This window comes from Panthera onca, chromosome D4 (assembly GCF_046562875.1).
Source record: "Panthera onca isolate mPanOnc1 chromosome D4, mPanOnc1 haplotype 2, whole genome shotgun sequence".
Lineage (NCBI taxonomy): Eukaryota > Metazoa > Chordata > Mammalia > Carnivora > Felidae > Panthera > Panthera onca.
The window spans coordinates 3,400,097-3,544,275 of record NC_138351.1 but is presented as its reverse complement, the minus strand read 5'-3'; the positions used below and the strand labels follow the sequence as shown (position 1 = coordinate 3,544,275).

The 144,179-nt window shown below is 50.1% G+C and overlaps 1 pseudogene; it reads left to right on the top strand.

Moving 5' to 3' along the window:
- The first annotated feature begins 129,744 nt into the window (after positions 1–129,744).
- LOC132663425 (non-selective voltage-gated ion channel VDAC1-like) lies at positions 129,745–130,534 on the top strand (annotated as a pseudogene).
- The last annotated feature ends 13,645 nt before the right edge of the window (positions 130,535–144,179 follow it).

Genomic DNA, 144,179 nt, shown 5'->3' with positions numbered 1-144,179 from the left:
CTAATGTCAGGAAAATGCAAATCAGAACCACATGAAACAGCACCTCACACCTGGCAGAAATGCTATTACCAGAAAGATGAAAAATAACAAGTGTTGGTGAAGATGTAGGGGAGAAAAGGGAACTTTTGCTCACTATCGGTGGGAATGTAAATTGGTACAGTCACTGGAAAACAGTATGGAAGTTCCTCAAAAAATTAATAAAAGGACCACATGTGATCTGCCACCCTACTTCTGGGTAAACATTCAAAGGAATGGAAATCAGGATTACCTGAGACAAGACGTCTTCTCACTGCCATGTCCCCTGCAGCATTATTCACACTAGTCAAGGTATGGAAATGACCTAAATGTCCACCAGGGGGTGAACAGGTAAAGAATATGTGTGTGCGAGGCTGTGTATGCACACGACGGAATTATTAACCTTAAAGGAGGAGGAAATCCTGCAAAACCTGCATGGAGCTGGAGGACATTATGCTGGGTGAACTAGCAAGACACAAAAAGACGAATATTTACCTGTGAAACCAAAATAGTCAGACCTGAATCAGAGAGGAGACTGGTGGTTGCCAGGGGCTGGGGGAGGTCAAAGGTTACAAAGTTTCAGTTATGCAAGATGAAGGTAGAAACCGACAACTGTGAGGTGATGGATATGTTAATTAGCTTTATTGTGGTGATCGTGGTAACAGTGTATATGTATAACAAAACATCACATTGTGTGCCATGAGTATATACAATTTTTATTCATCACACTGATAAAGGAAGGGCAGGGGAAACGTTTTGAAGACTGAAATCATAACAGGTATCTTTTTTGATTACAATGCAATGAAAGTAGAAGTCAGCAAGAGAAGGAAAATGGGAAAATTCACAAATATGTGAAAAGTGAACAACACACTCAAACAGAGTCAAAGAAGAAATCACGTTGTGGTCAGAAAAGGTATTTCATGTGATTTCAAGCTCCTCAAATTTGGGGATGCTTGTTTTGTGTCCTAACAAAAGATCTATCCTGGAGAACATTCTGTGTGTGCTTGAGAACAATGTGTGTTCTTCTGGTGTTAGGTGGGATATTCTGTGTATGTCGGTCAGGTCCATTTGGTCCACAGTGCTCCAGATTTCTGAATCCTTGTTGATTTTCTGCCTAAATGATATATCCATTATGTTAAGTGGGCTATTAAGTCCTCTGCTATTATTGTATTGCTGTCTCTTTCTGTCTTCACATACATCAATATTTGCTTTGTACCATTAAGTGGTTTGATGTTGAGTGTGTATATTTATAACTGTTGTATCTTTCTGTTGACTGACACTTTTATTATTACATAGTGACCTTGTTTATATCTTATGACACTTTTAGACTTAAAGTTTATTAGTAGCATGGCTACTCTCGCTTTTTTGTTGTTGTTGTTGTTGTTACCATTTGCTTGGAATAGCATATCCCTTCACTTTTAGCCTGTGAGTGTCCTTAAAGGTAAAGTGAGTCTCTTGTAGTCACATATGGTTGGATTCTTGGTTTTTGGTTTTGTTTTATTTTAAATTCCTTTGGCTACTCAATGCCTTTTGATTAGTGAGTTTAATCCATTTACACTTGCAATAATTATTAATAGGTAAGGACTCACTATTGCATTTTGTTTGTTCTTTTCTATTTTGCAATTGTTTGGTCCCTCTCTCACTGTCTTCCTTGGATATTTGATGATTTGCTTTGATTCATTTCTCTTTGTCTTTTGTGTGCCTATTATAGGTTTTTTTTTCTTTTTTGTGGCTATCTTTGGGCTTGCATGAAATATCTTATTGTTATAAACCCTCTATTTTATTTTTTTAATGTTTATTTATTTATTTTTGAGAGAGAGGTTGAGAGAGAGCATGAGCAAGGGGCAGACAAAGAGGAAGAGGAAGAGAATCCCAAGCAGGCTCCATGCTGTCAGCGCAGAGCCCAACATGGGGCTCAAACCCACAAACCATGAGACTGTGACCTGAGCCGAAATCAGGAGTAAGATGCTTAACTGACAGTCACCCAGGTGCCCATGAACCATCTGTTTTACATTAATAACACCTTAGCTTACATTGCATATAAAACTCTACACTTTACTCCCTACCACACACTCTTTGTGTTTTTGTTTTCAGAGTCTGCTTCTTTTTCTTTTGTGCAGCCATTAATAAATGTTTATATTTTAACTTTTATGTCAGGGTTAAAAGTAATATCAGCATTATAGTGTACAGCATTCTGAATCTGTCTGCAATTTTGCCTTTACCAGTACGATTTACACTTTTACATGCTTGCGTGTGACTGTTCAGTGTGTTTTCACTTTGCCAGGCTGGCCCTGCTCTCTGCGCCCAGACCTCGGTGGTGGGGTGGGGGTGGGGGTGGGAGGGCGGGAAAGGGCTTGGGGTGGAAGTGAGCTACTGGTAAAGACCCTCTTTGGCCAAACTTCAGTCGGGCTCCTCTGAACGCTCTTCCCAGATATGCCTGGGCTTTGGACTTCTGCATCTGCCTTTGCGCTGCCCAATTTTAGCACAATTCCTGCTAAGTCAGCTTAGCCAGAAGCCCTCACCCTCAATATCTGATCACCCCCAGCGTCTCTGAGATCCCCTCATCCTTCTCCATCCTTTGGATGATGCCTGATCACCTGCCCTGCCCTCAGAATTCCTGTCAGGTTGGTTCAACCAGAAACCACCCCCTTCCCACCAACCCATGACACTTCCTCTTAGTGATTTTCCATCCCCTGACCCCCACCGGCTCCTTGGCCATAAATCCCACTTGTCCCTGCCATACTTGGAATGGAACCAAGTTCCAGATTGAGGTTTCTTTTCCCCTGTTGCAGTAATTCCTGAATAAAATCTGCTTTCACTGCTTCAGCTTCCGCTGGCTCTGCTTTTCTTTACCACTGTGACCTGGCATTGCCCGAGGGAAATCCAGGCTCTTCCCTGGACGTGCGGGCCCTGCGGCAGCGGCCCACTCATTCTGTGGTCAGTGCGTTGTGGGTTTGCCTGGGGCCTTGCCAGCGGTTGTCATGTCAGTAGGAAAATGAGCTGCGGGCTCCATACGACAGACTCCTGAAACCTGATCCAGCTCGGTCAGTCTCAGCCCCTCATTCCGACCACTGCCAGATCCCTCAACTGAGGGTCACCTTGCGATGACCTCCCGGGGCCCGCGCTTTGTTCTCTCCGGAGCAGCCGGATTACCATGACTTGCTGGCCGTGGCCCCCCACTCAGTGGTCACATGTGGAACGGGTACGGCCCCTCGCTTCCTCCCCAGCAGAAGCTGGCCCCGCCCCCTCCTGACACTCTCTGCTTCTCTGCCGCCCCTGTTCCCGTCAAGCTTTGACCCCATCGGTGGGTGTGTTTGGAGACAGCTGAGCTCCTGCCACCGGCTCCCTCTTCTGCCCCTCTCTACTCCTGTGCTCACGGCTGCCTCCTGCCTGGTGTCTGGGGCTCCCCACAACGTGACCTCTGCTCCCTGGTCTCCCGGGACAAAGCAGCCACACAGAGCTGCTGTACCTGACTGGACAGTGTGTACTGGTAGGACACGGGCTCGGGCACATGGAGCTACCCCTAAGTGTAAGCTCCAGAACCAGTGTTTGCACCGATGGGAGACTCCTCTGTGTCACCAATGTCCAGCCAGGGCCTGACACCCAGCAAGTGTCTGATGGCTGTTTGCTGGGGGTGCAGGGCGGGGGGGGGGGGGCGCGGTGCTGAGCTCGGCCCCTGGCCTGAGGAGTGCTGGGGAGAAGGCAATCTGAGCACGCCTTGCTCTAACCTCCTTTTCCCTGGCACCCGTGACCCTGGGCAGAAGCCGATCTCTCTCATTTCTCCAGGATGGAGGGGAAGCCAAGGCCATGTGTTGACTAAATGCCAACTCCGTGTTGGGCACCGTGTTTGGACAGGATCCACATCTGGTCCGGAAGGCAGACCATGAAATAACTGTGAGACAGTGTGGGAAGAGCTGAGGTCGGGCGTTCAGCAGGTGACAACGGTGAGGGGACCCTGGGCAGGTGGGCCACGGCAGACGTGTTCACCGGGACACGAAGCAGACGTTACTCCCAGGGGCGGCACGTGGCTTGGAAAGGCTGGCGTCACTCAGCGGAAGATGGGACCGGGCAGATGTTGGCCTGGCCCTCAGCCCAGCAGGAGGGGCCCGTGGTCAGGGCTCACGCTGCACCTGCCTGCTGGGTCCCTTCCAGCAGACGCATTCACGGGGTCAGGAGGCCACACCACCCGGGGCCTGCACTGCTCCTTCTAGATCACACTCGAGGGACCCTAAACCCTTGGGTGCAAACACCCAAGCCCACCTCCACTAGTCCTCTCCCCGAAGGCTGACCACCCCTCCAGTGTGCTCTCCTGCCCCTGGGGGTGACCCAGAGATTAGAGGGACCGGCTGACAGGCCCACACGCCTGTGCACAAGCACCTGGGTCGTGGGCTCCTTTGGGCTGGGACCAGGGCTTTAACACACTCAGACGTACGATGCGTGGACCATCCTCACTACCCACCTCACCCTGGCCCCAGCAGTCGTGAGCCACAAGATTTCATCTGAGCCCACGAGCACCGGGGGTCTGGGTGAGCCGCGGGAGGGCAGGTGTGCCTCCCCACACCCCGAGATGCCGTGCGGGCGGGTGATGGGTCAGCGGGCACGGGCCGGGGAGCCGTGCTAGAGGGACCCCCATGGCCGCAGACAACACGTGGCTCTGAGGGGGCCCTGGGCTCTGGTTACTTAGGTGGGCTGGGGCAGGTTCCTTCTCCCTCCAGTCTCGTTTCCCCCGTCACAGGGTCGGTCACCCAGAGTCATCTGCGAATGCGAGCCAGTCCCCCTGCCATCACTAGGGAACACGCATCCTGCTGCACTGGGAATCCCAGAAGCAGCCCTGGGCACACGTCATGGCCTCAGGCTCCTCGCCTCACTGAAAGCAGGAGGCCTATTCGGGAAACGAAACGTCCCCTCGAGCTTCGCCTTGGCCTCCTGGGTGGAAACGTGCAGTGTCCCCCACGTGGGACCCTCGGGGGCCGAGTGGGGACGTCTCTGCCCCACAGTGCGGTCACTAGCAGGTCCGGGCTCCTCCGGGGCCCAGCGAGGGCTCCCATGGCTCGGTTAGTGTTCTGCCTGGAGGGGCGACAGTATTTCATTTCGAAAGCCCATCCAGATGACACATTCTAATGGCTTTTGCAGAAGGTCAGTTGCCTTCTGAGAATCAGACGTCCGCCAATGAAGCGTTCAAGACTTCCTCGAAATATGGTGGGAATAACTGTCTTTGGATTTCCCCTAGGAATTCAGGGGTATTTTTTTCTCTTGTTAAATTAAAAAAAAAAAAAAAAAGGAAAAAGAAATTGCAGCCTGTGCTGTTCTTGGAAAGGAAAGGGCCCCCAGATATTCTCGGTTGTCTGTTTCGATGCAGCAAGGACAGCCTCCTTCAGGCTCTTCTCAGGCCTGAGTGTGGGGGAGAGACCCCCCCCCACCGGGAAGACCTGCAGGGGTCCGGCCTCCTGTCTACCCTGGAGCGTCTGAGGGCACCCGGTGACTTAGCCATGGACTAAGTGGCTAAGGCAAACGGTCCTTCCGAGGAAACAAGACCAAAACATTTATTTAGTGCTTGCTGTGTGTTAAGCAACGGAAACTGACTTTCTGTGATTCATTTGATTGTCGTGCCCATGGGCCACTTGCCCGCTGGAGGCCCCACTTTCGTCTGCACGATGGGAAGTGCGAGAGAACCAAGCCCTTTAGTTTTTGTGAGAAAATAATGAGTCGCAGAAAAGTAAGCCTCCATATCCTGACATACAGCAAGCACTAAATAAATGTTCTGATTTTCCCGTGCGGAGGTCGGCTCAGGATCGCTGCGCTCAGGGGGCAGCTCTGTGGCCGGCACCCCCTTCTGGGGACCGACATGGGCTGTCAGGCTGCGTCCTGGGCTCTGGGGCCGCGGACAGAGGGCAGTGATGAGGGGAGGGTTGAGCACGTGGGAAACCACTCCACCTATGATGGCAGGGCGTCCTCTGCCAGGTCCCGTGCCGGGGGTCTGCGTTCGAAAGTACTGTTAGCACCTGTCCCGGCATCAGGTCTGGTTCTGGGTGCGAGGGACGATGCAGTGCCCACACGTGCACCCCTCCCACACTTGCTCCCGTGACGACGTTGAGAAGCAGGGGCAGCCACCTCCTTCATACAGGAAGGGCCAGGACAGAAGTCACCCACGGGGTCGGGTGGAGACGCGGCACCGGCTCTGGCCCCAAGGCCTGGGTCTGAGCACAGCCGTGAAGACCGCAGGGCCCGTAACCCTGTGGAGGCTCTTCCTGAGCCAGGACGCCACGAGGACAACGAGACCGGTCCACGCTGTAGGCGTGCACGCCCCTATCGTGTGCATGCGGGTAACCTGATGGAGGACGAGGGCTCTGGGCGTGAAAAGCATGAGGTCATTTGAATGGGCATCAGCCCCTGGGGGGACTTATTCTCTCCACCCCTCTCTTCGTGAGAAAGAAAAGCGACATCAATTACTAGTGGCCACACAAGTCCTAGGAAGACTGGCCCTGAGCCAGTGCCCATGGGTCCACGATGTCACAATTCCCACGGGGCCGTGGGTTTCAGTGAAGCCAACAGTACCCGCGGGGGCTACTTCCTTGGCCTGAATGAGCCTGGAATTCACAAAACAGATGTCGTGAGCTCCTGAGCAGAGGCAAGGTGGCCCCATGTCCACCACGGCTGGGACAGACTCATCCTGACGTCCCTCCAGGTCCTGCACGAGCTGGTGGCCATGGGCTGCCGGTGAACACTTCTGCACTTGGCTTAAGTAAAAGTTGCCAGGATCTGCATTTCATCAGGACTTAAACAAAAAAAAAACAAAAAAAAAACCTGACAGGAGGTCTAAAAGGAAATGGTTTTGCTGAGAAGTTTGAAATACCAAGGGAATTAAATACTTCATCTCGTTTTCCAAAAAAATTAGGCAGGCATGTCAGGTTTTCTGACGGCAGAGGTCTGTTCCTGAGGTTTCTTGTTTGTGACTGTGTCCCTGAGGCAAGGTGTTGGTAACAGCCTAGGATGACAAGTCACAGGCAGGCCCTGCTATCACTTGGGCGGGAGAAAGGGACAGGCCTTTCCTTTCTCTGTCTCTTTCCTGGATTTCCGGAGTTTTACATCTTCCTTCAAACCCCCACCTGGCCCTTCCCTTCCTGCTCAGCAGACACCCTGCACTCCTACCCGACTAGGGGCCGATGGCAGATTAGGGTGGGATCACCCATCATAAAATGATGTAAACCCATGTCACCTGCTGCAAGAATGATGTCTTTCACCATCACAGGCATCTTGTGCACGTTACAACCTGTACAACTGGACATGACTACCCGGCTTGCCTGTGTCTCAGCCAGAAATTCAGCGTGATGCTCATCAAGTGTGGTCTACCTCAGGAGAAGGTGCCCTTGCCCTTGATGGGCTGAGTCCTCTCCTCTCCCGCTTCCCTTCCTGTTTCTCTGAAACCATACATGTGTTGCCTCCCTTGCTCTACCCAGAGTACAGGCATTTGGGGACCTCAATCCCACTGTGGGGTGGCCCCGGCTCTCCTTCCTGCCACAGCGCACATCACCGTCTACACCCACACCCCCAACACCCCTGCACCAGGACCCTCTTCCCACGGCACCTGGCCACACCCCTGCCCCCCAGCTCTTCTGCCTCTGCCCTCCCTGCCGGGCATCACGTTCCTTGGGACCCCAGTCACCTGCGATGGCCCCAGGGTGGGCTGCCGGGGAGGGGGTGTGTCCTCACAGCACCCCGAGGCCAGTGCTGCTATCTACCAGAGCCAGAATCAGTGCAGCTCATACTGCCTGTTCCCATCCAGGATCACCGACCACGACATCAGAGTCCCGGCACTGCCCCTCCCTCAGGCCCTCAGGCAGCTTCCTCCAAAAGGAAACCTAGGGCACGGCCTGCTGAACTGGGGACCTCGGGCTGACCTCCAGGCCCGCCTGATGACCCCATACCTGTAGTGCCCCAGCCCATCCATCCTCCACGGAGGCTGGTCTCTCTAGCCCTGGACACCCCCGCCCCCCCGCCCGGGGCCTCCCCAGGCCTCCTCCCTGTTCTGAGGACCTCAGGTTCTGGGTGTCAGGGTCGTAGCCCCAGTGACTGCTCTGAGCTCCCCTGTCCGGCCCTGCCTTCTCTGTGCACTCCAGTCACAGCTAGGGCCGGCCTTGTCCCCTGTCCCCGGTGCCCCGCGGAGCCTGCAGCCACGAGGGGCTCAGGTGTGTGGGGGGCAGGTGAATGAGCACGTGTGTTTTCACAGTTTTGCCCCCACACCCGTGCTTCTCCTTTGCAACCCCAGGCCTGCTCCCGGCAGAAGCCCCTCGCTCACAGACTTGCCAGCTCAGGGCATCTCGTCCTAGAAGGGGTTCCGAGGCAGGGGTTCCCCAGGACTGCCTGGGCCCCTCTGCCCACCCCGCACAGGGCCGCGCCCCCAGCACACCTCGCGGTGCGGGAACCTGTTATTTCCTTCTTAGGCTGTGGCACTCCCACCCCCCTTTTACAAACATACGTTTTTTCTGAAAAACCCACGGAAGCACCCGCAGCCCATGTCAGCTGACCAATGCGTGTCCGGGCCTCTCTGCTCCTGCTGACTGCCTCACCGGACAGAGCCCTAGGAGGGGCCGGCTCTGCCCTGGCATTTACCTGCCTCTTAGGAGGCCGGCTGGGTGAGCTGGGGGCCCCGTTCGGCTCACAGCCCCGCCTGCCCACCTTCCTGCTCCTGACAAAGCAGCTGTCTGTTCTGTTGTTAGGCTGCTTTGTAATTGCATGGTTTTCAGTACATACATGTTTGCAAGGTTTCCATCCCACCGCCCCTATTTTCAGAGAGCATGTCTTCCTGGGGACTCTGACCTTGTGCACAGGGGGAAGAGCCCCTGGAGCTGGCCCCACGGCGCTGTGACGATCCCTGCGGCCCCTCCCTCACCTATGCTGCTCCCATCCCCCACTCCTGGGGTCTGGACAGGTGCGGGGGCACCATACCTGGTGACGGGCGTCTTGCTGGGATCTGGGGGTCTGGGCCCCCGTGGCCCTCGCTGCCCCCAAAGGCCACCCTGCCATCCCCACACTCAGGACAGGGTGGGGAAAAACAGACCGTGTCGTAGGCCTGGCACAGCCCCTGGTCTGCGAGGCTGCTCAGGGCACAGTGACAGCTTAGGAGAGGTGGCCGGTGGGAGTCCCCACGTGCAGACAGCTAATGACTGCAGTTGGTGGCAGTCTCCTCAGAATGCCGTCCACAGGGGTGGGTTGTCCAAGGGCCTGGCAGACGGACCCTTCCAGGATCCCTTCCAGGTCTGAGTGCAGGAATCAAGCTCTGGGGGACCACGGGCCAGGTCAAACGAGACAGACTCAGGACGAAGCACGGGGCAGACGAGGCGGGTCTGGGAGGCCCCTGTCCACTAGCTCCCGTGGCCTCCGGCCCTCGGAGGGCATCTGGGCACCTCCTAGTCATGCAGCCATGGTGCTGACCATTTCCCGGGAGCTAAGACAAGGCTAGCAAAACCGCGAGTTCTTCTGAGACAAAAAAGAGCACAAAGAGATAAGCGACAGATAACAGACCAGGCAGGGGCACAGGGTCGTGCCCTCAGAGGGGTCTGCTTTAATGTTCTGCTGCTACCATCATGACATTCTTACTAATTTTGAACAAGAGGCCCCATTCCCTCCCTCTGTACTGGGTCCTAACGAGCAGCGTAGGGGAAGTGGGTCTCTGAGTCCAGCCAATGGGCTTGGAGCCTTCCTGAGTGCAGGCACATGGGCCAAGGGCATCATTGCAGGTCCCTGGCATCTGAATGCTCTCACTTCTTAATTTTCCCTCATTTGTTCCTGACCTGCCCGGCTCTCCTTTTAACCCGGGGAGAGCACCCTGCACATGACTCCGGAACGTAAGGAGAGCCTCCGGGTGTTTGAGACGCAGCCTTGACTGGGAAGTGCTTTCTCAGCCATCACTGCGAAGGGAGGAAGAATCCCTCACTGATAAGGTCTTTCCCTAAAGCCCTTCACCAAGTAGTCTCTGTTTTAACTGGGGGCCCAAAGCTTAGAAAGTGGATGTGGATTTCAAGAGATAAAAAATGCAGGGCATTATCTGGTGACCTAATGACTATATTCTTATAAAAGAGGGTCAGCTTTTAGATTTAGATGAAAAATAGAGAAAACAGACTGCATGGCAGAGAATGGAGCGTATTAGTATGGAAATGTCATACCGGGAACTCCAGGCAATAGCTTGTCCGGGGGACCCACGGGCCAGCTCCCGTCCAGACATGCTGAGGGATGCCAGACCCTGAGAATAGGTGGGGAGGGGTCAGCACGAGTCTGAGTTTGCAGAAGGGACGGAGGTGGAAGGTAGAAGGGGGTGGGGTCATGAGGAAGTAGGTGGTGACAGTCTGGGACTCTGAAGGGCCCCCAGGCCCAACTGGAAATGGTTGGAAGGTGTGTGCTGGGCCTGGAGTATGTCCTGAAAGCTGGGGATCGAGCGTGGCCGGAGCTGCGGGGGGGGGGGGGGGGTGCTGGGGGGGTGGGAGAAGGAAGGCAAAGTTAACAAAAGAAAGCGTTGCAAGTCTGAGCCGACATCAGCATATGGACGGAGCTATGCGGGACTGGTGCTCACCAGGGCCTCTTGGACACATCTGTCCTGCCCAGAAGGAGGGGAAAGTGCATTTCCCAAGCTCAAGCCTTGGCCAGAGCCTCTAATTTTCCTTCCATGAGTGTGTGCTGATGCATCCTGAGAGGCAGGAGGTGGGTCATAAATAAAACACAGCCCTCGCGGTAATCAGCGGCAGCTGCTGCTGGGACCAGGCCTGACAGGCAAATTGCATCACGATGCCACATTCCTGGGACCGGCACTTTCTGCTGCCGGCATGCGGGGGCGCGGGGAGGGGGCAGTCTATTATTAGGACCGGCCCAAGATGTGAGTTTGCAGAATTCATTGCTCTGAATTAAAACCACATTTGCACGAACGAACGATGGGGGTGCAGACTTCCTCCAAGCTTGCAGGAGGAAGGCTCTGGGCCGCCATGTTCAAATTCCTTCACCATGTTGTCCGTTTTCTCTATTTTTCATCTAAATCTGAAAGCTGACCTTCTTTTATAAGAATACAGTCATTACGTCACCAGATAACGCCCCAGAGCAGAGACCGTTCAAACAGAACAACTTCCTGTTGAATTCGTCTATCGGCGGACACTTGGGTGACTTCCGTTCCTTGGCTACTATAGAGAAAGCTCCAGTGAGTAGAGAGGGGAGCATATCTCTTTTCAAATTTATGTTTTCATTTTCTTTGGGTAATTACCCAATAGTAGAATTACTGGATCATATGGTATTCCTATTTTTAATTTTTTGAGGAAACTCCAGAGGCAGTAGGGACGATAGCTACCCTTGTGGTGAGCACAGCATACTGTGTAAACCCGTGGAGTTACGATGCTGTGCACCTGACACCAATGTAGCATTGTGTGTTGGCTACACTTCAATTAAACATATATAAAGAGAGGGGTGCTTGGGTGGCTTCAGTCGGTTAAGTGTCTGACTTCGTGATTTCGGCTCACGTCGTGATCTCACAGTTCGTAAGATCAAACCCCATTTTGGGATCCTGCCTCTCCCTCTCTCTCTGCCCTCCTCCACTTACACGCTCTCTCTGTCTCTCTCTCTCAAAAATAAACATTAGATAGATAGATAGATAGATAGATAGATAGATAGATAGAAAGAAAGAACAGTTGAGGCACCTAGAAAACATGGGTGCTCTGACCATGATCAGTGTCCTGGGGATGCACTTGGCTCAGCGTTGGGCTCTCTGATCATTTTCTAGAGGTTTACACACTCCCTTTGTTTTTCTTGATAAAGAAAATTATAAATCTCACTGATGCATCTAATGCTTTCCACTGAAATAATTCCTTTCTGGACAAGGAGACAGAGGAAAATGAGCATAACAGGGCATTAAAAGAAGCTGTCGTTCAAAACTAAAGGTATATTAATAGCTAATTTCTTTTTCCTTTAAAACCACTTTATTGAGGTATGACTGACATGTTAAAAGCTGAGCGTATGTAATGGACACACCTCCGTGAGTTGGGGAGACGTGTACACCTAGGAACCCAGACCATCATTGGGGCCATAATTAACCCACCACCTCCCGGAGGCTCCTCCTGCCCCTTTTATTATTATTGTGCGCATGTGGCGGGGGGTGGGGGGTAACATTTAACATAAGATCTAATCACCCAGGAAATTTTAAGTATACAAGGCAGCACTGTTAGCTACAGCACTATGCTGTATGGTAGATCTCCAGAACCTCTTCGTTGTGTATAACTGAAACTCTGCACTGTTTGACCATCACCCTTACATTTCTGCTCCCTCCAGACCCTGGCGACCACCCTTCCAATCTCTGCTTCTATGAGTTTGACTATTCTAGATCCACATTTGTCATTACATGTCTGCCTTATTTCACTTAGTATATGAACTCCAGGTCCATCCATGTGGTGCCAATTGAAAGAATTTCCTTCTTTTTTATAGCTGAGTAGTAGTCCAGTGTGTGTGTGTGAGTGTGTGTGTGAGTGTGTGTGTGTGTGTGTGCGCACATGCATATGTATGAGCACATACCAATCTTTATCCATTCATCCATGGACAGACATTCCAGTCATTTTCACATCCTGGCTATTGTGAATAATACTGCAATGAACATGGGATTTCAGATACCTCTTCAAGATCCTCACTTACATTTTTTTGTATAAAAACCCAGATATGGGATTGCTGAATCATATGGTAGTTATATTCAAAAAAAATTTTTTTAATGTTTATTTATTTTTGAGACACAGAGTGAGACAGAGCATGAGTGGGGGAGGGCCAGAGAGAGGGAGACACAGAATCGGAAACAAGCTTTAGGCTCTGAGCTGTCAGCACAGAGCCCGACACGGGGCTCAAACCACGAACTTTGAGAACATGACCTGAGCCAAAGTCAGATGCCCAACCGACTGAGCCACCCAAGTGCTCCTATGGTGGTTCTATTTTTAATGCTTTGAGGAAACTCCATGTTCTTTTCCATGGTGACTGCACCAGTTTGCATTCCCACCAACAGTGCATGAGGGTTCCCACTCCTCCAAGTCCCGCCGAACTTATCTCTTGTTTTTTAAATAACACTCATCCTTACTGTCAATTTAACTAACACACAGCGTATACACGGTGCTCTTGGCTTCGGGAGTAGATTCCCATGAGTCATCGCTTACATACAACACCCCGTGCTCATCCCAACAAGCGCCCTCCTCAATGCCCATCACCCACTTTTCCCTCCCCACCCTAGTCCCCCACCCCCATATTAAAAAAATTATCTAGGTCAGAATGAAGAACTGGGAGACACTGTTGCCTATTTTGGCATTTTCTATAATTCAAACCCAACACTGGGTTGAGAGGGGGATAGTGGTTTTTACTGAGGTGGAACATTAACATCAAGTTTTTAGGATGATTATTAAAATAAAAGGTTTGTATTAAAACAATAATAATAATAGTCATCCTAAGAGGTGTGATGTAACATCTCATTGTGACTTTGATTTGCATTTCCCTGACGATGAGTGATGTTGAGCACGTTTTAATGTACTTATCAGCCATCTGTATGTCTTCTTGGGAGAGATGTCTATTCAGATCCTCTGCCAATTTCTTAATGGGATTATGTGCTTTTTTGCTAATGAGTTGTAGAAATCCTTATATATTTTTATATTAACCCCCTAGTAGATACATGGTTTGTGACTGCCTTCCCCTGCTGTGTGTTCCCTTCTCGTGTTTTGATGGCTTCCTGTGCTGTGCAGAGGCCTCTGATTTCATGGAGTCTCCCCCGCTTCACTTCTTTCTGTTGCCTGTGCTTTTTGGTGTCAAATCTAAAAAAATCATTGCTGACACCAATGTCAAGGAGATTTCCCCCCACGTCTTCTTCTGGGAGATTTTTGGTTTCAGGTCTTCCATTTAAGTCTTTAATCCATTTTGAGTTAATTTTCACGTATGTGTAAGCTAAGAGTCCAACTTTATTCTTCCCCACGTGGCCGTCCAGTTTTCCCAGCACCGCTCTTGAAGAGACTGCCCTTCACCTTGTGCCTTTTTTGGGTTCTTGTCATAGATCAGTTGACTGTGTGTCGGTTTATTTCTGGGATTTGTATTCTATTCTATGTGTGTCTGTTTATATGCTAACACCATGCTTTTTTGATTAGTGTAGCTTTACAATATGGTTGGAACTCAAGAAATATGATGCCTACAGCCTTGTTCCTCTTTCCCAAGATTGCTTTGGCTATTTGGGGGATTTTTATGGTTCCATAAAAATTTTACGATTGTTTGTTCTGTGAAGAATGCCATTGGTATTTTCATATGGATTGCATCAAATCTACAGATCACTTGTGGTGGTTTTGACATTTTAACAATATTAATCCTTCCAACCCATGATCATGGGATATCTTTCCACTGCTTTGTGTTTTCCTTAATTTTTTCATTAATGCCTTATTGATTTCAGTGTACACATCTTTGGTCTTCATCCCATGAAGCCCCTGGTATATAGATGGTCAACAGATGCACTCACTCTACAGGGGGCCAGGAGAGCTTAGGGAAGACTTGGACCCCCAAGTGTATGCAGGGGACCCGGGCTCTGCTTATCCGGCACTGAGAACACTCATCCGGGGACCTCAGAGTGACGTGCTGTGAATGGTGCTCCCTACAACCCTCCATGCCAGCTGTGTCTTCGCGGTGAGCCTCCATCACACATTTGCATGTTCTCCAGCGACATGTGAAACCACGTGGGTCTGGACACTAGGTTTTTTCTGGACATTTGTGGCAAGACACCAAATGAGAGCAGTATCCTGCTGGAGCCATGGGCTTCCACTTCCTCAAGATGAGGTCCCCAAAGGCCCTTAAAAAGACTCCAGTTCAGTGATTTTCACATGTTCAAAGCAGCTGAATACTTTTCTCAAATACAGTTTTATACTGAAGCCAATATATGAAACTCATACAGGAATAGCTTCTCCAGTAGGTGAGGAGAGTCTCACAGCCCAGGTTCCAGGATGCTCTTGGCCTTGCCACTACAGCACCTGGCTGGAAAGCCTACTTGTCCTCAAGTAGGAAAACTCACTGTGCCACCTCAGGCTGCTTGTGGACAGAGGACACGGAGGCCCAGAGAAGCTGGTCACTCTACGCACCTCCAGAGGAAGGGCTGAGCTCGCACCTGGCATCACTCTGTGGGTACGGTCCCCAGGCCAGCACTCCCCTCCCACCTGGGTCTCTGTCTCCATGTCCTCTTGCTGGGGGGAGGGAAGAGTTCCGGTCACCTCATGAATGGAGGAAAAGAGAATTGGGGACAAAGAATCTTGGGTCAAGTATCTGCTTGTGTAACAAGTCATTCCACCATTGAGTGTTATTTCTCATAACTCTGTGGCTTCACCACAGATTTTCTGCTGGTCTCACTCTGGGTGACTCATGCATTCAGCTGGAGACGATACTGCCATTTCTCTGGCCTTCTCCAAGAGAAGGGGCATGGGGCCCGGGCAGGTTTTGGGCTTCCTCAGGGCATCTAACCAAATGGCCAATAACGTCCCAACCAATCTATCCAGCTACATGTAAAGTGCATTCTACAGCCACTTACTTATTAATTCAACAAACATTTGTTAGAGAGCCAGGAACTGGATGGAGGCTGGCTGGCTGGACACATTCCGGATCAGTCCCAGCTCCCACAAGGGAAGCAGAGAGAAGCCAATTATCCCCAGTATCCTGGACGTACTTGGGAAGCACAGAAGAGGAGCCCTGGATGCTGCCTGGGCAGGTCAGGGAGCTTTTCATTAGACGGTATGTCCGTGTTGAGTCTTGAAAGTTGTGCGTGCTGTTGTCAGAGAGACACCACAGGGGAACATGCACGGGGACACGGCATCGAGGGGAAGGCACTGACAGGTACAGAGCTCCTCTCATTTGGGAGCCACCAAGGACCTTTCTACCCAAAACACATTCTTTAGGAAAGGTTGCCACCCAAGGAAAAGAGTCACGTTTCCTGACAAAGGGGAGAGAAAACTGATTGAACCCAAGTCTGAAGCAGAGGGTTCCACCCCAAAGCCAGAATCCAATGTCTTTGTGTGTGTGTGTGTGTGTGTGTGTGTGTGTGTGTGTGTGTGTGTGGTGGGGGGGTGGATGATGGGGAGGTGCCACGGAGGGACAGCATTATTACCAAACTGTGGCTTGAGGTTATTCATTAGGGACTTATTTCACCCAAAAAATGTGAAATACTTAAGATAGCAGTCCCAGTGTGCCACAGTGATTCCAGGATATCTCAGTGTCCCAGTCTATTGCTGACTTCATCACCTGCCATCTTTGGAACCTACTCTCAGGGTCCCCCCATCCTTGGCCATGGCCCCCACCCTCAGGGTCCCCCCATCCTTGGCCATGGCCCCCACCCTCAGGGTCCCCCCATCCTTGGCCATGGCCCCCACCCTCAGGGTCCCCCCATCCTTGGCCATGGCCCCCACCCTCAGGGTCCCCTCATCCTTGGCCATGACCTCCACCCTCATGTTTTTCTCATCATCCCAAATGACTGCTGCACCTCTGATCATCGTATCTGCATTCCACAGTCAAAAACGGGGGTAGTAAAGGAAAGAGATGGGATGAAACAACAAGTCCATTTCTTTACAAGACCTTCCTGGAAGGCCTGCCCACTGAGTCCGTATACCTCTCCTTGTCCACACCTGGGTTGCTCCACCACTCCTGGCTGAAATGCGGGAGGGAAAGTGTCATTTTGTGGCCTGGAAGCTGACACCCAGGACTCTCAAAATCAGAGTCCTGTTAAGGGAGAAAGGAACCACGGGGGCTGAGCAGGCAATCAGCCGTTTCTCCAGGGGACGCACCAGGAGACGTAGAGGGGAGGCTGAGGAGTCCACCCAAAGAGGATGCAGGAGCACTGTGAGAGCATGCCTTCTTCTGCTCGTCTTTGCCGGGAGGCCACGTGCACGGAAGAGGCGTGCACAGACTGCCAGCAAGCAGCCAGCAGCTGCCCTCAGGTGCCTTTTGCAAGCAAATTCCTTTTTGTTTTCTTTTTAAAAAATTTTTAAAATGCTTTTGTTTTCTTTTTGAGAGACAGACAGAGCATGAGGGGGGAGGGGCAGAGAGAGAGGGAGACACAGCATCCAAAGCAGCTCCAGGCTCTGAGCTGTCAGCACAGAGCCCCACGCGGGGCTCAAACTCATGAACTGCAAGATCATGACCTGAGCCGAAGTCGGACGCTTCACCGACTCAGCCCCCCAGGCGCCCCTCGATTCCTTTTTCTAATGGGTGGAAAGGATGGGCCACAGTAAGTTGCTGTGGTTTTCACTTGGGTTTCACAGAGGGGTGGTGTAGACGGGCACAGAGGACTCACTGTTCCTGTCCAGCTGGCCAGTGGCTGCCCTCACAGAGTACATGGGGGAGCCAGGAGTGGAAAAACCCCTGTGTCGTGCTTGTGTTTCACCGATATGCTCCGGTTAATTAAAGTGACAGAGACGATTTATCAAGATCCGTAAAATCCACCCTCTCTCTCCAAGTCCATGACATGGCCGCAAGTGACGACACCAAGGCCAGCTTTTTGGCATTTGATCTGCTGCCTTTTGGTGTCACTCCCAAGTCAACAGCCTCTCAGATGTCTTTTGGAAGTTTGCTTGCTTGAATGTTGGTGGTGTTTGGAAACTGGGTAATAAAAATGCAAAATGCAGCGGCTGTGCTAACAAAGGAAAAATATGTGATTGAGGGGGGCTGGGGGACTTCATCTGGGCTCCGTCCCTGGCAGTTCATACAAGTTTATGATTGCTGTGGGCTTAGATGATGTGTGGAAAGAAGCTGACAGGCCTGGCTGGTGCACATTTGAACTTTATCCTCTTAAATCCTGACTTTCTGAAATGGGGCGAGTGAAGCAGAAACCCCCTCCAGGAGGACTGAGTGCAGTTGGTTTGGGGCTGTGTGGGGGCCAGCGGGTCGGGTCATGTCCCCGAGGGCAGGAGCGCCCGCACCAGCTGGTTCCGATCCCAGCACGGCTCCCTGCCTTGCTCCCCTTCCTGAAGGGGCATGTCCAGGGTGCACCGGGGTCAGCTGTCCCCTCCACAAGCTGGCCTGCTCGTGGGGCTACCGCCAACCTAACGGCTCTCCGGGGACAGGCTCGCTGATGCAAGATTTGCCTCCTCTGTCCTTATTCTTCCAAGAATAATAAACAAGTCCATACCCAGACTCCGAGCTGATGTGTATCTCCTGGGCCGAAGAAACATGGAAAGAACAAACAACATCTTCCCACTCACTTGAGACATTCTGCTGTTTGGAGCCTTAAGACACAAGATGTAGGACTGTGAGCCTCCCAGGAAGTAGGGTTGGAACTTGGAATCTGCATGAGGACCTGGTCTCTGCATCCGTGTTTCAGTAGAGTATGAACAGAAAACTGGAGATGAGGTGAGGCCAGCAGCTCAGGAGTTGACCTCCACTGGAGAGGAGGGCACATGCCAGCCACGCAGGGCCACGTGGAGGAGCACCAGGGCCAGTCAGGCCACAGAGGAAGTGAGCAGACGCATGACCAGAACCATACTGTGGTTTCCACAGGAAACCAGGTTCCAAAGGAACCCAGCAGGTAGCGGAAGCAGGCTTGGATCGCGAGTCTGAACAACATCAGTGGGCTCTGGGCTATCCTAGACGTCTGGTGCCTGGCCCTGGGGTGACAAGGTCAGGGGGGTACTGGCCCAGACCGTGAGGGCTGAAAGAGGAAGTGGTGGTTGTGGGCTCTGGGTGTGTTGGTTTGTATTTGAAAAGTGTGCTCCTGGGACAGCCGACGCTCGGTATGCCTGGCCGGCTCCGGATGGGGCAGCGCCTCCAGGGCCAGGACGGCCCCAGCTGCCCCAGCGTCAGAAATGGGAAAGAGATGTGGTTGATGCTGTACCACCCGGGGCTGGTTAGGTGGGAAGGTGCCTGTAGAGCCACATCCTAGAGCAGGCGGGAAGACTGGCAGGGCACCTGCATGCCCGGCAGACGGATGACCGCCCAGAGGAGGGATGAGTGCCTCACGGAGGGATGACCGCCCAGAGAAGGGATGACTGCCTGGCACGGGGATGACCATCTGGTGCAGGGATGACCACCCAATACAGGGATGACCGCCTGGTGCAGGGATGACCATCCAGTCCAGGGATGACCGCCCAGCACAGGGATGACCGTCCATTACAGGGATGACCATCCGGTACAGGGATGACTGCCCGGTGCAGGGATGACTGTCTGGTACAGGGATGACCACCCAATACAGGGATGACTGCCCAGCACAGGGATGACTGCCTGGTACAGGGATGACCATCCAGTCCAGGGATGACTGCCCAGCCCAGGGATGACCGTCCATTACAGGGATGATCATCTGGTACAGGGATGACTGCCCAGCGCAGGGATGACCGGCCGGTACAGGGATGACCACCCAGTTCAGGGATGACCACCCGGTTCAGGGATGACCGCCTGGTGCAGGGATGACTGCCTGGTACAGGGATGACTGCCTGGTGCAGGGATGACCGTCTGGTGCAGGGATGACCTTCTGGTACAGGGATGACCACCCAGTACAGGGATGACTGCTCAGTGTAGGGATGACCTTCTGGTATAGGGATGACCGCCTGGTGCAGGGATGACCGCCCAGCACAGGGATGACCGCCCAGCACAGGGATGACAATCCAATACAGGGATGACCGCCCAGCACAGGGATGACTGCCCAGCACAGGGATGACTGCCCAGTGCAGGTACGACTGCTGGCAGATGGATGATGCTCTCGGGGTTGCTTCTCCTGCAGCACAAGCCTTGCGGGCTGGGAGCAGGCATGGGCTTCCGCACGGCAATGCCAGTGGCAGCAGCACGTGGGACTGCAGGGGGGAGAGGGGCACATAGTTTCTTGATAGAAGGTGTGCTGACGCCACCTTCTTACTTTCTCAATCACAGAGAAGAATTTGCTTCCTGGAGATAGCATGTGGTTACGGAGCAAACAAGAGGCACTCAGGGTGGAAGAAGTCGACCCCAAGTGTCCGTATCTGGAGCCTTCCATGCAGTCACACCCTTGAGTCCTCACTTATGGTCTCCCCGCTACACTCAGAAGACCAAGGTCAGAGAGCATCTGCCCCAGACTCCCCCTGACCCCTTGTGACCTGAAGCAGAAATACAGACACTGGGGGCGGACAGGTGGGGGCGCAGGGCCCCCGGCCCACAGACGGGCATTTTCTCCCTCCACGGCCTGTGCCCTGCAGCCTTGTGCCTGCCTGGCTCCCTGGACACTGGCCTTGGGCAGTGCCCAGCAGTCCCAGGAGGTGACCGCTGCCCTGGAACCTCCTTGTGCCCACGGCAGGTCTGAGTGCATGAGGCCAGGAAGGGTCAGCCCGCTATGTGAACGTGGAGGCTCAGAGGGCCAGCGACTTTGATCGCGTGAGACCACAGCTCCAGCTTCTTAACACCAAGTCACGAACAACTGTTGTGGTGACCTCCTCGCAGCCACGGGAGCAGAGGACTCTGGTCAAAAGAGCTGCACCCAAGGTCAGGACCAGCGAGCCCATTGCGTCCTACAGCTACAGCACAAAGGGAACCTATTGGCTTCGGAACTCAAGGACCCAAAGGGAGGGCTGGCTTCGGGCAACAGCTGAGCAGGTGCTCAAATGCAGGGAGCTGTGTGGGGAAGCTGGAGGGCACGTGTACTGTCTTCCTGCTGAGCCCCAATGCTCTAATCCCACCTTCCTACTTACTGGGTCAGGACTGTTCCTCAAGTTCAACATTTGATCCCCGGGATCTGTGACATAAGGAGTTCATCCAAGAGAGCTCAGTGGCATTGGGTGGACGCTGAGTGCATAGGGCCACTGACCTCTGGAGCCTGGACCACAAAGCGGGTGTATGCTCCTGCACCCTGCACGGCACACCCTTCCTCCCTGTGCACACATGAAGTCAGCTTCTCCCCTGCCCTCTGGTGATGACTCTGGCTCCCCAAGAAAACAACCTGTGGTGTGCTGGGGCCACACTCTGCACAACAGAGCTGCCAGCAAGAAAAGGTGAGCTTGCTAGAGAAGGTTCCGGAAATGATCTGATGAGGGGCCATCTTTTCAAAGCATATTCTCTTGCCACAAAAAAAATAAATAAATAAAAGAGATGAAGTAAAACATGGTCCACCCCTCTCCCCCGAGCTTGGTGTCCCCAGGGGAGGATTTTTGAGAAAGAACCTGTGCTCTGCAGCTGCCCCTCTGTACAGCTCTGCTCATTCTGTGCCGGGTACAAGGCTTCTCTCATGGACACATGAGCCCCACGTGGTCAGCCGGGCCTTGCCCTGAGCAAGAGGAAGTGAGAAGAGATCTAGCATTCCTCCCCTCTCAACTCAGCCTTCCTTCAAACAGAAAAATCGGAAACAGACTCTAAGCAAAAGCTTCTACAGGCTAATCGCTATTTTAAAAATACCAAGTAGGCACGTCGTAAAGGAGTCACGGGTCCAAGAACAAGGAGGAAGAGTGAGCGTGCCTCTGTTTCTGGGAGGTCGTCCAGCACAGCCCCATGGTCCCCACGAGGAAACCAGACACAGTTAAGTGTTCACGTTCTCAAAGGGCTTACTCACTGTCGGAACAGAGCCTGTCATCCGCCACCCGGTTACTGGTGGTTCTTCCCCAAAACGCTCTCTAACTGTGGAAGGGAAGATGGCACGTAAGCCGATCTGACACCAGATTCACGTTCTCAAGATAAGGTCACTGACTCTCCTGACAGTTTACAGGACCCGGCCAATCACCTCCAAGACCACTCTGTGACCGCTGCCAGCCCCACCTCCCAGTCACTGAAGAGCATCGGCCCTGCCCTGTCACCTGTCACCCGGCTCCCATGGCACATGGTCCCCTTATGTCAGCTAAATAGGGGACCTCACTCGTCCTGCTGCCCCTTAGCTGATGGGAATTGGTATAAATTTCTAATATTATATGCGTATCCCTGGAAACAGCAAACCTGTATGAAAACAAAATTATAACCACATTTCATCCTTTTATCCCAGGACAAACTATCTCAATTACTGTCACTTTTCTTTTTTTTTTTAATTTTTAAAAAATATTTGTTTATTTTTGAGAGAGAGATAGAGACAGAGTGCGAGTGGGGTAGGGGCAGAGAGAGGGAGACACAGAATCCAAAGCAGGCTCCTGGCTCCCAGCTGTCAGCGCAGAGCCCGATAGGGGGCTTGAACCCACAAAGCGTGAGATCATGATCTGAGTCAAAGTTGGATGCTTACCCGACTGAGCCACCCAGGCACCCCTCACCTATTGTCAGTTTTCCTTAGGTATATGTGATTCTGCTGAATATACTTTCTAATTTCCATTTTTAAAAAATTCAGAGCAGTTTATTATCACAGTGTAACCTAAACCATAACACGGGTATTTTTTTGTTTAAAAGACACATTTTTTTCCAAATAAAAGTACATGGAATCAATGGGCAACACCCACCATAGCCACTAGTCACACACAGCTACTTAAATTAAACAAGAAGTAAAATTAAAGATTCATTTCCTCGGTTGTTCACAGCCACATGTCACTCGTGGCCATGGCCAGCATGGGCACAGAACCATTCCCTTCACAGAAAGTTCTAGAGGGTGGCGCTGAGGAGGGACCAGCCCAGAACTCAACTTCCAGTCCAGACCTTTCTCCACCCTGAAAGGCCATCACTCTTTACGACTGTTATATATCCTTCTCTTTCACGTGGCTTTGTGGCTTTTCCTATGGTTTTACGTGTAAATAGAGGCACATCTATGTATACACATTGCTTGGTGACTTGTCTTTTTTCTTTCTTTCTTTCTTTTTTTTTGAGTCTAGCTGACATATGATGTTACATCAGTTTCAGGTGCACAGCCTAGTGATGCAACAACTCTGCTCACCACAAGTGTAGCTGCCGTCCATCACTGACAAAATGTCCCGGACGTCATGCAATGCAAATAAATACAGGTGTGCTTAATTCTTATTTCATGGTGAATAATATCGCTCTTAGGGAATCTTATTAATGTTTTAACCATGTTTCTCCTGCTGGACGTTTAGGTGGTTTTAGAAGTAACCACTCAGCCTGTTGATATAGATCCTTCTGGTTCTTTATCTGGGTTTTATCTTTTTTCTATCTACTTTGACATAATCTGTGACATGTGATTTCTCTTTTACTGTGGAAGTTACAATAAAGCTTGAAGATTATTTTACGTTATTTATGTTCTACTAAATCTTCTCTAATACTTGCCTAATTTTGATTTTACATTTAGCTCTCAAATCCAACTAAAATTTATTTTTTTAAAATGTTTGTTTATTTTTGAGAAAGAGAGAGAGAGAGAGCGCGTGTGAGCGTGAGTGGGGGAGGGGGAGAGAGAAGAAGACATAGAATCTGAAGCAGGCTCCAGGCTCGGAGCTGTTAGCACAGAGCCTGATGTGGGGTTCTAACTCACGGACTGCGAGATCACGACCTGAGCGGAAGTCGGACGTTTAACCGACTGAGCCACCCAGGTGCCCCTCAATATTCCTTTTTAAAACTGTTGTTCCTTGTTCATACATCCCCCCTTTTAGATTTTTAGATGAATTCTAGGCTTGGACTGTCGACTTCCTTTCAAAATTTTTTGTGGCGATTTTGCTCTAATTTTCTTTTTTTATTATTTGAATTCCAGCGTAGTTAGCATACAGTGCAATATCAGTTCCAGGTGTGTAATACAGAGGTTCAACACTTCATACAACACACGATGCTCATCACAACAGGTGCACTCCTCGATCCTCATCACGGATTCACTCTCAAATTTTCACTGTAATTAGAAACATTTTTAAGTCACCCAATACAGGTAACGATACACTAGACACCTGCACGCCTGCTGTCAAGATCCAGGACACGTAAATGCTTTTACCATCACTACGGATGTGTATTTAAAAATGACATAGACTACTGCTTCAGCTGCTCTTAAAAACGCACAGTATTGACACTACACTTCACGTATCTTTCTGTCCTAAGCCTTTTCCTTGAATTACGAGGTTTTCTGCTATTTACTTTTGTTAGTATACGTAGATCTGGTCCATAACTGCTCTGTAATATTCCATTGTATGAACTGTTAAACTTAAAAATAAAACTGTTGAGGGGCACCTGGGTGGCTCAGTCAGTTAAGCGTCCAACTTCGGCTCAGGTCGTGATCTCATGGTTCATGAGTTCGAGCCCCACATCGGGTTCTGTACTGTCAGTGCAGAGCCTGCTTCAGATCATCTGTCTCTCTCCCTCTCTCTGTCTCTTTCTGCCCCTTCCACCCTCAAAAATAAATAAACATTAAAAAATAAAATAAAATAAAACCACCAATTATTTTCCCAGCAATAATGGGTTTATGCTGATTCTGATTGGGGACCAGCAAGACGAGTCCAATAAACAAAGGAGAGGAAGGTTGTTTTATGGAGAAGAAGGAGGGCATTAGGAGAGGCTGTTTGGAGTGATGTCCACTGGAGAAAAGCAAAATTTCAGGGCGATGAGGTTTCCCACTGGCTGAGTTGCTGGGATGGTCAGTTTCTTGTAGGAGATGCTGCATACTTCTCTCCATGTTGGCGTCTGTAATCGACACGGATCACAGTGTCTGTCCTATGACTGACACTGAGCAGGGCTGCTCCCCGCCCCCCAGCCTCCCCTCCTGGCATCCGGAGTCCACATTAGTGCTGTTTTCCATATTCATTGTGTTGCCCTGGGCACAGCGGGAAGCAGGGCTTCTGGCTCAGGGCCTGTGTGTCTCCTGCATGTGGTCCTGCTGGTGAGGTGCTCTCCATGGTGGTGGTGGCGGTACCCTTAGAGGAAGAGACTCACCTGCTGCCCCCGCTGCTTTCCCGCCAAGCGGGGTCTGTCTGCATGGCAGTCGTGGCCGCCCACCCCTGCTCTCTGCCTCAGGGACACAGGAGGGACTCTGCTCTTGCATCAAGGGGCCCCAACAGCAGCCTCCTGGTCCCCCATGCCCCCCTCCACAGGTGGCAGTGGGGGCTCTCTTCCTGGACTTGCAGCTACAGCCCCTGCCCCCTCCCCACCCCATCCTCCCCATCCTTCCCTGAGTCGGCTGGCGCACTGTTACCTGCAGGAAGTCTTTCTGCTAGAAATGCTTCTATACACTTCTGTTTCTCGCCCTGAACTCTGACTCCATATCTGCCTCCATCCATGTTGAAAAGTTTCTATTTATTTCCCTTGCCGCCAGAGGACTGCTCTGTGCCCATCTGATAGGCGGGAAAACGGCGTTTCTGTGCTGTTCTGCTTTTCATCGCGACGAGCATCTTCTCATTTTTAGAGGCCATTTGGATATTTTCCACTTCAGTACATCTAATCCTAGTTTTTGCTTATCATCTCAGGCAGGCTAATTAACCCTATTTACTATAATAAATAACCCAAATCTTCGTGGCTTCACATCAAAAAAATAAGGTTAATTTCTCTCACTGCATGTCAGACGTGAATCTGGGCTGTTTCTACTGAGTGACTCAAGCGTCATGGGACCCTGTGCTTCCAGCCGTGGGGACAGAGTGTGAACGTGGATCATGGTGTGGGACACTGTAGGAGCGGGGCCCGCGAAGGGCTGCCCGCACTCCGCTGGCCAGAGCTGGTCACGTGACCAACCCAAGGGCAAGAGTCCCGGAATTTGAAGGTGCATGTGGAGCTGGGTGAGTGCTAGGAGTCTCTGTGGACTCTGCCCTGCTGGTCACACACTCCCCATCCCTCCCCCCCACTCATGCATCACGTGTTCTCATATCCCTCCCAAGGGAGACCGTGTGAAAAGCCATCGTGTCCCCACATCACCTGACTCCTGGTGATGCACATCCCGCCCCATTAGGACCAGATGGAAAGTCTCTCTGTGGACTAAAGAGTTGAGTCTGCCTTCCTCCCGACAGGTCCTCTGGCAGCAGGGGGTGGGGCAGGTGCCTACGATCAACCCTTGTTCAGAAAGGGAGAGAAAGGAAGGCCCGTGGCAGCTACTGGTTAGAAACGGTGACGGATTCCCGCTGGACAGTCCCTGGGAAGCTGCCGGCCCGTGGGGTACAGATTTCTTGATGAAACTCTCCAGGAGGGGCTCCCTGGTCCACTGTTTCTGATGATAGAGCACCTGGGAGGCTCCTCCTCATCCACTTTAGGGGCCACGTATGACACGTGTGTGGGAAGAATAGGAGCGGTCATCCATGGGAAGGTGACGGCGTTCAAGGCCAGCATCTTGCTTGTGGGGCCGCTCTGCTGTTCTACTCCTGCGTGACAAACACCCCAAAGTCAGCAACTTAAAACAAAATCATTTGTTTGGCCAACGAATCTGCAGTTGGGGCAGGGCTCCAAGGTGTGGCCTGGCATGCCTCAGGCGCAGCAGGAGGACCCACGTGCCCTGTGGCTGGCAGGTTGGTGCCGAGCATCAGCTCATCCAGGGCGAGGGGCCAGCAGGCCCGGCCCCTCCCGGGTGGGCATCTCTGGGACGTGGGGCCTCCTCTCCACATGGTGGAGTGCAAATGTCCCATGGGAGTCCTCAGAACGTGCATCACTATAGCTGTGGCCATCCCACAACAGTGGCTCCGCCATTGCCCCGAGTGTGCCCAGAGTCCTGGGGAGAGAACAGCCCCGTACCTTGGTGGAAGGTGTGCTGGCCCCACAGGAGGAGTGAGGGATGGGAGGTGGTGGTAGGGCCGCTGTGACGATGCCACCTGGCACTGATGCCCACGTGTCGTCTGTGGGTCTCAACAGTCAACGTGGTTGCTGTCGCACTGCCGTCTCTGTTCATGTCTCTCTGGCAACGCGATTCTGCCAGAACCCTGGTCTGTTGGCTTCCGTTTGGGACAAGATTCAAGTGACTATACACGGAGCTGCACCCCAAATGTGGACTCAGGTCTTCACTCCCACCTCCTGGCCGGCGTACTCCTCCCACGCTGCCGGAGGCCCCGCCGTGTGTGGCCTCTTTCTCCCCTGTCCTCGCTGAAGAAGATCTGTGGCCCTCCTGTCGGTACTCTTCAGTCCCCTCTCTCATTGCCTGTGACCAAGGAGCCCTTGGTTTTCTGTTTCCAGCCCCGGGGAGACTGGGACTGTGAAACTGTCCCTGCTACCCCTCCCGGCAAACCGCCCAGCGTCCCGAGCTCATCACAGCCTCGGAACCCCTGCCAGAGTGGCCCCCACACACCTCCTCCAGCACCTCTGCTCCCCGCTCCTCCGATGAGCCTCTGATGAGCCTCCCAACCATCACAGGCAACGGTTTTACCAAAGAGTTACCAGACCACAACGCCGGTTTCCATGTTTCTAGGCTCAGGTGTTAGTTTCCCTTCCACCCGCCGCCCAGAACCAAGACGGTGCCGCGGATTTATTTCAGGTTCCCACCTGGTGCCCACGCCATCGCTGATTTCTGAGCAGATGCTCAGCTGCTCCCGGTAACTGGGGTGAAGGCAGCCGGCTGCTCTAACAGCACAAATAGCTCGGTGGTTTAACATCACGGACACATATTTGCTCATATCCTAGTCCGATGGGGGTCTAGTGTGGATGCTCCGAGTGGATCCAGATGCCAAAGGACCAGTCCATTTAATGTGATCTCATTTCTAGACATGGAGACACCATGTGGGTCACATGTTATGTTTCTAGACATAACGGCTCTCTTTCCGAACACATGCTCTGTACCGTTTTCCTGCTTAGTTATGCACTGGAGACAATATTTATTATTTCATGTTTCTACGTGGTGGTTTTAAACTCATGGAGTTTGTTTTAATGCCTGCACAGGAAATTCACATATTTTTCTATAATAAATATTATAATATTTTTTTTAATTTTTAAATTTATTTTTTATTTTTTAAAATTTACATCCAAATTAGTTAGCATATAGTGAAATGATAATTTCAGGAGTAGATTCCTTAGTGCCCCTGATCCATTTAGCCCATCCCCCCTCCCACAACCCCTCCAGTAACCCTCTGTTTGTTCTCCATATTTATGAGTCTCTTCTGTTTTCTCCCCCTCCCTGCTTTTATATTATTTTTGTTTCCCTTCCCTTATGTTCATGTGTTTTGTCTCTTAAAGTCCTCATATGAGTGAAGTCATATAATTTTTTTCTTTCTCTGACTGACTAATTTCACTTAGCATAATACCCTCCAGTTCCATCCACATAGTTGCAAATGGCAAGATTTCATTCTTTTTGATTGCTGAGTAATACTCCATTGTATAGATATACCACATCTTCTTTATCCATTCATCCATTCAAGAGCATTTGGGCTCTTTCCATACTTTGGCTATTATCGGTAGTGCTGCTATAAACATGGGGGTGCATGTGTCCCTTCAAAACAGCACACCTGTATCCCGTGGATAAATGCCAAGTAGTGCAATTGCTGGGTTGTAGGGTAGTTCTATTTTTAGTGTTTTGAGGAACCTCCATACTGTTTTCCAGAGTGGCTACACCAGCTTGCATTCCCACCAACAATGCAAAAGAGATCCTCTTTCTCCGCATCCTCGCCAACATCTGTTGTTGCCTGAGTTGTGAATGTTAGCCATTCTGACAGGTGTAAGGTGGTATCTCATTGGGGTTTTGATTTGTATTTCCCTGATGATGAGTGACGTGGAGCAGTTTTTCATGTGTCAGTTGGCCATCTGGATGTCTTCCTTGGAGAAGTGTCTATTCCTGTCTTTTGCCCATTTCTTCACTGGATTATTTGTTTTTTGGGTGTTGAGTTTGATAAGTTCTTTATTGATTTTGGATACTAACCCTTTATGTGTTATGTCATTTGCAAATATCTTCTCCCATTCTTTTGGTTGCCTTTTAGTTTTGCTGATTGTTTCCTTTGCTGTTCAGAAGTTTATTTTGATGAGGTCCCAGGAGTTCATTTTTGCTTTTGTTTCCCTTGTCTCCGGAGATGTGTTAAGAAGTTGCTGCAGCCAAGATCAAAGAGGTTTTTGCCTGCTTTCTCCTCGAGGATTTTGATGGCTTCCTGTCTTACATTGAGGTCTTTCATCCACTTTGAGTTTATTTTTGTGTATGGTGTAAGAAAGTGGTCCAGGTTCATTCTTCTGCATGTCGCTGTCCAGTTTTCCCAGCACCACTTGCTGAAGAGACTGTCTTTATTCCATTGGATATTCTTTCCTGCTTTGTCAAAGATTAGTTGCCCATACGTTTGTGGGTCCATTTCTGGGTTCTCTATTCTATTCCATTGATCTGAGTGTCTCTTCTTGTGCCAGTACCATACTGTCTTGATGATTACAGCTTTGTAGTATAACTTGAAGTCTGGGATTGTGATGCCTTCTGCTTTGGTTTTCTTTTTCAAGATCGCTTTGGCTATTCGGGGTCTTTTCTGGTTCCATACAAATTTTAGGATTATTTGTTCTAGCTCTGTGAAGAATGTTGGTGTTACTTTGATAGGGATTGCATTGAATATGTAGGTTGCTTTGGGTCGTATCAAAATTTCACTCTTTGCAGATGACATGATACTCTATATGGAAAGCCCAAAAGAGTCCACCAAAAAACTTCTAGAATTGATTCATGAATTTAGCAAAGTTGCAGGATATAAAATCAATGCACAGAAATTGGTTGCATTCCTATACACCAACAATGAAGTGACAGAGAAATCAGGGAATTGATCCCATTTATGGTTGCACAAAAAACCATAAAATACCTAGGAATAAATCTAACCAAAGAGGTGAAAAATCTACACACTGAAAACTATAGGAAGCTTATGAAAGAAATTGAAGAAGACACCAAAAAATGGAAAAAGATTCCATGCTCCTCGATAGGAAGAACAAATATTGTAAACATTATAATATTTTAACTTTATTTTTATTTATTTGCTGAGAGAGAGAGAGCAAGAGAGCAGGACAGGGTCAGAGAGAGAGGGAGAGAGAGAGAATCCCAAGCAGACTCCACACTGTCAGAGCAGACATGGGGCTCAAACTCATGAACCATGAGTTCAAACTCATGAACCTTGAGCCAAAATCAAGTCAAAATCAAGTCAGCTGAGCACCCGAGCCACCCAGGTGCCCCTAAAGATTGTAATTTTTATTCATGTATATTATTTCCTCTTATTACTAAAATATTTTCTAATGGTGATTTTTAATAACTGCATATGGTTCATCCAATAAATCCAACATAATTTAAGTGCTTCCCTTGATGAATGTTTATCTTGTCCTTTTTTAGAGGTTACTGTTTAATCTTTGCCTGATTTCCCCTGGCCTCCCCTGGGTTTTAAGAGCTTTACGGGCTGACATAGCTCTTACTATCCTTTTCGTCTTTCTATTCAGAGCAGTTTGTTGAGGGGTGTCCCTGGCACATTCCCTGGGGTCCCTAGGGCTCCTCAGCTCTGCTCCCCTCCCCCGTTACACACACATACACACACACACACACACACACACACACACACACACACACACCCCTCCCTAGTCCCTTGATGTGCAGTATTACGATTTTACAAAGAAGGTATGTGACAAACATATGGTCACATATGTTTTCCTACTTATGGTCACTTTTCACTTTTGCTGAAGACAGTCCACATGACAAAGCTGTGTTCCTCAATGGCCCGGCAGATAAATCCCTACTGGCCATGACCTCGGCGGAAGCAGCACTTTGGGAAAGGCTGGGGGTTGGGTGGTGGAAGGGGGCACCCACGGTCATTGACTGGCTCTGGTTCCGTCCATCACAGTGCCTGGTCTGCTTCTCTGCTGCTCTGTCACCTGCATAACTCTATTCCCAACCCTTAATACAAAGGGATAACAACAAATCAATGGCATTGTAAAAAAAATTTCATCTGCTTTTAAAAGCTTAAAACTGGAGGCAAGATCAGATATTGAAGCAAAGGGGAAAAACAGCACTTTCCATCTTGCCATGTGTTGACCTGCTTTTTTAACAAGTGTGAGCTGCTTCTGTGCAAAGAGACCAGAAAGACTGCTAAATCCTGCGCTGGCACTTTGAATTAACTCACTAGGACTAAGACAACTCCACTAGGGGTGGAGAGCCGCAGGGGATGGGTGTGGACGCCATGGTCACTCACAGCCAGGGCGATGTCGTGGTGTCACAGGGGTGGGGGGCGAAGCCTTGAGAAGGAGGCAACCGAGGAACAGATGTGAGTCCGAGAGCTGGAATCCCAGAACCCTGGGAAAGGTATGGAGAGTCAAGAAGGGCACGCACCTGCCCCACCCCCGTTAGCCTCAGACTAACACCTACTGAGGCTGCCAGCAGTGTTCTTCCCAAACCTTCAGTCCTCACCGGAGGACTCCAGTGTCACTCAGCATTGTCCACTTTGGAAGAGAACGTCTTCTCACCTAACTGTGCGTCATCACCTCCTGGCCATCTGCGGCTCTAGGAGCTTCTTCTCCGGGAAAGCGCCTCTCCAGATCTCAGGGTGTTGCTTTGATGCATAACCCCAGTTCAAAAGTTTGTCAACAAGTGTCAGTGATGAGGAACGGGGGCTTGGAGAAGACAGAGAAGGGGCGCCTGGGGGGTTCCGTCAGTTGAGTGTCCGACTTCGGCTCAGGTCATGATTTCGTGGTCCATGATTTCGAGCCCCGAGTTGGGCTCTGTGCTGACAGCTCAGAGCCTGGAGCCTGCTTCGGATTCTGTGTCTCCCTCTCTCTACCCCTCGCCTGCTCACGCTCTGTCTCTCTGTCTCTCTCAAAATACATAAATGAACATTTAAAAAATTAAAAAAGAAAAAGAGAAGCTCACAGCCAGGAAATGGTCTTGCTCATGGCACAGTGGACGCAAACATCTCCTCGTTCACCCAAGCACAGGGCCTTCCGCTCACGAGGGATGATGGGGCTGGGGCTCATCTGGCCTCTGAGGGGGCACTGCTAGGTTAACAGGGGAAGAGAAATCATCCTGCTGCTGCTGTTCCATCTGGCTGGAAGCACGGCCCATGGCAACAGGCCCGAGTGTCTCTTACAAGCTGGACAGCAGGCAGGAAGGTAGTCTGGGCGTCTGTGAACACTTGTTTACCTGCCCGGAAAGCAGGGGGCTTGGTAAACCAGCAGCTGTATCAAGGTGTTAAGGAACGGAGACAGAGGTTAAAAACAGGATTCAGAAATATGGCAGGTGGTCCTGTGGCTGGCTTTCCAGGGTCAATTCCCTGGCCCTCTGCCCTGGAGCATGGTAACCATGCCCACTGTCACGCACCTGCCTCACCTCCCCAGGTGGGCCGCAAGGGCACAGGGGAGGGGGTAGAGCAGGTGCCCTCGGAGTCCCTTCTTGGAGGCCGGCCAGGTGTGAGCCACCTGCGCATGGCCATGCCTGCCCGGGGGACCTCAGGTGGGCCCCTTGGGTGCCCCTCAACAACAGGCTTGCTGTCGTGATTTCAGCTGCTGGAGACTTTTCCCGTTTTGTTTCTTAGCAAAGATCCGGAGGTAAAGAGAAAGCACAGACGACCAGCTGTATGTCTGCCTTGTTTCCTCGCTTGATTTCCAAGCATCTTTGTTTCTGCCTTTTCTGGGTGTAAATCCAGCTCGTCTGGGTGGGAGTCTAAGCTCCCCAAGGGCAGAGAGGACCCGGCTTCCCTCCTGGTTGCAGCAGGACCCTGGATACGACGACACTAACAAGGAGGCGGGTTGACTTGTGAATCTGTGACGTCCCCAATGGTGCACCTTTCGAGAACCCTCCCTGTGGTCATTTCCATGAACGACGTGCAGGTTCCCCCAAATTCCCAGGGTGAGCAGCAGCGTGCACAGAGCACACAGGCGGTCTCATCACGAAGGTGTGCTCAGTGTTACGTCGGCATTCAGAACCCAGGCTGCGTTGAGGCCGCCACTGGCCATGCGTGGCCTGCAAGACCACCACCGCTGTGCTTCAGGGCGCCAGCCTGCACGGGCCCCGGTCGTTGGGAAGTCGAGGGGCTGTGCGGTGGGCACGGCTCTGCTGTCTTGTTCTGCTGTCACTCCCAGCTTCTGAGATGGCCTTTTGCTTGGTTTCTGTCTGGGAGAGAAATCGATCCCTGTGCACAGCTGCTCTGAGGACCCCTGGTCCCTGGGAGCTGTCACAGCCTTTGCGCAGCACTTCTTCCCCGTGGGGCCCTCGTGTCTCTTGCGCCCCGACCACCTGAGCACAAACCCCAGTTTGAGGGGTTGTCATCATGCCCAACCGGAAACAGCATGGTCCAGGCCTCTTTGCAGGTGAGAGTGGCCAGATCCAAGTGCAGCCAAGGAGGCGGAGGCAGAGCTTCCCGGGCTGTCTCCCTGTGCAGCCTTTGCTCTCTGCCCTTCCCCTTCCCTCTTTCCTCCACAGAACAAGGACCCCTGCTGGTTTAGGCATCATACGCTCTCTGTCCGCATCCTGGAGCCACATCACTACCTGGACATGTATCCCTGGACCTCACGTCACTAGACGAAAACAAAATCCATAGTTTAAGCAGCTGCGTTTGCGGAGTGCCTGGGGGGCTCAGTCGGTCCAGCGTCCGACTTCAGCTCAGGTCATGATCTCGCGGTTCATGGGTTCAAGCTCCGAGCTGTCAGCTCCAAGCCTGGAGCCTGCTTCAGATTCTGTGTCTCCCTCTCTCTCTGACCCTCCCCTGCTCACACTCTCTTTCTGTCTCAAAAAGAAATACATATTTAAAAAAAAAAAGCCGGCTGCATTTGAGTTTGTTACTGGGATGGGAGTGGAGCCCTCACGAGGCACAGGCTGTGAGCCACACCAGCCCGCCCCTCTGGCACCAAGACCAGCCTCCCTCGGGGCACCCGTATGCCCTTCAGGCCTGTTCTGGAGCGAATGGACCATCACTTGCTTTGGCCGCCCGGGTGGTCCTGTCGGGCTCGGGCCTCCTGTGTCCTGTCTGTTCCCTGGCAGCTCAGGCCGGACCTACAGGCCCTATGGCTGCGTGTCTGCAGGCAGGTGTGAGGCATCCAGCTGCCTCCCTGTCCCTGCTGTGACTTCTTGGGGCGTCCCCTCTCAAGGGACAAAGCTGAAAATGGAGGTTCAAAAGTGTGAGCTGCGTGCACATCTAGTAAAATCGGCAGAGCCTCCAGCAGTCTGACTGTACTGGACGTGAGTGGCGACGTCAACGCTGCCCCCACCGCCCTTCCTCCCCCACTTTTTCTTTGGTAAACATGTCAAGCTGATCGAATCTCCCGTTTAGGAGACAAAGAAAAGGGGAATGAGGGAAATCTCTTTTGAGAGGTGGGCTGCCATCCCCTGTCCCTTAGCCATGGACCAGATGGGGACAGCATGACGGCTCCCAGACTTCACAGCCATGTGGTCACCAAAGGCAGCTGCAGACCTGGCTGGGACTTTCCACCGTCCACACCGATGTCTGTCCTCAGCCCAGCCGGCACCTGCTCATGGTTGGCCCCCCGGGGTCTCATCGGAAGAAGCCCTGGGACCCCGAATCCACCTCCCCTCCCCAGGCAGCCTCCTGCTCTGGTCCTGCCTCTGCTTCCTAGAATCCCCCTACCATCCAGAGCGGGCAGCAGGCCTTCGTCCCTCGGCCATGAGGACAAGCAGGTGCTTACCCCAACATCTGAGGTCCGTGGACGCTGGACCCTGCATGCCACCTGTCGATGGTAGGTCATGAACAGCACCCCTGTGACAACAGGCACAGCATCGGGAGATGCGGAGGGTGGTGCTGCCTTGAGCAATGTCAGACCATCTGCATGTGACATCCACGTGTGCCCCTTGGTGTCGGCCACGGCCTGGACCCAGAAAAACAGTGAGTGTCACAGCTGCCTCCACCCTCTGCCATCCCCTATCCTGTATAGCACACAGTGTCCATTGCCCTCACTTCTTTTTCCAGAGAAAACATTTTGCTGTCGTCGCTCAGCAGCCAGCAGAGCTCACGGATCTTACCAGGTGTCTGAGAGGCGCACTGTAGCATCAGAACAAAAGAGAGTGCTAAAGTAAAGGGGATCCCCATCTGTTTGATGAGGAACCGCCCAAGACGCCAGCCTACTGCTAGCCGTCAGGACACTCCTCGGGGCTCAGGGGCCCATGCCACCATCGCCAGTCCCCAGCGGCACACGGGAGCTACCTCCTGGGGCCGTGAGCCTGTCCGGGTGGGCAGTGGATGGGGGACCCTCCTCCTGGCACCCAAGTTCCCATAAAAACAACAGCCCCGGCCCCACCCTGTGAGCCCTGGGCCCGGGCAGGGCAGGCTGCTCTCCTCAGACATGGGGCCCCGCGCTCTGGGTATTGACCTCAGCAGCCAAGCACCCAGCACCCGCCTCAAGCTTATTTGCACCTGAAGGAGAGAAGGCTGAGGTCCAGCCACCGATTTACAGGAAACACAAGGGCAGAGAGGCCCGGTAAGCAACGTCCCCGGGGCGCAAAGAAAGCAGGTTCAAACAGAGAGATTCTGGGCACAGCTAATAATGTGTGGGAGGGCGAGGGACATCCCCACCAGCGAAGGGACAGTCCTTCAGATGCCGACTCAACAAGCTGCCCAAGGACCATCATGAGCCGCCAGAAGAGACGGACTCTGACTGGATGCCAACTGGATGCCGACTGACGGGATGCTGAGGGTGTTCAGGTTGTTGGCAGTTGTAGGTGAACGGTGCTCTGGTTGTGGTTCCTAGACGGTCTCTACATTTTAGGTTTACATTGTTCTTACACACCCACACGCACACGCAGGGATGCCATCACGTTCCTCCACACGCTGATGCACATGCAGGCTCGCACACTCTCCCACACACGATCTCACACATCCACACACACACGTATGCGCACACACAAAAAACACACACACACACACCCCTCCACTGACCCCCAGGCCCAGCTGTGTCTCCCTGTGGTGGGACCAGAACTGCCGGGGTCAGGCCCCCCCAGTGCCGCCTCCGGGTCCTGACTGCAGCACCAGGGCCTGTGCTCCTCCCCCGCAGGGCAGCTGGGCTGCGGGTCCTAAAGGAAATTTTGAGAACAGGAAATGATGGTCCATCCGGTGAACTCGCCGGCTGGCCTTTTTGGCCGCCCCTAATCCCACTTGCGGGCTCCAGATGTGCCTCCTGGGATTTGTCTCTCTGAGCTCAGTGTTTTCTGCTCTGGGACCTGTGCCCTCCCACATGTCAGATTCATGGGCTGTGGTCCCAAACACCAGAGAGAAGCAGAGTGAAAACCCACCAGGGCCTGGGGTTTTCTGTGAAGCAGCTGCTGGGAAAGAGAGTGGCCACAGTTGTGCTATGGATGGCAAGGTGGGTGGGGGGCTCAAAGGTGGAGATGGGAAAGTAGGGGACCCGCAGGGCTGAACAAACACGGCCCTGCTGGTCTTGCCCCAGAGTCTCCAGGATGAAGAAAGGGAGAAGAAATTGTACCTAAGAATACCCAGAAAAATAGGGGTTCCCATTCTGCACCATAATAATAAAAATAATGTCTTGAACCAAAAGCCCAAGTATTTAGTAGAATTCTCCAGTGAAAGTGCCTGTGCTTGGAGACTTCTTTTTCAGGAGACTTTCAATTATGAATTGAACTTATTTAATCACTCTAGGACTATTCAGATTATTTCACCCTGGCTGAGTTTGAGCGGTGTTAGGTTTTCAGAGAAGGAGTATTTCTTCTAAATGTTCAAATTTATGAGCACAGAGTTATTTGTAGTGTTTCCTTATTCCCCTTGTAATCCTTTCCGTGGCTGTGGGATGTCTGCAGGGACAGGGTCACCTCAGTCTTGGTGCTGGCGAAACCTCCTGCTGCAGGCTTGTCAATTTTACTGATTTTCTTCTTTGAAGAACCAACTTGTAGTTCTAGTCATTTTCTCTGTTGTTTGTCTATTTTCTATTTCACTCATTTATGCTCTGAACTTGATCTCCTTTCTTCTGCTTCCTTTCTGTTTGCTTTTCTTTTCTTTTTCAATCTCTGGAGGTATGACATTATATTTATGAGACAAGACTTCTCTTTGCTAACATAAACATTCAGTGCTATGAATTTTCCTGTCCATACTGCCTTAGCCACATCTCACATTTTTTAGTACACTGTGTTTTCATTTTCATTCATCATTCAGGTCTACACTTTTTTCATTTCCTGTGATACTTCCACTTTAATCCATGGGTTTCTCAGAAGTATGCAGTTCACCCTCCATGTGCTTAGGGATTTTTCTTTTGTCTCTGTGTTATTGATTTCAAGCTTGATTCCATTATGCTCACATAATATTCTCTGTACAGGGACGCCTGGGTGGCTCAGTCGGCTGAGCATCCAACTTTGGCTCAGGTTATGATCTCACCATTTGTGGGTTCAAGCCCCGCATCAGGCTCTGCGCTGACAATGCAGAGCCTGCTTAGGATTCTCTCTTTCCCTCTCTCTCTGCCCCTCCTTCTCTCCTGCTCTGTCTCTCCAAAAATAATTAAATAAATTTAAGAATAATATTCTCAGTATGACTTCAAATCTCTTACATTCTTTGATAATTGCTTTTGGTTCAGGATATGGTCTGTCTTCATGAATGTTCATGAGCACTTGAAAATAAAATATGTGTTCTGGGGCTCTGGGGTCGAGTGTTATATGTGTGCCAATTAGATGCCAGCGGTAGATTGTATTGTTCTGATTATAGCCATGCTGATTTTCTCTCCAGGTGATGAGAGGTGGGTGCTGAAGTTCCCAACCATAGTGTGGATTTATCAATTTCTTCTTCGGCTCTACCAGTTGGTGCTTCATGTATTTTAGGGCTTTGTTGTTGTTGTTGTTGTTGTTGGTGGTGGTGGTGGTGGTGGTGGTGTGTGTGTGTGTGTGTGTGTGTGTGTGTTCATGTCTAGAATTGTGATGTCTTCCTGGGTGGGTCTGTCTTCTTACCTTTATGTTCTGTCCTTCTCTGTCTTTGGTTATTTTCTTTGGTCTGCAGTCTACATTATTAGATATTAATATAGCCTCTCACGCCTTTTGTTCATTGATAGTTTCATGGGATATCTTTTCCCATCCTTTTATTTTCAACCTACCTATGCTGTTGAACTTAGGGAGCGTGAGTTTCTCATAAACAGCACACAGTTGGGGCATTTTTTTAATTCACTCTGCTAATCTTGCTTTTTAATTATAGTTGCTCTGAACAGCATGGTCTGTGGCAGCTCTCTGCAGTGGAATGTTGAGTGGCCCCCAGTGAGGCTACCATGGTTTTCAGGAAATGCCAAGGCTACCTCGAGCTGATTTACAATCCGGCTCAGAAATGCAACCTAACACTCTCCATCTGCTCTGGATTTAGAGCTGCGAGCTTGAAATGTCATGGTAACGACTTCCTTGCCCAGCTCCCAGCCCCTCCCCACGTGAGCATCTCTCTCCAAGAGGACTTTCTCTAACACCACCAGATGAGATTCACCTTTTTCTCTTTATTTCCCCAGGGAACAGAGCCTGGAATGTATCAACTCAGATTTCGGCCTAAATCTGGATCTCATCGTATGCAATCTGGCTCTCTGCTGTTTAACTCCTAAGTGCTGGCTCACACATCTGATCAGTCCAGTGCTCTGTGAGGGGGCTTCTGGGGAATCATGAGTGAGCCACAGGAAAGGGGGATTCACCACTTAATACACACACTCCCTTCAAGGCTCCAGTTAGGTGCCCATGACCTGTGGAGGCTCTCCCGCCCAGATCACACCAAGACCATGTCTCTCATCTCAGTAGTCTTGCTGTATTCATTTATACCACTTGTTTTGGTATTTAAAAGTCCAGAGTCACCTGCTGAGGGTCCTCTGGCTTCTTCGGGCTAAGCTGGTGGAGGGGATAAGATGGAAAAGGCTGTTGGGAAGGCATTTGTATTCCACGCAGTCCAGACAAATAACAAACACCATCTAGGTTTCTCAACGACAGTGGAGGGCACTGCGGTGGTAGGTAGAATGGGGTGAGGTTTGACACTACTCATCCAACATCATCCCAGTGTCCCTGTGATGGACGGAGTCAGGCACACTGCAGGCGTGCCTTGACTATTTTCTGCCCGATTCGCTGAAAAGCAGCCAGCATCAGTGTCCTCCTGACCCTAGCAGGAGGACAAGATACCTGGAGGGCATCTTGTACCCCTGCCTGGGCCCCGGGGCAGGCCCAGCGCTGCACACCTTCCCTGCCTGCATGTCCCACTGTGGCCTCAAGTGGAGGCCTGATGTGGGGAGGATACGGGGTGGACCACAGCCACAGGGAGTGTCCTCCTGCTGCTACCAGAGCTCTGCCTCAGTTCTCATCCCCCAGTTCCCAAAGGAAGACTCACCCCCTGAATGGCAGAAATATGAAAACAAAGTAGCTAGATGGAATAATGAGATCAGCACATACCCCTGGCGTGGCCGATAAGAAAACAGAATGTCACCCCCACAGGGAAGGGCCCAGAGAGCCTGATAGGGCAACGGGACAGAAGTCCTTGCTCTCATTACTTTTTATCAAGACAAACACTAAACGCCAAATGCACACTCAGACATCAGTCCACAGAACAGGGGCAGAAAATCAATCTTGTTTTGGTGGTGAAAGAAAAAACTGAACTTAAGTTAAATCTCCTTCCAAAGAACACAGTGGAAAGTTGCTGCCTTATAAACTTAAGCCATGTGCTGGGAAAAGATTCGTGCTGACAGAGTTTAACGGATTTAACTACCAGCCTTTATTCATCCATTCTATGTGTTTACTAGAACAGATTTTTTACTCTATGGGGACAAGGCCCAGTGTTCCCAATGGCAGCCACATGGTCTTGGGTGTCAGACGACCCCATTGTGACCCCACTCCACATGCCAGGGAAGCAGGTTCTGGGCCCTGTGTTAGTTGGAGAAGGATTGAGCACCGGGAGAGCTTTCATTTTGCCATCAACCAGTGAGTGACAGGTAGCCGTCCTGCTGATGTGTTTCCCACCACCGAAAATCAATCCACCCACCAAACCGAGGCCCCAGTGTAAGACCCCTGCCCTTGCGGAGGCACGGACGTGAGACCCTTGTGTGCATTTTGGATCCAAAGCCTTTCTGACAGGACTCTGGCTGTCAAAACCTACCTCAAAGAAATGTAATTTCACCTACATACTATTCACAGATAAAATGACAAATTAAAACAATGTTTTAGTCTTATATCCCAGTCTTTCAGCTAACAGCGTGGGAGCATTTGGACACACGTAAGGCAAACGAAGCTCAAGGTAAACCTCACACCTTATACAGAAGTAGCTAAAAATGGGTAATGACGTCAAATGTAAAACATCAGCCATGAAATTTCTAGGAAAACGCAGATCCATCAAGGAACAAGATCGGTCCAGCTAGACCTCAGCCACGCTAAAGACTCTCGGTCCCAGAAAACCGAGGCGCAGAGGATGAAAAGACAAACCACGGGCAGGGGTGAACGACACAGGGCTTGCACACAGAACACTTACACAGGTCTTAAACTCAAGAATAAAAACAGAACCAACCCAATTGGAAAACGGACAAAAGACACGAACAGTCGATTCACGGAGGAGGCCACAGATGGCCAACAGGCACATGAGTTTACATGTATAATATATTGAGTACATACTGTATTAGGTAACACATTATATTATCTATGATCTATCTCTCTATCACATATTACAACAGCTAAAATAGTTACAATGCCAAGTGCTGGTGAGGCTGGGGAGAAACTAGGTCTCACATCCATTGCTGGTGTGAAGGTAAAGTGATACAGCCACCTTGGAAATCCGTCTGGCAGTTTCTTAAAAACATAAACATATACTTACCATACGACCCAGCAATCCCACTCCTGGGCGTTGATCCCAGGGAAACAAAAGTCTACACACACGAACCTCTGTATGAATGTTCATAGCGGCCTAACGTGTGCCAGCCCTGAACCTGAAACCACCTCAAGAGGTGATGTTTGAACAGTGGTGCTTCTTGGCTACCACGGAATATAAGGCAGCAGCAAAAGGAAGTGAAGTGTCAATACCCTGTGCAGAGAGGTCTCAGGGCATCACGCTGAGCCAAAGATTGCCCCATTCAGAAGACATTTCAAAGTGACAAAACCATGGATACGAAGAGCAGACCAGTGGTGTCAGGCGGTAGGAGGGTGGGCAGCTGGGACAGGGGCGGGAGTGACAGGGAGACCTCCGTGGTGACGGACAGCCAGTACCTCGAGTGCCACGTGTTGCCAGGGTCTGTCTACGCAGGCGATAAAACGGCATGGCGTGCCACACGCGCGCTGTGCCAAAATCAGCTTTGTGGCTTTGATACCAAACTGCAGTGTCATGAGGTGTCTCCTCTGAGGGGAACTGGGGGAAGGGCACGCAGGGCATCTCTCTAGTGTTTTTGCAACGTCTCGTGAAGACAGAATTGTTTCAGAATTAAGTCTTCCAAAATATCTTACATCCCGTGAGTTTCACTGAAATGGAATTGTATCTGTTCTAAAAATGACTATAAATTGTTGAAGTAGGCTTCTTTTTGTGTTTGGTAACTAGTCAAAGACATGAGGTTGGGGTAGAGGTGGGGTAGCACCTAGTTTTTGTTTTTTCCATTAAATATGACTTTGTTGTTTTGGCAGACCCACATTTTCTCCTTAAATGCTGAAAATTTAGTGTGGGGACCGACATGTGCTCTAAGTAAGTTATTCATAAGTTGGCTTTCTACAACTTACGGTAATAGGGTAATAGGGTAAAATATCTGATTAATAATTTTATATTATTACACACTGAAATGATATTTTGGATATGTTGGGTTAGATGAAATGTATTATTAAGATTTCTTATTGAAGTACAGTTGACGCACGACATTACACAAACATCAGGGGTACAACATAGTGATTCCGCAAGTCTAGATGTGATGCTGTGCTCACAAGTGTGGCTACCATCTGTCACCATATGATGCTCTCACAGTCCCACTGAGTCTAGTCTCTATGCCGTGCCTTTCGTCCCTGTGACTTTTTCATTCCTTAACTGGGAGCCTGTGTCTTAGTAGCACCTACTTTTCCCATCTGTTCATTCATTGGAGTTATCTTGGCAGAATTAATGTTTGAATCAGTGTCATGTCTCTGTAAGCAAACAGTCTCCTATAGGAATCTGGTTTATCATTTCTACAAACTTCAGGGCTGCCCCTCAGAGGGTCCCACTTCCCCTTCTCCATTGGCCGATCAGGCAGGTATGGGGTTGGGGCCCGCCTGGCTGAGAAGCTCAGGTCCTCCGTTGGCCTCACACACAGGTGGGTAGGGGTGATGGCGAGTCAAAACCGTAGACTACGCTTGTGGGTGAGGAAGTCTGGGGCAATACTCTCTGGCACCTTCTACCAAAACAACCCCCGTATTTCTTTAGGGGAGAACCGAGCACCTTCCTGGTTTCCAGGCCCACCCACTGGGGCTAGGGGTGCGTGGCTGGGCTGCCTTCAGGGCCTTCCACGCAGACCCCGGGCTGGGAGGGTGCGGTGGGGGTGCAGGGGAGAGCAGGTGTGAGCAGTTGGGAAGGGCCTCGATGCTGCCTTTTTCAAGAGGCCAACTAAGTCTTCCAACCTTGCTTTCTGCGTAAGTGAAAATGGCGTTGGAATCGGCATGGAAGGCTTTTCCAGCCCGGGAGGTCCCTAGGCTTCCGAATGCCCTGCTTCACAGCCTGTGGGAGGTGGTGCCTGTGCTCGGGCTCTAGGCTGCAGGAGGTCCCCCGGCCCTGACTCTGTTCCTCCGGGTTGGCAGAGGTGCTGGGTTCTCTGGACTTGAGGATGGTGTGTTGACCTTTCATAACAGATTCAGGATAAAGAAAATGCCCTCAGGCTACTGGTATACCAGGAAGGGGCCATGAGAGTGGGGAGTGGTGCTCTGCTCCCTGTGTGCCTATGTTGTTACACCTGACCCCGAGTCACACACAGGAGACAGAAACTGAGGACGGGTCCTCAATGGCTGGGTGTCTACTCTGTGGGGCACTTGCCCGTGGGGTGCCCTGCATGCTCGCCTGTAACCCTCCAGACAGCTCCCCTAGGGGAACATCACCCCCAGCACGTGACCGACACCAACAGGCACCCTCTGGTCCTTGGCCCGGCCCCCGCCGCTACCCCGCCCAGCCTTGAGGTGAGATGCTTCGGGACAGTACTCAGGTCAGACCTGCAGAGCTCGGCCCCCACCCAGTGGTCATACTGTCCCGTGTGGACCCGCGGTGCCCACCGGCGTGGCTGTCACCCAACCAGTGCACGTTCCCCAGCACGCGCTGCCTGTGGTGGCCTCTGCGCACGCGCTTCTGTTCCACCCGCATGGCGCTTGTTCCCAGGAGCTCCCGGGACCCCTCCTCATGCCTGGCTTTCAGCCGCTTTGTGGGAACTTTCCAACAGGGTTTGCAGGGAAGCTCTGGCCTGTAATTATGGAAGCCGAGTGAGCGCAAATGTTTCCATTCACACCGGTCCGGTAAGCCACTTACTCTTCCAGACAGAGGGGATCTGGTGGGGGGTGGGGGTGGGTCTCCCCACACGGCCCCAAGCAGTCTGCTGGTAGATCCCCAGCCCCCGGGGTCACAGCGGCTCCCGGCCTGGTTTTCGAGTTGGCTGAAATCTGCACCCCAAGCATCAAAGGGTTTGGGACAGTCCAGCGCTGCCTCCGAAGCCGCCAGCTCATCAAATGTTTACTGAGGGGGAGGGGATGAGGAAACAGCTGTGTGACAGGCCTGGGGCTGGGTCCCCTGAGGGTCACACTTGGCCATCTGCATCTCCTCTTAAGGCTAATCTCCCTGGTTCTCAGAGAAGCAGCCCATTAACTCAGACAGCTGGGAAAATGATGGAAACCATCTTTTTTTTTTTTTTTTTTAACATTCTTATTATGCAGTGTTTATGTTTCTGGATCCGGAGGGCCTTCCGAACGTCGACCTTTTACCAGCGGTCCAAGACTGGACGCATGGGTGCTGGGAACTGGAGGGGCCTCACCCCTACTCACAGGCCCCAGGCAAGTCCACAGAGAGCCTGCTTCCACCAGGCTGGCTGGAATTGACATCGGAGAGCTGGTCCGTAGCTCGGAGGCCGTGACTGCCGCAGGCCTGACCTGTCTGCTTTCCTCGCTGCGCAGTCTCCCTGCAGAGTCCCAGGATCTGGAGTACGGGCCCAGCCCCACGAGGAGGGTGCTTCGTTACCTAGCACCGTCCGTGGCGGTGGGACGGGGGTTCTGGCCCCAGGATGAGGTACCCCGAGCCCCGACCCTCACCTGGGCACCTCCCTGCTCTGGCATCACTGTGCAGCAGAGATCACACGGCGGGGGATCAATCCTTTCTCCCCCGGCTCGGCTCAGTGGCTCTACGGCTCTACGTGAATTCCCAGATGCTCTGAGGCCTCTCTTTAGAAAAATAAATGCAAAACAGGATGCTGCGTCATGGGGACTCTGAGTACGGAGAATGATAAACTCTTAAGGAAAGTCAAGCACAGTCTACTTCACAGAAGTTCTGGCCCATAGTTTGTAGAGTGATAAAAATTTACAAGGTTCCCACCTACGGAGCACATGGAGTGACAATTCGACATGAAAGCAGGGACGTGCAGGGATGTGCATTTCCCATTGCGGGGCTCCGAAGGGGGGATGACCCATCCCGGGGTCCGTGAGTGATGCGGGCACCGTGGCCTCGCACCGTGGGACCTTCCCTTGTCTGCCTCTCTCTCCCAGAGGCTCTGCTCTCGGAGGACAGGGTGAAGGCGAGTGGCCACGGCAGACCCTTGGGTGGTGAGGCCATTGGTGGCACACACGTGGCCTGGGTAACGCAGACGGAGGGGCCAAGGCTGCATGGCTGTTCAGTGAAAACTTCTGAAAATGGTTCTAAGGACAGAAGGGCCTCCTGCCCAAGGATAAGGAAATAAGAGCAAAACACACTTCAGGCACTTGTGGCCCATTGGGACGGCATGGAAAAGGAGAACGTCAGAATTTTGCAACTGGAAGGGAGCATCTGAATTATCGTCTCTGTAAAGACCGCAAATGCTGAGCATGGGGCTCCGGTGTGGGAGCGTCAGGTACAGGGAGAGAAGCCACGGACACTATTATTCCTCGTGTGCTTCCTGCCGCAGCGTGAAGTCCAGATCAGCGGAGGCAGATCACGTGTCTCCAAAGTGGCCGCAGCGGCATCTCCAGGGCGGTCCCCCCAGGCCTGCTCCCCACTGCTCCGGCCCCAAGTGAGGTGCAGGCCGGAGGAGCAGAGAGCCAGCATCCGAGGGGCCAGGGTTTCAGTTGGGGGAGGCGGAGGGAGTTCTGGAGACAGACGGTGGGGACCTTTGCACAGCAGTGTGGACGCGCTTGTGCGGCTGGGCGCACTTAAAAGCGGTTGAGATGGGGCATTTTGCGTTATGTGTGTCGTATCGCGATTTAACAAAAGAGGTGTCTCTACCCCCTTCGATGGCCCCTGTCTTCCTGGCCACTGCCTCCGGGTGGGGCACCCAGGAAGTGAGGCTGTGCGCTTTCCAAAGTCCCTCCTCCCCCGTCCGGCCCCCTCCCCCTTCCCGCTCCCCCCTCCCCCTCCCTGCCTCTCCCTTCCTGCTCACTTGGAGCCCAGCGGCACCACATGAGGCGTGAGGAGGCCCAGGGCACGTGGGCTGTTCTGACCACGGCTGACCTCTCTCTCCGAAGGAGGCCGGGCTGCTGATTCAGTCCTCAGTGGGCGTCCGCTGGGAGCCGGCGGGCCACGCTGCACAGGCACTGGGGACACAGTGACAAAGTGCCGCAGGACGGAGGTGGCCCTGCCTCTCTCGGAAGGACCACGTGCTTGGAAGTGCCAAGCCGTGTGGACGGCTGCTCCTACGCGTCAGTGAAGGCGCACAGGCCAGGCGTGCTTTAAGACCATCGTGTCGGTGGGGACACGCCCCAGGTGCAGGGTGCCGTTTGTGCACACCCTGGGGGTCCTCTGACCTCGGGCCTGGACACGAGGGGGCCAGGTGCGGGAGGAGGGGTGTGTGGGGTGCTGCAGTTACAGATGCTGGCAGCAGCAGAAGGGACGAGGGACAAGGCACAGGGAGGGTCCTGTCCAGTCCTGCCCCCGCGGCTGCCCTCGGGACTGGCTCCCAGGGGGACAGCGCCTCACAACGGTCTTGGATGGTGCTGGGGTGGGTGAGGGGCCCAGAACCTGGGGCGGGGCAGAGAGGGGGTCACAGGGGCTCTGAAAGCTCAGCTGTGGGGGTGGGTCTCCTCATCTACCCAGAACCAAACGCTTTGTGGGTTTGGGGTCTTCGTTTTGCAGCCAGTCAGCCTCCCTTTGCTTCAGAAGCTCCTGGATGAAAGGGGGCTCTTGAGGGAGAATCTAGGACCCCCCCCCCAGACCCAGCGAGCTCCTCCTCCCAGCCCGGCAGCCTTACCCTGCAGCTGCTGTCCGCCCACGACGAGAAGGAGCCTCCTGACCCTTCTTCTCCCCGTGTGGCCTCTGCTCACAGGGCTGCAGGCTGTGGGAGCCCAGCGAGAGCCCTCACTCTCCCCGTGCCCCCCGTCCAGCTCACTCAACCACAGGAAAGGAAGGAGCACGGAGGACACACAGTCCATAATGCTGGCCGGCCACCGCCGGTTCTCCCTGCACCGCGCTAAAATGTGGGGTTTGTCTGTGTTCCTCTGAGTCCTCAGAGGCTGGACCCCCATCTCCATCATCTTTATACACTCAGCACCCTCGGGTGGTGGCTTGTCCACGTACAGGGACACATGCAGGGACTGTCACATCCCACTGTGGGTGAGCGTCCCTGAGGAGAGGGAGTTTCTAACAGGGAGGGGCCATCAGGCACGTAAGAAGCAACCACGTCCTCCGGCGTTGGCTGGAGGACTCCTGTCCCCTGGATTCTCAGTCTCAGGATTTCATCCCAGGCTGGACTCCCGTGGCGCAAACCCTGTAGGAAGCTGGTGCCATGGCCACGGACCAGCTTCCACGCGGAGGGTGTTGGTGAGTGGCCAGACCCCAGAGGTGGGAGTTCTGGCTCCCCTACGGCACACGACCCAGCTGCCACGGTCACCCCGCACCGGTTCTGGGGGGCTTGGCAGAAGCTGAGGCCACTGCAGACATCGGTCGATTCGAGAGAGACCTGTAGTGGCCACATGACCTCGCCCTCCGTTCCTCCACATAGTCAGGCACCCTGAGGTCTTGCATTTGCAGAGGAAAACAGGCGGAGTCCTGGAAGGATAGAACTTAGAGTGTGTTTGACACCAGGTGCTCTGGGATGCAAGTGGCCAACATTTTCTGCCACTTTCCCGCCCGCGATTGTCTACAGCTCAACAGACCACCCCAGAAATCGGGGGCCTTTTTGTTCACTCACAAATGTGCAATACGGGCTCGCCGTGAGCTCCACCCTCACAAGCCGGGTTCCCAGCTGACGGTTCAAAAGTCACATTCTGTCGGTCAGAAGGAAGTCTCGAAGGCCGCCCACATTCACAAGGACTCCACTTTTCGCCCGGAAGAAGGCAGAGGATTTGCGAACATATTTCAACATCACTATAAGCCCCAAACACTGCTAATTAATAATGACTGAGCTGAGACCCCGCTTCAGAATCCTTCTTAACACAGTGTTCTGCTCAGCAACTGGCCTTAGCCCTGAACTTGAGACCCATCGACACGCCTGCTCTACACCAGTGACTCCAGACAGGCACTGGGGTGCTTGGTGACGGGTCCGCATGTGTCCATAATAAAACCAAGAAAATGGGCAGTGTATTCGTGTTTCATAAACACAGATTTATCTGTTTAAAGATTGTCCACCATCCTGAGGTTAAGTACATCCGAATTCTGGGGCACTGACCTGTCCTTTCTCTCGGGAACTGAGGGTGCTAGTCAATAGCAGTTTTGCTGCCCGACTCTCCTTTTTAAACGCTGCTGATTCACGGTAAGTACGCTCACCTGTAACCATTTCACAGTACGTGTAAGTCAGGGCATGTGCAGCACACGGACTCACACAGTGCTGTGCACCTGTTACAGCTCAGTAAAACCTGAAGGGAAAAACACTGCTGGTCCATGAAATCGCAAAGTCATGATGCCCTGCCCTGGGCTATCTACTGGAGGTTAAAACGTTCCTGCCATGAACTTATTCGGAGGACCCCATGGGACAAACAGCCTCCCAGAGGTCACCTTTTGCGACCTGGGGGCGGCATCCTTGGGACCTCACCACATCTCTCTGCCGGAGCCCCTGATTCAAGCCCAGTTTTGCTTCTCTGTCCCCTCCCTGCCTCCCCCTGGGCTGCCCTGCCGACCATGTGTAGGAGGGTCTGCTGGGTGATGTGTCTGTGCCTTCGACACGGTCAGGTCTGTTGAACACCCATGTCTGAGCACCCCTCTCTGAGCCCCCGTGGGCATGTCCACTGGACCAGTGGGGAAACAGAGGCCCAGCAAAATCATGAGGTGCCCTGAGAGTTGATATCTGAGGATATTATGTGCAGAAAGCTTGTTAAAATGATCCCTTAAATGAAAACCAACTGCAAAACTCATGGTTGTAGGAAATGGCGCTGGCTGGGTCTCAGCACCCTTCGTCCACTGTCCATTGGAGACACAATTGGCCATTTGGGCACAGAGCAGGTGCAGGTGTCTGTATTAATGATGGAACTACTGAGGCTACTTTGAAGGCAAATCCTTGGGCAATTTAGACATGCTGGCGAGTATGGACGATTTGGGGCTCCAGAGACAGAGAGGAGCCGAGGCAGGAGGGGAGGGACATGAGAACACGCAGGACCCCTTGGGTTAAAGCAGGAGGCTCGCTCGGGGCGGGGGGGAGATGAGCTGGGAGGGGGCTCTGGGCGCCCCTCCCCAAGCAGGCCCGCCCACCTCGCTGTATTTCCCATCACGTGGCTGCCGGAGGGTGTGAGAGAAGTAGTGATTCCCACGGTTTCAGGGGAACCGGGCTACCACACTGGTCACCCGCACACAGAAGGGCAAACACAACCAGCCCCAGCCTGTGTGTTGATGACCGCTGCCTCTGTGTGTTCCCCATCCCACTGTGAAGGAAAGAACAAAGGCCCTTCCAGCTCTTACTTAGACTTGGAAAGTGCCTTGTTCCCGGGCCCCTGAGATGCTGGGGCTGAGCTGTGCAATCAGCCTGTCTTGGGCAAAATGCATGCTGGGCGTGAGGAGGTTGGGGGCCACTCCCTCGACAATCCCACTGACCTCGTGGCCATCAGCTCCCTGAAATTAATTAAGGGCCGGGTGTCAAGGTGCCTTCTGGCTCCGAGTCTCAAGGACACTCGCTTTCCCCTCACTTGTGTGGGGTCTTGCCACATGGCACGGGCGAGCAGCATGGCTCTTTGTGAAGGGCTTCAAACACATGTGTCTTCTCATCATGATGCTTGCATGGACACCATTTCCGATTAAGCTTAAAAAGGCAGTTGGGGGCACAGCCGGTCCCAGCCCTGCCTTTAGGGAGTGTGACCTGTGCACACCCACCTGTGCACAAACTCCCCTCTCTCGCCACCTTCCCCTTCCCTGTGCAATCCCTGTGTGGACCACTGACCGTATGTCTCGTTAGACACAGTGGCCTCCTTCCTGTTCCCATGCAGATAGTCGAGGGAGGAGTCTGCTGTGTTTATTCTAGGAATTGCTTCCGGAAGGCAGAGGACCTCTCTTCTATCTCACAAAATGCCATGTCCTGGAGAAGAACGAACGCGTCGGTCGATGCCCTCTGGCTGTGTAATTGCTACTCTGTGCACAAAGAAATGAGTGGCCACAGCTAACAGGTAGCTAGTTTGGGAGTAGCCAAAAAGCCCCGTCCCTATGAAGAAATTGCACCATAGCACAAGCCACAGGGTTTTGTTCCCTCTCTTGAAGATGCAGGCAAAACCACAGACAGTGGAAACAAGGCCACTTAACTACCAGCCATCGTCTGAGAGGGCTGAGCCCGGTGGTAATGAGGCCGCCTCCCGGACCTCAGGCATTCGGAGGGGACAGGACTCTGCCTCCCCCTACAGCAAGCAGCAGGGAGAGTTCTCCTCTGTGGCTTGTCTGGGTCTGGTTCGTAAAACAGAGAGGAGACCCTGGGAGGAAACACTGCCCTGCCACGGGCCAGGGCCGCTCGTGGCACACACAGTGCTGTGGTCAGAGCTCTGTGGTCCAACAGCCCGGGTGGCGTCAGGACGAGGGACTTCTGTCTGGGACAGTGATGTGCAGGAACACTGTTTTCCTCCTTCCTTCAGCTTACTTTTACGGGATTCAATCCTTAAGTTAGGTTGCTTGAGGGAGCTGGTTCTAGGAATTTTACTGGTTTTGCCCAGAGAAGGGACAGCCCTGTTTTGGAGGCGTCTGTCAGGAAAGGAGTCTGCAGTCAAAACCAGCAGGACTCAACCTCATGGAAACCAAATGGCCAGAGTCAGGCCAGGGTCTGCAGTCTGGGCTCTGAGGCTGTTTTGTTGGACATCCCTGGGGTCAGGGAAACCTCTTGTCAGGGAAACCTCTTGTGGCCTCCTAGTTACAAGCCATCTCCCATTTTGTGTGCTTAGCACACTCTGGAATTCTCCTTCTGAGCATTTATCACCCTGGCCAATGAATAATTGTGCAATTATTTAATGCCAGTCTCTCACACTGGAACATGGCACAAGGGTCAGTTCTGTACCTGACTTGTTTGCTGCTGGATTCCCTGTGCCTGGAATAGTGCTTGGCATATGCAGAGTTCTTATTCATTACATAAGTGGATGTAACAGGGATGGGTGGGCGGGTGGGTAGATGGATGGGTAGATGGATGGATAGGTAGGTGGCTGGATGGATGGGTAGGTGGGTGGATGGATGGAGGTGAATGGATGCATGGGTGGGTGGCTGAATGGATGGGTGAATGGATGGATAGGTAAGTGGATGGCTGGATGGATGGGGAGGGGGGTGGGTGGGTGGATGGATGGATGGATGGATGGATGGATGGAGGTGAATGGATGCATGGGTGGGTGGCTGAATGGATGGGTGAATGGATGGATAGGTAAGTGGATGGCTGGATGGATGGGTAGGGGGGTAGGGGGGTGGGTGGATGGATGGATGAATGGATAGATGGATGGATGGAGGTGAATGGATGCATGGGTGGGTGGCTGAATGGATGGGTGAATGGATGGATAGGTAAGTGGATGGCTGGATGGATGGGTAGGGGGGTGGGTGGATGGATGGATGGATGGATGGATGGATGGATGGATGGAGGTGAATGGATGCATGCATGGGTGGGTGGCTGAATGGATGGGTGAATGGATGGATAGGTAAGTGGATGGCTGGATGGATGGGTAGGGGGGTGGGTGGATGGATGGATGGATGGATGGATGGAGGTGAATGGATGCATGGGTGGGTGGCTGAATGGATGGGTGAATAGATGGATAGGTAAGTGGATGGCTGGATGGATGGGTAGGGGGGTGGGTGGGTGGGTGGATGGATGGATGGATAGATGGATGGATAGGTGGCTGGCTGGATGGGTGGGTGAATGGATGGATGGGTGGGTGGCTAAATGGATGGGTGAATGGATGGGTAGGCAAGTAGATGGGTGGATGGGTAGGTGGGTGGGTGGATGGATGGATGAGCAGGTGGGTGGGTGGTTGTGTAGATGGTGGGTGGGTGGATGGATGGATGGGTGGATGGATGGACAGGTGGGTAGGTGGGTGGGTAGATGGATGAATGGATAGATTAGCAGGTGGGTGGGTGGATGGGTAGATGGTGGGTGGGTGGATGGATGGATGGGTGGGTGGATGGATATGGGTGGGTAGATGGATGGATGGGTGTGTGGGTGGGTGGATGAGAGGGTGTGTGGGTAGATGAGAGGGTGGGTGGATGAATGGGTGGAGCCCACAGGGTCATGAAGCATTTTCTTCTTCTCTAACCAGCTGAACTCCACTAGCTGTCTGTGACCAGAAGCTTCTATTTGAAGACTGAACTTGCAGGTGCGCTGGACAGTGAGGGCAGCTGGAATGGATGAGTCCACCAGTGTGGCATCCCTACCTTGGCTGCACTGATGGGAGCAGAGAGCTCCATCCCTTGGGACAGCGTTGCCTGGGCTGTGAGGCAGCCCCTGGACCCATTTGCAGAGCTCAACAGAACACAGCCTGGGCTGTGTCAGGACGGCCTCCTCACCCTATAAACCATGCATGTATTTATGTAACACCCCAGGCCTGATGGAGACCAGATGTGGCCAAATGGTGGTTTGGGTTGCCCTGGAATGCTGGAATGCCGGAATGCCAAACCAGACATCTTTATGGCTGTTCCTGTTCAGTAATCTCTCTGGAAGTCTTAGGTTTGAGTCGTGATACATGTCCATGAACTTCATTCTTTGGTGAAGTGGAAACATCTGGCGACCTCTATTTGATCTGCACATCCGCGTGCAATCGCTATGATCACTCAGCCCAGTGCAGTGTTGAGGGATATGGGGGGAGACGAGCGGCCCCGGGGACGCAGCGGGGGGCTCACCCTGGGACCCAGTCCTCCGGTGACAGTTCCAAGAGCTCCTGTGTATTCAACAGCTGCCTTGCTGTAGGCACCCTGCCGCATGCTGAATGAAGGGTGCCACGGAGCTTCCTCACTCAGATGCGCCACTGGACCCAGGGCATGACTTTCCAACAGCAGAGCAGTCGGCAAGGGGCGGGCGTGAGTCTAGACACCGTGAGTCGAAAACGGCACCTTTCCATTTCTAGAAAGTTCTCTGTGTTGTCCTCCAAAGAGAGCGTGGTGAGGGACACTGAGGTGGGGTGCACAGGTATCCTCCATCTGGGGCTTTGGGACAGACGCTCCGAGGACTCCAGGAAAGAACCCTGCTAACTGTGCACTCTGGTGTTCCCCAAGCTAACCGTCCTCCCCAAACCCTTGTCCTCTGAAACTCCTATCAGAATCCTGCGGAACACTGACGACGGTCACGCACAAGCATGTGCCGAGGACCTAGCTCATGCCAGCAGCCTGGGCCTGGTGGCCGTGTGGGGGGAACTTGCACCCGGTGACGGTGCGGCCCCACGCTGCGCTGCTGTTCCGGGCCTGCCTGTTGTTTACCACACACGTGCGCTCTCACTGCAGAGGACCCGCCCTGGGCACTGCCTCCAGTGACGAGGAAGAAAACGCACCGTGCATCCCAATTAGGGTTTTGCAGCAAGCCTTTAAGAAACACTGGGTCACAGACTTTCCAATCGCTCAGCAGAATCTGCCCTGAAGTCGGCCCCAGCTGCCAGCCCAGCTTTCATCCAGCTGTGGGGTGGGAGCCCCAGCTCCAGCCACAGCATCCAGCTGTGGGGTGGGAGCCCGAGTCCGGTCCGGTCACACCGCATGCCCTGGGCGGGCCATTTCGACTGTCTCTTCGGTTCTACAGGACACCCACCCCCTAGAACGCCCAGCTGTGGTGTGTGTCGCGCCAGATGGTCCGTTTTGTCAGGACTGCTTCATCAGCGAGGAAGGAGCCCCAGAAGGGAGCCCACATTCTCTGGGGCGCACTGACTCAGACCAGCAGTCCTTAGCGCCCACGCAGGACGTGTGAGACCCAGCTTCTGACCCGGCTCATCTGCCAAAGGCCCACGGGGCTGAGGGCGATCCCACACGCGGCGTTCCTCCGGAGCCCTGAGACGCTCCCCAGCTCCTAAACAGTGGGACCCCCTTGTGACATTCTCTGCAAGGTGGTGCACTGTCCACACCCACAGGGGACAAGGCACAGCCACAGAATCTGCCGTCACTACCCCAGCGCCTGGGGTCTGCGACCTTAAGGAAATACCAGCTGTGACATGCAGAACACGTGCCTCGACCTCCCTCATAAGATGCACGTTAATTTGGAAAACCAGGAAGAGAGAGACCTCCTTGCCTTCCTGTGGCACTTCTGAAAAACAAACAAAACATTTCAAGGGAGGGGACGGGACTCCTCTGAACACATGGAACCCGGAGCTTTGCCCAGACCAGCAAAGCCCTAATTGATGGGCGAGGAGCATACAGCTCACAACTGCACCCGGCTTGTGAAGGAGCCTTCTGGCATGGTCCACGTGTCCGCTTCCCCATCCTTTTTAACGGTCCAAACGCAAGCAAACACAAGGTCGCTGTGCCCAGAGAGAATTTATGTAAAATGTTTCATTGCGGTTAAGAGTCTATTTTTCCCTGCTTTCTTTCAGTGACATCATGTAAAAGTTACTTTATTGAATTAAACATAAATCCAAACTCTGTCAGGTAGAATTTACGTAATGCCTGACCCCCTTTTTTTACCAAGATCTGATGAACTTTTTGTTTAAACTTAGTGTTATTCTAATTGTAAAAATCAGCTGTGTTTATTAATAAGTAAGACGTGGAGAATACAGAAAGTGCCAAATAAAAGAATAAAAATCGGGGTTGACTGTCCGACTTCGGCTCAGGTCACGATCTCAATGGTTCGTGAGTTTAAGTCCCGCGTCAGGCTCTGTGCTGACAGCTCGGAGCCTGGAGCCCGCTTCGGATTCTGTGTCTCCCTCTCTCTCTGCCCCTCCCCTGCTCATGCTCTGTCTTTCTCTGTCTCTCAAACATAAATAAATGTAAAAAATTTTTTTAAAAAGAAAAGAATAAAAATCACTTGCAACAACCCCATCCTGTCATTTTCCTTCTACAAGAAGTCCTGATGGTCTCAAGGAGATCTCAGAAGCGCTGCGAGTCTGTAGCCCGTGTCCTCAGCGGCATCTGTGAGGTTGGCACTGAGAATGTTTCTGTGGCACTAAAACTGCTGCTTATCATGAAAGAGGAGAAATGAACAGTTTCATGTGAATTTGATCCCTTACCAAGATTGCTGCCCTCAGCCTACCATACCTCAGAAAACTACCAGTTTCAGATAGCGGAACCTGTTTTACCAAAAGCTTCACTTAGCCCAACGCCTGGCGGGAGAGGCTCGTCCCCGCCTCCTTCCCCGGTAGACGAAACGTCAAAGCCTCAGAGCAGTGGGACGGTGTCGCCTGACGGGTGAGCCACTGGGTTTCTGCCCAGCCCTTGGGTCGGAGCACCACGGCCAAACATGTTACCCGGCAACCAGAGCTGGCCGGGGCACTGAGGGCCAACACGAGAGGGACAGCGGACCTGTGATCAGCCAGAACACGGACCCCGCAGGAATCAGGAGCCGTCGAAGAGGGACGGCAGCACGTGGCCCCAGAGAGAACGTCACCGGTCACCCCGTTCGAAGCTTCAGGCTCCCCACCGCAGCACGGCGCTGGCTGGCGGTGCCCTCTCTCTCTCCACAACAGCAGCCTCCCTGTCCACAACGCACTCTCTCTCTCTCTGTGCTTCCCGGCTTCCTTCGCTACTGCAGATGGATGGAAGGGCAGGGACTTGGGTCTGTTTCACGTGCACCTTTAGTGTCAGAATGCTGCCTGGCAAAACGAGTGCCAGATAAATATTTGAGGAAGTAAAACATGAATACACGAAACACATCATTCTTTCGTAGAGGAAAACAAAAGGCAACAGAAGCTCGAGGGAAGAAGTAAGAGACAGTCACGGTCCGAATGGAGAGCAGTCACAGGAGCAAAATCAGACGACACTTTCGAGATTTGAGCGTGACGTAAAACACAATGTCAAGGCTGCACTCTTTTTTAAGTTTATTTATTTATTTTGAGAGAGAGAAAGAGAGAGAAGGAGCGAGAGAGAGGCAGAGAGAGAGAGAGAGAGAGAGAGAGAGAGGGAATCCCAAGCAGGCTCTGCACTGTCAGCCCAGAGCCTGAGGCAGGGCTGGAACTCATGAACGATGAGATCATGACCTAAGCCCAAGTCAGATGCTTAACCAACTGAGCCACCCAAATAAGAGTTTTTAAATGTATTTATTTTGAGAGAGAGGAAGAGAGAGAGAGAGAGAGAGAGAGAAAGAGAGAAAGCACATGTGCTCACATGCATGGGAGGGGGTGGCAGAGAGAGAGAGAGAGAGAGACAGAGAGAGAGAGAGAGAGAGAGAGAATCCCAAGCAGGCTTCATGCCTTGGGGCTCCATCCCATGAACGGTGAGATCATGACCTGAGCTGAAACCAAGAGTCAGACGCTCAACCGACCGAACCACCCAGGCGCCCCATGGCTGCACTTTTTTTCAACTTTTAGTGTCATTCTATGGCCAGAACATAGGAATTTGAGCGAAACAGAATATAAATGTTACCAGCTTTGATAAGCTAAATGTAAACTACAACCATTCTGACAGAAGACGGAGGCAGTAGATGGGGGAACTTTACACGCTCATGTCTGTATCTCGTGTGGGGTAGAGTTAAGATACCCTGAAAAGTCACTGGGATGGGGACGGGGAACAGAGTTTACGCGGATCATTTAGATCAATCAAGCCCCAGCGGGGAATCAGCGGGAAGGATGAGAGCGAGGGGAGAGAGCTCATGCCCACGGGTTCCTCCCGGAGGCTGCCTTGGACAGATTCCAGGTGCTTTCTCCACCTGACGCCGCCTTTCTGGAACCAGCAACCTCTCTGCTTCCCACACGCCTCCAGCCCAAGGGTGGTGTCTCCCTGCTGCTCGCCGCGGGTCCTTCGCAGCCTTTTCGGCCCATGTCACCCGCGGTGCCTGTTAGCACGCTCTCCGAGAAATGCTCGCTAGCATAGCCTAACTTAACGTGCCATCGGTTCCCTGCTAGACTCTCACTAGCACACAAGGCGGTTTGCTAGCTGAGCTCTGGGGGAGCCCAGCCGTTAGTGCCCTTTGCTGTACCTGGGGTTGATATCCCAGCATGGCTCTTAGTCCCCTGGGTCTACACCACAGACAAACAGAGCATCACAGAGCACCTTCGGGGCCACCTCTGGGTCAGCTGCTCGGGACACGTTCTGTGGGGCCTTGCTGAACGTGCCCTCATTCAGGTCAACCCGCTAATCCCTCCCTGGCACTGCTCAATGTCCCCCAGTCCCTTCTCTCTGACAACCTGCCTCTCTTGTCCTTCAGGCGGAGTCACAGAGTCGCTCCCTGGGCCTTCCCACACCCCTGCAACACCTCCCGGGTGCAGTTGACCAGGTGCGCACTGGGCTTCCCTGTCCTTAGGCTCCCATCCCCAAGGGCTGGGCTTCACTGCCTCCTGACTCAGCCCATTGCGCGGCCGCTCCCTGGCATCTCCTCTTAAATGCCGACAGACACCCCCACCTTCACATGTCCCGGATGAGCTCGTCCACCACAACCCACGCTCGTGCTGCCCTGTCCCGCCTCCTGATCTCAGTGACCGTCCCACAGCATGTCAGCTTTGCCACCTTGATGGTTTCCACTTCCGAAATAGATCCCAGACAAGCCCCTCTTCCTCTTCTCACTGTCCTGGGTGGATGACCCCACAGCCTCCCCACCCTGGTGTCCTCTGGCCCAGGTTCCACACCAGACGGAGTCCTGTCCTCCACGGTGTTGCCCCACTTCTGGTCCTGCATCATTAGCCCCAGCCCAGCCCGTGTGCTGCCCACACAAGCTCTTTGGGTCCCCTGCCGCCCCCCCCCCCCCCCCCCCCCGCACAGACCACTCTCCTGGGTCTCCGCTTGCCCGACACCGCGCACGTCTGCATGTAGTCCCCTCCCTCCGGAATGGCGTTCCCAACGATCCGCGCATCGACATGTCCTTCAGGCCACTCAAGGCCTCCCTCGGGGGTCAAGGCTTCGGAAAGTCCTCTGTGACCCTCACAAAGACAGGCCTTCTGCCGCCAGGCTCCCCCCAGTCCAGCGCCAACCGCAGGCCGATGGTAAACACGCACCCCGCCTGGAACACGGCAGCCCAGTTATCCCACCGTATGAGCGCCTCGAGCACGGCCTGGGCGGCCTCCGCAGGAGTTCACGTCTCCCAGCCCCAAAGGCTGGCGGGCCGAGATCCAGGCGCGGGCAGGGCTGCTTTCTCCTGAGGACGCTCTCCCTGGTGCGCAGACGCCGTCTCCCCCCCTGCGTCCTCATTTCCCCCGTGTGTGTGTGTGTGTGTGTGTGTGTGTGTGGGTGTGCGTGCGTGTATGCGTGCGTGTATGTGTGTGCCCTAAGCTCCCCCTTCCTGTGAGAACCCCAGTCGGACTGGATTAGGGCCTCCTATATGTCCTCATGTTACTTTAACCACCTCCGTAAAGGCCCTGCCCCAAGCTCTGCCTCATTCTGAGGTCCTGGGCATTAGGGCCCAAGCGTTCTGGGGGGCATGGGACAGCAGACAGCACCCGGCCTGCACCAGAGTGCCCGTGCAGGCCGCCATTGTCCCCTCGCGTGGAGCGGAGGACTCCAAGGTGGAGGTAGGCACCCAGGCATCCTGTTCACACGGTCAAGCTCCCACAAGACCGGGGAAGAGAGTTACCGTAGTGGAAACTGGTCACAGCCGCTCCATCCCACTGAGCCGCGCTCACACTGCCCCTCGGGCCGAGGGCATCTGTGGGCCTGTGAGCATTTGGGACCCAGACGGTGGGAGGGTGGTTTGGGAACAGGGGAACATGCTTAATTTGATGTCTAGGGGTATGTCTTGTGGTGTTAATTGCCTCCCAGTACGGCTAGCTTACCGCTGACCGTTGCAGGCTAGGAACGGCCTCCTGGAAGGTCCCCCTGCCCTCTACCCGGCCAGCCCCTGGTGTCGTGACAGGGAGGTGGGATCGCTTCCTGCAGCACCGGCGGCGGGTGGCAGCGGGGACGCGCCGTCTGAAGGGCTCAGGGGCTCCCAATCACTACGCTTCTAAACTGCAGGCCCTTCCTACTGACGCCCGCTCCAGAGAGGTGTTCTCGTGTCACAGCAATGCTAAAAATGCAGCGCCTTCAGTTATAAATGTGGCACACTGTTTCCCCATTGTGATGAGAATCATGTGCAGGGCAACGTATCAGAACTTCTTTCTTGGAGAAGAAAGCAGAGCGGTGCTGCCAACGCCCATCTCTCCATGAAACCACACTTTATCCCCTGGGACGCAGCTCCCGAAGTTAGAAATTCTGAAGAATCCCAGCCTCGGACAGTGTTGTTCCAGAGAAAACACGCAGGTTGCCACCAAGGCAGTGACGGTCCTCCAGTATTTCACAAGTGTGTGGATTCATAAGCACATGCTGTTTTTATGATATTGTCACATACATGGTGCTTGTCAGCTTCTGGAAACGCATTGCCTGTTGTGACTAATTTTCTAAGTACGTTTTCTCAGTAAGTTGTGTTTATAGCTCTGTGTCCTGCTTCTGCCCTGATCCTCCCCCTCCCGTCCTCTCTGCCCACACAGGAGATGTTTCACAGCTGTGACTCAGCTGATTTCCGCTCAGGTCACCATCTCAGGGTTCGTGGGATCAAGTCCTGTACCTGGCTATGTGCTGATGTACAGAGCCTGCCTGGGATTCCCTCTCTCCCTCTCTCCCTCTGTCTCTCTCTGCCCTTCCCCCTACACAGTCTCTCTCTCTCTCTCAAAATAAATAAACATTAAAAAAAAAAGTGTCCCTTTAAACCTGTGTTCAGGAAGCCAGACTTTTAAATGGCAAATGGATCCCCTGGTCTCAGCCGGTTTGCACTGGTTAGAGAGGAACAGACTTTTGTTTTCTCCATTTGTTGCTCAGGATGGCAAGAGGGGGGTAATTAGCGGAAATCGCTCACAGTTAATAAGGCATCTGGGTTTGGTCTGGGGGTGGGGTCGGTGGGACAAGTGAAAAAGTCATACCTTACGGAGAATCGCACGTCTGGGAGCTGAGGGCCTGGGCAGAGAAGAATGCTGGGAAGTCCCCAGTGCTCCCGGTCGGCAGGATGCAGCCGATGCTGGAATGACGGGGCCCACGCAGTGCTATCAGAGACCTAGATCTTCCAGAGACATTCTTGTCTACGCCACGTGCAGGCTAACACTCGCAAAGCAGGCATGGCTCTTGGGCTTGCAGAGCCCAGAGTCATTTTAACCGTAATTGGCTTGGAAATAGGGCTGGAAAGGCGTCACGGCCGGACGATGGGAATCTGCAGTTAGCAACATGCATATCCGTGTCTCTGAGCTCCTGCCCGGGAGTGATGCTCCGTCCCCCTCCGAGCGCCCCTGTCTGCCTCGTCTTGCTCCTGAGCTCAGCCCAAATCTGCCTGCCTCAGTGTCATTTCTTTGGCTGGAAATCACCTGCCTTAATCTCCAAAATAGAATGACATTTGGTAAAAGATGAATAAAGAAGAAATAGGTAAGAAAAAGTTAAGGTCACCCTGTGGGTTCCCAATAGCAGAGATTTCCAACACAGGTGCGTCATCACCAACTTTTCTTGTCATTGTTATTTACATTTTTCTAGAAGAAAGAACCAGTTTGAAAACTTTCTGGAAAAATCCTCCTACACCAGAATTGTGTGTTCCAAAGGAACTTAAAAGTGTTTTTAATGTCCTTGTTTCAAAATGATTAGAGAACAAAGTAAAATAAACAACAGCAGAAAAATCTCTTCATATTATCAAATTCATTATATCCCAACACATGTTAAAAATAGTGCAAAATGTTACTGTTGCTTCTGTCCTTTCTTTCAAAATGTTATGTATGAGACTCTTAAATACAGAGAACAAACTGAGGGTTGATGGGGGTGGGGAGAGGGGAAAATGGGTGATGGGCATTGAGGAGGGCACTTGCTGGGATGAGCACTGGGTGTGGTATGTAAGCGATGAGTCATGGGAATCTACCCCCCAAACCAACAGCACACTGCATACATTGTACGTTAGCCAGCTAGACAATAAATTATATTAAAAAAATTTTTTAATGTTATGTATGGTCTAAAGTAGCCAACAAGAGCTATGTGCAGGAATCAGACTGCCCCCGGAGCCCTGTGCTGGGGGCTGTGGAAGGCAGGCAGCAAACGTGGTTGCAGCCGTCCCCTGCCAGGTCACGTCTGCATGCACAGGCTGCCACAGTGCCTTAGCATGTGCGGGTGGGGCTCCAGCCAGCCTCCCGTGCCCAATCCCTGTGAACTGGGAAGGACCCACGTGCAGGCCGTGTGGGGGATGAATACGTTAATCCCTGCAATCTGAGCAGTGCCTGACCCACAGTCACCAGCGCTAGCCACTCTGAGTGTCTTTGCTCACTTTAGTCCTGTGACAGCCAGCTGACAGGCACCCAGGGCTCAGCTCCTGGAGGGCACGCCACTCGGGCAGCAGTTTTAACGTTCTGCTTCATACTTTTTTGGATAGTTTGTTTGATGAAAATGCCATCGGGGCGTCTGGGTGGCTCAGTTGGTTGAGCGTCTGACTTCGGCTCAGCTCATGATCTCACAGTCTGTGAGTTCGAGCCCCGTGTCGGGCTCTGTGCTGAGAGCTCAGAGCCTGGAGCCTGCTTCGGATTCCGTGTCTCATTCTCTCTCCCTGCCCCTCCCCTGCTCACACACACACACACACACACACACACACACGCTCTCTTTCTCTCTCTCAAAAATAAACATTTAAAAAGAAGAAAATGTCACCTGGGACAGAGAAAAGATGAAGCTAAATGGGTCCTGTTTCCTTCTTTCTAGAAGAAGACAAATGGGGCGAGCAAGGGGCTTCTGCGGGCGAGGGGAGGGGCGGCCGCGCCGGTAGGTTAGACTTCCTCGGAGGGCAGTGAGCCAGCAGTGCAGGAATGTCCACAGGACACACTCAGCTCTGTGCAACAGTGACACGCGGGCAGCCCCCACGACAGCCCCCGTGGGCCATGCATCCCGGCATTCGGGCCCTCGGTGTGGGACCCTCCGCCCTCACTGTGGGCTTTCCACCGGGCAGAATATGGCAAAAAGGATGGAATTTCACTTCCAAGATCAGGTTACTGTGGCTCCCACCCGGGCTGCCTCTCGGAGTCCCCCCTCACTCACGCAGAGGGAAGCCAGCTGCCCTGTGGGCGTGTACAGAGGAATGGGAGCGAGCTGGGGAGTGAGCGCTTGCCCAGAGGAGCCTTCAGATGACGCAGCTCCCTCCAACGCCTACGGCAGCTTTTCAGAGACACCCCGCTAAGCCTGGTCCAGGTTACTGACCCACGGGTGTTATTTGAAACCACTAAGTTTTGGGCTAATTTGTTATGCGGCATACACAGCTAGTACGGGTAACCATTCTGGTTAGTATGTACATGAGGGAAAGACTGGATGGAGGAAAACCAAAAAAATGTCGGCCACCATAATGGAGCAAAGGAAGAGGTGGGTCCGACCTAGGGCAGTGTCAGTGATGGAGGAGAGAGGTGGACAGAGAACACCGAGGTCGGGAACACTGCAAAGGCAGACTTGGGGCGAGCACAGCAGATGTATGTGGTGCGCCCAACAAGCCTTCGAGAAGCAAGCTCAAGGTTTGACTCTAAGCTATTAAGTGGCCAATGCAAGAAGAAAATACATACAGAATTCATAAAGTTTGCAATATAGAAACAAACAATGCTCCACTTCCTTATTCCAACACCAGAGAGAAATTTTTTCCCAATTCAAGAGAAGGTACTGTGTCACATGGGAAGCGTGTCCTCAAGTGAAGTCGGCTCCCGTGGCAGCCTATGGCATTAATCCCACATAAAATCCAGTGAAGGCTCCCTCGTCCCTACTAGTGTGGGGCAATCGGGGCACATGGCTGACTGACGCAGGCACAGGTTGTCGGGAACCTAGGAGGAGAGCTGGGCCACATGACCCTTTTCCACTTAGCTTTTGTCGAATGTCCAGTAGCACAAAGTTCGAGGTCATGCTCTCTAGAGGCAGCTGGAGGGAACCACCTATCTGTGAACATTTAAGTGGCAGCCTGGGCAAAGAGAATGGTCACTAACTGTCACACTGGGGAGGTGGGGGGGGGGGGGAGTTCAAAGGGAAAGAACATTCTAGAAACAGTGAACAAGTCATTTTGGACCACCTTAGCTCCCAATGTTCTGTAACATAGAGATGAGCTTAAGGTTGGCCTAGAATCTTCGAGGCAAGTGTAACAAAAGCCAAGAAGGCAGCTGCCACTGTCAGACACCCACGTCTGTGCCAGCAGGGCCTGGGCCCAGTCCTGTCCCTGGCCCTGCTAGGGCAGTCTGGGCAGGACCTGAACAGAAAGGCTTACCTTCAGTAGAGCACTATTCCCACTGTCACTTGGGAAAGCCTCATGCTGGGAATTCCAGAGAGGGACAGACAAGAGGGGAGGAAAGAGGCTAAGACTTGCTGGGGAGAAAGCAGTGCTAGGAGGTGATCTGACATTCACGCCCCGCTCTAACGGTCTGTTGTGGCACCCCGCCCTGCTGATGCCTCACTGGGAATGGGGAGGAAGCACTGGGTCTGTCTGAAGATGCTGGAATGTGGCTGCTGGGACTTGCCAAGATAACAGAGAGCAGGGGGACACCGCGATGAGCTGGGACCAGGGCACCCTGCACAGCATTGCCCCCCCCCCCAGGGATGTGGGCGCCCTGCACAGCTTTGCCCCTCCCTCCAGGGACCTGGGCACCCTGCACAGCTTTGCCCCTCCCTCCAGGGACCTGACCTGGGCACCCTGCACAGCTTCGCCCCTCCCTCCAGGGACCTGGGCACCCTGCACAGCTTTGCCCCTTCCTCAAGGGACCTGGGTGCCCTGCACAGCTCCACCCCTCCCCCCAGGGACCTGGGTGCCCTGCACAGCTCCGCCCCTCCCCCCAGGGACCTGGGTGCCCTGCACAGCTCCGTCCCTCCCCCCAGGGACCTGGGCACCCTGCACAGCTTCGCCCCTCCAGGAATTTGTGGATGCACAAAGGTTGAGGATTCGGCGGAAGCACAGAGCTGCACAGGTGAAGGAGCCAGGGCTTGAGAGACCCATCTTCTGATGAGCACAAAATGCAGAGACATGAGCCTGACCTTCTGAGCCAAGTTCTAATTTGGGACATTTGCAGATGTTAAACACTTGGTGCGGTGAACTGAATCGGGTCCCCTCAAAAGTCATATGTTGAAGCCCTACTCCCCAGTGTGATGGCCTTTGGGGTGGCAGTGGGGGCCTTTGGGAAGTAATCGGGTTTAGATGAGATCAGGATGGCGGGGCCTTCATGATGGGGTTAGTGTCCTTATAAGAAGAGACACAAGAGTGTCTGACTCTCTCTCCTCCATGTAAGGACACAGAGGGAAGAGGGCTGTCCACAAGCCAGCAGGAGGGTTCTCACCAGAACCCAACCACATCAGCAGCCTGATTCTGGATGTCCAGGCTCCCAAACTGCAAGAAAATGTCTGCTGTCTACACTGCCCAGCCCGTGGTGTTTTGTTACGGCCACTGAACACACCGGGCCAGTCGGCAAACCAAATAGAACTTTGGTAAATTCGCATGCAGAGCGATCGGAATTCTGTGTCTGCCTCTGAGCAGGGTCCTCACAGATTCCCTAGGCCTTGTTAGGACCCTGAGACACTGCACTATGCCAGGACTCCACCCGGCCTCAAATCGGCTCAATCCATAACTGAATGGATGTGACCTTCCCCCTCTATCAGCGTGCCAGAGAAGAGCGACAGTGAATCCTCCCTGGAGGGGGATGTTACCATCTGCAGGACCACATGCAGTAGAAATAAAACTTGAGACGCATATATACTTTTAAATTTCCTGGCAGCCATATTTAAAAAGTAAAAAGAAACTGTTGAAATTAACGTTAATAATGAACTTTTCTTAGCCAACATCTTCAAAATATCATCATTTCAAGATATAATCAATATAAAAATTATTTAACTATTTAACATTTTTTTGCACCAAACCTTTGAAATCCAGTATTTTACACAAAACTAACCACATTTCAAGGACTCATTAGGCACCTAGTGACTACCTTATCGGACAGTGTAGACAGGGCTTCTATAGTTTCTTATACACAATGTCTAGCATGCAATGAAAAGTTTCCATATATACCAAAAGATGAGCCAAGAGAAAAAAATATATATATAATGGATACAGATATGAAAGTGATCATACACAGATTTCAAAATAACTGTGATTCATATGCTCAAGAAATCAAACAACAAAATGGGGATTTAGCAAATAACCCGAATTGGTAAGAAACAAATCAAATGGAAATTCTAGGACTGAAGGACGCAATGGCCAAAATTGCGAGCTTAAAAGATGGGTTTACCACTAGACTGGTTACAGTTCTAGAAAAAACCAGGAAGCTGAAAGAAAGGTCAATAGAAATATCTGGAATGAAATATACAGGATTTAAAGAGCATGAAGGACCAAAAACCATTAAGGGGACAAGAGTGATGAGGGAATGGTCTGCCATCACATCACTGAAGTGTTAGTGAGGAGGAAGAGATTAGGAGAGAAGCAGGATCTGAAGGGAATTTCTCAAAACTCACAAAACCCATAGACACGAGAGGTTCCGTGAACCCCAAACAGGTTACATACAAAGAAAACCCTACCTAGGAACATCAAGGTAATCTGCAGAAAACCAACAACGAAGAGAAAGATCTTTGGAGCCGCCAAAAAAAATGGAATGACACGTTCGCTTCAAATGGGGCAGCAGTGAGACACAGCCAATTTCTCAGCAGAAACAATGAAAACGGAAGACAGTGGGTGCCTCTTCATGGTGGTGACAGGAAACACCTGTGCAGGGCAAGCAGGTAGGGGAGGGGGGTCCGAGGCTGTGCGCTGCATTTCTACAAATGAAAAATGAACTCCCGTCTGTCTCTTGATGACCATTCGGCTTTGTTGAGAGTTTTTACTATTTGATTTTCACCTCTTGGCTCTTCACTGCTGATTAATCTTTTACTTTCTTTATGCAACCAAGCCACAGCATTATAAGAAGCCTAATTCCAGGGAAGTAAGTTAATTTACGATTGATGAAATTATGAATCTCGTCTTTGAAAACTAGATTTCATTAGTGGGACTTTCCCAGCATCAAAGGCTTACAAACCAATGAGGCCATTGCCAAGTCTCGCCACACATGTTAGTAACTAAGTAGAGTGGTACATAGTTTCTAAACACCGAAGTATTTCACTGACATGGCAAGTGAGGTCATTGAGAGCCCCAGGCTTCCAGGAAGGCTGAGTAGGAATCCAGACTACACCTCCTATTCACCGTGGGATCTTGGACAACTAACACAATATCTCCAAACCCTGGTTTCACACGTGACAAAATATCCATATCCTAGGAGTTTGTGAGAGAGACGAGATCATCCACGTAACAGCCTTCGTGCAGTGGACATTTTGCTTTCTTGTGACAGGCGTGGAATCCACGTTTCCAATCACTTGGCGATACTAACAAAAAAGGAGAGTTCTTTGGGCAAGTGAGAACCCCCACTAGTCACTGATGGCACCGGGGACATGGCGAGCCCACCCTCAGCAGGGAAGCGGATCTGTGTGTCCCCGACGGCAAGAAGTTGTTTCTAAAAGAAGGGAAGCAGTCACTCTGTAGAACATTCTCACCCTCTGCAGGGCGCTGGGCTCCCTGACACTAGTGACAGCCAGAAGCGTGCAGCCATTTTGTGGGGAGTCTGTGTGTGTCTGTCGGGGGCCTGCCTGCTCCTGCCCCCTGACGGGTGCTGTACTGTGACATGACAGCGAGGCTTTAGCTTCTGGGTTTGGGTCTCTGACCATCAGAGTCTTCCTGCCATCCCCTGCTTCTGTCCACGAAGCTCCATTTCTAGCCCACAGCCAAGAGCAATGGTCAGAGCTGACAGATGAAGGCCAGAGATGATGAATTCTTAAACAATCCCTTCGGCAGTTACGGTTGACCCTTGAACCTAACGGGTTTGACATGCATGGGTCCATTTGTACACAGGTTATTTAAAAAAAAATTTTTTTTTAATGTTTACTTATTCTTGAGAGAAAGAGAGAGACAGAGCGTGAGCAGGGGAGGGGCAGAGAGAGAGGGAGACAGAATCCGAAGCAGGCTCCAGGCTCTGAGCTGTCAGCACAGAGCCCAACGTGGGGCTTGAACTCAAGAACCGTGAGATCATGACCTGATCATGACGTGAAGTCAGACGCTCAACCGACTGAGCCACCCAGGCACCCCTACACAGGTTATTTTCAATTAATACAGGACAGTACTGTAAGTCTCTCCCTTATGACTTTCCCTTTTTTTAATGTTTATTTACTTATTTTGAGAGAGAGAGAGAGAGAGAGTGAGAGGGAGACAGACAGACAGACAGACAGACATGGGCAGAGAGAGAATCCCAAGCAGGCTCCACACTGTCAGCACAGAGCCTGACTCGGGGCTCGATACCACAAACCGTGAGATCATGACCTGAGCCAAGATCAAGAGTCGGACACTTAACCGACTGAGCCCCCAGGTTCCTCTCTCTTACGATTTCCTCAACATTTTCTCTTCTCTAGCTTATTTTACTGTAAGAGTACAACATACAACACATATTACATACAAAATATCTGTTAATTGACCACGTTATTAGCAAGGCTTCCAGCCAACGGTAGGCTGTTAGTAGTTAAATTTGGGGGAATCAAAAGTCATATGCAGATTTTGACTGTGTGGGGGCTGGCACCCCTAACCCTTACATTTTTCGAGGCTCAACTTTTGTCTAAGGTGGGGCAAACTCACTGGAGTTCATTTTAGTTTCATTAGAACAATTACAAACCTGAGAGAAATGTGGCATGATTTTTTTTAATAGTTTTTTTCAGGAAGTGACAGGCAACACACCCACTGACCGGATTCAATTTTGTAATTCTCGACTCTCTACACAGCATGTGATCCACACATAATACTGAGAGCCAAGACTTTATTTTCTTCAAGTAGATGATGCATACTTAACGCTCTCTACCTTTCCTTTTTCTCTTTTATTCAATGAACTATTTCAGTCTTTTGTGCGAGCGTCACCCCCCATACAGAAAAACATACGTGCACAGATGTGGACATGCATTGCAGGTCTGCGCACAGAGCACAGACATCACCCTCTGATGGGTTTACAAAATGAAAGCTCCTGAGAAAATCAATGGGCATGGAGAGCTGGAGGGGCGTTCTGCCCATCCCATGCCACTGTTCACAGCTCAGTCTCCACCACAAAGGCTTGTCTTCTGTCTTAAGGAATATGGCTGGGCACTAGATTTTGTTTGGGGGGGGGGGGGTGGGAAAAAGGTTCTGTTGGTAAAAAAAAAACCACCAAAAAACCCCCAAAGTTTTAAAGTAATAATCTCCTCCTTTGTAAAAATTCAGCAGAACAAGAACCCAGAAGTACAGGATTCCTCTTTGTCCACAGCTGACGTGGGGGTGCACTGTCATGACAAGGCAGAGACGCCGAGCTGAGACCAGAAGGCAGCTGTGAGCTCGCCAGCAGGGCCTGGCTGAGCCCAGAGTCCCACATGGGCAAGAAACCCCAACGTAGAAGCAGAGTGTGATCCAGAGACAGATGTGGGGGAGCCTCTGGTCAAGAGCCCAGCCCCCCGTTTCTGCACCCTCCATGCAGGGATGTGCCCCCCACAAGCGCAAGAACATTCACTTGATTGTACTGTTTTTGTACTGTTCTTTCCCATAGCCTTTCCTCTCCTTTTCAGCGTAGTCTTTCTGATGGATTTGTAAAGCATCCTTTCTCTTATTCTGTCTTTCAGAAATATTTCTGCGATTGCTTTAAAGGCTGCCAGATGATACGTATTTGTGCTGCTCAGTTTTTATTCTGCTGCCCTCTTGAAGCACAAAGCAAATCAATCATTAAATTCCTCCCTGTCATTTTTTTTGAGAGACCACAGTTTCCAAACACTAAAAGAGACCTCCTGGGGATAATACAAAGGCTATAAGGAATGAGATGTGGTCTCTGACCTTGAATAAATGGTGAGAGGGCTTAATACCTTACACAGTCAGGACTCAGCTCAGCATTTAAACCATCCCTTGAGTTCCCAAAGCCCCTGAGTAACATCTATGGAAACAGTACTTTCTACAACCCCTGTTTATTAGAACAAAGTTTTCACCTCTTCTCCAGCAGCTTTGAACCATTTCTTACAGCCTAGAACATGAGTGAAGTCTCAATTAAATGTTGTAGGAGAAGTAGAAGAATGGATGATAGGTGGATGGATGGATGCATGGATGGGTGGGTGGCTGGCTGGCTGGTTAGCTAGATGGATGGGTGGTTGTAGGGATAGATGAATGTATGGATGGATGGGTAGGTGAATGGGTGGGTGGGTGGATGGATGGATGGATGGATGGATGGATGGACTGATCTGTCAATCAATCAATCGATCAATAGATAGATGTACTACTTTATTTGACACTGGACATCCAAGTAAGCAGTCAGCCAAGCATAGTAGCCTAGTGTGGTTATGTCTATACGAAGCAGTAACTTAACCTTTCTGCATGTATCCCTTTGAATCTGTACTTTCGTATCCCTTGGGTAAATATCTAGTAGTGCAATTGCTAGGTCGTAGGGTAGTTCTATTTTTAACTTTTTGAGGAACCTCCATACTGTTTTCCAGAGTGCCTGCACCAGTTTGCATTCCCACCAACAGGGTAAAAGGGTTCGCCTTTTTCCACATCCTCACCAACATATGTTGTTTCCTGAGTTGTTAATTTTAGCCATTCTGACAGGTGTGAGGTGATATCTCATTGTGGTTTTGAATTGTATTTCCCTGATGATGAGTGATGTTGAGCATCCTTTCATGTGTCTGTTGGCCATCTGGATGTCTTCTTTGGAGAAGTGTGTATTCATGTCTTCTGCCTATCTGTTAACTGGACTATCTGTTTTCTGGGTGTTGAGTTTGGTACATTCTTTATAGATATTGGATACTAACCCTTTATCTGATTTGTTATTTGCAAATATCCTCAGGAGGGAGGAACTTCTGACTTGTACAGGTCCCTCCACCATGCTCTGCCAACATCACCAGTGGGGCCCATGCTCTCAACATGGAGGGCATGTTGGCTTTTGTCTTCCTTAACCGTCTGCAGCGTGTGCCCCCATCGGCCACGTCCCTCTTGAAACACTCCTTTTCCCTGCTTCTATGGCATGGCACCTTCCTGTCCCCCAGTCATCAATGCTTTCCAGGCTTCTGCTCTCAGTTCTCCTCTCTTACCCTCTGCAAACTCTCCTCAGGATGCTGCCCCTGTTCTCCAGCTTGAATTACAGCACATATTCTGATGACTTCCGAGCCACGACTATCCCTGAGGAAGAGCACTCATGAGCTTCAGACCCGGGTGTCTGTGTCGTCCGAGGTGTCTGATGAGCACCCAGTCCCAACACACTCAGAAGAATCCACTTCATTTCGTCCAAACTTAATTCTCTCCCCATGTCCTAATATCCGTGAAGCACACATTGTAACCCAGGCGAGAACACAGGGGCGCCCCCATCTCTTCCCACAAATCAATCACACCAGTCTCCAGTCCCCCGGTGGTGCCTCGATGCCACCCCTCAGCGCACATCCACTTTGCCTGTCAACTTCTCTCCACCACCTCTCTTGTCCAGGCTCCTGGCATAACTGCTTTGATTTACTGAAACGACTCTCAAGGAGTGATCCAGAACCCCTGGGGGACGCATCTCCAAGATGCGCTCAGCGTCCTGCAAGGTCACGGCCATGCACGGGTAAGAGCCATTCAAAGTGTAAGAGAGAGCAATGGATTTTAACGTACTAGAATGCAAGTGTACGGATAAGGTTTCAGATTTCCCTTAGCAGCTAACCTTCAAGACACTACCACTTGGTGAGTTTTGGTGTTGTAGCAAAGAAAAGTATGCATCATGATCTGAAAAGACTATTAAAATATCCATCCCCTTTCCAACTGCATCTCTGTGTAAATGAGATTTTCTCAGCAGCCATCAGCCAAAACACACAACAGACTGACGGTAGAAGCAGATGAAACTGTCTGCTCCTTCCAGTGGGCCAGACATTAAAGATACTTGCAAAAGGGCAAAACGATACCTTTTTTTGGCTTTTGAAAATGTAGTTGTGTTTCATTAAAATGTGCTATAGTCATATGCAATGAATCAATCATTGCTATTTTTAATACATCAAATAATCTTTTTAGATTTACGTTTTAATTTCTAATTGAACAAATATTTGGTAGATACAACCCACAAAAACAAAAGGTTTTTTTTTTTTTTTTATTTTTTAGTGTGAGGGGGGACCTGAGACCAAAATGTTAGAGGACATGAACAATTTCCTCCTCTCCAAGCTAACCCTCCTCGCTGGCCGGAGTGCAGGGGAGGCAGGGAGGCTGAGGTCTTGCCCAGGAAGCTCCTGAGTGTGCCCCACAGCTCGAGGCTAAGCCGACACACAGGGTCCTCTCAATCATCCAGCCTGATGCCTCTTCCTTCTTCTCCCTCCCTTTCAAAGCTCCAGCCAGGCTGAGCACCTCACATACTCCTGCCACATTTGCTCATTGTCTCTAGAATATTCTCTCCCTTCCACCATCCCTTCTAATGAGTCTGTTAGGACACTGTCAACTACACGCACAGAAAAACCAACTTCAGTTGGACAAGGAAGGACATTTATTGGCTGGTGTTAGCCAAGGAGTTGAACGTGAGGGTTGGCTCTTGTTGAGGGCTGGTTGGCAGCTTGGCAGAGCCCCCTCTCATCCGTCTTCTGCAGAAGATGCTTGTCTCGAGGCCGGCTCCCTTCATGGAAGCAAACCAGGGACACACGCATCGTGCCGGTGACTCAGAGTCCCTCTTCCCAAAGACCTGGTCTTGGAGAAGACCAGGGCTTCCCTCCAATAGAAGTGCCAGTGATGACCAACAACTTGGGCCCCCAAAGTCCTCAGCAGATGACCCCAAGGATTCCCACTGTGCAACACACTTGCCTGCCACTGACCCCCCCCCCCCCACGGTGAGCAGACGGAAACTGCCTACAGAACCAGTTCTCTCCCAGTTGACCCCAGAAGCTGTGTGCCCTGTTCAGTGCTGTGCCCCCAATGCCTGATATAAGGGGGGCTTGGCGTACAGAAGGTGCTCAATAAATGTTTGCTGGTTGGAGAAAGAGCAGAAGACAAGGGGAAGGAGGCAAAGCAGGGTCCCAGCAGAGCCCAGGAGAAGAGAGGAGGCAGGGAGGTCTTGCTCCCAGCGTTCACCTGGTGTGTGTGTGATGACCCATTGAGCATCAAACGGCTCGCGCCTCGCCTGCCCGCTTTATAGAAGGCACAACTCGAAATTCGAATTTGATTCTGAGATTTGTTTAGCTCTGGCCAAAATAACTTAAGGGTTTTTTTCTTTTTTATTTATTTTTGAGAGAGAGAGACAGAGAGACAGAGCGTGAGCAGGGGAGGGTCAGAGAGAGAGGGAAACATGGAATCCGAAGCAGGCTCCAGGCTCCGAGCTGTCAGCACAGAGCCCGATGCGGGGCTTGAACTCACAAACCGCTGAGATCATGAACTGAGCTGAAGTCGGATGCTTAACTAACTGAGCCACCCAGGCGCCCCAAGAAGTTTTATTATAAAATTAACTGTCTAGTAGATTTTTAAAAATTATCTTTAAAAATTATTATCTGGAGAGTTTTGATAAACACAAGGTACATAATCCTGAATTTTACATTTTGACCCTTTCTTCATCTCGTCTCCCAGTAACTACTTCAGATTTCGGTACCCTTCCTTCCGCATCACCTCCTTCTGTGTCAGCTGGCTTGAGTATGCAGATGAGATCTGACTATGTGTTTCTGGGGAAAAAGCACACGTTTTTCTAACTACACATCAAGTACCATGCCAACACTTTGGAAAGAATTCGACCTCCAGGTATAGCTCTAGGTACTATGAAGTTTGGATGACGAAAAAAACACCATTTTTCTGAAAATTTTTCATTATTTGGATTTATGCCTGCAAGGCGTTTTTAATGTTTACTATTTGGATCCCGTTATTACTCTTCTGTTCTATATGGGGAGGTGGAATTAAAAGGCAGCTCTGGATTAATCAGGTCATGAGAAGTCTTCCAGATAAAAATCTCAGTTTCAAAAAATGAGATTAATAAAATCTTCTTAAAACAGACGCACGAGTGCTCCCAGGACTGGATGGCATGTGACCGTTCACTGCACTGATCCCGAACCTGGCTAGATCTGGAGCCAGAACCTGCCACCAAGCCCCAGCTGTCCTGCAGCGAACCTCTCTCGCCAAAGAGGCCCCGTGAGCCTCGCGTGGAGCCGACGGACACAGCCGAGCGTGTCTGTGGAAAGGCCGGGCCGGGAGGCATGTCGGATGATGGGAATTCTCAGGAAGCCCCATCCTGACAGGGCAACTCGGTTTCCGTCCAGTGGGAATTGGCAAAAGTGGTGCACAGAGCTGGCCAGGGCCCGGAGGACATCCTTGATCTTCTGTATTTCTGATGCTCTGGCGTCTGGGGCCCTGCTGACCCTGGATGGGCCACCTCTCCCAGGGCTGGGTGACTAGAGGCAGAAGGCTAGCACTTGCCCACCATCCAGAGCCCACGCCACCACCTCCTCCAGCCGTGCTCACCCGCTGGGGCACCATCACCTTCCCTGGTCACCCAGGGCCAGGGGCCAGACACCCGGGCCAGCCCCACGCCCCAGGAGCCTGCTAAAGTCATCCAAACCTGCCAATCCTGTGCCCGCCTGCCCTGCCTCACCCGTTCCCTCCCGAGGAGACGGTAATAAAGGCTCCTGCCCGCCCTCCCCCTCATCTGCCTCCTGACCCGCCCTCTTGCCCCCCCCCCGCCCCCCGCCCCAGGTGCTCCCTCCTCTCGGGAGCTAGGAGTAACAAGCTGTGTTTTCAAGGGCACTTGTCTCCTGACCTGTTGGCATCACTGGACCTCATGTCCTCTACTGACACTTTACACTTTAAAGCAGCCAGAGAAGGACCTTCTCTTGTCCAGCACCTGCAGGGACGGATGCAGGCGAGACAGTCTCTCAGTAAGGGAGCCCCATCCTGAAGGGCAGGGACTGGACCACAGGAACCAGGTCGGGCTGCCCGATGGGGCCTGCAGTCCCCGTCACATGGCATCCACCCACCAGCTGCCGTCTGCCTGAACACCTCATCGCCTGTTCCCAGGTAGGGACAAGGTCTCAGCAGGAGCACCCACGTCCTTCACAGCTCCCAGTGAGTCCTGGGGCCGAAGGGGGAAAAATCAGTGCTGATATCTATGACAGCGTGGCTGTTCTCACTTCTCAAACACTTGGTGAAGTAACGGGTTACCCGTGCCCTCACTGGGGAATGAAGAATCTGCAGTCTGGGCAGACAGTGTGCAAAAGTGGCCTTGCCTGGGAAAATGCTTCCCGGTCGGGAATGGTCTCCCGCTCTGAATCCTGATTCTTTCTCACCAGCTGGACACGTGTCATCCACTTTCACACCTGTCTGTGAGAAAAGACCAAGGTGCCTGGGTTTTCCAGGTGGTTTTCCAGATGCATCTGGGTTTTCCAGATGCACCCCCCCAGGCCCGGCTTGCCAACTGTAGGAACAGGTCACTGTGTTACGTGGTCTTTTGGATGAAGACAAGACTCTCCAACCATATAGAACATTCTAAATAACTCATCTTTGAAGTCAAATCTTGTTTCTTGTTATGGATCACACCGTGCCCCCCACCCTCCGCCATTCCTACGCTGAAGCCCTAACCCCAGACGTGACTATATTTGAAGACGGGGCCTCTGAGGAGGTAATGAAGTTAGAAGAGATCATAGGGCTGGGCGCTGACCCACCCTGACTGGTGTCCTTATGACAGGGCACACAAGAGCTCACTCCAGCACAGCCATCTGCAGGCGGGAAGGGAGGCCTCTTCGGTCCTGCCCATGCTTGGATCTCGGACGTCCAACCTACACGACCGTAGGACATCAATGCCTGGGGGTTAACTACCAGTCTACCTTACTCTGTTATCGTGGCCTGAGCGGAGGGATCCTGTGTGTCTGGGAAAGCGATGAGTATTCAAGTACGGGTGTGCAGAGACAGGAGCTAACGTCCTGCCCACCGGACTGGCCGGAATGTGTGCCACCAGGTCACGTCCACAGTCCTGGGGCATCCATGCTACTGAACAGGGGAGGCCAACCTCTACCCACAGACTCCCTCTCCCACGTGAGCTGCCTCCCGGCTAGACTATAATGAAGGCAGACGGGGCTTGCTCAGGCAGAGGCAAAGTCTGGAAAGATGGCCCCAGATGGCCACATTGCACTCCCAGGGTCCCCCTCGAAGACTGAGGTACTCAGCAGCTTTGGCTGCCGGGCGTGCGGCTGCTGGAGACTCACAGCTCCGTCCCTCCCTGGAATTTCCCTCAGCTGAAAGAAGCCACCCGGCCCAAGATTCACCCCCTCTCAGGAGTGGGGCTCAGCCAAGGCCGGTCACTGTGGGGTCACCGAGGGCAGGCTCAGGGCTCCGTGCGGGGCCAAGCCAGCGGCAGAGCTCAGCATGAGTCAGCTGAGGGCCTGGGGCAAACGCATGGCTGCCACCTTCGTGCTCGGCCAGGTCCTGCCTCCCTTACTCTCTGACGTGCCGATCCCGAGAGTGCTCCCCACTACCCGTCCTGGGCACAGCTCTCTGCTTGCATCGACTTTGTGAGAACCAACTTAAAATGGGGAGGCTGACCCGGGCAGGATGGGGTACGCACAGAGGAAATGGACCTGCCCAGTACCTTTGCCTCTTCCAGGCAGTGCTCTGTGACTGCTGCTATATTGAACTGTGCTGCACTGCCAGAGATGATGCTATTTCCTCCCTTTCTGTTTGCAGCCAAGTCCACCCAGGCTCGCAGTGAGGACCAGAGTGTATGTCTTCTCCCACAGCCTGTGGAAATAAGGAGTCATAAGAGGCAAATCTCTCTTAACACGGTGCCCTTAATCTTGGTCCGTGCAGACTCGATTGTCTGTGGTTCAGGGGGTTTAGAGCCAGCACCAAAGTGGGCAGGAATTCTGCTGTGGCCGTCCTGTGCTGTAGGGGACATGGGGTCAGCCAGACCGGGGCCAAGTCCTGGCTGGGGAGCTGCACTGGTAAGTCCCTGGTGAGGACAGGCACCCTGTGCTGCTGATGGTTCCAAACTCAAAGCAACCCTGCAGGTTAACTGCTCTATCCCATACTCGGAAAGAGATCGAAGCAGAGAAAGACTCAGAAAGTGCCAGAGTCATGGAGCTAATGAGCAGTTAAACGGGGCTTCGGACGTGGGTCTGCTTGGACCCAGAGGCCTTGCTCACAGCACAGACAGGCTGCCCTCACAGCAGGCGACCTGGGGCCAGGGAGTCAAACACTGCACCCCAGCAGGTCCGGGAAGGGGGCAGGCTTGGTCACTTAGGTCCTCTGAGGCCCAAGGCATCACTCTGAGGACACAGCATCAGAGAAGACAGGACAGTCACTTTGTGAAGTGCTTTTATCGTAATGATACCACCTCTGTCACAGAAGTCATCAGTTCGGTCCCCCTGAGGTGCCAGCAGCAAGGACAGCCACACGGATCCCCGGTTTCGAGGCTGAACCGTGTAAAGGGTCACTGGTCTGTGCCACGCCTTTGGCCAGAGACTGCTGTCCAGAAACTGTGCACGAGAACCGCAGCTAATTCGAGGTGAGCAGACACGTCTGAAGTCCGTTCCAGAGAAGGCAGAGCACCAGCCCGCATTCCAAGTGGTGCCACGACGCACGACAGGACAAATGAAGAGGAGAGAGAGCAGGACGGAGAGTGTAACCAACGCCCACCTTCTCCCAAAGACTAGACTCCACATGACAGCGTGGATTCCCTCCAAAGAAGCAATCAGCGCCTTTCTCGCGAGACCTGGAAACCATCTGGGCTTGGCTGTCATCCCACTGATACTTGGTTTTATGAAGGCACCGAGGCTGGGAAAAAAATGTGTGGGTGGTGTGGATGAACGTTCCTGTGATTCGGGGGCGGACACATGGATGGATGAGTGTGCAGGCGCAGACCTTCCCTGACCTCACGGCCGGGAGGCTCACGAGGGACCCAGCACGTGTTCCGTCCAAAGGTGCAGCCAGAAATGCCCTCCCCCGACCGGCAAGGTGTATCCAGGGTCAGCGGGATTTCCGTGTGGAACTGGTTCCTGCTGAAATGCTTACAAACATACCCTTTAAACTGAACTGGTCGGGGTTTTTTGTCTTTTTGCCAGAGTAGGTATTGCTATGTTTCAAAACCACGCATTCAAACACAGAGGTTCTCCGTAGGCCAAATGTAGCGGGAAAACATTATCAAGTGATGTTTATGCATCGTGTCTGTCACAACCCCAGCTCCACTGTCCTAACCCACAGAAGACGCTGTGTGTCCCGAGGGCCGCCTCTGGCAAGACTCCATTTACATTCATCAACTGAGTGACTTCTTGGTCCCACTTGCCAGGCACGCAGGGTCTCTACTGAGCACCTGTCGGGTGCTGGGGACACAGACATGAGTAAGACACAGTCCCTGACCTTGGGTCACCCTCAGACCAGGAGGGGCTTCAAAAAAGAAAAGGAATTGGGGCGCCTGGGTGGCTCAATGAGTTAAGCGTCCAACTTCAGCTCAGGTCATGATCTCACGATCTGTGAGTTCAAGCCCTGCATCGGGCTCTGTGCTGACAGCTCAGAGCCTGGAGCCTGTTTTGGAGTCTGTGTGTCCCTCTCCTTCTGCCCCTCCTCCCCTCTCAAAAATAAATAAACATTAAAAAAAATTAAAAACAGGATTAGCAAAGATTCTCTCATTTCTATCATAAAATTATGATCATGGGACTATGAAGTCAAAAGTAGGACAAAACTGAGTACCCAAAGGAATTGAAATCAGGATCTTGAAGAGATCTCTGCACCCCCGTGTTCACCGCAGCGTCACTCACGGCACGCCAAATGTGGAAGAAATGTAAATGTCTGCCGTGGATGAGGGGATAGAGACAACTGGCTGTGTGCCCACACTGGAATATCGTTCCTCCTTAGAGGAGGGAAGCGGGCACCTGCCACATGGATGAACCCTGAGTGAAATAAGCCAGTCACCAAATCCAAATCCCCTCTGCTTGTACGAGGGACCAGAACAGTCAGATCCATGACCCTGAGAGCAGCATGGCAGCAGCCAGGAACGCGGTGGGGGTGGTCATGGGGGGGAGGAAGAGGGTAGGGGTGGGAGAAAAGGCACAGGGGTGCTGTTCCAGGGGCTACTGAGGCTCAGCCACACAGAATGACCAGACTCCGGAGACCTGCTTACTGTGCACTCAGCAATGGTTTAGAGGGTAGATCCATATTATGTGTCTCTCACCATGAAGAGGTGCAGGGCAAGGTCAGAGATGAACCTGCAAGGCTGGGCCTCCAGTGAGTCCCAGCTGGAGCCCTGGGAGGAGGACACTGCTGCCCCGTCTGACATGCGGGAGTAAGGGCCTGTGCCAGGCCCACGGGACACGTGATCACAGGGTCGTTGGATCGAGCCCTGTTCCAGGCTCTATTCTGACAGCGCAGAGCCTGCTTCGGATTCTGCCTCCCTCTCCCTGCCCGTTCCCTGCCCGTTCCCTGTTCGTTCTCTCTCCCTCTCTCCAAATAAACAAACATGAAAAAGTAAACAGTGACTTTGGTCCCTAGACTAAGAGGCTCAACACTTCACCACATCCCACTGAGGATCCCATAAGCAGGGTACAGCTATAATGCACAAAAACCTCCAAAACTTCTCCGTCTTTCATTTGGAGTGTCTCTCTCACACATGGGTTTCCCAAAGTTTCAGTGTTTCGTGCTCCCAGCTCCACAAACTCACCCCAATCTAACTTGCCCAGGCTCCTGTTTCTCCCCCTCAAAACCCGACTCTTCAACGCTTTGGCTTTTGTTTGGGGTTGCTTTTGTTTTTTTGTTTTTTTTTGCTCTGTATTATTTTGGGTGTGTTTTTTTTAATTTTCTTGTTCACATGTTTCCTAGATTCCATTTGAAAAAACATATATAACAATTGGGCCAGGAATCTGACCCAAGAATCTTTCCTTTCTTGCTCTCCCTCTCCCCCATCCACCTTATGAACCACCTGCCACTGGTGGCAAGAGAGACCCCAGGCCCCCATAAGTGAGTGACTTTTCTCCGTGTCACAGAAGTAAACCCTCAACTCTCATTTCACCCAAATTGCTCAGACCTAAATCCAATCCAATCCAAATATCCGTGTTCACTTAACCTCACATGGACACTACTGAAGATGAAAAAATCCATTCTCCTGGTGAGCCACTCTGAATGATCGCCAGATCCATGATAGAAAAGTCAGTTTCATGGTCCCTACCTCTTCAATGGTCACTCAGATTGGGGTTATCCAACGCCGGGAAGGTGGAAGGCTCAACACAAGACACACTGGAGCCTTTAGGCTGAAACTAGTGGGCAGGGTGTTAAGAAGAGGAAGGGGTGGAAAAGAATTATTTCCCAAAGTGCACAGGTGCATGTGTGTGCGCACACACACACACCTTTCCTCCTTCATGTGCGCCGACTCTGTGTTATGGCCATGGCAACCAAATAATTCACATGGACGTCTTTTTTTAAGTTAATTCATATATTTTTGAGACAGACACAGCATGAGCAGGGGAGGGGCATGGAGACAGGTAGGGAGAGGACCCCAAATAGGCTCTGAGCTGTCAGCACCGAGCCTGATGTGGGGCTTGAACCCACAAACCGTGAGATCGTGACCTGAGCCGCAACCAAGAGTTGGATGCTTAACCGACTGAGCCTCCCAGGTGCCCCTGGATGTCTTCTTTAACTGCACACAAATTAGCAAGGGAGTGAATGCGCAGATCCCTGGAGGGTAGGTTTCCGGATCACCGCAAAGGCAAATCCTCGTGTTCTGTAGACTCCAGCTGTGCTCTGACTACAGACAGCTGTCTCCTCACAGCAGTCTTGCCTCAGGAGTTGGGTCCTTGGACCCATCAAAACACCCATGACTCCCCTTTCCTGTGGGAAAGAGCATCCACCCTTAGCCCTTGTGCTCAAAACCCCACATTCAACTGCCTGCCGCTTGCCGTCCATGCAAACTGTGATTTGAGCATTGGGCATTACAAAGTTCAGGTTCAAAATTACGTAACAAACAACGATTGGGCTGTCGATCAGACCTGCCTCCAGTTTACCTGGCTGTGTATCAGCGTTTCTGTATCTCGTTGCAGCAGGTTCGTTTTGTAAGCACAGTGATAACGAGCTCGTCAGAATTTTAAATATTAGACATGGCACCCATGAATATGTTACATGAGATGGTGACTTTGCAGGGAACTTATTTTTATGGGATCCATCTCTTAACTTACGAAATATTTCAAGCGTACTCAACTACAGTGGACACCCATGTACTCACTATGCAGATTTCATAAATTTTGCCATATCTGCTTCATACGTTTTATAGCTGGAGCTCCACTTGCACTGGCTCATTCATCTGCGTTTCTTCCCACAGTGCACCAGGCTTTTCTTTTTCCTGTTTTTTCTAGTTGGAACCCCCTGTACATAAAACTTTATTATCTATTCCATCTAGTTTATCTCGATATGTTCAGTTAATTTAGAAAATCCTTCCCTTCTCAAAAATAGCTAGTTGCAAGCCTATTGTCTGGATATGAACTCAAAATCACCTTTATCATCATCGTCACCATCACCATTATCATCACCACTGTCATAATCACCACCAGCACCACCACCACCACTGTCATCACCACTATCATCACCATCATCATCATGACCATCATCACCACCATCATCACCACCACCAATCACCACTACCACCATCACCATCATCACCACCACCATCACAATCACCATCATCTCCCAGCACATTTTTGCCCCCCTCCAAGAAGAAACAAGGTGTGGGAAGAGGGGAAATACTCACATAAAAGCTTAGGCGCCTGGGTAGCTCAGTCAGTTAAGCATCTGACTTTGGCTCAGGTCACGATCTCATGGCTTGTGAGTTTGAGCACCACGTCAGGCTCTGTGCTGACAGTGCAGAGCCTGCTTGGAATTCTCTCTTTCTCCCTCCCTCCCTCTCTCTCTCTCTCTCTCTCTCTGCTCCTCCCCTGCTTGTGCTTTCTCTCTTTCGCAACATAAATAAATGCTCAAAAAAAGTTTAGGAAATAGATTTAAAAAGTCAGCCATGATCTCAAAGTATTTCCTTCCAGTTTTCATCCCCAAGGAAACTCATGGTTCCCTCTTAACTATTATAGTTTATCTGTAATTTTGATTTCTTTTTCATGCCACATCATAAGCATTTTCCACACACTACACGCTTCCATAATTATCACTTACTACCAATTCCCCTACTTGATTGTGTTTCATTCTCATGAACTTTTTACAGCTTATAGCATCTTCTTTTTTTTTTCTTAATTTTACATGTGGTATGTTACCAGGCTCTTGTAACAAGATTCAAACAACCCAGAAGTTCACAGGCTCACGGGCATCTCCATGCCAGTGGTGGCCACCTGGATCCGTGGACTTTCCTCCACACGCTTCCCGCGTCCTCACACGCGTATTGGCATAAACCAAAGGCATTCTGGGGAATGTTTAATACATATATGGAACCGTTTTTATATTAATATTGCAAGGCAATTTAGGTCACAGGATGGATCAGTGAACTTATGTAGTCAAGTCTCTCAGAGCACGGTTTCATGTTCAAATATGCATCAGTATTTCCCCATAATGTATTTAGGATCCTCCTCTACTGTAGGCACTGGGACATGGAACTGGTATGTTCAAGGTCCACACATTTTATAACTCACTTCTACAAGAGTTTATAAAGGGGCTCCCGGGTGACTTGGTCAGTTAGGCCTCCCACTCTTGGTTTTGGCTCAGGTCATGATCTCGTGGTTTGTGGCTTCCAGCCCGGTGCTGGGCTCTGCACGGACAGTGGGCAGCCTGCTTGGGGTTCTCTGTCTCCCTCTCTCTCTGCCCCTGCCCTGCCTGTGCATTCTCTCTCTGTCTCAAAAATAAATACGTAAACTTAAAAAAAGTAAAACAGTTTATGAAGAAGTGTACTGATGCCTCTCTCCTCACATACTTGCAAACCCCTGAATATAATCAAATTTTTAAAAATTACCCATTCCAATAAGCAAAAAATGGGTATATTGTGGCTCTCATTTGCATTTTATGATTAGAAACAAGGTTAAGTATCTTTTCTTGTTTGTCGTTTACAGGCTTTGTTTTTCTCTTTTGCAATTACCCTCTTTTTATTCTTTGACTAGTTTGTGAATGAATTGTTTTATCTTTCTTTATTGACTTTTAGGAGCACTTTTTTTCCCCTACCATCTTTCCTGTTTGGAGTATGCTGCGAATACTTTCTACTGTGTTACTTATCTTTTAACTTTACTTACCATCTGTTTCCCTACACACAAGACCTAAACCTCCATGTGAGTAAAGCAGAGAGTGCTTCCACTGATGATTTCAGCATCAGTCCTGGCTTCAAAACCCCGGTGTCCTCACACACGCACGCATGCGCGCGCGCGCACACACACACACACACACACACACACACACAATTTTATTTGTAACGCAGAAGTTTCTGGTGCAGCCATCCTTCCTGGCAGCTCTCCACCAGCTCTCCATCTGAGGCCCCTTTCTTGTGTCCTTCACTCCCCCCACCCCCAGGAATGGCAGACGGAAAGCGGCCCCAATGCCCCGAGACCAGCAAAGGGCAGGCGAGCACACATCACTGCCCCCCACTCCCCACCAGCCAGAACTCACTCTTGTGCTGTGTCCCTGCTGGGGAAGGTCGGCGTCCTGTGCGCCCAGGAGAATCAGGACACAACTTGGTGACTACATGTCTCTGCTACAGCTCTGGCTTTGTGTCTTGCTTCAGAAATCCTTCCCCCTCCTCAGAGGGCTGAATATTTCTCCTATAGTCCCTTCCGCTATGTTTCTAGGCGGGGTTCCCTTCTTAAATCCAGCTGGAGCTTATTTTTAAATTTTTTTTTAATTTTTTTTAACGTTTATTTATTTTTGAGACAGAGAGAGACAGAGCATGAATGGGGGAGGGTCAGACAGAGGGGGAGACACAGAATCTGAAGCAGGCTCCAGAATCTGAGCTGTCAGCACAGAGCCCGACGTGGGGCTCGAACCCACGGACCGTGAGATCATGACCTGAGCCGAAGTCGGACGCTTAACCGACTGAGCCACCCAGGCGCCCCTGGAGCTTATCTTTGATAATATATGAAATGTCTCACTTTCACATATATAACCCTTATCTCAGAACCCCGGACTGAATGGTCCCCTTCCTACTATTCTGATACACGTTCCCCCTGGTTTTACTGAGATACAGTTGACATATAACATTGTATTCGTTTAAGGTGTTCTACAACATAATGACTCGATATTCGCGTATATTGCGAAACGGTCACCAAAATAATTCAACAAAAACACCGTATATTGTTACCAAAAAAAATTAAGATCTATTCTCTTAGCAACTTGCAAATACAGAAGAGATGCTGTCAGCTACCGTCACTGTCACCGTGCCACATCTAACACCCCAGGGCTTACTCGTCGTGTGGCTGCAAGTGGCCCCAATACACCTCTTGGTCAAACTGCCTTTCCAAACCGGAATCGTTCTGTCTACGGACTCTCTTCTGCTTCTTTCATGCATCTATCATCCCCAAATCAACACCGGGAATTTAATCTTAATTTAACACCAGGAATTTAATTGTTTCAGTTACTCTAGGTCTGCAGTTTGTTTTCATCCAGCCAACCCTCTCTCTGCCTTTGTGCTCAGGATTTTCGTGGGTATTAATACCCACTTTCTTTCCCACACCAGCATCATTGTGTTAAATACTCCACTACAAGGGCCTGTGATAATTTACTGACACTGGACTTTTCAGACTTTCTTCTGCTGTGAAGCTGCAACTGTGTTCGCCTTACGTGTGCCTCCCCACAGCAATTTCTGGAAGCAACTCTGCTGGGTTGGAAAATATTAGCATGCTCAAGGGTGTTGGGATGTGCCACCGAACTGCCTTTCAAAGTGGCTGTGCCCGACGTACTCCCACCAGCACGCAGACCATGGGGCTCTCGCCTCCATGTGGTTGTCAGCTCTGACTATTCCAATCTTTAAAAAATATTTAATCTGATGAACGTTTTCTTTTACTGTGATTTCATTTGAATTCAAGTAAGGTTAGATTCATATTACCGGATGTGTTCATGTCTGGCATGAATTGGTACTTATGTCTTTATTGCAAATGATCATTAATTATAACTAGTTTGCTGCAAGGAGAGCAACCCAGCATGGCTTTGTGGCTCATTGCCAGAAGCAACCGCTTTGGCCACAGCTCCAGACTGCTGTCTGTGTCACCAATGTGGGAATTTCTGTACATTCCCAATCTCCAGGAACACCCTCTTCTGAATAAATTAATTGGGGCAAGCTTGCTAACTGAAGCGTTGGGGTCACCCAGATGCGTTCACACAGGGCGAACCTTCAGGTGCCTTCCTTGGGTGGGGTCCCTTCATCCTGGGGTGTGGACTGTCCCCACCCCCATACAGCACACAATGACTGGGGAGCAGTGGCCTGCCCCACCCTGCCCTGCACAGCACACGTCTATGCCCAGCATCTGCCCTGTCCGGCCCTGACCAAACCCTCAGGAACTGCCAGCTTGGCCATCTGGCTGCTCCCCACACACAGGGACAGGACACTCAACAAGCACCAGAAGGTTATTCTACCTTTATGCTTGAACCTCTGGCCTGAGGCCCCTTAAACATACGGTGGTCGATGTTTAGGGGGCCTCCGTGATAGTGGATGGGTCTGGGGACTCTTCATACAAATGCCACAGCGTGAGAGGGGGTCAGATGCCATCACAGGAAGCCACTCACACAGCGCCCGTCCTTGGGAAGGGGCCCACCCGCTGCCTTTGCCCATTTGAGTCACCGGGTGGGCAGGACAGGGTATACAGAGGCTGAATACCCAGATGTGATTCCTCACCCGGAAAGCTCTCCGGGCCAGCTGCTGGCCCACTTGGGACTGTCCTTTGTGCATTCACCATGAACATTCTGAAAAGGCCTGTTGTCGAATTCTTCTGCTATTTTGCAATGTCAACAGACATGATGCTCTGAAGTGGCAAATGAGGCCGGGCTCTGACAAAGCCCCTTTATCCCCCGGAGGCCCCGTGAGTCAGACACACTTGGGGAGGTGAAAGGTCCCAGAGCATCGGGACGCCCTGCCTGGAGCCTGGCAGGAGGGAAGCCAGGAGCCGGAATGTTCCCGGTTCCTCACGAATGGACTGGGCATGCCTGGGGCCGGAGGGTGGGGGGCCGGGGGGCGGTCAGCGGGGGTGGGGGAAACCATCACAGCACAGAATTTGTCTTGCCCTGCTAGAAAGCACTTAACAAAACCAGTGAGGACAGGATTCTGCACTTGCATGGCCACAAGGTTCCAGGCTGAACAAAGAAAAGATACAGTACACCCTGTAGTTCAATCTGAACTTCAATCTGAACTTCAATCTGAAGTTCAATCTGAACTTCACCTAGACAAGTACGACCCACGCACCCTCTCCTGGACTAACAGCTTGGCGTCGACATCGCCTGGGAAGCGCTGTCAGAAGGGCTGGTCGAGGCAGATGCCTGATGAGAGTATGTCAGTGATCACAGGGTAAATCCCAGGAGGGCCTCCCACTGATCAGCAGCAAAGCTCACCCGGAGACCATCTGGTGTCACCCCAACTAGAAAGCTCTGATCCCTGCTTTCGCACTGTCTGCATTTGAGGAAAACATTTAGTAACCCTGCGTTGATAGGTCGTCCCAGCCCCGCTCCCACGTGTAGTAATGAAACGAAGAGCTCAACAGGTCTCCAGGCTACATTATGAGCTTGACAAGAGCCCTGGCGGAGACTCACAGACAGCGTGACAAGGGCCCAGGTCGGGGCAGTCTGTCCCATTCAAGAGAAAGCTCCGAGAACGCACGGTGAATGATACACTTCTGTTGTCTAGGACAACAGTCACACACGCACATTACCTTCTCCCTGATACCAGCTGCTGAAAGGACTCACTCTGTGTATTCAAACACCTGCCAGAGTCCACATGAACTCCCAAGACCCACGATCAACAGGAACCCTATTCTGAAGCCGCAGAGAAGGGGTCAGATGCTTGCTTGTCACGCTGGGTCCTGCCACCCACGACTCGGGCCTCCGACCAGCTCACGAACGGGCCCCACTGTGGTTGAACCCACTGCCTCTGCAGGTGGTGGGTAGGGACAGTGCTCTGAGAAGACACCCCCAAATGCCTCCCACAGTCCGGTGAGTTGATCGCAGAAATACAAAATAAAGGGAGAGAAACTGTAGCTCCACTTGAAAAACTGGCTTGAGGGGTTTTTCATCAACAGTAAGCACAGAGGAGGTGCAAGTGAGGTGTGGCCACTGAGGCCGAGTGTGTGGGCACCTCTGGGGTCTGGCCCCAAACACTGGGTCCTACGGGAACCCGGGGCAGGTGGTCGGCTCTCCCAGCACATTCTTATGGTGGCCACAGTGCCGCCGCGGGTCTGGTCATGGGAGTAGGCACCCCTCTCTGCCTGGCGGTCCACTTCTATTCTAGGACCCACTGCCCCCAGAGGCAGAGATGAACCAGCCAAGGCAAGGAGGCCACGAGGGCCCCGACACAAAGCCAGAGAGGGGGCCTCGGGGGAGAAACCAGGAGACAAGACTGCCGATCCTGCGGTGTAATGACCGAGGGCACAAACACTGTCAACCTACAGCATCTGGAGCCGTGCGGCAGTGTCAGAGGGCATCAGCTACAGGAAGAGAGACTTTGTCTTCAACTAGGAGTTGTTAAAAAATAGTCTGAATATCTGCTCGATGGGACCCAGAACAGGTAATGTTTTCCGAGCCTTCAACCCAGAGAGCCTGAGGTTCTGTGATTTCATTCCCATCTAGTCTCCAAAAAATATTTTTTAAAAAAATACCAACGTTCCCAACCTCTCCCGTGTCTAAAGAAACTAAAACTGCATTTAGCACCCCAACCACACATCCCCACGCATTTCACATTCTGTCCTGCACGCCAGGTCACTTTCAACATTTCCAGGCACTGTGGTTGGGCACAGAAACACACAGACGATGGCGACGCCATCGCCTGCTCTGAGGGGCTTGGTCCCCAGCCACCTCTCACTTTTCCTGCCAGTGTCCCTGCAGTCAACACCAATCACCTGTCTTCGGTCTTTATCTTCTGAGGAATTAGTTCATACTCAAATGTGAATCTGGTGTTCAGTAATAATCAAATGGGAAAATGACTCAGTCTTATGAAGCTTCCTGCTTTATCACAATACCCATTAGTGTGTCCACTGAATAAAAGGATTTCTGAACCTTGAGAATCAGACCTTTGCTTGAAGATTTGCTCCAAATCCAGTGCTTCTGGAACATGCACTAATAGCATATTCCCCGTCAGACAGGGACGGCGCCAGGGGGTTTCTGGTGCCTCAGGTTCCCCTGTGCCTGCAGAGGGGGTGGGCCTGCCTTCCACTAAACCCACTCGGTGTCAGACCCCTCCACATGGGAAGAGGACTTAGGAACTGGCCACCAACATAATGACCAGTGATTCCCCACAACAGCCCATCCCTTTGTCCGGGCCATCCTCCTGTGCCTTTCTGACCATACTGTCACTGCATAGGAAGGAAAACAGCCACACCAAACATCAACGGCACCCCACATGGCTCTCACGTGTACAAACAAAAGGCATGCTCCCTCCCCAAGAAAACCCCCCAAAATTTCCTATGAAAGAGAGGAGATCACAATCAACACCACAGAAATACCAACAATTATAATATTATGAGAAAAATTATATGCCAACAAACTGGGCAATCTGGAAGAAATGGATAAATTCCTAGAAACTTACCAACTACCAAAACTGAAAACAGGAAGAAACAGAAAATTTAAACAGTCTCGTAATCAGCAAAGAAATTGAATCAGTTATCAAAAATCTCCCAACAAACAAAAGTCGAGGGTCAGCTGGCTTCCCAGGGAAATTCTACCAGACATTTAAGGATGAGTTAATACCTATTCTTCTCAAACTGTTCCAAAAAGCAGAAATGGAAAGCTTCAAAACTCACTCTACAAGGCCAGCATTCCCTTGATTCTAAAATCAGACAAAGACCCCCTAAAAAGAATTACAGGCCAATATTCCTGATGAAAAAGGATGTAAAAATCCTCAATAAAATACTATCAAATTGAATTCAACAGTACATGAAAAGAATTATTCACCACGATCAAGTGGGATTTATTCCTGGGCTGCAGGACTGGTTCAATATTTGCAAAGCAATCAACATGATACACCACGTTAATAAAAGAGAGGATAAGAACCATAGGATCCTGTCAATAGATGAAGGAAAAACATTTGACAAAATACAGCATCCATTCTTGATAAAAACCCTCAACAAAGTAGGGATACATAGAACACACATCAACATCATAAAGGCCATATATGAAAGCCCCACAGCTAATATCATCCTCAATGGAGAAAAACTGAGACCCTATCCACTATGGTCAGGAACAAGATAAAGATGTCCACTCTCAGCATTACCCTTTAACATAGTACTGGAAGTCTTAGCCTCAGCAATCAGACAACAAAAAGAAATAAGAGGCATCCAAACTGGCAAGGAAGAAGTCAAACTTTCACTATTTACAGATGACATGATACTCCATGTAGAAAACCTGAAAGACTCCACCATAAAATTGCTAGAACTAATACATGAATTCAGCAAAGTTGTAGGATGTAAAATCAATGAGTAGAAATCTGTTGCATTTCTATACACCAATAATGAAGCGGCAGAAAAAATACATCAAGGAATCAATCCCATTTGCAATTGCACCAAAAACAAGTAGATATCGAGGAATAAACCTAACCAAAGAGGTAAAAGATCTGTACTCTGAAAACTATAGAAAAAATTAAAGAAGACACAAAGAAATGAAAAAGCATCCCATGCTCAAGGATTGGAAGAACAAATATTGTTAAAATGTATATATTACCCAAAGCATCTACACATGTAGTGCAATCCCTATCAAAATACCACTAGCATTTCTCACAGAGTTAGAATAAATAATCCTAAAATTTGTATGGGACCACAAAAGACCCCAAACAGCCAAAGCAATTCTGAAAAAGAAAACCAAAGCTGGAGGCATCACAATCTTGGACTTCAAGCTGTATTACAAAACTTTACTCATCAAGACAGTATGCTACTGGCACAAAAACAGACACATAGACCAATGAAACAGAATATAAAACCCAGAAATGAACCCACAACTATATGGTCAACTCATCTTCGACAAAGCAGGAAAGACTATCCAATGGAATAAAGACAGTCTCTTCAACAAATGGTGTTTCGAAAACTGGACAGCAACATGCAGAATGAACCTGGACCACCTTCTTACACCATACACAAAAATAAACTCAAAATGGATGAGAGACCTAGACGTAAGATAGGAAGCCATCAAAATCTTAGAGGAGAAACAGGCAACAACCTCTTTGACCCTGGCCACAGCAACTTCTTACTCAACATGTCTCCAGAGGCAAGGGAAACAAAAGCAAACATGAACCATTGGGACCTCATCAAGATAAAAAGCTTCTGCACAGTGAAGGAAACAATCAACAAAACCAAAAGGCAGCCTACAGAGTGGGAGAATATACTTGCAAACAACACATCAGATAAAGGGTTAGTATCCAAAATCTGTAAAGAATTTACCAATCTCAATACCCCAAAAACAAATAATCCAGTGAAGAAGTGGGCAGAAGACATGAATAGACACTTTTACAAATTTTTATGATGTTTATTCATTTTTAAGAGAGAGAGAGAGAGTGGGGGATGGGCAGAGAGGGAGACACAGAATCCAAAGCAGGCACCAGGCTCTGAGCTGTCAGCACAGAGCTCAATGTGGGGCTTGAACCCACGAACCGTGAGATCATGACCTGAGCAGAGATCAAGGGTCAGACATTTAACCAACTGAGGCACCCAGGCACCCTGATACTTTCCCAAAGAAGACATCCCAATAGCTAACAGACACATGAGAAAATGCTCAACGTCACTCATCATCTGGGAATTACAAATCAAAACCACAATGAGATACCACCTCACATCTGTCAGAATGGCTACAATTAACAACACAAGAAACAACAGGTGTTGGCGAGGATGCGGAAAAAGGGAACTCTCTTGCACTGTTCGTTGGAATGCAAAATGGCGCAGCCACTCTGAAGAATAGCATGGAGGTTCCTCACAAAACAAAAACAGAACTACCCTACCATCCAGCAATTGCGCTCTTAGCTGGTTACCCAAAGGATACAAAAATACAGATTCCAAGGGGTACCTGGACCCCAATGTATACAGCAGCATTATCAACAATAGCCAAACTAGGGAGAGAGCCCAAATGTCCATCAACTGATGATGGATAAAGAAGATATGGTATATATATATACAAAGGAGTATTACTCAACCATCAAAAACAATAAAATCTTGCCATTTGCAGTGATGTGGATGGAGCTAGAATGTATTATGCTAAGTGAAATATGTCAATCAGAGAAAGACAAATACATGATTTCACTCATGTGAAATTTAAGAAACAGAACAGAACATATGGGAAGGGGGGAAAGAAAAGAAAGAGAAACAAACTACAAGAGACTCAACGATAGAGGACAAACTGAGAGTTGATGGAGGCAGGTGGAGGGTAGGGGATGGGCTTGATGGGGGATGGGTACTAAGGAGGGCACTTGTGATGAGCACTGGGTGTTGTATGTAAGTGATGAATCACTGAATTCTACTCCTGAAGCCAATATTGCACTGCACTTGAACTAAAATTCACAAGTCATATGCCTATCAGATCAACACGTTGCACCCCTTAAACTTACACAGTGTAATAGGTAAATTCTACTCAATGAAGCAGGGGGAAAACAGAAACAAAAGACAGCTGGAGGCTCCCAGAGTGAATGTCCCAGGAGGAGCAAGCAGGGCTGTGTGGCCTTTTCCATCCGGGCGCCACGGAGGCCCACCCAGGTTCAAGGGGAGGCCACATGGAATCTGAGGACATGTGTTCAAACCACCGCAGAATGCTTACTCCTCTGTGATCTGACTCTGAAATTCATCCCTGGGATCCGAGCATAATTGTACATCTGCCCCTTGCAGGGCGATTCCCTTGGGCAAGGAAATTATAGTATCATCGAAGAGGAATGGAGGCCACAGTGGGGGCTGGTTCCTCCTCCCCCACATCCCACTCCAGTGTCCCTCGCCTCTGGTTCCCATACAATGCTTAGCTGACACTGTTCATTGTCATTGTAACTTGGGAAACCACTGGTTCTAACTCTGCTTTTGATTCTTAGCCCCTGTCACCCTGTGGGAACGAGACATGAGGGAGTCTATGAACACATCTTAGGAAGACTCTGGACTGGGGACACACATTGGGACTTGAACTTTCTTTTCTCCCAGTGCCCAACGCAGTCACTCTGAGCCAGAACCTCTGATATTCCATGTTCTGTGTTACACATGCAGCCAGTCAGCTGCCCAAGCTTGACTGTACTGACCACAGTACAGGCAAAATGTGGGATGTAGTTTCCTGTTTAGACACTGGATTCTATTTCAGTTTTCCATACTTGTCTACAAAACCACACCAAAACTTAGTGGCTTAAAACATCACTTTGTATTCCTCGTGGTGGGTTGACCTCTGCCGGCCATGCTTAGGCCCTCATGTGGCTAAATCCAGCTCGTGGGCGGACTGGGCTGGGAGATGCTGGGGCGGACTGGGCTGGGAGATGCTGGGAGATACTGAGGGTCGGCAGGGCAGCTTGGCACCCTCCACGTGGCCTCCATCTTGGGTCTTCCGTGGGCCTCCAGAGAGCTGCGACCCCCGCTCCACGTTCTAATGGGCCTTGGCTGTTGTATCTCTCCTCTGTTGTACTTGTCACAGTTGCGAGTTAATGCCTGTCATGTAATTATGTCAAATGCCTGTCCTTGCTATTGCACAATCTTCGAGAACAGGGTCCATGGCCGTCTTGTGCACAAACTGCATTCTCAGTGCTAATCACCGTGCTTCCTGTGAATCGGGACCAAAATACACAGGCACAGGAAGAGGAAATAAATGCATGTGGGACAGTGCACTCATGTACTGGTTCACTTATTTAGTGGCTCTGGGCTTCACAGTCAGGGTTCACATCTGTAAAACTGGAAATGTGGTAACTTTCTCCCTTGGTTACTGTGAGGATGGAACCAGAAAACAGACATGTGTGCTGAGCACATGCTGGGCAGCCAGTCGGACTGGGGTTAATTGCATGGAAGGTTTGCTTAATACTCGACCACTGGACAAGGTCGCTCTGGCTATTTGGGGTCTTCTGTGGCTCCATACAAATGTTAGCATTATTTGTTCTAGTTTATGGAAAAGGCTGTCGGTATTTTGATAGAGATTGCTTTGAATCTGTAGGCTGCTTTAGGGAGCATGGACATTCTGACAATATCTGTTCTTCTCACCCATGAGCAGGGAATGTGTTTCCATCTGTTTGTGTCTTCTTCGGTTTCTTTCATCAGTGAGTTATATTTTCAGAGTATAGGTCTCTCACCTTTTCAGTTAAGTTTATTCTGCAGTATTTTATTCTTTTCGGTGCAATTGTAAATGGTGCTTTTTAAAATTTCTCTTTCGGTGACTTTGCTGCTAGTATATGCAAATGCTACCAATTTCTGGGTATTAATTTCCTATCCTGACACTTTACTGAATTCGTTTATTACTTCTAGTAGTTTTTTGGTGGAATCGTTAGGATTTTCTCTGTATAGTATCATGTTATCTGCAAATCGTGACAGTTTAACTTCTTAACGAATATGGATGCCTCCTATTTCTTTTTCTTGTCTCATTGCTGTGTCTAGGACTTCCAGTACTATGTTGAGTCAAAGTGGTGACTCCTCCTCCACAAGGATGGTAAACATCCTTGTCTTGTTCCTGACCTTAGATGAAGAACTCTCAGTTCTTCTCCCTAGTATGATGTTAGCTGTGGGTTTTTCATATAGCTTTTATTTGTTGGGGGTTTCACTCTAGCCCTATTTTGTTGAGGGTTTTTATCATGAATGGATGTTGAATTTTGTCAAGTGCTTTTTCTGCATGTATTGAGATGATCACATGATTTTTATCCTTTGTTTTGTTGATGTGATGTGTCACGGTGATTGATTTGTGAATGCTGAACCACTCTTGTGACTCAGGAATAAATCCCACCTGACTGTGGTGAATGATCTTCTTAATGTATTGTTGTATACAATTTGCTAGTATTTTGTTGGGGATTTTTGCATCTATGTTCACAGATATTGGCTTGTAGTTCTGGGGTTTTTTGGTGGTGTCTTTATTTGGTTTTGTTATCAGGGTAATTCTGGCCTCATAGAATGAATTTGGAATCTTTCCTTCCTCTTCTGTTTTTTGGAATAGTTTGAGGAGAATAGTTGTTTACTCTTCTGTAAATGTGTGGTAGAATTTAACTGTGAAGCCATCTGGTCCTGCACTTTTGTTTGTTGGTAGTTCTTTTATTATCAATTCAATTTCGTTGCTTATAGTTGGTCTGTTCAGATTTTCTATTTCTTTCCGATTCAGGTTTGGAAAATTGTGTGTCTCTAGGAATTTATCTACTTCTTCCAGGTTGTCCATTTTGTTGGCATATAATTTTTCATAATATTCTATTATGATCCTTTGTATTTCTGTGGTGTTGGTTGTCATGTCTCCTCTCTTGTTTCTGATTTTACATATTTGGGTCCTTTCTCTTTTTTTCTTGATGAGTCTGGCTATGGGTTTTCTGTGTTATCTTCTCAGAGAACCAGCTCCTGGTTTCACTGATTTTCTCTATTGTTGTTTTAGTCTTTATGTCATTTATTTCTGCTCTGACCTTTATTATTTACTTTCTTCTACTCACCTTGGGCTTTCTTTGTTCTTTTTCTAGCTCCTTTTGTGTAAGGTTACGTTGTTTATTTGAAATTTTTCTTGCTTCTTGAGGTAGGCCTGTATTGCTTTAAACTTCCCCCTTAGGAACACTTTTGTTGCATTTCAAAGATTTGGGGCCATTGTGTTATCAGCTCTGATTGGTTCTTTTTAAATATTTTCTATCTCTTTATTTGAAGGTCTCCAACCTGGTGAGTATTTTTATGATCATTACTTAAATTCCATCTCAGGATGAGTATTACTCATCTCTGTTTCATTTAGTTCTTTTTCTGAGTTTCCTTCGTCTTTCTTTTGGAGGATATTCCTCTGTCTCCCCATTTTCCTTGACTTCTGTGTTTGTTTCTATGGATTGAGCAACATGGCTGCTTCTCCTGAGGCTGAAGGTGTCTCTTGTGTGGAGTCCCCGTGTAGACCGCATGTGTTTGCTGACTCTGCTGGCTGGAGCTGTGGCCATAAGTGTTTGCTACTCTAAACCATAGCTTTTACAGAGAGAATAAAGGGAAAAATAATAATAAGAAAAGAAAAAGGGAAAGAAGAAAGTAATAAGAGTATCAAAACAAGAGGGAAAAAAAAGAAAAAATAGAAAGATAGGGCGAGAACATAAACCACAGCCTTCTCCAACCCCTGACCTAGACAGCATTCCCACAGCTCCTCTGTCACTTAGCGGAGTTGAAGTGTTGTCTCTTTTATGCGCTAGCTGCTTTTAACCTGCAGCTTTCCTTCTGTGCCCAAACAGAGGGATCTGTCCCCGGGCCCTCAGTACTGTCCCTGCTGCTATTGGCAGTGTTGGGGTGGGGGTTCCTTTTGCTACCATGTCCACATCTCTCTTGCCATTCTGCCCATCTCTGGTTGTCTGCTGGCTGTTCAGTCGGCCTGCAATTCCTCTTCAGGAGGCGCTGTTCTATGAACAGATGTAATTTGGGGTTGCTCCATGAAGGAGATGAGTTCAGAGTCTTCCTACATCACCATCCTGGCCCAGAACTCTCTTCTGCAATGACTTTAGAAGACATCGGGATCAGCCTTAGAGTTGGCATTCGATGCCCAAGGTAACAGAGAACCGGCAGTGGCGATGAGTGTCCACCGAAGGCTGAGCCTTGTGCTGGGTCCTGACACAGTGCCTGGGAACCAGACCTTTGAGGGCCGGAGCACTGGGCCATCTTCAAAGCGCGCCGGTGGAAGGAAGTACAAACTGGCCCAGAGTCTCCAGAGGACAACAAAACAGCACCTGTCAGAAAGGGTCACATCACAGACCCAGCAGCTGGTCACTTGGTCTTGAAGGAACTCACTTTGTCTCTCACCAGGGCTGGGGAGGGGGTAGCAACCTCAGTGAGCTCTCTCATCTGACCAGCAGGGCCCTGATCTCACGACGTTAGGGACACGACAGTGGACAGATAAATGAAAAACATAACTGGATGCAAACGTTTGCATATGAAATCCTCATGTGCAGCTTAAATGTACACGGTGTTATATGTCAATTATATCTCAATAAAGCTGGGAAAAAGATTTTTTAAATTAAAGGTAACTGGAGACGGTGGCAAGATCTGTCTAGAACACAAAGGCTGTACCTAAAGAAAGGGACTGGCAGGGACAGGAAGGGACTCGGCGGAGCAAAGTCTCTGCAGGGCAGATGCTGCAGTGGGGCTGCAATTACAGGCAGGAGCCGGGCCCTCGGGGGTGTGAGCCTCGGGAGAGACTGATGTCCGCGTCCGAGGGACAAGCATCAGGCCCGCGGCCAGAGCGCAGGAGAGAGAAGCAGAAACCACACTCGGGCGAGGGTGTGGGCCGTGGGTTTACTCCGAGTGTGCGGAGAGCCGCAAACGGGAACGGACGCTTCCAAACGCTTGACCCTGCTGCTGGGGGTGAGTCAGCCCCAACCCCACAGACCCATTTGGTCATACTTTTAGTTTTATAACTTTATTTTTTACCATGAACACATATTCATTCTGTAATTAAAAACTTAAATAAACAGAAGCTGTAAAACAGCAATATCACAGCCCAAATTGCCCCTGAGGATTTCCTGGTCCTCAGGAAGCAGAGGCGGGCGGAGTCTGAGCGGCTGAGGCTGCCAGGTGCCCACAGAGGGACGTGCTGTCAGCAACAGGCCGGGAGCCAAGGGGCCACAGCCTGGCTGCCCGCAGGCCCCCTGGCCCCCATCTTCCGAGGCCTGTGCCCCCAGGCCCTGTGGGGGAGGCGGCCGTGAGAAAGGCCAGCGAGGGCTGGGCTTTCAAAGAGCTCCTGGGGTCGCTCCCTGCACTGCTGATGTCGTTTGCGTGGGCTTCCGTAACCTCTCCTTTGAGCTCCGAATATGTCAAGAGGGAAACATTCAGGCAAATAGTCCCTTGTGGCCGTCACTGGGGAAACCCCTGTCCCCTGCACAGGGTGGGGGAGCGGGGGTGGGGGTGGCAGGGGCTGCCTGCACAGGAATGCTGCACACCCACATGTCCCGCAGACACGGCTCTGCTCTACTGCTCCGTCATGCGATTTGCAAGGATTTGGGCGGCATCTGCCCCCTCCTCCCCGAAGACTGTGCATCGTGGGTGACACACGTGTCTGTAGGAACCGCTCATCTGGGATGTTTTAGAGTCTCTTAGAGCTAACTCTGACTTGTCCTCTCCAAACCATGTCCTTCCCCCAACAAAGACCCACGATGTTAGTTATCCAGGTTTATTCTTGCCGATTCGCAGGGTCGGTGCCTCACTTCTGTCTGGAGGAAGCTGTGGTGGCCTCAGCTGTAGAGGGACCGTGAGGGTGGCACCAGCCAAGCTGCAGGGGAGGACTTGGGGGGTGAGACCCCCATGTCTGGCAGGTGGTTCCCAGGGGCCAATGCTGGATCCTCCCACTGGCCTTGGGGAAGAATTGTTCCTGATATGCCTGCAAAGTGAGTCTGAATAAACTCACTCACATTTCTGCACTGATTTCCGTGATAAAATCAGAAATCTTTTCCCACAGAAAAAGTGTTAGCCACGACCTGTAATAAAATATTATACTGTCACACCTGCTACTTTCAAATGAAAATTACAACTTTCTCAGGAAACCGACTAAAAACAAATCACAAAGCACACACTCTGTATTAACGGGTTGGGCGCTATCAGAGGTCACGTTCACTCGGGCAAAGCCCACAGGAAGACACAGGATATTCTCTATTGTGATGCATTTAACTTTAAGCTACTTGTCTTGCAAGAGTTTATCTTGTGAATGTGATCTTTTCAATGTTTCCCAAGCACCCTCTATGTTTTTTCATGCTGGTGGTCTCTGTTTTTTTATTATTAACGTAATTGTCTTGACTTTTTTTTTTAAGTGAAGGTATTTGCACAGAATCAAGGGTTAAAATCTGAGTCAGAGTGGAGTTTAAGGGAATTTTGTTCTGTTTCACCTTTAGAAGGAATTCCTGGGGTGCCCGGGTTGAGCGTCCGACTTTGGCTCAGGTCATGATCTCACGGTTCATGGGTTCAAGTCCGGCATCGGACTCTGGGCTGACAGTGGGGAGCCTGCTTGGGATTCTCTCTCTCAAAAATAAACATTTAAAAAGTTTTTTTTTTTTTGTAAAAAGAAGAAGGAATTCCCTTAGTGACACCCCCAGCCAAGAGACAGCACCGACCCAGCTGCACGCAGTCCAAAGGATGAGCATGTTTGAGGTGACCCACGGGCTGCGCTGGGGAGGAAGGGCCATCACCGAGACCCCACGCTAAGTGAAGCAGGTGGCTGTGTCAGGGTCTCACTCAGTGACAAGGCACCAGAGAGGTGCTCACCGCAGGACAACCACAGAGCCCCAAGTCCACTTGTCTGGGCTCAGCAGGCTGCCCAGGTGAGACAGAGTGAGGATACACCTCGAAATGAAGGTTCTCCTTTCTGTGCACACATCCCCACAACTGTTACCTGACCTTGCCCGTCCCCCTCAAACCGCCCTTGCCCCATTCAGCGTTCTGGGACTCATTCCCTGCAGCCCCAGGGATAGCAGGCGGGGCAGAGCGCAGGGGCACATGGCTCATCCAACAGGGGAAGGTGGAAGCAGCTCAAGATGCTGCCCCGAACCCATGGCCCCAGCTCTGCTAAGTTCCAGCAATAAAGCAAGACTGTCTTCTCACTAGGCTGTCTCGGCTGTGCTGGGAAATAAATATGGCACATTATTCAGACCAAAGCAGGGTTTGGAGACCGAAGTCCAGATGAGCCTTCGGTCCCATGGAGCCAGAACTTCCCCTGGCCGTGTGGCACCTGGCTGACGCTACCACCTTGCCTCCTCCAGCGAGCATGGCGAGGCCCCTGCGTCCGGCTGTCCTGGCCCCTCTCTGCTCCGTGATATTGGAACTCGCCCTGGGAGTGCCGCCAGCTTCTCCCTGTCATAGGCGACTCTGGGCACCAATGATAGCCTTGCTCTCCAGAAACACACAGTCAGGGGTCAGTCTGTTTTTCCAGTCTTCATGACCAAATTCTCCACTTTGCAAACCTTTCTTAAGTTTTTTCAAAAACTGTTTCTTGGGTAGGCTTGTGTTGGGTGCAGAGAACCGTCCTTACTGGGCTCACCCACCTGCCAAGGTCCAGAGGCTAGAGGCACATGAGGGAGAAGGTGTATGTGTGCTTCATGGGAGAACACCAGCCTGCTCCTCCCCTGCTGAGTGGGAGCCCCAGAGGGGAACCCAGGGTCTGTGCTATAAACCAGCCCTCCAGGGTTCTCCCAGGTGTCTGGTTTGAGAACCATGCCCCCATGGGATGTTTTCTAGCTGGTGGTCCACCTGCCATGGACACGAGTGACTACACCATCAGAAGTCAAGTTAGAGTTGATAACCTTATTGTTTCTGTCAAGCGATCCCAGAAGGTTTGGATGAGGCTCTCATACCAGGCATTCTGGAACTTTCTCTGCTCCCCAGGAGCACCGGCAACCTTGCCACCACCTGAGCCCTCCCAGGGTGTGCGAGCATTGATGCTGAGTTTTCTTGCTGTCTGGTCTATACGTTCCCTACACATTTATCACATATTTTCACTTTCTGGACTTCAGGAAAGCTTGTTTCTAGTTCTTTACGTACATCAACAGAATAGCTGGGCAGATGTCAGTGAAAAAGATTCATCATGTGATCTTAAAAAAAATCTGGGGGCTCCTGGGTGGCTCAGTCGGTTGGGTGTCTGACTTCAGCTCAGGTCATGATCTTGCGGTTTGTGGGTTTGAGCCCCGCATCGGGCTCCGTGCCAATGGCTCAGAGCCTGTCTCCTGCTTTGGATTCTGTGTCTCCCTCTCTGTCTGCCCCTCCCCTGCTCACACTCTGTCTCTGTCTCTGTCTCTGTCTCTGTCTCTCTCCCTCTCAAAAATAAATACACGTTTTTTAAAAATCTGTTTCTTTAAACCAAATTTTAAAAAAAGAGCCCACCAAAAAAGGAATAAAAAACTCGTTTCCTTTTGATGTTCTTTCTCATGCGAACCAGTAACAAGATGCTTCTGCCTCTCAGAGTCCACCTTCTCCCAACAGAAGACACTGAACTAAATACATTCAATGCCATGAGATAGGCACAGGTAAACGAATCAGGGAGATGGGGAAAGATGGATGGAGCAGGGAACAGCAAGATGAAGTTCGAGGGCCCCGAGCGCCCATGGTTATCGACATGGGAGCAGGTTGTGAGCTAGGTACTGACCAGGGAAAACCAACAAACCAACTCTAAACCTGTCCACCTGTTACAGGAAGCACAGCTTTGCCAAGAAAGAATCAGTCACCACCAGCCAAGTCTCAACCCCAAATCTGCAGGTCCTTACTTCTACACTATCCCCCAAGGACACTGGGAACATGTGACTTTGCTTTTTGGTATACTGCCTTTTCTCCCTAAAACACACTCAATCAATACATGGTAAGAAGTGTTATCTTAACATTGTAGTTTCAATCGAAGACACAACACATCCGACAATTTCGTCCGCACCTGCTCAGTTTCCGGTCCAAGAACATCACGCGGAACAAGCTTGGCCAGTACACCATGTTGGATGAACCCAAAAGCTTTGCCCTATGTGTGAGGGCCAGGGAAAGGGGACCAGGAGACAAACCTCCCGGTCACCCTCCTGTGTCGGGTGCTCTGGGCTATGCCCAGCTCTGGTGTACACCCTTTATTTTGCCTGTAACTGTTTTTCTGCACAATAACCTTACTTGTAAAGAACAGTGTGAGTGAAAAATACCCATGAGACAAAAATTTTGGAAAATCACTGAAGAAACTCATGGACAGGCAACTCTCCCACAGCCCCCTTCGCCACCCCACGCACATCAAATCCTTGCTTGATCCTTTGCCCAGGACAATAAAGCTGCATTCGGCTGTATTTTATGTACAGACTCCATTTACTTGCTTCAGTTGATTATTTATTACTCATATAAACTTGTTTCCGCTGTCTGATTGACATATTTTTCTGAGAAACTTGTCTGATCGCTTGGGCTACGATGGAACGTCTCATACGTTTACCACTAAAGTTAATGGAAGTATTTCTCCTGGAACAGCTTTCTCCCAGTGACTGGGTTTCCAAGAGCGACCTGTGTGCTCATGGAAGGGCCAGGTGTAGCGCAGCCATTCTCACACACCCACTCTCCGAGTGAGCCTTCAACAGCACCCCGCCCTCTCGATGTGTGCCTGGGTGGTGAGTCTCAGGAGGACCCCCGTTCTGCACTTCCCCTTCTGCTGACCTGCATAGGTTTGGGGTAGCCAAGAACACACTTCCCAGGTGCCATGGCTGCCCTACCCAGGACCCCAGTAGAGATGCCCACCTGCCATCCTCACTTGACCTGATTTTCCTCCAGCCAAGCTCATCTGGCTTTCACCAATATGTGTGGCCCTCTGGGCAAGCCAGACCTCCCTCTCTGGGACCCATGAGTGTAATAAACCCCCAGAGACCCCAACTAAGGGGCTTAACTCCATTCACACAATGATTGGTGTGCTTGTCTGCTCTGGATTTGTCTATGATTTTGCCTTTCTTGACCTAAAAATAGGCCTTGGACAGCCAGAGGCCCAGCAACGCAGTAAAAGGCCATTTTTATTATTTCAAACTGCCCGAAAGGAATCAGACCTTTACCATCAACATTACATGTCCGTTTTAAAATCCTATCAGCCTTGAGCAGCAAAACTAATATTGCCAATGCCGCTGCTCCAAAACCCGGGGTCTAGTCACAAAAATGGAGAACTCATTACCAGCTAACAAATTATGTGACACACAATCACATAAAAGAGAATAATCAAAAGGACCCATCGCTGGCAGGCTGGGTGGATACCCATGGGCAGCTCAGTGGGACCAGGCGTCTCGGGACCTGGGTCCCCTGCTTCATGGAGAAGGCAGAACACTGGCTCACGGAAATGCACCTGCAGGACAGTGTATTGGTTGGACAGTGTATCAGCCAGCGTGAGCTGCCGTAACAAACACCACAGACGGAGTGCCTGACAACAGAGACTGTTCTGTCCCGGTCCTGGAGGCGGGAAGTATGGGAGGCAGGTGTGGGCAGGGCTGGTGTCCCCTGAGGCCCCTGTCCTACCATGTAGACACCGTCTTCCCCCTGCATCCTCACGTGGTCATCCCTCCGTGTGTGTCTGTGTCTTCATCTCCTTATAAAGACACCAGTCGTGTGGGATTAGGACCCACACACAAGACCTCATTTACTCTTAATCACCTCTGCAAAGACCTTATCTCAAACACAGCCACATTCTGAGGCACTGGGGGTTAGGACTCAACATATGGATTTTTGAGGGGACACAATTCAGCCCATAACAGATGGCATCTGTCACTCTGGCGAAGCTGGCCTTAAAGATGGCAAAGAGTGGCAGTTTACAAAAGTGATGTATTTTAATCTGCAGAACAGAGAATAAAGCCCTCTGTGACTCCCAGGGACATGCTCCGGGCCCTTCCTCCAGGCCCAGAGACCAGCAGCACCCTCTCCAAGCAAGCAGACTGTACAGAGAGAGGCTCAGGTGTCCACTGGGTCCCTGCACCCAGGGCCTCAAGGCTCTTCCCCAGGGCAGGGTGGCAGCTCCAGGTCCTGAGTCCTCAGACAGAGTGCTTGTCCTCTGCCTCCCACCTGAGCCCACCATCAGCTTCTTGCTCAGGGACCAAGTTGTGTTGTTGTTTTCAGAGTTAATCTCTTCCTTTTTTATCTAAATTTGCCTCTCTGGTTTTCTCCACTCTTGCCCTGTGAACGGTGGGCGGGGCCTTTGCACCTGCTGGGCTGGGGCAGCTCCTCCCTAGGGCAGCCCCAGGCCCCTGGCACCCTGTGCACCCAGAGGCCCTCGGACAATGCTAGTCCTCACTATGGCCTTTGTCCCCAGGCGACTTCCCAGATGCCCAGACGCCTGTGGTGACGCCCGCTTTGCCTTTATGACGACCCTCCTTTGATGCCTTCCTGTAGTGCTGTGGGTCATGATGACGAGCCATGTGACCAAGGGCTGTAAATCAGCAGCAGAGCAAACACACAGCCCTCATTCAACTGTCCCCCCTCCAGCGGCAGCTCTGCAGAGAGGCCCCTGTCACCAGGCTCTGATGCACGTGACGCCCAGAGCCAGTGAGGAACGCCCCAAAGTTCGCGGGTGCACCAAGCCACCCACCACACAAGGCCCCCCCCCCCCATTGACGGGCGGCCAGCCCTCCCTGGGGGAGGCGGCCTCAGTGAGGCTTCCAAGTGAATGCTTCAGAAGCTGACCCCCCAGCACCACAAGCGACTCAGCCCCCGTCAATAAGGCCCTGGCCTCAGTTTCCCAACTGTGAAGTGGAGATCGCTTCCCCTCCCTCTTGCTGCTTGGTTTCTGGTGGAAATTAGGTGTGATGAGCATCTGGCCTACTCTCAGGGCTCCCCAGGGAGCTTCAGGGGCTCTCGTTGCTCCCAGGCTTGCCGTGTGCAGGCTTGGTGGCCAGCAGGTATGGGCACCACATGAGCCCAGCCCGTGTTCTCACCTCTCCCATCAAGCGAAGGAAAGATGTAGAAAACCTGCCTTTCCCTGGAACCAATGCTCAGCTGTGCTGAAAGAGACAGGAAGCCATGCTGTGTGGCCATCGGCGCCCAGGGCCTGAGGGCGCAGAGGGGACCTGGCCCCGCCAGACGAAGCCCTTGAACACTACCCTGGGTGCCGATTCCTGTATTCTGCGTCTCTTACGGCCACTTGCCCACTACGGGCGTGATTTCTCTGGTTTAACGAAAGGCTGTTTCTTTCCAAAGGAATCTTCCTCCCACATTTCTTCACTCCTGCCTGCAGTCTGAAGCCCTGGGTTTACCCACTAAGAGCGAAACAGCGGTAAACGGGCGGGCATGAGCCCAGTCTGTCTGCTGATGATGCACATGGGAATCGCATGGGAGTCCATGCTGGTGGGGGGGGGGGGGGTGAGATGGAAGGCAACAAACCTGTGCTGATGGGGCTGGCGGGGGCCATGGCCAGGAGGCTGGTGCACTTTTCCCCTGGAGTGGGTCCATAAATGTAACGTCATTTCATAAAGTCTGGGAATTGCTCAAAAATGCTACAGAAGAAAGGGAAGAGATGAACCACCTGAGGCAGAACCTTGCTAATGTCTGAGTCTAGACTGTGGGTGTCTTGGTTGGGTCCCCCAGAGCTGACTCCAGTGCAAGAATTGGGAGGGAACCCAGAGCAGGTGCAGCAGGCAGGAAGTGAGGAGCCAAATATGGGGGCCGGGTCCCTGAGTAGCACCTGGGACATCAGAGAGATCATGAGCCACCCGAGGGCCCTGAGCTGGAGTCCTGGCTGCCAGCTCCTGACCCTGGGCGACAGGCCTACCTCGGATTCAGGTGCCTCCTAGCAGGCAGGGCCACCAGCATCTGCAGGAGCTGGGCACGGGTCTCTGCGATCAAGGGGCTGGGCAGGCACCATGACCTCTCTGCTGCAGCGGGAACTCCCAGTCCCTCATATACCCTCTCTACTTGTGTATGTGGCAGACGCCCCCAGGCAGACCAGCAGGCTGACGGACCAGTGGAGTGAGAGCCGCAGGCATCACTCACATTTTGCAGGAAATCTTGCAGCAACGGAAGAGGCAGAGTTCTGAATTCAGACCACTTCCCCGCCTGCCCGTGTGCCCTGGTGGCTCACTTCAGTCGGTGCTGCTCTCACACCCGCTGGGCCTTCCTTCTCCGCCGTTGTTGACTTTTAAACAGAAGCTAACCTGTATGAAGCCACCCACATCCCAGCAGCTGGGCTGAGAAGAAGCCATGACGGGTCCACATCCAGTAAAAAGTGCAAGTGACAAATATCCTTGATCAAGGATGTAAAATGATGTGGGGACCCCGCGGTGTGTAAAGCTGTCGCCGCTGCCCTGATGGGGCCACATGCTAGTTGAGGACACAGGAGGGCACGAAGGAAGTCCCAGGGGGACAGCACAAGGACGCGGCACATCGTAACACACGTCCCTAAGATAGTCTCATCCGGCCCTCGTCTCCCTGGGGAAGCACAGACCGGCTGCCTCCTGAGACCGCAGGGAATGTCAGGCCAGGCTCACGTCTGGTCCCTCCCCAGCCTGTGAGCAGGCTCCAGTGTGGTGATGGGTGAAGGACACACACGCCACCGAGGGGAGAAGCTGGCTGCTGTGGCTTCTCTTGTTCACTTGTCTCATCCTGACCCGGCTGGTATCCGAGCCAGGGGACGTGGGAGGAGGCCCGGCAGGGGTGGCGGCAGCTCCAGGTCGGGGGCAGAGTCCGCTGATGTCTCCCCACCCCACCCATGCCATGCCCTCCTCCTCACACACCCTACAGCTGCCCCTGCCCTGAGAAACCAACCTAGTGGATTTGGAAGGTTCAGAGGGTTAGCTGGGGGGTGCCCTGCTTTACATTCTCCACAGCCCCGGAGAGCCTCCGTGCCCGTCAGTCAGTTGGCCAGTGACCATGATGCTTAGTTTTAAGTGAGGACCAGACTGGGGTGCCCAGACACGTGGCCCAACAAGATTGTGGGTGTGTCTGGGAAGTGTCTGCAGGAGATCAGCATTTGTATCTGTAGACTAAGGCCGACTGTCCTCCCCAGTGCGGGTGGGCCTCAGCCAATCAGTTGAGGGTCTGAACAGAACACAAGGTGGACTGAAGGAGAATTTGCTCTCTGTGCCTTTGAGCTGGGACATGGTCATCCCTCGCCTTCTAACGGGGACCCGGACTGGAGGCACGCCATCGGCCCTCCTGGGTCTCCAGCTTGCCGACTGCGGGTCTTGGACTTCTCAGCCTCCATGACCACGGGAGCCAGTTCTGATAATACATCTCTTGTAATCAGCCACCCCAGTGGGTCAAGAAGGCAGAGCGTCAAACCAAAGAGGATTACTCTTAAGCCTTGTGGTATACTGGAATCTGCCTTCTTTTGTTTTGTGCTTGCTTGGGACTCATCACTCCTTCCTTCATTCCAGGAGCTCCCTTTCTGGAAGGGGAACAGCCATCCTCGGCCCATCTCACGCAACTTGCCTGGTGTCACTGGTTCACAGCTGGAGGGGAACTTTGCTTCGGGATGAATTGTACCTCAGGTATACCCCACATCCGACTTACAGGGGGCTCCAGAGTCAGAGTTGAGAGTTGGTGCTGGAATGAATTAAGACTCTAGGGGCAGGTGGTATGGAATGAAGGTATCTTGTAGGCAAGGATTACATAGATTTGGGGGGCAGAATACTATAGACTGAATTGTGTCCTCTCAAAATTTATATGTTGAGGCCCTAGCCCCCAGCATGATGGTATTTGGAGGGGGGACTTAGGGAAGTAACTGGGTTTAGATGAGGTCGTGAGGGTGGGGCCCATGATGGGATTAGTGTCTTCACAAGAAGAGACCAGAGAACTTCTTTCTTTCCCTGCCATGAGGGGACATGGTAGGAGATGGCTACCAGCAAGTGAGGAACCAGATTGGGGGACACCTGATCTGGGACCTCCAGCTTCCAGAACTGAGAGAAATAAACCCATGTTGTTTAAACCATGCAGTCTGGGGTGTGTGTTATGGCCACCGAGCTGGATGAGACGGTCACTTTTGCCCTCACAAAGGCCCTCGGTCCCAGCAGGGTAGCCAGTGCTGAGCAAAAGGACCCAAAATGAGCCCCTGTCTTCACTCAGGCCACCGTGACAGCATCACACCACAGCGGCTTCAACAGCAGACATTTACTCCCCACAGTTCTGGGTGGGAAGTCAAGATCAAGGTGGGGCCCACTCCTCGTCTGGTGAGAAAGAACCCGCCTCCCCGTTCACGGTGGCCGTCTTCCCACTGGGTCCTCACACAATGGAAGGCTCCAGAGCCTCTGATGAGGACGCTAACCCCGTTTGTGGGTCTGCACCCCCCAGACCTCCTCACCTCCCAAAGGCCTCACCTCCTAACCCCATCATGCTGGGGGCCAGGCTTCAATCTGTGAATCTTAGAGGAACACAAGCCTCCAGTCCACTTCACCCCCATGTGGCTCTGCCTGGCACGCAGGACCAATACCCAGGTGTCCCCGGCTCGCTCGCTGGCTTTCGCTGTTGTCTCCTGGGGGAGGAAGGTACTGTTCCTGCTGAGTCTGTGCCTGCTTGATGGACTGAGTCACCTGACCAATTTCTGACGATCAAATTATGTTTTGACTGGGGAAGAACTTGAAATTCGAATGAAGAGTCTAGTGAATCTCACCTAACAAAATCCATTTAAAATATACAAATCACCCCTCATTTTGTAACTTTTGTAAGTTACATAATGTGCCCAGATTTGCATAATGTGTTTTGGTGGGAGCAGGTGGCTTGGGTCCTCTGCAGGTGAAGGACCTGGAGTCGTTAGCAAGTCCTTCTCTGTGCAAGCATTTTCTCAGCCTAAAGCTCTGCGACCGTTGACCTTAAAGCCTCAGTCTTCCTGAATGACAGTCACATTTATCTCTCTAAGTTAAAGCCTTGGCCCTGTCACAGTTGTAATGGCAGAGTGACAGATACATGAGAAGTTATGCGTCAACATCCGAAGACCACCATCATCGTTCACCCCAACCCCGGGAATCACTACACAAGAAGCTGGAATCTTAAACATCAGAATGGGGGAGTGTTTATAGTCAGTATGACAGGGAAAGGCTCAATATTTTTCTTACAGGAATATCAGGCATTAATTCATAAGAAAAAATCTGTTGCCATAATTGGATAAATGTCCCTGCATAGTTAGTCCAGCCCAAACACCCCTACATAACCCACTGCTGATACACAGAAGTGGACAAAAGACCCATAATTCTCAGGACTAATGACCTCATTAGTCCCCATTGTCCTCACTGCACCCATGATCCTCACTGGCCATGATCCCATTGGCCCCACAGTCCTACTGGCTCCATGATTCTGTTGCCCCCCATGATCGCAAAGGTCCCCATGATCCCACTGGCCCCATGGTCCTACTGGCTCCATGATTCTATTGCCCCCTCATAATCTCAACGGCCCCCATGATCACATTGTCCCCATGATCCTACTGGCCCCATTACTCATCTTCCTTTCACCCAACTGCAGACCTGGTCTCTGCTGCCCTTTTAGGATGCCACTTCTGCTGGGTACTTGGAATTTGTGTAAGTCTCTTTGCCTCCAGATTCCCCACTGGAGTCAAGAATCCCACCTAGGCTTTTTGAAGACACTGCTTAAAACAGAATTTCACAATGTAACTTGACAAGCTCTCCAGGATGCCCCAACAAAGCTGGGGTGGATTCAGGGGTTTGTAAGCACATGATCAAAAGACAATGTTACCATGAAAAAGGGCTCACCATCATTAGTCACCAGGGAAGCATAAATTAAAGCCAAAAAGGGCATTGCTACACACTCACTGTAATGGCTAAACATGACAGACTGACCATATCAAATGTTGGTGATGATACAGCACAGTCAGAACCCCCCCAGCACTGCTGGTGGAAGTGTAAATCTACCGAGAGTTCTGGCGGCTTCACAGAAAACTCAACGTAAACCTACCAGATGACACAGCATGTTCAATCCTAGATACTAACCCAAGAGATGAAAATCCTATATTCACAGAAAGACCCATCCAGGAATGTTCACAGCAGCCTTACTTGTAATGGACAAAGACAACCCAGCCGTCCGTCAACAGAATGTACACGGTGATACAGTCACACAACAAAATGCTTCTCAGCTGCAACACGGATCAAACAATGGGTACATCCAACAACATGGATGAATCTCAAAAATATTATGGCGCGTGGAAGCCAGCCACAGAGGCGCACACATTTTATGATTCCATACTGATTAATTTCTTGAACAAGGAAACTATATCTCTGGAGGAAAAGAGAATCAGCCCAGGGTTCGATTCTCAGGTGAGTCAAGGGTTGACTGGTGAGGAATGTGGAACACTTTGGGGTGATGTAAATATCCTGTTGATGAAGTTCGGGTCACATAGGTGAATGCAGTTGTTAAAACTCGTTGAGGGGCACCTGCATGGCTCAGTCCGTTAAGCATCCAACTTCAGCTCAGGTCATGATCTCACAGTCCGTGGGTTCAAGCTCCACGTCAGGCTCTGTGCCGACAGCTCAGAGCCTGGAGCCTGCTTCGGATTCTGTGTCTCCCTCTCTTTCAGCCCCTACTCCACTCATGCTCTGTCTCTCTCTCTCAAACATAAACATGAAAAAAAAATTTTTTTAACTCATTGAAAGGTACACTTAAGATTTATGCATTTAATTCTATAAAATTTTCCTCAAAACAAAAGAGCTCCATGCAAATACTAAATTCTAATTAGTGATGTACATGCTGAAGTACTGAGGAAGAAAGCCATTAATGTCAGCAGCAAATTGTTTTCAAATGCATCAAGAAGAGGGTGTCAGGATGGCCGAGTGGTCTAAGGCACAAGACTCAAATGCATCAAGAAGATAAGGTTGATGGACAAGTAGAGGAATACACGGGTGAATGTGTAACAGATGAAAGTGTAATAAAACGTCAATGGTAGAATGCGGGTTGAAGAGGTGTTAACTACAAACTTTTCACATTTTCTGTAGTTTGACAATTTTCATAATGAAATGTTGGATGGGAGGGAGAGAGGAAGAAACGTTTAAGATGCCTCTGGTTTATGTTCCTTACAGTAACTGACCCTTCTCTCTGCTGTGTCTGCCCTTGTGACTCCAGGGAAATGAGAGGGTGGATGTGGGGAGGGTGCTTTCAGAGCGGAGGCGGGGGGAGGCAGGCGACGAGGGTGCTGGGAGCGTGTCAGCCAGGGCCCAACCACAGACACAGAACCGCTAGGAGGTACACATTAAGAGGGCCGTCACAAGGAACTGATTTACACGAACCTGGAGTCTGACCAGGTGAGTGTGAACTCTGCTGGACAGGCTGTGTGGAAGGGCAGGAATGTGTGCGCACGGGCTGAGGCCGCAGTCTGTCCAGGGCGGAATTTCTTCTTCCTCAGGGAAGCCTCCGCTCTGCTCACGAGGCCCTTCAACTGATTGGATCATGCCCGCCCACGTCTTCTAGGCTAATCCTCCTTACTTAGTCACCTGATGAGGGACTTTAATCACACCTGCAACGCACCTTCACAGTAGCACCTAGATGAGTGTTTAATTGAGTAGCTGGGGACTGTAGTTCAGCCAAGTCGATGCCAAAACTGACCGTCCGGAGGAAGCTGGGGCCCAGTGCTGTCTCTGTTCTCCCTACGGCTGCAGAAGGTGACAACCACACACTCAGATACAGCAGCGGTCTCATCCAGGCGTCCTTTCTAAACCCACCGGACAAGTCCCAACTTCTTCAACAGCCTTCTAAACAGCTTAGCTTACTTGGTTTGTCTTCCCTGCTGGTTGCACTGTTAACCAGTTAAAAATGAGTCTCCAAACGCACTATACCGGCGCCTGGGTGGCTCGGTCAGTTAAGCATCTGACCTCGGCTCAGGTCATGATCTCACAGCTTATGGGTTCAAGCCCCACGTCGGGCTCCGCGCTGACAGCTCAGAGCCTGGAGCCTGCTTCGGATTCTGTGTCTCCCTCTCTCTCTGCCCCTCCCCTGCTCATGCTCTGTCTCTCTCAAAAATAAATAAACATTTAAAAAATAAATTAAAGTGCGCTGCATTTAAACCCCTACTTTCGTATGGGAATTTGGTTTCTTAGATGACCCCGGGGAGGCCCCAGGCGCCACAAGAGGGCCGGGAGCCCACAGCCACAGCAGCAGAGGAGAGTGGGCATGGGAACACCTGGGCACATCCTGGGAAGGAGCTGTTCTAAAATGCGGGTTCCTTTCTTTGAAAATCTTAGGTTTCCTTTCCCATCGTGTGAGAAGACAAGATAGGGTGTAGGGAAATGGGATTCTGTGTCTTCCTTGTACATCGGACGGAAGTGATTAAAATGTGCAAGCCAGCTGCCACTGAAGTGGATTCACAACACCAGCCAAACAGCTAGTTAATGAGCACGTGGGCAAGTGTTCAAAATCATCAGTGACTGTAAAGTATAAATCAGAGCAATGATACAGCCTTTTGCCAACCGATGTGGAAAGTAAGGACAGTGGCCAGCTTTCTGGGGCTGCTGGGGGGCGGGCCCACTGAGGGCAGATGCCGCAGTCCCTTGGAGGGCTACTGGTGGTTTGTGGCAGCGTGGAGCCAGGTGTGGCTGCCATTATTTCCAGCAGCACAGAGTCGACTGCATCCCAGCGACCCACCGCGGGGAACAGTTACGGAGATGAGGGTCTGCGTCTGACGGATGGGCAGTGGAAGGCCACTTGTCGTGTCCGAGAGGTGGTCCTTATTGCTTTTACAACACGGAGAAGAAATTAGGAGGCTGGCCAGCTCGTTACGGCCCGTGGGATCCCTGAAACCAAACTTCAGCTGAGGCCCATGAATTCCAAACTGCTTTTTAAATTAACTGGCAGGAAACCTTGAATGCGTGTTTTGTCTCCATTTCAGTTAATAGGAACCAGATGCAAAGTTTCAATCAAACCCTCGTTGTCTAGTGGTCTGGTACCCATTTATCCATGCGCTCACAACGCTAAAAATATTGTATTCATTTGCATCTTTTGTTGATTAATACCTCGGATGCATAGTAACTGCCTAAGACACATTCTCTCTGTGTAGTAAAAATGAACTTGCAACCAGTAACGTGGGAATGCTAGAAATGTCTCATCTTCCCCCCTAAATCAAATGAAATCTGAGTCAAAATCTCCATCCCACTCAGCTGGTGGAAAATTCAATCTGTCTTTGTGGGAACCTGCCCCCAGCTCTTCGTGGGGCCACGTGGCCGTCCTGAGGGCGTCACGCTGAGAAGAATATTCTGGAAGGTCTTCTGCTCTTCCGTCCACATGGCCCACTGTGGGGGAAGTGGCCCACCTCCCTGCAGGTTTGTGAGGATGCCACCACCCGCCCCCCCAAGCAGCTTCGCACCCGGGCTTTCCGGCATTGTGACGTGTCTTCCTGCAGGCCACCACCCCCTCCTTGGTCCCTCCATGCCTGCAGCCTCCTCCCTGGGCAGTGTCCCAAATAGTGTGGTGTAACACACACGAATGCACAAATTACTCACACACACACATCACGCCAGGGAGGAAGAGCAGCTGTGCAAGTCATTTCCGTCCTGAGAGTGGACATGAGGCAAGACCTTTTTGGGGACAGAAGAAGAAAAATGTGAGCTCAAAGCTTTTTGGGTTTTTTTACACGTTAGTAAGTTATCCAACTCGGCCGGTAGCCGTTCCTTCCTCATTAACACTGCAGACTCCTTACGCAGCACAGGCACCTTCGCTTAATACTAATAAATCTAGCGGTTAATACCACCGGGATATTAACCTTGGAAACGTGAGTTCACCCTGTCGGTCCCAGATTCTCATGAATGGCAGCTGAATCGCAGGATTACATAAGAATTGCGTAAGAATTCCGGTGTCCCGCCTGATGCAGCGTGTGCTCGGCAACCTGGAAAAAGATCCACTCAGTTCAACGCGTCCTGGCAAGTCCCGCGGGATGCCAAAGCCTCAGTCTCACCGAGAAAGCTCTGCGGGGTGGGCGTTGTCAAAAACTCCCCGAAGAGCTCACGGCAGTTCATGGAAGATGCGACGCGACGATGGAGAGGAGGGAGGAGGAAGGAGGAAGGTAAATCAAAGCCACAAGGTCGCTCTCCCCAGGCAGGTTGGCAGCAGCCCCTGGTGCCAAGGCGGGCAAGAGGGGCGGAAAGTGAAGCAAACCTTCACAGGGCGGCCTTGCAGAAACCTGACTCCGGGAATCCAGCTGCACACATCCTCCAGGCGGCGGCCCTGAAGCCGAACGTTCAGCGCTTGTAACAAAGGCAGAGGTGTGGAGGCGACCTGGATGTCCACCCGGCGGGACCCCAGCAAATCGTGGCGCAGCCCCTCCCTGCAGCGTCACGCATCTCTACCAAGAACGACAGGATGTGTGTAAGGACGTGGAAGAACGCCCGTCTCATTTTTTTCTTAAAAAAAAAAAAAAAAAAAAGTGATGGGGCGCCTGGGTGGCTCAGTTGGTTGAGCATCCGACTTTGGTTCAGGTCATGATCTCGCAGCTCGTGAGTTCAAGCCCCGCATCGGGCTCTGTGCTGACAGCTCGGAGCCTGGAGCCTGTTTCGGATTCTGTGTCTCCCTCTCTCTCTGCCTCTCCCCGCTTGTACTCTTTCGCTCTCTCCCTCTCAAAAATAAACATTAAAAAAAAAAAGCATTATGGTATAATCCATTATGCGCTGATTTAAAAATGTGTGTGTGTTTACACGTAAAGGGAAACTACCCTCGCGTACCGCCCCTTGCCTTGTCTCTCACGTCGGGCTTATTAGACAACAGCCAGTTCCCAGTCATGCTGATCCCTCACAAACCACCCTCTCTGCACAGAGTGGACAGAAATTGTCCAGATACCATGTCACAACTGGCCCTCCAGGACTGTTCTGGACAAGAAAACACTTCTGCAGTGAAGCCCCCAACCGCCACTGCAGTCTCATCTCGTGAAATCGTGTTTCTTTCCAGCATGTGCTTCCCTTTGGAGAAACAACTCTGTAAATGTTTAAAGCCGGCCCTGCTCTGCATGCTGGGTAAAACAGGGTTGCACAGAAAGCCAATGCCAGGAAATGAAAAGTCAGTGCACTCTGAGAATGAGAACAGGGTGGAAACGCAGCTTCGCCCATGTTGAGATGCCCGGACGGCGCAAACCAGAGGGACTCGTGACCAGAAAGACAGAATGACAAGGGGGAGCATGTTGTCAGACGTGCACAGAAATGCAGTCGAGTGACAGGGAACGGCTAAGCTTGCCTGTGTCTTGTTCAAAGGGCCACAGACGCAGCTCGCTGCTAATTGCCTCCTTTGAAACCGCTCTTGGTGGCAAGGTGTTCAGGACCATCCCAGCCTGGGGACACACTTTGCTAATCCAGATCCTCACTGAATGTTCCGACTGTTACCTCATTTCAAAGTTACTTTAGTTTTAAAAGTTTGACTCCAGATCTTTAACTGTATCCGGAAGTGTTTAAATCTGCTCAATGTTTCTGGTATTAACTCTCCAAAGTTGAGGGAGATAGCCGCTGATAATATGTCTTTACAAAACTCTAAGAGAACAGCCGCTTACTTCTGGCTCCCACTTTGCACGGAGGACAGGCTACCTTTGAAGGACAGTCTGCCTGCCCCAACTCCACCAGGGCCAGCCTGGGATCAGGTTCTGGGGTTGGGGAGCTGGTTGTTGAGGGGGACAGGCTACCTTTGAAGGACAGTCTGCCTGCCCCCCCTCCACCAGGGCCAGCCTGGGATCAGGTTCTGGGGTTGGGGAGCTGGTTGTTGAGGGCTGGGTCAGCGGGGGAGGCATGGGTCCTGCGCCCCCTTCTAGGGCCCTCTGGTGTCCCCCTGTATCAGGACAGGCAACGATCTTGGGACCCGCTCTTGGCAAATTGCCGCGGCCCAACCCAGCGGTAGCTGCTGTGAGGACCCGCACCCCCGGGGAGGAGCCAGCATGAGCTAGGCTGGGGGGAGGCTGCCCCCTGGTGGTTGGTCCCGCTCATTCCCTTCTTGGCACGTGGAACAAGGTGCCGGCATGCGATACCTGCGTTTACTGTAACTACCCGTGTCCCCGTGGAGGGTAGGCGTTGTTGCACGGCTGCTCACAGAGGTGTCCCGTGCACCTGGACACTGCTGGCTGATAGCGGCAGCTCAGTGAATGTTTGCTGGTCAAATGGTTCACTGGGACACAAATGTACTCCGGCCCCAGATGACTGGCTGAGGTACTGCCCCCAGGCTGGGCATCGATGTCCAATGTGCCCCGTGACCACGTGTGGTACCACAGGTGCTGCCCTGTGCTTCCAGGAAGATGCTGGGTAGGTCCTCCCCCAGAGGGCCCAGTCTGTCCTTCGAGTGACCATGAACCCCATTTATCCAGGCACACAAGACATATTTATTTCCCGGGCTGAGGCATCCGCCAGGGAGGTTCATTACATGGAGACATGAACAAACAATACGTGAATTCCCAGGGACTTCTCTTCTAGGTGTGCAGTGAACTCTTGCTGGATGGACATCATCTGAAACGCCAGAGAGCGGGTCAGACACTCTCCGGTCTTTGCCTTGGTTCAAACCAATGGATGCTTTGGCTGTATTGGGGCCATAACAGAACTCTGACCATTCAGGTAATGGACATCGCCCCAAGTGCACCTTTTGTTGGCCTGGCCACACACAGGTAAAATTAGATCCTGGAAACCAGAGTGCAGGGAGTGTCTGGTCAAGCCTCACCGGCCAGTTCTCACAACCTCCAGGCCCTCCTGCCGGCATCCATCCCCTGCAGAAGCGAGGGCCCATAAGACTCCAATTCCATGACCTCACATCCCCAGATACAAGACGCACGACTCCTCCAGCTTCACCTTAGGGTCAAGGAGAACCTCCTGATCACCGGACCCGACATCCTCTCCTGTGGCCACGGCTTGGGCTGCACTGTTGCTCAGAGCCTGGACTGAGTCTGCCCTGCCTCCGCGGGCTTCACCCGCACCTGCAGGCTGACCCCTCTGCGGTTCAGGCAGAAGCCGACTCACCTCTGGCTCCACGGTCTCTCCATCCCCATCCCTACGGTTACTCTGGGAAACTACGAGATTTTTGTGCGCAACCGTTTTTCCATGGAAATTTCAGGAGTGGAATGTGTGAATGAGCCATGCGTTGCTTATTGCCAAGGAGCCTGGGGGGACCCAAAACTCGGATCACAGGGTCTCCGACAGGTCGCCTCCTCCCCACGCCTCCTCCTGACACATTGTGGCTGTCTGCGAGGTCAGCCAACAGCCAGCAGACACGAATCCTCCTTCCGGAAATCCCACACCTGGTGCAACCTGAGCAGTCAGTGGTGCACACGGGAGCGTCAGCACCCTGCTGCCCCATCTGGGGACAGGTGTGGCGCCAAGGTCGTGGGGAAGAAGGGGGAGGGGAGAGGCAGACAGCCACCCGGTGTGCGGTCCCACTAGGAATCTGCCAGAGCTGGGCAGTGGAGCAGGAGCGGAGCTGGGGGTCCCTCCCAGGCTCCTGCTGAAGATTTCCACAGCGTATCTGACTGGCATCTCCAAGAACGAACCGGATGGGCTATCCACCCCACTTCACAGCAAGAGTCGTGGCATACCCCAGGAACGTAAACTTCGTTTCTTCTTCATAAAAACGTATGGACGCATACGATGGTGCATCTTACATGTCAACTGGACTGGACTGCAGATGCCCAGGTACGTGGTTAAACACGGTCTACGTTCACGGCGTGCCTGTCCGGTGCTTTGTAAATGGTCCGCGCTACGATGCTCATCAAGACCCAAGATTTGAAAATCGTCAGGCTCTCCCCTACGCTGACTGAACCAGAAACCCTGGAGACTGGGCCCAGGAATGCTCGTCGTTGATTCTGAGGCTCACCGATTCCAGAGCTGTTGAACAGAGCCCTGGAGTGAGGTTTTTCATTCCCAGTGTTTTACAGGCACTCGTGGGCAGAAGACAGAGGCTGACGTCCTTGCCGGAACAAGTCAACAAACAGCCTCTCTGTCCAGGGCACTGCGTGCAATGCCCGGCCCTCTAGGGAGAAACGGTATTTATGAACACGCTCACCCTGTAAAAATAACACTCCCCTTACAGAGGGGTTTATGTGAACTCGGTGGTTCATCTCCTAGGATGCAAACTCTGTCTACACCTACTGTCTCAGATCAGCCGTCTCTTCCCGACCCTCTCCGACTCCAGCACAAACCAGGTTCATCTCTCACTCAGAAATGTGCCCCAGTTTCCTGACTCAGTTTCCTGCCCCAGTTTCCTCCCCTTCGGAAGCCCCACCGAGCTGTTCTCCACCTTGAAGCCAGAGGCATCTTCCTGAAAATCTCAGTTGCTTAGAACAATCCTTGCTTTAAGGATTACTATTTCTCACAGTATAAAGATCAAAATTCCTAATAATTGTATGGAAGCGCAAAAGACCCCAAATAGCTAAAGAAATCTTGAGGACAAAGAGCAAAGCGGGAGGCATCACACTTCCTGATTCCAAACTGTACTACAAAGCTGTGGTAATCAAAACAGTTTGGTACTAGCCTAAAAACAGACGTGCATACCAATGGAGTGGAATCAAGAGCCCAGAAATACACCCATGCTCATATGGCCACTTAATCTATGACGAAGGAGCAAAAACATACAACGGGCAGGGACAACCCCTTCGGTAAATGGTGTTGGGGGAGACTGGACAGCCACATGCATACAAATGAAACCAGACCCCTATTTATATCATAAACACAAAAGCCAACTAAAATGAAGTAAATATTTGAACATAAGACCTAAAACCATAAAACTTCTAGAAGGAAATGTAGGAAGTAAGCCTCTTGACAATGATTTTTTGGATTCGACATCAAATACAAAAGCAACAAAAATAAAAATAAGCATGTGGGACCACATCAAACTTAAAAAGCTTCTGCACAGCAAAGGAAGCCATCAACAAAATTAAGAGGCCAACTACAGAATGGGAGAAGAGATCTGCAAATCATATATCTGAGAATGGGTTAATATCCAAAATATATAAAGAACTCACATAACTCAATGGCAAAAAAAAAAAAATCTGATTTAAAACAGGTACTGAATAGACATTTTCTCCAAAGAAGACATCCAGATGGCCAACGGACACGTGAAAAGATGCTCAACATGACTCATCATCAGGGAGATGCAATTCAAAACCACGATGAGATACCACCTCACACCTGTCAGAACGGCTAACATTAACAACTCAGGAGACAACAGATGCTGGCAAGGACGTGGAGAAAAAGGGACCGTCCTGCACTGTTGGTGGGAATGCAAACTGGTGCAGCCGCTCAGGAGAATAGTTTGGAAATTCCTCAGAAAGTTAAAAATAGAACTACCCCACATCCAGTAACCCCATTCTGGGTACAACCCACAGGAAGTGAAAACAGGATCTGGAGGGGAACCTGCGCTCTATGTACTTGCAGCCACCGTCCAATGCGGGAACAGCCTAAGTTTCATCCACGGACAAATGAAAAGACAAAGGAGCAGCGGTGGGGGGAGCCGCCAAGTGTGGGCAGCCGCGGGGAGGAGTGTGGATTTGATCCAGAGGGCACAGGGAGCCTCACGGACGGTCCAGCCGGGACTGTCCTTCTCAGCCTTGGTCTCCACTCCAGGCACCAGCCCGCGGGGTGCTCCTCCTACCCCCACCTGGACTCAGGCTCCCGTGACGCCAGTTCTAGACCAGGATGGGGGTCCGCAGGAGCAGCCGACCAGGACAAGCTCTGGGCTCTATGCCTGGGGCGGGGAGATCTGTCGCACTCCTGGGGCGTGATGGTGCATCTTATATGTCAACTGGACTGGACCGCGGATGCCCAGGTACGTGGTTAAACGTGATGCCCACCCCCGGGCGGTTCACACCTGAATCTGCACTGAGCAAAGCGGTGAGGGTGGGCCTCGTCCAGTGCACTGAGGCATAAATACGGCAGAAAGGGGAGTGACCCCTCTCCTCCTGGCTGCTGAGCGGGACCCGGTCTCTCTGCCCCAGGATCAGAATCTGCACCTGCTGTGCTCACACTCTAGGGCCTCCCGCTCGGGTTCCGACCCACACCACCAGCTCCCGGGTCTGCGGCTGCAGGTCTCCACAGCCACACAAGCCATTCCTTACAGTGCATGCACAAGTACACACACAGGAACACACACGCACACCACACATATACACATGCACATTCCCAGTTGCTCACGTGCTTTTTTCCCCGTCTCCCCACTGCTCCTTCTTCCTTTCTAAAGGGGAGCACCTACAGAGGAGGGCATGCCAGGTTCCCTCTGCCCAGCCCTGCCTCCCGGCCACTCCTGCCCTCCGAGACCCACCCCTTCTCTGAGGCTGAGCTCCCGGCCCTGCCATGCCTCTCGCCAGCAGCTGAGGTGGGCACACGTCTCTCCTCTCCGCACGGGGAGTCAGCGATGCCTGAGGTCCCACGCCCCACCTGACCCCATTGCCCTTCCCCGACTATCGGGACTCCAAGCTACTTTGTGTCCAGGCACCTTCTGCTCCCTCCTGGAAGGGCCTGATGAGCAAGGGAGCCTCAGCTCTCTGAGAGCTCAGAGTGGGTGCCTGTCGTTCAAGACGCTGAATTCATACCCCACTTTGTTTCAGAGTCATACAGATGTAAATGCATGCATGATACTAAGCATATATATGCACGTGCAGACACAGGCTTAGAAAAGTGATCGGGAGGACATTCACTACCATGTCTGGGTAGTACGTTCGCAGGTGACTTCTTAGTATCCTGCATTATCCAGTTTGGGTACGAGCAGTAGGCAGCAGTTTTAGAACACAGAAAGACAGGATACAGAAAGTGCTTGTAACTTTAATTTGTATTTAAAGAAAATCATGTCGTATTTTGAAACCTGACTTTAGGGAAAACTTTGGCCGTGCCATCGTCTTCATTCCATAAAGGTTCAGTGACAGGGCAACGACCATAAAAATGCGCCTGTGTCCAAACAATGTCTGGGCAGTTGGTATCACAAGCTGGTACTTCTCCAAAACATTTCTCAAAACTGTGCTGAGGGCCAGGGTGAAAAGAAAATGTGGCTCTTTTAGAGGACTCTTTTTCCAAATAAAGGCTTTGATTTATAAAAAGGATATTATAAGACTTCACATCATCATTTTGAGCAGCAGTCGGTTTCTTGACAAATATACCTCCCGGGAGAAGAGTTTTGCCTTATAATCAACCCAGAAAGTAACAGCACGTGAAAGACAGAGCCACAGTGATAAGCAGGCAAGCGGTGCGGGGACGTGGTTTCAGGTCCACCCGGTGGACATGGCAGGGGTGGGTGAGGCGCCGAGATGGGGAAATGTCCACACGGAGGCCACGTCTCCCAGCCGTGCACGACTTTGGGGGTGTGTCGAAACCGGTCCCGGAACTCAGTGAGGCTGCCCGCAAGGCTGACCCGTTCCAAGGCCGTGCACGCTGCTCCAGGACAGGCTTCTGTCTGGGCACATGGAGGGCGGCATCCACGCCCGGACTCCTGCGCTGCCCCCTTCTGGGGGCTCTGTGAAGTCACAGCTGTTTTCCTAATCACTTTCTCCCTCTCGCTCTCTTATGTGTACAGGGGAACTCTCCGGAGGTCACACGACGAGGGGTATCACGACAGAGGCCACACAATGAGGGGTATCACGACAGAGGTCACACGACGGGGAGTATCACTGAAGGCAGAAGGAGATTCTTAACGAACAGGCACTGAAGGACCTTTAATAGGCAGGCGTTAAAAATATTTGCAAATGTAAAATGATGTCCCTCTTTCTCACTAAATTTTTTTATTTTTATTAAATTAGTTATTTTTGTTAAAAGATGTCATCTATTTTAGCACGTGATAGTTTATTATTCTTATTTATACATAAGTTAATATACATCCATTCCTTTAATTTTTAAAATGACAAATATCTATAGCCATAACCTGCACGAACAAAAATCGGTGGGACCCTCGATAATCTTCATGAACAGAAAACTGGCCTGACACCAAACCTTTGAGTACCACTCTCAGGAGGAGTACCAACTTTGAGTACTGCCCTTAGCAGGAGTAACGACAAAGTGATTTGTAGTGGGCTTGTTTTACCTGGCCCTGAGTGGGCGAGGTGTTGGGGGACAGGTGTGGTGGCTTCCCAGGGAGGCGACGGCCAGGCCCGACCTCTCCCAGAAGCCCCCTCTCCCGCACATTTCTGGTCAGGGCGCAGCAGACAGGCCCGCCTGCAGCAGCCGCGTGTCCCTCACTCACGGCCCTCGCCTGGTGGCTCACCCCACGGGCACCCACTGCTGCCCTCTCCCCCCACACCCCGTCAGCAGGCCTGACTCCTGTGCCAGAGGCGTGTGTCCAGCTTGCCGATGAAAGGCCCTGACCTCCAGCTGCACGTCCCATGAACTGCAGGCTCCAGCCCGACACAGAGACAGCCGCCTCGGCCCACAGCCCCACAGCCACACCGGTCCCCGTAACAGCCACTCCTTGGGCCACCCCAGGGCGGCAACCAGGACCCGGCTCAGGGCGGGAAGAAAAGCATGCACAGACACAGGAAGGCGTGGATGGAGGTCCCCCGGGAAGACAGGATGACCTCCTCACAGTGAGATTATGCCTTTTCGATTTGGGCTTCTGAAGTCGCCTATCCCTCCAAAGGCTGAGGGTCGCACGCGGGGCCGTGTCGCTCAGGAGAGGTGCGAGGCAGGACTCATTTGAAACCATGGCTCTGGCCTTCACGCCCGGAAACACGCCCGCTGGCGGGTCACGCAAGTTGGGGAGAGGGTGCTTGTGGGGTTGCTCTGGGCATCTGTGCAGGACACGCGGCCTCGGTGGGGAAGAAAGCTTCACGTGCACGTCTACGACGTCTATGCTCTGCCTTCCAGCCACTCCCTCCTTTGCTTTCACTTACCCTCCATGTGACCAGCACGGATTCTGTGGGCAAATGCATACACGTTTCTATTTGAGGAACGTACTAGTTACGTATCGCAGCATAACAACTTACCCCAGAACAGAGTGGCCGAAACCAGATGCTAGCAACTCACAAAGTCGTCTCTGAGAGTCAGGAGTCTTGGAAGGACTCAGCGGGGTCTCTTTGACTTAGGGTCTCTCGGCCAGGGCTGCGGTCTGGAATGTCTACTTCTAGGAAACAGCTACTCCGAAGTTCAATCAGATGGCTACCAGCCAGAGGCCTCATCATGTGGAATTCTCCACAGAATAGCAGATGGTGACAAGGTGGCTGGCTTTCCCAGAGTAAGTGATCACCAGTGATCTTTTATAGCCTAATCTCAAGTGATACGACATCACTCCTGCCACATCCTACTGGCCACATAGAACAATACACTATACAACCGTGTGATGACAAGCACGCAGGGCACGAATCCCACAAGGCGGGATCCCTGGGGACCATCACAGAGGCAGCTATTACAGGGAATCCATCACCTTATGGCCTGGGGAGAGACTGGACAGTGAGGGCATCATCTTCAAGCAAAACAAGTAATTACCCTTTATATTCACACATTAATGACTTCCTTCACTTGATTTTCATGGGAAAAATACTGTGACATCAGCAAGGGAATATTATCATTTCTATTTTGCAGATAAGGAAAATAAAGCAAAAGAGATCTTTGGCTTGCCCAAAGTCATCAGGCGACGATGCACCAACTGGGTCTAGAACTCTCAGCCGACTGGGTTTCCCCCTCTGCTTCCCCATCACAGAGCGAGGCAACAAGAGGCCAGGACACAGCCCCCTCCCACGGAAAAGGAAGAAGAATGGCCAGCAGGCAGCGGATAGAGAAGGAGAGCTCCTACACTGCAGTGAGCAGTTTTCAAACAATGCCCACTCTCCCTGCCCCAACAAGGGGAAAATGGTGCCATCTTTGACCACTTCATGTGTGCACACAAATATTGGACAGAATTTTCCCAATTTTGAATTTTTATCCTAAAAACTTTTCCTAAAATCTGCAACCTGGTGTCAACTGTCCAGCAAGAGCTGGCAGCAAATGACAGAAAAGCCAGACCCAGCGTGCCTGGGTGGCTCAGTCGGTTAAGCATCCAACTTCGGCTCAGGTCATGATCTCACAGCTTGTGAGTTCAAGCCCGGCGTTGGGCTCTGTGCTGATGGCTCAGAGCCTGGAGCCTGCTTCAGATTCATTCATTCATTCATTCATTCTCTCCCTCTCTCTCTCTCTCTCTCTCTCTCTCTCTCTCAAAAATAAATAAACATTAGAAAAAGAAAGAAAGAAAGAAACACCAGACCTAGCATGATATTTAGTCAAATGCCTTGTGAGTATTTTGTGATGTGCTTGAGATCACTCCATGTTATACAAATACATATTCCTGTATATTTGACTAAACACACTGGTGTTTCCAGCGGTTCCCCAAGGAGTCCAAGACCCTCCAGAGGTCCGCTTCTTGAACAAGGTCACTACCACTGAAGATGAGACCCAACCCAGCTTGACACCTCTCCTGCATAATAAGATGCTGGTCTGTGGCTTCCTTGAAAACATTGTTGGGAGAAATTTAAGACATTCTTCCCCAGAAGAATACATATTGGGGAAACATCTGCCCAGCACCCCCCCTCCCCAAGCCAGCTTAACTTTCTCTCCTCTCAGTGAGCCAATGAGGAAGGGGACGATCCTCTTGCCACCTGGGGATCCGTTAACTTCCTCTCTGAGGTGTCACGTGAGCCTGGCATCAGCAACCCCTACGGGCTATCAGCTCCTCCAGCACAGGAATCCTGCATCCTTAGCTCCACACAACAGCTAGGCATGGAAGTAACGCCTCGTTCGGAAGTCTCTGGAAGCCTGAGCCCACTTCCCAAGCTTTCTCATTACGGCCTTTCTCAGTCAGGATTCCACAATACAATTAGCCTACAGACACGTGGTCTGAAGGGACTATTTTCTCAATTTTCCCAAGAATTCTCCGTAGCTAGGGTCACTGTAGAAGGGGAAGAGGTAAAGCTAATTTACAGCGTATGTTGGTTGACTTGGGGAAATGGGCTTTATTCTAGCAAGCACCCTTGTTGAGAAGAGTCCACTGAGGTTTCCCAGCTAACCTGGCTTGTGGTAGGAGCCCACAGGGTGGGTGGGGGTCTCGGCTCTGCCTGGGAAGGACCATCGAGCCACACTCAAGCCCCACGGTGAGCACAAAACCTAAACTCCACAAGCACGGAAAGTGAATCCATGCTCGCCAAAGACTAGGGGTAAAGGGGTGGGGAGGACTGCATGTGGCCACAAGGGACTCTTCTGAGGCGGTGGAAATGTTCTAAAATTGGGTAATAGTGGTGATAGTTGCACAACTCTATAAATAAACTAAAACTCACTGGAGCATACAGTTAAAACGAGTGAAAATTTATGGTATGTGAATTCTATCTTAAAAAAGCATTGTAAAAAAGAATCTATTTACCCATAAATATCTACTGTAGGGACACTAAGCAAACAGATGTGAAAGGAAAGAGCTCAGGATGAAGTGAACCACAGACTGACTTAGCGCCAGAGTCACACCATTGCCAAGAACAAAGATGGTGAACACAGTCACGTAGTAAAGAGAGACTTTTTTAATGTTCCCTCTTCAGTGGTTTCCTCCCCACATCCTATAAACGTGTTCAATTAAAAACAAACAAAAAACTTCTCTCAAAACTACTCACCCTCCTAGGCACCGCATACCTACTTCCAGTCACGGCCAAGCTTCTCAACGTCTCTGTTTTCAATTCCTACTGATCCATGAGTTCATTTATGCAACAAGTATGTAGCAAACGTCTATCCTGTGACCAAACGTTTGCTCAGTACGTAAAGTAATAAAATACAGAACATATTCTCTCCTAAGAAACTCATTCCTGAGTGATGAAAGCAAAAATTGTTAGGGTAAGGAACTCCACAAATCCACATCTGCATAAAAATCAATGGAACAAAAAAGAGGCAGAATAAACTCCTTTGGAACTCTGGAATCTGCCCCAAACCTTGTGGTAACCTGGGGGACATTCATTCCAGAAAAATGCCTGAATATCTGTAAGCAACATTTCAACTTACCCTAGCCCCGCAGGGTAAGTACCGCAGGACTCAAATGAGTGTTAGCCTTTAAAATAACAGAGGGGCGGCTGGGTGGCTCAGTCAGTTGGGCAGCCGACTTCGTCTCAGGTCATGATCTTGCAGTCTGTGAGTTTGAGCCCCGCATCAGGCTCCATGCTGACGGCTCGGAGCCTGGAGCCTGCTTCAGATTCTGTGTCTCCCTCTGTCTCTGCCCCTTCCCCATTCGCATTCCGTCTCTCTCTTTCAAAGGTGAAAAAATCTTTTAAAAAGACAATAATTTTTTAAAAAATAAAATAAAATAACAGAGTACATCCTGGGATGGGCACCAGAGGGGCAGAATGGACCTTACTTGAAAAGAATTGCCATTATTTGATCTGTTTGGAGATTTCTTGGAAGACATGCTCAGAGGGCTTGGGTTTCTGGCCTAATGATAAAGCTGCTATCTGGGAGTCACTTGTTGAAAACCTTCCCAGGCATATGTTTTAGTCACTGGTGCATGAGGCAGTGGCTAATGGATCACAAATACAGCGGCCAAAACGGCAGGGCAGAAAGACTAGGGAATAAGGAGCTTTGGGGAATAAGGGCTGTGAAAAGCTCCCACACATTTCTGGGACTCTAGAAGACCACATGCACGCCCAAGGCTACATACAGGCTCAGGAGAGATTGTAAGCTCTCACCTGTGGCTGACCCTGAGGCTCTGGGAAAGCTAAGTGTTGAAGCTATGCCCCAACACCAGCCCCTCAGCAAACACTGGGAGTTGGGGGGATTGTTTGTTTTTTTGTCCTGGTCATTTAAAGAATCTCTGCTAAATCATTAGCTGACCACTAAGCTAACGGGGCAGACAGTTCAGTGGCCATACGTGACAAAGAATACAGATTTACAAAATTCATTCAGGAAAGTCACTAAACCAACAACCACTACCCACTACTACAATAAGAAGCAAGAACAACAAACCTGGGGAAGGGGGAGAGTGCAAAGCTGTCATGCTATAATATACAAAATGTAAAGTTTTCAACAAAAAATTATGAGGCATGCCAAGAAACAAGAAAGTATGGCCCATACACAGAGGGACAGGAATCAGTCAATAAGAACTCACTGAAAAAGTCCAGATGTTGGACCTACTATTACTAGCATAAAATCAGCTATTTTAAATATGCTCAAAGAGATAAAGGAAACACTGTGTGATAAAAACTAGAGTATGGGAATGATGGCCCATCAAATAAAGACTATCAATAAAGAGAAAGAAATTATGAAAAGAAGCCAACTGGAAATTCTGGAGCTAAAAAGTACGATAACTGAAATGAGAGATTCAGTAAAAGAGTTCCATAGCAGATTTGAATAGGCAAAAGAACGAATCCGTAAATTTGAAGATAAGAAAGACAATTAGGCATATCCAGTCTGAGGAACAGAAAAAAATGAAAGAATGAATACAAATTAACAAAACCTCAGCTATTTGGGGGACACCATCAGGCACACCAATATATGTTTATTGAGACTCAGAAGGAGGGGAAAGAGAGAGAGGTCAAAAGTTTATCGTGAGAAACAATAGCTGAAAATTTCCCAAATTTGATAAAAGACATGAATCTATCTACCAATTTGCTCGACAAGACCCAAACAGGATAAATTCAAAGACAGCCACACCAGATATACCATAAAACCAGAGACAGAGACTCCTGAAGCATGAGAGGACAGACTCATCACGGGTAAAACATCCTCAATAAGGAAGGTTAACAGCTGATGTATCATCAGAAAGCAGAAAGGCCATGGGATAGTGAGATAATGTACTCAAAGTACTGGAATTTAAACACTGAAAAGCAAGAATTCTGTATCCAGCCAAACTGTCCTTCAGAAGTGCAGGAGAAGATTTCTGGTTTCTGATGAACCTAGAAGCCATCATTCCTATCTTCACAAGAAGAAACTGAAAATCAACAACTATTCTTGGGCCCATCAGAGAATTGAGGTCATGGGGCAAAGCACTGCTCAAAAAGTTTGGGGAGATGGGCAGGAGCCATACCAGGTTCCCAAGATCGGAGAAAAATCACCTCCTGCTTATGGCAGGATGAAGAGAAAGTAGCAATTCTGAAACACATCCGGGTACCTGTACTTTTACAGCCTGTCCTGGGAAGAAACTATTTCACCAAAGCCTAACTTATTGGATTTTCCAAAGCCTATCACCTGGGGGAAAGAAAACACACAACCACAGCCACCTCTAGCCTTCCACAGAGGAATGGGAATACCCAAACTGTGGGGGTAAGCTTAGGAATCCCCTGGGCTTACACCAATGAGTTAACAAGGCATAAAGACATACAAAGTCATAAATGCTCACACCCGAGTTTGGGTAAACCAGATTGGCAGTCCAAGAATAGGGCAAAGACACCCCAAGAATAGGGAGGCACAAAGGTGCCAGGAATAGGGAGGTGCAAAGGCACCCCCAAATAGGGAGGGGGTGCTAAGCCCCCAAAAATAGAGAGAGAGAGAGAGGCAAAGGCCTGAAATAGAAACGGCACAAAGGTGCCCAATACACAGGAATAACAAGATTAGATATTCAGGGTGAAAGTACCCCAAATGTAGTACTATAGCAGAAAGCTGCTTTTATAGGAGAACAGGGCCAGGTTAGGTAAATTGGTGAATTGGACTTTGGACCACTGCGCTGCAGGCAAAGCAGCCCAGAGTGGAGATGGTTAACAAAAGAAAAGGTGGCTTATTAACCCTGAGGTTATTTCCCCTATCTGTCTCATCCCCTAGGCTGGCAAAGATAAACAGGCACAGTGCCTTCCGTCTGCTGTTAACAACCATCTACCCATCTGCCCGGCGCCTGGATTTGTTTCACATTGACCCAAACCCCAAACACTGTATATCTTCAAAATCCTCTTTCCCCCCTCATATCCACAAGTTAATGTTCCTAGTTTACTTGCCTCTTTGTACATGCCCATCACGTTTGCAAGACTTCTGATCTGAATAAATATGGAGCAAGGACCCTTATTCAGGGCTCTTGTCTTTTTCCCGGACATGAGCCATCTCTTGTTTTAATCCTGCATCTGCTCTTTTGCTAGACAAGAGAACTTTAGACTTAGAGTCTACGACACCAAATCAGTTACTTTTAGCCTGTCACATCTAAGAGGGTAAAAACCCAAGGAACACTTGTAGAAGTCATGGCCCAGGGGGGCACAGGCTCACTAAAAGACTGGGGTCTAGTCATAGGATTATAAAATGTTTCCCTTGTATAAGAACCAAAGAATACAATGGGAAGAATTGCATCTTTTAGATTTTATTTAAAAAGGGTCTCTAGGGGCCCCTGGGTGGCTCAATCGGTTGAGTGTCCAATTTTGGCTCAGGTCATGATCTCACGGCTCATGAGTGTGAGCCCCGCATCAGGCTCTGTGCTGACAGCTCACAGCCCGGAGCCTGCTTGAGATTCTGTGTCTCCCTCTCCCTCTGCTCCTCCCCCACTTGCACTTTCTCTCTCCCAAAAATAAATAAACGTTTTAAAAATAATAATAAATTAAAAATAAATAAATATACAAATAAAGAGTCTCTAGGGAAACCAAAATACACAGGGGAGACAACAACAAGGACACAGAGGAACCATCAGCCTCTCACAGCTACAGCCACAGCACCCAGGAAGCACAGCCTGGCTCCAAGTCAGATAAGCTCCACACCAAACGCCCATTTACTGCAATTCCTTTCACCTGGGAAAACATGTCCAGCTTTCCACAAAAAATTACAAGGCACACGAAAGAGCAAAACAGAGCAGGTGTCAGAACCAGACTCAGATGTGGAAGAGATGTTGGAACGAGCAGACTGGGAGTTCAAAACCACAGCTGATGCATGTAGAGTTCTAATGAAAATGGTGAACAACAAGCAAGAACAAATGGGCAATGAAAGTAGAGACGAAAACTATAAGAAAGAGTTTTTTTAAAATAGTAGAAATCAAAAACACTATAAAAACAGTTAATCCACAGATCAGGGTGGCTAATGAAGGAGGAGACAACAATAAACTTGAAGAAATGCCAATAGGGAGTTCCAAAACTGCAATGCAAAAAGGAAAAAAAAAAAAACCTAATAACAGGATGGAATGGCCTATCCAAGATCTGTGGGATAATTACAAGAGGTAAACCATACCTGTGATGGAAACACCAGAAGAGGAGAACGGGAGCAAGGAAGAACAGAAAAAATACTGAAGCCTTGGTGACAGAATTCTCCAAAATTAAGGACAGACACCAAACCACAAATCCAGAAAGCTAACAGTCCATCAAGCAGGATATATACCTTAAAAAATCGACACCTAGGCATATCATATTCAAACTGCAGAAAGTCAAAGACAAAGAAAAAATCTTGGAAGAAGCTGAAAGGAGGTGGGGGAACACCTTACACACAGAAAAGCAAGAGAAAGAATGACACTGGACTTCCCTTCAGAAACCATGCAAGCGATAGAGAGGAGTAAAATATTTAAAGGGTTAAAGAAAAAACACACCAACCTAGAATTCTGTATTCAGCAAAACTATCCTTCAAAAATAAAGGAGAAATAAGGATCTTCTCAGACAAACAAAACTTGAGGGAATTTGGTAGCAATAGACCTGCCTTGCAAGAAGCATTAAAAGAGGATCATCAGAAAAAAAGAAAAATATAGGTCAGAAGCTCAGATCTACATAAAGAAAGGAAGAGTGTTACAGAAAATATAAATGAAGGTAAAAATATAATATTTTATTTTTCTTATTCTTAATTGATGTAAGAGAGTACAGTTTGTTCAAAATAATGATAGCAGCACCAAATTTGGTGACTATAGTTTGCTGCTCAGTGAAATGAATGGCAGAAATGTTATAAAGGATGGGGGGAGGGGGTGGAAGACTCCGTGTAAGATCCTTGCACTACTCATGAAATAGCAGTCTTATCTGACAGTCGATGTGGCTTAGTTGTAAACGTATATTGAAAACTCAAGGGCAACCACTAAGAAAAGTAATAAAAGAAGAACAATTGATATGCTGAGAAGGACAATTAAATCATATAAGTGTTCCATTAAAACTAGAGAATGCAGGAAAAAAGTGGAAGACAAAGGAACAAAGAGCAAAAGCAACAAATGAAAACAAATATGGTCAATATTAATCAAACTATATAAATTATCCTTTCTAAAAAAATTTTTTAACGTTTGTTTTTGAGAAAGAGAGAGACAGAGTGTGGGGGAGGGGTGGCAGGGGCAGAGAGAGAGGAAGACACAGAATGTGAAGCAGGTTCCAGGCTCCGAGCTGTCAGCACAGAGCCCGATGCAGGGCTTGAACCCATGAACCGGGAGATCATGACCTGAGCCAAAGTCGGACTCTCAACCAACTGAGCCACCCAGGTGCCCCATAAATTACTCTTTTAAACATCAACGGTCAAGACATACAAAAAAAAAATACAGAGGCTATTGAATTGGATTAAAAAATAAGGCCCAACTACATGCTGTCTACAAGAAACCTATTCTAAATACAAAGACACAGATAAAATAAAAGTGAAGGGGTGGATAAAGATAAACCATGCTAACACTCACCGAAAGAAAACTGGAGTAGTAATAATTTCAGACAAAGCAGACATCAGAGCAAGTCAAATTATCAGGATAAAGAAGGGCATTCATTCTATGATGACCAAGTGGTCAATTCTCCAAGAAGACACAATAATCTTTAATGTGTGTGTACCTAAAAACAGAGAGTCAAAATACATGAAGCAGAAACTAATAGAACTAAAATAAATGAATGAGTCCACTATTGATTTTTGAGACACCTGCATGCCGCTGTCAGTAATGGACAGATCAGTGGGCAAAAAACCAATGAGGACATGGTTGAACTGAACAACACCATCAATCAACTGTATCTAACTGACATTTAAAGAATTCTTTACCAACAGCAGAATATATATCCCTCTCAGGCTCACATAGAACATGCACCAAGACAGACCACATTCTGAGTCATGAAACACACACGTTTGCTTTCTGACCGCAGTGGAACAAACTAGAAATCAGTAACAGAAGGAGAGCTGGAAAATCCCCAAATGCTTGGTGATGAAAAAACTCAGTGACACATGGGTCATAGCAGTGTCAAGACAAATTCTTTTTAATATTTTCAACTAGGTAAAATACAACTTATCAAAATTTGTAGGATGTAGGGAAAATAGTGCTTGGAGGAAAGTTTATATTGTTGAAAGCATACGCTAGAAAAGATGAAAGTTCTAAATCAATCATCTAAGCTTCCACCTTAGAAAACTGGAAAGAGAAGAGAAAATTAAATCCAAAGTAATAAAGAAGAAGAGGAATTACAAAATTACAGCAAAAATTTATGAAATTGAACAGAGACAATCAACAAAGAAAGTCAACGAAACCAAAAGCTGGTTGTTGTTTTTTTTTAAATACCTAATACTTTTTTAAAAATTTATTTTTGAGAAAGGGAGAGACAGAGCGCAAGCAAGGGAGGGGCAGAGAGCGAGAGAGTGGAGGCACAGAATCCGAAGCAGGTTCCAGGCTCCGAGCTGTTGGCACAGAACCTGACGTGGGGCTTGAACTCACAAGCTGTGAGATCATGACCTGAGCTGAAGTTGGACACTTAACCGACTGAGCCACCCAGGTGCTCCAAAAGCTAATTCTTTGAAAAGATTGATAAAATTGACAAACTTCTAGCCAAGCTACTTAAAAAAAAAAAAAGCAAAGACACAAATTACTATTATCAAAAATAAAAGAAGGGCCACCACTACTGATCCTGTGGACGTTAAAAGGATGACAAAGGAATACTATAAACAACTCTATGGCCCTGAATTTAATCTCCCATATAAATGCATCAAATTCCTTAAAAGACAATTTATAAAACTCACACAAGAAAAACAGACAGGCACTGAAGCCCCGCCCCCTGCCACCCCAGCTGCCCATAAGCAAAAGACGGCTGTGCCTCCCGTGTATGCACGTCTTGGCAAATCTGCCAGGATCGTCTTCACCAAGGGCTATGGATTTACCTTTAAAAAAAAAAAAAAAACAGATCTGAAAACAAAATCTGAGAATGGTCTGGAATCTACTGGCTCAGGCTCAGCCAACCCTGAGGCCACCGAAGTGACAGGCAATCTGGAAACCAAGTACAGATGGACTAAATATGGTCTGACATTTGTGGAGAGATGGAATCTGACCACACGCTAGGCACCAACATTACTGTGGGAGATCACCTACACTGGGCGGAGGCGGTGGAGATGATAAATTTGAGGCAGGATACAGGCAGGAGCACATCAGCCTGGATTTCGACATCACCAGGCCTTCAATCCAGGGTGCTGTGTGCTGAGTTACCAGGGTTGGCTGGCTGGCCATAAGACAAATCTTGAGACCATAAATTCCCAAGAGACCCAGAGAAACTTTGCAGTTGGCTACAGGACTGAAGAATTCCAGCCTCGCATCAATGTTAATGACAGGACAGGGTCTGGAGGCTCTGTTTGCCAGAAGGTGAACAAGAAGTTGGAAAAGTCTGCCAGTCTCAGTTGGACAGCAGGAAACAGTGACACTCACTTTGGAATACCAGCCAAGTATCAGATCGACCCTGAAACCTGCTTCCTGGCGAAAGGGAATGGCTCCAGCCTGATGGGTCCAGGGTACATCCAGATTGTGAAGCCGGGTATCAAACCAATGTCGTCAGCTCTGCCAGACAGCAAGAACATCAATGCCAGGGCCACCAGCTTGGTCTGGGACTGGAACTTCCAGCATAAATGAATACCATACAATTGTTTGATTTAAAATTATTTTGCAGCATAGCTAACTTCGGAACTTAGCGTGCCTTTCAATATTGCACATCTGGATGCGATTTTGCTGAACACCATGTTAGACCTCCAAGTTAAAGATGATTCAGCTTGAAGGTGTTACCATTTCAAAGGTACATAAGAAATCTGATTCCAAAAACATCCTTTCACCTGTAGTCTTAGGGGGAACTCACAAAGTACAAAGGCACTTTGTAAATCCATATCGAGTACATGAATGAAATTGTGACTTTCTGAGACTTAAACCTGGGTTTCCCGCCCTGAATGAGGAGAGGCTCCTTGTTTGATGCTGTGCACAAACTCATCTGAAAGGGGTTTCTAGGAAGAATCTTCATGACCTCTTTCTACCCTACTCCACCACGTCCTTGACACCAAAGCAGTCTGTGGGGTACAGTCAAGTTTCTTCTATGCCATTTTGGGATAGAGAGGGTGGGTGCGATGAAGGCGACGATTCAGGACTTAATCCTCTCTCTTGCTGGTTTGCTGCCCTCACCCCAAGAGCTCCAACTGCAAGCTGGGAAGAGTGTCTGTCACTGCAGTCACATGGTGACAATCCCTGGGATCTAAATCTGACTTCCGCTGCACGGTCACCACTCGGCAGTTTAGAAGCTTATTGGTTTCATTGTCGTCTTCCCTTTTGTTTGGAGTTAGACTCCCCTTCAAATGTTTTAATTATCATCACTTAAAATAAAACTTGAATAAAATATTGAAACAGAAGGAGAGCCTCAGGATGATCGCTGTCACTGCTCCCATTCAACATAGTACTAGAAGTCCCGTCTAGAGCAATCTGGTAAGACAAAGAAGTCAAAGGCATTCCAATTGGAAAGGACGATGTAAAAATGTCACTATTTGCAAATGATATGATCTTATATATTGAAAACCCCAAAGACTCAACTAAAAAACTATTCAATCTAATCAATGCATTCAGTGAAGCTGCAGGATGTAAAATCAATACACAGAAACAAGTTGCATTTCAATATACTGACAAAGAAATAGCTGAAAAAAATAGAGAAAACTATCCCATTTACAATCGCATTAAAAACAATGAAATACCTAGGAATAAACTTAACCAAGGAAGTGAAAGATCCTTACAAGAAAACTACAAGGCGCGGTTGAAAGAAATAAAAGAAGACATAAACAAATGGCTCATGGATTGGAAGAGTTAATATTATTAAAAGTCCATGCTACCCAAAGCCAGCTGTAAGTTCAGTGCCATCCCTATCAAATCGCCAAGGAATTTTTCACAGGAATAGAATAAACAATCTTAAAATTGGTATCGAACCACAAAAGGCCCCAAATAGCCAAAGCCATCATGAGAAAGAACAAAGGTGGAAGCATCACGCTCCCTGATTTCACACTACACTACAAAGCTGTAGTAATTAAAGCAATATGGTACTGGCACAAAAGCAGATGCACAGATACACAGAGCAGAACAGACAGCTCAGAATTAAACTGCGTGTACGGTTAGTTAGTACTTGATAAGCCCCAAGAACATCCAATGGGGAAAGAACAGTCTCTTCAACAAACGGTGTTGGGAAAACTGGTTAACTACATGGAGAAAAATGAAATTGGACCCCTATCTTACAATACTCACAAAAATTAACTCAAAATGGACCAGAAACTTAAATGGAAGACCTAATACTATAAAATTCCTAGAAAAAACATACACAAGCTCATTGACATTGGTCTTGGCAGTGATTTTTTTTGACATGACTCCAAATGGACAAACAACTAAGGACTAAATCAACAAGGGGGCTACATCAAACCTAAATGCTTCTGCACTACAAAAGAAACAACAAAATAAAAAGGTAACCTAAACAATGGGAGAGAATATTTGCAAACCATGGATCAGATAAGAGGTTAAGATTCAACATTTACAAAGAACTCATACAACTCAATAACAAGAAAAGCCAACAATCCGATTCAACCATGAGCAGACGAGCTAAATGGGCATTTTTTGAAGAAGACATCTAGACGGCCAACAGGTACGTGGAAAGATGCTCAACATCACTCACCATTAGGGAAATGCAAATCAAAACCACAACGAGATGTCACCTTATGCCTGTCAGAATCGCTATCAAGAAAACAAGAGATACCAAGTATCGGTGAGGATGCAGAGAAAAGGGAGCACTTGTTCACTGCTACCTGCATTGTAAACTGGCCCAGCCACTTTAGAGAACAGTATGGAGGTTCCTCAAGAAATTAACAATAGAATTACCACACAGCTCAGCAATCCCACTTGTGGGTATGTACCCAAAGGAAATGACAACAGGTTATGAAAGCTGTATCTGCACTCCCATGTTGATGGCAGAATTATTGACAGTAGCCAAGGTACAGAAACAACATAAGTTCCAAGGATGGGTGAATGGATAAAGAAGACACAGACACACACACACACACACACACACACACACACACACACACACACACACAAATGGACTACTACTCAGCCGTAAGAAAAAAATCATATCCTGCCATTTGCAACAACAGGGATGGATCCTGAGGACATTATGTTAAGTGAGGTAAGTCGTACAGACAAAAACAAATACTATATGATATTCCTTAAATGTGGGACCTAAAACAAACAACCGAACTTGAGAAGACAGTGGATGTGGTTGGTGGTTACAAAGGTTGGGGGTGGGAAATGGCAGAGGTGTTGTCTGAAGGTTGTTCGAGGGTGCATACTTGCAGCCTGTAGATAAATCAGCCCTGAAGATGTAATTAATACACAGTACAGGGATCACAGACTCCCCCCCCCCAAAAAAAACCCCCCACAATTATAAAAATTAAACTTGCTAAGAAACTAGATCTTAAGTGTTCCCATCACTAGAAGAAATGGAAATTACGCGAGGCAGGAGAGGTGTTAGCTAGTGCTCCAGTGGCCATCATATTGCCCTATGAATGCATCACATCAGTATGCTGTAACCTTAAACTTACATAATGTTATAGGTCACTTACATCTCAATTCAAAAAAATAGGAAGAGAGATCTTCCATTCTCTCTCCCTCCTCTCCCTAGCCACCTCCCCCTCTCCTCCTTCTTCTCCCCCTTCCTCCCTCCCTTCCTCCTCTCCCTTGCTCCCTCCCCTTCCTCTCCCCCTCTCCCTCCTTCACACATGCACCAATGAAAGGCCGTGTGAGCACAGAGGATTTGACCATCTGCATTCAAGCCCGGAATAGACCTCTCACCAGACAGAACGTGAGCACATGCTCTGGTTCTCCTCCCGCCTGTCAGGCGTATCCACTCAGTCTCCTCCCTGAGTCCACTTTGCCTGCCCTTGGGGAGGGGTCCTGTTCTCCCTCGCTAATGTCTCCTTGGACCCAGCTGTGCACTCCTTGGCTGCACTCCACCTCTTGTACTTCTCTCCCTTGCTCTCCAGAGCCGTGTGTCCCTCTGCCCACAGGGCAGTGCGCACGGGACACTCCCAGGCTGTTCAGGTTCCACGCAGCTGATGTCGGATTCCTCGTCTTCCACCGCACAGCTCATGCTCTGCCCACGCTTCCGATATGCGTAACAGAAAAACTGCAAACCTAGCAGTAAGACGTCCAACCCCAGGATCCAAAGCACAACACCGGACACCTCTGCGGCCCTCACCCTCTGCCTCAACGCTCAGTATTCAAAGGGCCACTAAATCCTGTGGATTAGCCTCCTGATGCGGCCCTTCCCTAGTGCGAATCTTCATCGTCTCTTTCCTGGGCTTTTACTGTAGCTCCTAAATGGATTTCCCCCTTTTTTCTCCTTTCAGTTCACCCTCCACATTGCAACAGAAGTGACCTTTCCAAAATGAACGTGGTCTTGTTAGTCCAAATACTACCACTCAAGACATGCGCATACACGTGCGCACACACACACACACACAGAAGTAATGCCAAGTGCATTACTTCGGTGTTTAAACATTGCTGAATACTGGAAGGCTAAAAATGGATGCTCCCCTTACCTGCCAGGCAGTGCCTTCTTCCAGACCCAGTGAAAATACCTCACTTTTTGTAAAAACTTCCCTTAACATTTCTCTTAAAGCCCCACAGACATGATGACACCTCTTCTTGTGCCCTAACCTACACACACACACACACACACACACACACACCCCTTACCTCTTACCCCAACCAACCCCTAAGCTATCAACATCTCCCTCAAACTCCAAGGCCCTCGAAGGATGGGCTGTGGTGTTGGTTCCTGTATCCCCGGTGCATTCATCACTGACATGTAGTGGATAAGAACTCAAGAGATGTTTTCACTTTATTTTATTGATTGATTGATTGATTTAATGTTTATTTATTTCTTTTTGAGAGGGACAGAGCATGAGCAGGCGAGGGGCAGAGACAGGAGAGAGACTCCCAAGCAGGCTCTGCATGGTCAACACAGAGCCGGATGCAGGAGTCAAACTCACAAACTGTGAGATCATGACCTGAACCAAAATCAAGAGTCAGACGCACAACTCACTGAGCTCCCAGGAACCCTAAAAATACATTTTTATCACACATACACATGAAGATATGTTTGTATTACCAGCAAAAGTTTCACTTAAAAGCATATACTCTTTTTTTATTTTTTTTAATGCTTATTTATTATTTTTGAGAGAGTGAACGAGACAGAGTGCAAGTGGAGAACGGCAGAGATAGGAAGACACAGAATCCGAAGCAAGCTCCAGGCTCCAAGCTGTCAGCACAGAGCCCGACATGGGGCTCAAACTCATCAACCATGAGATCATGACCTGAGCCCAAGTTGGATGCTTAACTGACTGAGCCACCCAAGTGCCCTGATATTTTCACTTTAGAACTAGGAGAAAATAAGAAAATATCTAAGTTTTGGGAAAGGCTAAAAGATCATCTTCAACTTGAAAAATGGACGCTGGGGAGGGATTTAAATGTATGTTCAAATGAATTCCACATGGTGAAAAAAAATGCTCTTCGAGCCCAGAAGACCAGGCCTCTCTGCTGACAACCAGCTGTGGGGACTCAGCCTCACTGGGCCTACACTTCTGCTTCTGTTACATCACAAAGCTGTTCTCTGTGACCCTCCACCCACACACTGAGAACAGTAAATATATACAAATACCGCACATCGCATTGTACACCTACAAGTAATTTGATGCTATGTCAATTAGACCTCAACTTAATGAAACAGAATAAAGAAAAACACATAAAGGTCAGCAGAAGGGACTCTGTCAGAATCAAGAAAACCTTTCCCTGGAGTAGAAGCTGTTTAGGAAGGAGAAACCTGACAGGGCCATGGACAGTCGTCTCCTGAAGGCCTGATTAGCAGGGCGTTTTCATCCATCCTGAAGGATTTGTGTTGTGTTCTTCCTGGAGGTGGTGGTGAGGCTGGTGGGGTGGGACTGGAGGGCGGAGCCAGATTCCCCAATCCTGAACCTTTCTGAGATTCTGAAAAACATTTCATGTCTGAGAACGATCAATAAAACGAGTCATTATGAATGCTTCTTGCCATCAAATAATCATGGCTGGTAATCCCATAAAGGGTAGCATGTTATGGCATAAGGGGGGGTACTTTTTGTTTAAAAAAAAAAAGTAGAATTCTATAACTAAATAACTAAACTAACTAACTAAATAATTAACAAAAATTCTATAACTCCAGATACAATTGGGGATGTATTTTCATAGCATTTGAGCTTTTCCTCTAGAAATCAGCAAGGGATGAGCTCTCTGCTTTGTCTTAAGGGAACTGTGTGCCAGGACAAATTTACCACTTTCTACAAAAGACACAAAAATCCAAGAGCAGCTGTGGCCTCTGTCGAGTTCTGCCATGACTCCTTTCTGAGTCTATATTTGACACGATCTGATGGAGTGAGATCACATGCCCGGAGTAAACTCAGCCCAGAGCATCAGCCTTGATTGACTTCCAGAAGCAGTAATAAGCCTTCCCACTGTTGGCCAGGTTCCTTGTCCATTTGCGGTACACCTCAAAGCTACGGAAACACAGAATGAAGGTGGAATCGAGACATCTGTACCTACACTCCGATGTGCTCCACAGACTGTGTCCTGTAGAAAAAGATCAATCCCTTAAAATATTAACTGTGGTCATTTTCCCAAGGATCCATACAAAGGAAAAACAACAGCTTCCAGTAGCCATCTCCCTCACTGTGCTGTTTCACTGGGAGAAATAAATTCTGAATTTCTCACAGCTGTGGAAAATGGCAAATTCCACCATGGCAACAGAAAAATAACCCTAGTAGGTAAAGATATTTGAGCCAAGTTAGACTTTGGGAACTCAGTGCCCTGGTCTTGGGACAAGGCCAGGGAAACGGGCTCCATGCCCATTTATGGAAACTGGGTTCGAGCTGGGTGGGGCGTGGGCACATGTTGGACGTGACAAGGTTGACATGTGCATCCCAGTGACCATAGCCTGCCCTGGCCCAGGGAGAAGATGTGCGGCCGCCCCTTCCCAGACGACGCTGGACACTCGGCCTGCGAGGATGAACATCCTTGCCCCATGATGCCGGAAGGGCGGGCCAGAAGGGGGATGCATCAACTGGTCTGGGCGAGGCCAAGCTGCTCTGTTTGGTTCCTGAGGTTTGCACCCATTCAAATGCAGCTCGATGTTCCTTCCCACCCCATGGGCTCCCATCCCAAGCCAGGTTAGCTGGGAAGCCTCAGTGGGCCCTTCTCAACAAGGATGCTGCTAGAATAAAGCCCATCTCCCCAAGGCAACCAACATATATCACAAATTAGCTTATCTCCTCTCCTTCTACAGCAGTACTAGCTATGGAGCATTCTTGGGGAAACTGAGAAAATAGTCCTTCAGATGACTCCCCTGCGGCCTGTCTCCTGTGGAACTCGGCTGGAAACGGCTGTTAATTAGAAAGCCTCAGGAATGGGATCAGGCCTTCTGAACTTCTGACCCAGACCCCAGTCTAGAACGCAGCTGGGGGTTGGGGCTGTTTTCTGGGTCTTCTCCGGGCTTGGAATGGAGGTCATGCCTCGTGCCTGCCAAGATTTCACAGCCCCAGCTGACCCTGCCGTCCCTGCGCAGACCCACCACCACACCCCTCCTGCTGCCTGGGGGAGCCACTCATACTAACAAAACATTTCATTGCTTCATCTGGTTTCTGTCCCGTATGTGACAACTCAGGGTGAGCTCCATGCTGACACAGGTAGGCTGAAAATCTTGGTCAAGGGCAAGGATTTATACAGAGTGTGCTTATACCATTTCTCTTTTTTAAAATAACTCTTCACTGGCTTTGTGGTGCGGAGGTTACAAGTGTGGGCCTTGAAATAGAACAGAGTCTGGCATCGCTCCTTGTCATGTAAGTTCTGTGTTCTCAGGCTGCTTGGCCTCTCCACCTTGGACATGAGGCAATGGAGAACAGTGTACCTGAGAAGTGGAAAACCAGCAGGGTGAGTCCCCTAAAGACTGACCTGAGAGAGTTACATGAGGCAGGGAACATGGTCGCAGGAGAAGGAGGCTGGCGGGCTCCCGGATCTAGAGGCAGAGCCGGGAGTCCAGGGGATGAAGGTGGCTCCAGTTCACAAGACAGGGCACCAAGGAGAAGAGAGTGACAGGTGACTCCAGAGACCTGCAGAGGGTTGCCCTGAGCATCCCTCCCGAGTGCAGGAGGACACTCCCCGAGGCTGATTCCAGGACGGAAGGATAGCGAGAACTGGGACCAGCGCTCACCCAGGGCCAGGACCGTGGTGTGATTCTGCCAGCCAGGCCTGAATCGTCTGCAGATTACAGGTACACGGGTAGGGCACTCAGATAATTCTCACCACAGCACTGGGGGTGATTCACCGAAGACAAAGAACAAAGCTCAAGAATATTTATGAGAATACAAAAATATCCAGCACCCAGCAAGGTAAAATTCACAGTGCTTGACGTCCAATCAAAAACTATTAGGCATGCAAAGCAGCTTATAGATATAAGTCAGAATGAGGAGAAAAGTCAATCAATTAAACCAACCCAGCATGAACACAGATGGGAGAATTCACAAAAAGGGATGTTAAAACAGTGATTATAAATGTTTTCTGTATGTTTTAAAAGTTAAGTAGAGACATGGAAAACATATTTCTAAAGCCACCCAGATCAAACTTTATACATGAAAACTACAATGTCTCTGGGAAAAATGAACTAGATGAAACTAATGGCAGATTAGACATTTCAGAGGGAAAGATAGTGGCTGTGGAAGCATGGCAACAGATAATTTATCCACATGGGAACTGGGGGGAAATGATAAAAAAATAACGAAATCAGAAAGAATCAGTAAGTTGTGGGACAACTTCACTAGGCCTAATATACATTTGGTTGTAGTCCCTAAAGGAGAAGGGAATGAGGAGGACAAAAAAAAATTTTGGGAAGAAACCATGAACAAAATTTTCCAGATTGGATAAATACCCCCGGATGCATGAAACTCAATGACATTTGAGCACAAGAAACAAGAAGAAAATGACACCAACGTACATCATAATCAAATTGCTCAAAAACCAGCCATGAGGATAAAATATTTTCTAAGTCAGATAAAAACACATTAGGTACAGAGGGGAAAGGTGCACATGACAGCAGATTTCTCGTCAAAAACTATGCAACTGGGAAGCAGAGGAATAACATCAGCAAAATAGTGAAAGAAAAAAAATTGTTAATCTAGAACTCAACACCCAGCAAAAAACACCTTTAATTTTAAAAAAGGCAAAATTCAAACTATTTCAAATTCACAAATGATGACAGAACTCTTCACCGGCAGGCCCACACTTTAGTAAATATTAAAGCATATCACTCAGGCAGATGGATAATGATGTCAGATGGAAACAAGGATCTAACAAAGAAACAAAACACCAAAAATGGTAACTACATGAGTGAACATACACGATTTTTTCATATTATTTCAATCTTTTAAAAAGACAATTGTTCCAACAAAAATAAGAACTATAGATTTTAAGATTTCTAATGTGCATATTAGATAATGTGTGGTGACAATCCCATTAAGGGTGGCAGGAGAAATGAAAGCATGCGACTGTCACACTCTTATATTACACGTACAGTGGTACATCATCACTTGAAAGTAAACTCTGATAAGTATACCCCTAACCCTAAATGAACCCCCAGAAAAACAAAACAAGGAGTTATCCCTAATTATTCAATGAAGAGAGAAGACATAAATCACTAATAATGGGAATCAGAAGCGACATCACCACAGAATCCACATATGTTAAAAAGATAATACGGAAAACTATTAACAACTTTATGCTAATAAATTTCATAACTTAGATGAAGTAAAGAAAAAAACTGACAAATAAAATAGATAAAAGCAATACATGAAAAGCAATAAAATTCACCATTCTAAGTAGGTTCGGAGACTCAGAATCTCTGGAGTTTGCCCCACATGTCAGGATGGGGTGACTGCCTTCTGCATTAGCTTGCTATTTAATTCAAATCTTGAAAGCAAGCCCATTTCCATGAAGTTGGCCAAGACACTCCCATGTGCAGAGATTTAACTTGTGGTTAAACTGTTCCCACAAAGGAAACTCTAGAAAATTAAAGAGGAACGAATACATCTCAACCTATTTTATGAGGCCAGGTACACTGGTACCAAAACCAGATAGGGACATTACAAGTACAGCAAACTAAAGACCAATATTCCACATAAATATAGATGCAAAAACTCTGAACAAAATTTTAGCAAGTCAAAGCCAATAAGGTACAAAAAGGAAAATACGTTATCATCAAGTAGGGTTTTCCAGGAATGCAAGGTTGGTGTAACACTTGAAAATCAATGCAATTGAACATGGTAATAATAATCTTTAACATGTAAAACTTTAAAAATAAGAAAACTATATAATTATTTCTCTAGATACAGGAAAAGCACTCAACAAAATCTCACATCTATTTCTGATTAAAAAAAAAAAAACAAACTCTGAAAATTAGGATCAGAAAGGAGTGTCCTCAGTGTGGTAAAGAACATCTACAGAAAACCTACAGTGACCATAACACTCAGTGGCAATAACTGGACGCATTTCCCCCAAAATGAAGAACAAGAGACAGGATGCTTGTTCTCCAGGTGCCCCATCAACATTGTGCGGGAGGTTCTATCTGACGTGAGCAGGCAAGAAAAAGGGGTAAAAGACATTCAGACTGGAAAGGAAACCTAAAGTTGTTTTTCCACAGATGACACAATCATATATTTAAATTTTTTTTTTTTTTTAATGTTTATTTATTTTTGAGACAGGGAGAGACAGAGCATGAAAGGGGGAGGGTCAGAGAGAGGGAGACACAGAATTGAAACAGGCTCCGGGCTCTGAGCTGTCAGCACAGGGGCCTGATGCGGGGCTCGAACTCACGAACCGCGAGATCGTGACCTGAGCCGAAGTCGGCGCTCAACCGACTGAGCCACCCAGGCGCCCCTCATATATTTAAAATATGATGATATCTACAAAAAAATTCTATTAGAACTAGTTTCGTAAATCTGCAAAGTTTGAGGTCAACATACAACTGCCATTTCTGTTTTTTAAAAAAGCTTATTTATTTCGAGAGAGAGAAAACGCATGCGTACACATGCACAAGTTGGGGAGGGGTAGAGAGAGAGACAGAATCCCAAGCAGACTCCATGCTGTCAGCGTGGAGCCCGATGAGGGGCTTGATCTCATGGCCATTAGATCATGATTTCAGCCAAAATCAGGAGTCGGACACTTAACCAACTGAGCCACCAATGCACCTCTATCACTTCTATTTTTATATGCTATCAATGAACAGTCAGAAATAGAAATTATTAAGATAATACCATTTATAATAGCATCAAAAAATACAAAATACTTAGGGATAGATCTGACAAAACTGTGTAAGGCCTGTACATTAATAACTATGAAATACTGATGAAAAAGTTAAGGAATACCTAAATAAATGGGGAAATATACCTTGTTAATGAATCAGGAGGCTCCACGTTACTAAGATGTCAGTTCTCTCCCAATTGTTCTGTAAAATTCAAAAAAAGTTCAACTAAACTCCAAACAAGCTTTTTGTTGTTGAAATTGACAAGCTGATTCTAAAATTCATATGTACATGTGAAGTACCTAGAAATGGCCAAAACCACTTTGGGAAAGGACAAAGTTGGGGGCACCTGGGTGGCTCAGTCGGTTAAGTGTCTGACTTTAGCTCAGGTCATGATCTCAAGGCTCGTGGGTTCCAGCCCCGTGTCGGGCTCTGTGCTGACAGCTCAGAGCCTGGAGCCTGCTTCGGATTCTGTGTCTCCCTCTCTCTCTGTTCCTCCCCCACTCACACTCTGTCTCTCTTTCTCTAAAATAAATAAACATTAAAAAAAATTTTTTTAAATAGAAAGGAAAGAGACAAAGACCACAGAACTGACCACACACTAGTCAGAAATTTCCATAAACAAAATTAAATACAGCCAGCAGGGGGAGGACTGTATCCCAGCATCACGCGGGATACAGGCTAACGGCCACGGTGCTTCAACAACTCACAAGTGGGGCGAGAAAACCCTCACTGAAATGTAAAGGAGAGAGCGGGTGAAGGTAGTGAAAAAATGCTGTCTTCGGGTGTCAGTCCTGGGGGTGGCGCACGGGATGGGGACCTGGGGACACTGCTCTACGGCTTATTGAAAGTGGCGTCATGCAGCTGTTAACAAGAGCCAGTGAGAAACATTTACGGGAAGGGCCTCGGCAGCACGAACACCGGAGGAAACCAAGGGAAAGCGAGATGTTGGCCGCGGTGGCCGTGGGCGGCTGCCTTGGTTTTCCTTCCTGTACTTTGCAATTCCTGGGGAATTCCTGGCCTGGAGTTACAGGCCCCCTGCCCGGCAAGGGACCTCTAAGAATGTCCAGAAGTGTCTAAAAAATATTACATGTGTGTGTGCCATTCTCCCGCTTACGAACAAGCTGCTGCAATCGTGAAATCTCACTCTTCTGTTCTGTCTCCGACCACCAGGAAAGAAGAGTTTTCTTCACAGGACAGCAACGTGCACGAGGCGCTAAACATTCCCTTCCCTGAGCTCCGAGCATCTGAGCCAGGCTGGACGGGCCCCTTCCCTCTGGCATTTAGGTCTCTGACTCAAGGGCCTCCCTTGTCCTCACTGGGCTGGTTGGCTCTGTACCTTTCGTATTTGTGTGTGAGCATCTCGTCCCCAGCCCCACCCTCACCTGCCGGAACCACCGTGCGTGAGGAGGGGCAGGTGGAAGGGGTCTCTACATCCCCACGGCAGATTCCACCAGCCCTGAGCCTCAGAAACGCTCTACACTGCTTCCTGACTCACAGAATCACTGGAACGAAAGATGTCACCAATCTTGTCATCTGGTTTTTGTCAGTTACTGTCAGGACGTCCCAGGCAGGGGGCGCTGGTGTCTCCCCAGGAAGTGAGGACAGAAGCCCCCCAGCCCCTGCGGAGCCCAGGAGCAGACAGACCAATACGACCCCTCACCGAAGGGACATCAGCCCCAGTGCCCGGCCACAGGCTCTGCAAAGATGCCTGCTGGTCACTTTATCGTGACTTTCTCCTCCTGGCCCGAGAATGCCTTTTCCAGCTGAGTCCGCCCGTATGTTCCCTTGTTGGGCAGTTACAGAGCCAAGGAAAGAGTCCCCACAGGTGCCATGCTACATGGGCGCCGTCATACACATGCCACTTCTCTGAGTGGCCCCGAGACTTTAGGCCTGTCTCTCTCCCAAAGTTGTGTCTGCCATTAAGTCCATTTTGAATGAGCTGGGTGTGAGGGAACCCTGGCTTCTGAGGTCAGATTTTGGGGGAAACAAAGGCAAGAGAAATGCAGCTTCCTGGACACTGATGGTGTGGCTCGGGAACACAGGTGACAGGAGACATGCCCCCCCCCCCCCCCAGGCATCACTGTGAATGGGGCAGGGGCCGCAGGAGAGGGCCCAGCTGCCCTGCAGGCCCCATCCTCCCCTGCACGGGCATAGCGAGCATCCCTCCAGACGACACCCTCCACGGAGCTTTGCTTTTCCTCCACTTTCCACGATTCCGCAGCTGGTGTCTGTCCTCCCGTCCCTGAGGACATCGGGAGGGTGCTGCTCCAGCCGGCTGCCCACCCCGGCTGCACTCACCCCAGGACGCCAGCTGGGCAGCGGCTGTGGACCCCAGAGGACCCGCGGGGAGGGCAGCGCAGGGTCTGGTTGCGGACAGAAGGGGAACCAGGGCCCCTCCTTGGGGCCTGCCACACGCATGGCCTGGTCCCCACCCCCATTCACCGGACTCCGCTCTGCCCAAGGGCGTTCCAGGCTTTGAACCTCTGGTCATGCCAGAGAAATCCTATGACTGGAGGGTGTCCCTGCAGCACACGGGGTGGCCAGAGGAGGCCACAGTGTCCGCCCAGAGGAGAACTGGGGCCAATCTCGGCTTCCCTCCAGGTTTCCGCATCAGTACGGAGTGGACATCACGTGCCCCCACCGGACGCCCAGGCTGCTCTGGTCCAGACGCACGCAGCACAAGTGTGCTGGGAGCCAGGAAGACAGCACAGTGTTCTCCATGGCGGGTGCTCTGCACACACACCCAGCGTCCACAGTGCTCTGGGGCAAGGCGCACCAAGTCCTCAGCAACAGGCCCAACTTCCTAGGGCCACCCCACACAGACCTGAGGCCCAGCAGCACCTGCCCCACAGCCCAGCCGGCCGGCCGGATCCAAACCT